The 117,063-nt window shown below is 51.1% G+C and overlaps 2 protein-coding genes across 2 annotated transcripts; one reads left to right on the forward strand and one right to left on the reverse strand.

The window, feature by feature from the left end:
- The first annotated feature begins 31,576 nt into the window (after window positions 1-31,576).
- FOXN1 (forkhead box N1) lies at window positions 31,577-92,925 on the forward strand. Its single transcript, XM_038758843.1, has 19 exons — window positions 31,577-31,626; window positions 32,941-33,034; window positions 50,546-50,627; window positions 54,211-54,455; window positions 61,790-62,266; window positions 68,250-68,366; window positions 70,518-70,645; window positions 72,343-72,439; window positions 78,851-79,058; window positions 81,088-81,609; window positions 84,257-84,533; window positions 85,336-85,430; window positions 87,529-87,654; window positions 90,137-90,226; window positions 91,130-91,180; window positions 91,262-91,331; window positions 92,192-92,313; window positions 92,566-92,620; window positions 92,916-92,925. The coding sequence occupies exons 1-19, from the start codon at window positions 31,577-31,579 to the stop codon at window positions 92,923-92,925; spliced, it is 2,916 nt and encodes a 971-aa protein (XP_038614771.1).
- On the reverse strand, window positions 91,214-113,213 carry UNC119 (unc-119 lipid binding chaperone). The gene is made up of 5 exons (XM_038759144.1): window positions 113,133-113,213; window positions 102,926-103,039; window positions 101,497-101,599; window positions 95,698-95,870; window positions 91,214-93,208 (listed from the first exon to the last, which is right to left on the reverse strand). Exons 2-5 carry the CDS (start codon window positions 102,972-102,974, stop codon window positions 93,096-93,098), a joined length of 438 nt encoding a protein of 145 aa, XP_038615072.1. The 5' UTR covers window positions 102,975-103,039; window positions 113,133-113,213; the 3' UTR covers window positions 91,214-93,095.
- Between the last annotated feature and the right edge of the window lie 3,850 nt (window positions 113,214-117,063).

Here is a 117,063-nt window from a genome sequence, read left to right on the forward strand (position 1 = left end):
GTCCCTACCCAGCAGCGGGCTCACAGTCTAGAAGGGGGAGAGAGACAACAAAACAAAACATGTAGACAGGTGTAACTTAGGTTTTTGAAGTACAAGGGCAGATCTACTGGAATTAAAACCCCAAGCTGTGTTGATCACAACCACCTTGAAAAAGCAATTTCTAATTCTCTACGTTAAGCAGAAGGCACACAGACAATCTTGTTAGTCCCAGGCACTAGTCACTGAATGTTTGGAGCATCTTAAGTTTTCAAGTCCAAATATACAACGGCATTCCCTAAGTATGGAAGGGCAAAGGTAGACATTAAACTCTTTATAGTTTAAAAAATATTAAGACCATGAGCACATTAGTCCCACATTCTGATCAGACCTAACATAATAGCCTCTGAATTTTCAAAAAAAGAAAATCAAGTTCTGCCAATTTTTTGGACCAAAATGCGCTTTAGAGTATTGCACTTATTACACTATCACTACCACACTGTTTGAATGTTTGTTCCACCATCATTCCCCCGTACATGCTCATGATCAAATCAGGCCCACATACATCGCACACGCATGGCCTAGTGGAAAGAGCCCCCGTCCTGGGAGCCCGAGGATGTGGGTTCTAATTCCAGCTCTGCCGTTGGTCTGCTGTGTGACGTTGGGCAACTCGCTTCACTTCTCTGTGCCTCAGTTACCTCATCTGCCTGTTTTCCCTTCTACTTGGTCTGTGAAACCCATGTGGGTTCTGATAATCCTGCATCTACCCTAGCACTTAGTACAGAGCTTGACACGTAGTAAGTGCTTACCAAATACCACAGTTGTTATTATTATACGTATGAGCACCCATGTACACACGTGGGGACACACATACACACCCCGCCTATGCCACATGCTGGGGTAACGTCATCTGTCCCACCCTCTCCCCTCCCTGCCCCGCCCCTCACTTAAATGACAATCCAGTCTGTGACAGGTAACCTCCAGACTCAGTTCTCTCCCAAGTCGCTCACCCTCTTTGTGCCTCAGCTTCCCCGTCTGTAAAATGGGATCAGAGTCACCCCTGCTCCCTCCCTCCCCGTGACACTGGGAAAGCCAAATGAGATCATAGAGGTGAATGTGTTTTGACTGTCAAAGGCCTTTAGAAATGCAAGTTAAAAAAAACCCCTCTCTCGGAAAGCTCCAATTAATCAATCAATTGTAATAATAATAATGGCATTTATTAAGCGCTTACTATGTGCAAAGCACCGTTCTAAGCGCTGGGGAAGTTACAAGGTGATCAGGTTGTCCCACTGGGGGCTCACAGTCTTAGAGAAGCAGAGAGGCTCAGTGGAAAGAGCCAGAGCTCTGGAGTCAGAGGTGGTGGGTTCAAATCCCAGCTCTGCCATTTGCCAGCTGTGTGACTTTGGGCAAGTCACTTCACTTCTCTGGGCCTCAGTTACATCATCTGGATAATGGGGATGAAGACTGTGAGCCCCCCGTGGGACAACCTGACCACCTTGTAACCTCCCCAGCCCTTAGAACAGTGCTTTGCACAGAGTAAGCACTTAATAAATACCATTATTATTATTATTATTATTATTAATCCCCATTTTGCAGATGAGGTAACTGGGGCACAGAGAAGTTAAGTGACTTGCCCAAAGTCATTGAGTACTGTACTGAGAGCTTGGGAGAGTATGCTACAATAGGAGCTTATAGTCTAGAGGGGGAGAAAGATATTCTAGAATGCATTCTAGGGTCTGTGGTAGACCTGTTTCTAATAATAATAATAATAACAATGATAGCATTTATTAAGCACTTACTATGTGCAAAGCACTGTTCTAAGCACTGGGGAGGTTACAAGGTGATCAGGTTGTCCCACGGGGGGCTCACAGTCTTAATCCCCATTTTACAGATGAGGGAACTGAGGCCCAGAGAAGTTAACTGACTTGCCCAAAGTCACACAGCTGACAATTGGCGGAGCTGGGATTTGAACCTGTGACCTCTGGCTCCAAAGCCCGGGTTCTTTCCACTGAGCCACGCTGCTTCTAGAGCTCCAGGGGAGAGGAGGAACTCTATCAATCAATCAATCAATCATATTTATTGAGCACTTACTGTGTGCAGAGCACTGTACTAAGCGCTTGGGAAGTACAAGTTGGCAACATAGAGAGACAGTCCCTACCCACAGTGGGCTCACAGTCTAAAAGATCTATCTAGATCTTTCTAGTCTAAAAGTCTATCTAGTCTAAAAGATCTATAGTCTAGTATAGTCTAGTCTATCTAGTCTAAAATATCTATAGATAAAGGGTCTATCCCACCCCTCTCAGTATTTGGGGCTTCTGCAGCAGATCGCCTGGGTCCTTGGGGTGCTTTTGGCTCACATCTGGGGTTCCCAGACAGGGCAGTGTGCTTTGTGAAGCTTGGAGGAAAGTTTGGGAAGAGACCCTGGCAGAGACCCTCCCCAATGCCAGGGTCAACCGCCCCCCTCACTTAATAATAGTAATAATTGTTAAGCGCTTACTATGTGCCCCTCATCACTGGGGAAGATAATCAGGTCGAATACAGTCCATATCCCACATAGGGCTCACAGCCTAACTAGACTGTGAGCCCGTTGTTGGGTAGGGACCGTCTCTATAGGTTGTCAACTCGTACTTCCCAAGCGCTTAGTACAGTGCTCTGCACACAGTAAACGTGCAATACGATTGAATGAATGAAAGAAGGAGGGAGAACAGGTATTGGATCCCCATTTTGCAGATGAGGAAACTGAGGCACAGAGAAGTTAAGACTATAAATGGTTTGCGGGAAGAGAAAATGTCTACCAACTCTAATGGCATTGATTAAGCGCTTACTATGTGCAAAGCAAAGCAGCGTGGCTCAGTGGAAAGAGCCCGGGCTTTGGTGTCAGAGGTCATGGGTTCAAATTCCGGCTCCGCCATCTGTCAGCTGTGTGACTTTGGGCAAGTCGCTTCACTTCTCTGTGCCCCAGTTCCCTCATCTGTAAAATGGGGGATTAAGACTGTGAGCCCCCCGTGGGACAACTTGATCACCTTGTAAACGCCCCAGCGCTTAGAACAGTGCTTGGCACATAGTAAGTGCTTAATAAATGCCATTATTATTATTATTATTATTACCCGCTAGGGAAAGGGAGACGTGGGGCCGGGAATGGCGTGGAGGAATCGTTTCTCCAGCAGCAGGGAGGACCAGGCCCCCCTCTAGGCTCCCCATCCCCATCCCTGGGCGGCGGGGAGATACAGGTGTGGGGCGGTGGGCCGTGACAGGTGATTTATCATCACGCAGGGAGCCTTACACCAGAGGAATGTCGCAGCCCCGGGCCCCGTGAGGGGAAGGAGCTAGTGGGGACTGGGCTCTTGCAGGCTGAACTCCTCTCGCACTTCCTCGGCAAGTCCTGTCAGGATAGGCCGCCCGCCCTGGGGACCCACCGCTGTCTCCCTGTCCCGGGAGACAGGCAGCTGGGACCGGCTGGCTGATTCAGTCATTTATTCAATCGTATATATGGAGCGCTTACCGTGTGCAGATCACTGGACTAAGCGCTCGGGAAGTACAAGTGGGCAACAGATAGAGACGGTCCCTACCCAACAACGGGCTCACGGTCTAGAAGGGGGACACAGACAACCAAACAAAACCTGTAGACAGGTGTCAAGTCATCAGAACAAATAGAATTAAAGCTAAATGTACATCATTAATAAATAGAATACTAAATATGGAGAAGTAAAATAAATGGAGTGATAAATCTGTGCAAACATCCGTACAGGTGCTGTGGGGAGGGGAAGGAGGTAGGGTGGGGGAGATGGGGAGGAGGAGAGGAGAAAGGGGGCTCAGTCTGGGAAGGCCTCTTGGAGGAGGTGAGCATGGGCTGATGGAAGCCCAAGCTGTTTCCTTTTTTTTTTTTTTTTTACGGTATTTGTTAAGTGTCACTAAGTGTCCAACACTTCTAAGCACTTGGGTAGATATAACAATTAGGTTGGACACAGTCCCTGTCCCTCAAGGGGCTTACAGTCTAAGTAGGAGAAAGAATAGAAGAACTGAAGCACAGAGAATCAATCAGTCATTGGCATTTATTAATAAATAATAAAATAATAATGGCATTTATTAAATGCTTACTATGTGCAAAGCACTGTTCTAAGCGCTGGGGAGGTTACAAGGTGATCAGGTTGTCCCACGTGGGGCTCACAGTCTTAATCCCCATTTTACAGATGAGGGAACTGAGGCCCAGAGAAGTGAAGTGACTTGCCCAAAGTCACACAGCTGACAAGTGGCGGAGCTGGAATTTGAACCTGTGACCTCTGACTCCAAAGCCCGGGCTCTTTCCACTGAGCCATGCTGCTTCCCTAGCGGCTCTGCCAACTGTTGGCTGTGTGACTTTGGGCAAGTCACTTCACTTCTCTGGACCTCAGTTCCCTCATCCGTAAAATGGGGATTAAGACTGTGAGCCCCACATGGGACAACCTGATCACCTTGTAACCTCCCCAGTGCTTAGAACAGTGCTTTGCTCATAGTAAGCACTTAATAAATGCCATTATTATTTTATTATTTATTAATAAATGCCAATGACTGATTGATTCTCTGTGCTTCAGTTCTATTCTTTCTCCTACTTAGACTGTGAGCCCCTTGAGGGACAGGGACTGTGTCCAACCTAATTGTTATATCTAAGCATTTATTGAACGCTTACTATGCGCAGAGCACTGTACCAAGTGGTTGGGAGAGTCCAGTATGGCAGAATTAGCAGACGCTTCCCTGCCCATAATGAGCTTAGAGTCTAGAGAAGTTATATAGAACAGTGCTTTGCACACCATAGTAAGCGCTTAACAAATACCATCATTATTAGTATTGTTATATGACTTGTCCAAGGTCACATGGCAAGCATATGGAAAAACTGGAATTAGGAGCCAGGTCCTCTGACTCTCAGTTTCAACTAGGCCATCCTCCCCTTCCCCAGTCCCTGAGGTCAGCTGTGTCCGATGCTTAAACATCTTGAGGTTTGTCCGCCTTCGGGGAGAGCCCCACCTCCAATACTCCAGTCCTAAGCGCTCAATAAGTACAACCAATTGATCGACTGATTGACTGGGGCGGGAACGAGTTGTCACCCCGCCCGGCCCTATAACGGTTTTCCTCCAAGAAACACAAAGCACCTTTTGGGGGCTTCGAACCCCAAGGGACAGAAGTAGAGGCCCAGAGAGGTTCAGCCATCTGTCCCAGGTTACCCAGCACATCCAGTGGCAGAGCAGGGGGGAGAGCATTCATTCAGTCACTCTTATTTATTGAGCATTTACTGTGTGCAGAGCACTGGACTTAGTGCTTGGGAAAGTGTTACCTCTTCTGTAAAATGGGGATGAAAACTGTGACCCCCCAACGTGGGACAACCTGATCACCTTGTAACCTCCCCAGTGCTTAGAACAGTGCTTTACACATAGTAAGCGCTTAACAAATACCATTATTATTATTATTGTTATATTGTAATAAACAGCACAGGAGGTTCCTCTCCCCCTCATCCCCCTCTCCATCCCCCCCCATCTTACCTCCTTCCCTTCCCCACAGCACCTGTATAAATGTATATATGTTTGTACATATTTATTACTCTATTTATTAATTTATTTTACTTGTACATATCTATTCTATTTATTTTATTTTGTTAGTATGTTTGGTTTTGTTCTCTGTCTCCCCCTTTTAGACTGTGAGCCCACTGTTGGGTAGGGACTGTCTCTATATGTTGCCAACTTGGACTTCCCAAGCGCTTAGTACAGTGCTCTGCACACAGTAAGCACTCAATAAATACGATTGATTGATTGATTGAGTTCGGAGCTGTCCGCACACAGCCTGGTCTCTCCCCTTAAAATCCACTTCGGAATTGAGGTGATGGCTGACGCCCTATAGGCCTTTCCTCCTGGCAGATCCCCCAGCTGCCAGGGAAGGTGGTTCTGAAAAGGGGAGTCGCTTTTAAATAATCACAATACTTCCGAAGTCCCTCCTGTGTGAACAGTTCTAATCCCTGGGGGAGAATGCCCAGGTGAGATTCAAACACGGTCCCTTGCTCACAGCCTAAAAAACAAGGGTTGGGATAGAAGGAATTGGGGACAGACACAATAGGAAAGATGATAACGGAGAAAGACACCAATAAGTAGAAGAGAAGCAGCGTTGCCTAATAGCAGGAGCACAGACTTGGGGGTCAGTCAATCAATCATTCATTCAGTCGTACTTATTGAGCGCTTACTGTGTGCAAAGCACTATACTCTAAGCACTTGGGAGAGTACAATAGAACAGTAAACATATTCCCCGGCGTGGCTCAGTGGAAAGAGCCCGGGCTTTGGAGTCAGAGGTCATGGGTTCAAATCCTGGCTCCGCCAATTGTCAGCTGTGTGACTTTGGGCAAGTCACCTGTCTTCTCTGTGCCTCAGTTACCTCATCTGTAAAATGGGGATTAAGACTGGGAGCCCCACGTGGGACAACCCGATCACCTTGTAACCTCCCCAGCGCTTAGAACAGTGCCTTGCACATAGTAAGCGCTTAATAAATGCCATTGGAAAAAAAAACAAGCTTACAGTCTATTCATTCATTCAATCGTATTTATTGAGAGCTTACTGTGTGCAGAGCACTGTACTAACCGCTTGGGAAGTACAAGTTGGCAACATATAGAGACGGTCCCTACCCAACAGTGGGCTCACAGTCTAGTCGCAATCAATCCACCAACCATTCAGTGGTGTCTATTGGGTGCTTAGTATATGCAGAGCACTTTACAGGGTGCTGGGGAGAGTACAGTATAACCCAGTTGGTAGAGGGGGAGACAGATATTAATTGAAATAAAGAAATTACTGATAAGTCCTTTGGGGCTGAGGACGGGGTGAATAACATAACCAAAAGCACAGGCGATGCAAAGGAGAGAGGGAGTAGGGGAAATGAGGACTCAGCCAGGGAAGGCCACTTGGAGATTTGGTTTTAATAAGAGGACCTGGGTTCTAATCCCAGCTCCATCACTTGACCTTGGCCAAGTCACTTCCCTTCTCTTGGCCTTAGTTTCCTCATGAGCAAAATGGGGATTAAATACTTCTTGCCCCTTAGACTAGTGAGCCCCACGAAGGACAGGATTTTGTATCTACCTCAACGCTTAGAACAGCGGTTGTCATATAATAATAATAACGACATTTATTAAGTGCTTGCTATGTGCAAAGCACCATTCTAAGCGCTAATATAGTAAGTGCTGACCAAATACCACCATTATTGTTAGAAGAGGAGCAGCGAGGAGGAGCAGTTTTAGGCTCCTTGTGGTTCAGAGTCAGCAGAGGCTGGGGATTGGGGCAGGGGATGGGGAAGTATTTCGGAGTCGATTGGCGGGGTTCAGCCTGACTTCCCAGGCCCAGTTTGGCTGCTTGGGGCCCAGCCTTCCTCCTCAGGTCCAGCCTGGCTCCTGGTTCTCAGGGCCCATCCCGGCTCCCTCTTTTTTTTTTTAATGGTATTTGTTCGATGCCTACTTTGTGTCAAGCGCTGTATCAAACACCGGTGTAGATACAAGTTTATCAGGTTGGACCCAATCCCTGTGCCCCCTGGGGATCCCCAGGCCCAGCCTGGCTGGCCGATCTCAGGCCGTTTCTCTCCCGTTGCCGCAGCCACGCCCCTCCCCTCCCTGCCGTTGGGAATGCAGCCTCCCGAAAAGCACCTGCCAGCCTAATCACCATCATTAGCCCGGTAATAAACTGGGCACTGGGGAAGGAACACACCACCCCTGCCTTTGAAAGTCCTGTTGGCCCAGAGCGCAACTTGTGTGAGCCGCCCCCGCCCTGCCCCAGGCCCTGAAACAGGTGGACAGCTGGCAAGGGGGACCAGGCCGGGGGTCCTTCTCCACACCGCCCCATTCCCCTCCCCTGGGCACCCATCCCACCCTCCCACCCGGAGTGGGCGGGCATCCCCCAGAGATGACGCTACGCTCCCCAAGGCCTATTGGAGCCACAGGCCCGGGGTGACCAGTCTAGGCCGCAGAAGGGGCAACCTGCTCCCAGTCCCTCCGGTCTCGGCCTCAGTCACCCCCTGGCAGCTCCCAGTGGGGTGCCAACCAGCCCATCCCCATCTCCCCACCCTGGCCCACGAATGTCCCACCCCCAGGCCCTGCAGGCCCATCCCTGGCCCCGAGCGGGAGAGCAGAGCTAAACGCTGCCTAAGCACTTGGCCGGGACTCGGCGCTCCCAGCGTCCCCGTCACCAAGGAGGCGCCCAGGGCGGGCGGCGGACGGGCGAGTTGGCAGGGCCTTTTGTTCACGGCTTTGGGACGGGAGGCCTCGCCAGCTGCCCAGTTCTGCCGAACCGTGATTCAGCCCTCCTTAGAGCACCTCACCGACAAGCCGTAGAGCTTGCCCAGGCTGGGGCCAAACCAGCCCAGGCTCTGCGGCCGGGCAGGCCCCACGTCCAGGCCCCTGAGCCCTGCCCTTCTGCTGTCGGAAGCCCCCACCCCCACCACTGCCAGCCCATCTCCGGAGCCAGGAGGGTGGTACCTGAGGCGAGGGTGCCAGCTGAAGCTCGTGGTGGGCAGGGAATGTTTCTGTTTATTGGGATTTGGTCACCGTAATACTAAGAGAATTTATTGGGCGCCCACAAGGTGCAGCCTACTGTACTAAGCACTTGGAAAGCAACCAATAAAGAAGGGCCACGTTCCCTGCCCACAAGAAGCACACACTCCAACAGGGGAGACCGATGTAAAGCTGTGTACAGACAGAGCAATCAAAATAAATCAGTGAAAGTACACCTGAATAAGCGTGTACACATAAGAGCCGAGGAGTGATACAGATAAGCACCCTTTGTGCTAGAGGAGGCTGTATAATTTGTATAAGCCCAACGTGGGACACCGGGAATTATTCTGGGAAGGCTTGCTGGAAGAGGTGGGATTCACTTCTCTGTGCCTCAGTTACCTCATCGGAAAATAGGGATTAAGACTGTGAGCCCCACGTGGGACAACCTGATTACCTTATAACCTCCCCAGCTCTTAGAACAGTGCTTTGCATGTGGTAAGCGCTTAATAAATGCCATCATTATTATAAAGGGGGAGATAGGCATTAATATAAATAATTTATAATACGATATTTATAGATATGTACGTAAAAGCTTTGGGGTTAAGGATGGGGCAAATACCAACCTTTGAAAGTCACAGCTCCCAGCGCAAAAAGGACACAGAAGGGAGAAGGAGGCAGGGAAAAGGGGGTTCAATCGGGAAAGCTCTTGGGGAAGATGTGACCTTAACAAGGCTTTGAAGATGGGGAGACTGGTGGTCTGGCGTACAAAGAAAGGGAGGAAATTCCAGGCCGGAGGGAGGATGTGGGAAAGGGGTCGGCGGCGAGATAGGTTTGAGGAGGGAGGGTGGGGGAGCGCGCTGAGCCCACTGTTGGGTAGGGACCGTCTCTATATGTTGCCAACTTGTACTTCCCAAGTGCTTAGCACAGCGCTCTGCACACAGTAAGCGCTCAATAAATTCGATTGAATGAATGAATGATGGGAGTCAGTCACCCTCCTCATCAGCTTCTTCACCCGAAAGCTGGATGGTGTGTGAGGGGAGCTTGGAAGGGAGTTTGCAGCCAGCAGCCTTTACTACTCCCTCGTCACCTGGCACAGCCCACCCCCCTCACCCATTTCCTGTCCGACGGGGACGAGGCGCAAACCCTGGGGTGTGTCTCTGGTCCTAAGTGGCCATTCCCCTGTCCTCATTCCCTATTAATAGCCGGGTAGTGCTGGAGGTATCTATTATTACTTTATCATCGTTATTATTGTTATTAAGCATTTATGTGGCACTTGATGTTTTCCCAGAGGCTCCCAGGAGATTATTAGGTCAGCCTCCCCTAGCTCTGAGAACCTAAGTCAATAATCTATCTGGGGATTTCCTCCCTCAGAGGGGTGAGTCTGCTTCCTGGGGCCCATCCACCCCGGGGCCGGGCGAGGAGCCTTTTCTCCGAGACTACGAGGGTTCGGTCCAGTCCTCTGGAAGCTGGGGGGTTGGGCCCCATCACCTGGGAGAGGGATCAGGAGACAGCGCAGGACCAGTGTCCGGCCTAAAGTCAATCATGAGGCTGGAGGGAAGGGACCAAAGGAAAGGGAGAGATGCCGGCAACCCTATCCGGGAGGGAGTCCGTCAGGCTGGATGACCGGGGTCAGGATTGGAATCTGGGAAGGAGGCAGTGCTAAGAGCCTCCCTCCGTTCCCAATGAGAGATGCTTCATTCAATTATATTTATTGAACACTTACTCTCTGCGAAGCACGGAACTAAGCGTTTAATGATGGCATTTTTATTAAGCGCTTACTACGCGCAAAGCACTGTTCTAAGCGCTGAGAAGGTTACGAGGTGATCAGGTTGTCCCACGGGGGGCTCACAGTCATAATCCCCATTTTACAAATGAGGTCACTGAGGCACAGAGAAGTGAAGTGACTTGCCCAAAGTCACACAGCTGACAAGTGGCGGAGCCGGGAGTTGAACCCCTGACCTCTGACTCCAAAGCCCGTGCATTGCAACTTGTGGTCAGCCTTTGAGGTCCTGCTAAGCACCCCTGCATGATCTCCTCCTCTCTCTCTCTCTCTCTCTCTCACACACACACACACACACACACACACACACACACACACACAAAGGTTCAACACTTTCATACAAAACCACTCTCATTCACGGATACACTCCCTCCCACTGGTTCAGCTGCAGTCTCCTACAGGTAATAATAATAAATAATAGTGGTATTGATTAAGCGCTTACTATATGCAAAGCACTGTTCTAAGCGCTGGGAAGGTTACAGGGTGATCAGGTTGTCCCACGGGGGGCTCACAGTCTTCATCCCCATTTTACAGATGAGGGAACTGAGGCCCAGAGAAGTGAAGTGACTTGCCCAAAGTCACCCAGCTGACAAGTGGCGGAGCCGGGATTAGAACCCATGACCCCGACTCCCAAGCCCGGGCTCTTTCCAGTGAGCCGCGCTGCTTCTCAAGTACACAGGCTGCCCCCACACCGTCCACCCCAACATCCCCCCACTCACAGGTGCAAACACGCATACACATACGTGCACACAGAGAGATCGGGACCGGCAGCCTTTCCAGGAGCGGGAGTGGGGAGGTAGCCAAACTACTCTGGTTTGTTCCAATCCCGAGCCATCCCTCGGGCTCCCAGCAGCTTGGAAACTCCCTGGATTTCCCCACACAGGCCAGCTGGTCATCTGAGCAGAACGGCTGTGATGACCTCCCCTTCCTTCCCCCCACCTCTTGATGAGACACCCCGGGGCCTGGCTCCATTCCCCTGCGCTCAGCGGGCTGCTTCCAGCCAAGCACCTTTAGGGAGAGGATCCGGAGGGAAGAAAAGAAGCAGTTCTTGCCCTCAGGAGCTTTCAGTCCATAAGGGCGGTAGGCCCGATGCGGAATCCCAGACCAAAAAGAAGCAACTTCAAACCACGAGAGGCGGAAATGTCCAAATACTCCCCCTGACAGGTGGATCTCGGGGAGACTGGAGAAAGCGGGAGGCCTCCCGGAGGCGGTGGGTTTTGGGCAGCACACGGAAGAGCAGGAAGGACCCGCTAGACTATAAGCTCCTTGAGGGTAGGGATCATGCCCACCTGTTCCACCATATTGTACTTTCTGGAGTGCTTAGTACACAGTAAATGTTCAATAAATGCCACTGACCGATGGGTTGATTGAGTCACTTTGGCAAAGAGGAGTGGAGACTAGGCTGGGGCTTAGCGTGGCCACGCACCCAGTTCGATATTGGACAGTCTGGTTTGCAGCTGACCCATCTCCTTTTGGCACTACTGTGATGTTGGACGCCTTTGTGGCCAGGATTTTGCTTTTCAGCTTCCAACTTCCCCCCACCCCAGCTCCTGCCACGGAGTTTCATGGCTCACCAGTGGCACCCATGTTCCCAGGGACCGGGCAGGGGAACCACCCGCTCCGAAACAAAAGGAGAGGAATGCCAGTGTCCGGAGGACCCACACTCTGGACTCAGGTGGCCTCAGCCGGACTTGGCCAAATGGCGGTTATGATGTCCTGATGCCACCCATGAAGCACGTGACATCACGTGTTCCTGGGTATCCAGGGTCTCCCCTGGCCTCCAGAGGCCGCTTTTAGCGGGCAGAAGGGCCTGGAGGGAAATCAGAGCTCCTGGGCTCACAGAATTGATGCCCAGACCGGGAATTAAAGCCCTGGAGGGGAGTGTCCTCAAGCCTGACCCCAACACCCTACCTTCCCTGCGTATGGAGGCTGGCACGGCCTGCCCCTCCTAGGGGAGCAGTGTGGTCTAGTGGATAGAGCACACACCTGAGAGTCAGAAGGACCTGGGTTCTAATTCCAGTTCCTCCACTTACCTGTTGTGTGATCTTGGGCAAGTCAGTTCACTCCCCCGGTTCTCTGTTCCTTCACCTGTAAAATGAGGATGAAGACCGTGAGCCCCGTGTGGGACAGGGACTGTGTCCAACCTAATTTGCTTGCATCTACTCCAGTGCTTAGCACATAGTAAGTGCTTACCAAATACCATCCTTATTAAGGGGATGCCCAGGGCAGTAGGGGGTGAGGAGGAAGGGCCCCGGCTTGGGGAGCAGCCGCCCTGGCCCCTGAATGTAGACTAAGCCAAGGCGGAGCTCCCCGGAGGCTATCCCTGACGACAGAGCCTCAGAGCCCGGCTGCTCCTCCGGCAGACCCGGTGGTTCTCCTCTGGGAGGGTCCTGCCCCAGCTCCACACCAACCCTTCCCCAAGTGGGGAAAAAGACTGGCTCCCAGCAGCCTACCCCCAGCCCCCCATTTCTGGAGGAAGAGTCCTTGAAGAGTACCTCAGAGGGCCCTGGACTTAAGCTACAGTAGGAGGGATGGAGGTTAGGACATAAGGAAGAGCCCCCTATCGGGGAGGCCTCGAAGACCCTGGACTGGGAGACCACAGCACCCTCAGTCCCGAAAGCGTCATGACATATGTATATATGTTTGTACGTATTTATTACTCTATTTTATTTGTACATATTTATTCTATTTATTTTATTTTGTTAATATGTTTTGTTTTGTTGTCTGTCTCCCCCTTCTAATCAATCGCATGTATTGAGCGCTTACTGTGTACAGAGCACTGTACTAAGCGCTTGGGAAGTACAAGTTGGCAACATATAGAGACAGTCCCCAACCAACAGTGGGCTCACAGTCTAAAAGGGGGAGACAGAGAACAAAACCAAACATACTAACAAAATAAAATAAATAGAATAGATATGTACAAGTAGACTGTGAGCCCACTGTTGGGTAGGGACCGTCTCTATATGTTGCCACCTTGTACTTCCCAAGCGCTTAGTACAGTACTCTGTACACAGTAAGTGCTCAATCAATACGATTGAATGAATGAATGACTGAGGAGAGCGTTTCACCACCCAGGCTTGGGTAAGGGTGGCCCTGCTCAGGGGCAGGGGGCTGGACCAGGTGGCCTTTTGAGGGCCCTGCCAGCCCATGGAGGATGAGATTCCTGAGGCAGCCGGCCTGTAAAAAGGGAGTCACCTTGCCCACATGGGCACGGGTGAAGAGGGAGGGCTGGCCCTGGCTTCCCAGAGGGTGGCGGAGACAGGACCTGATGGTGGAGGCTCCCTAAAGAGATGCCCACTTCATCCACCTGTCTCCATGTTTTGTTTTGTTCCCTGTCTCCCCCTTCTAGACTGTGAGCCCGTTGTTGGGTAGAGACCGTCTCTTTATGTTGCCGACTTGTACTTCCTAAGCGCTTAGTCCAGTGCTCTGCACACAGTAAGCGCTCAATAAATACGATTGAATGAATCCACTTCACTTGGGCACCTCAGAGTGGCAGTTCTCTGTCTCTGAAACCCACCCAGCCACTTTGAGGAAAGGTCCACTGAACGATCCCGGAAGGGCTTGGGCAGGCAGGGCTGGGAAGAGGGTTTGGGAAATGAACATGGGCCCACCGGGGAAGGCTGTGCCTGCTCCATCCTCAGAGAGGTAACGGATTGGGGTAGCAACTCCCTGGTGTGGAATAATAATAATAATTTTGGCATTTGTTAAGCGCTTACTATGTGCCAAGCACTGTTTCTAGACTGTGAGCCCACTGTTGGGTAGGGACTGTCTCTGTATGTTGCCAACTTGTACTTCCGAAGCACTTAGTACAGTGCTCTGCACACAGTAAGCGCTCAATACGATTGATTGATTGATTCTAAGTGCTGGGGGAGATACAAAGTAATCAGCTTGTCTCATGTGGGGCTCACAGTCTTAATCCCCATTTTACAGATGAGGGAACTGAGGCACAGGGAAGTTACATGATTTGCCCAAAATCACATGGCTGATAAGTGGCAGAGGCGGGATTAGAACCCACAACCTCTGACTCACAAGCCCACGCTCTTTCCACTGAGCCACACTGGAAGAGGTCAGGGGTCCTCCCAGTCTGGGGGGTGAGGGGCGGCAGGCTTCGACCCGAGAGCTTTGGACCAGTTCTTTCTTCTCCACCATGACCCCCGTTCTCACTGGCCTCCTCCTCGGCCTCGGATGACTTCCTGTTTGCTCCATCCAGCACCGAGGATGTTGTGAGCATCTATCCCTGCCCCAGGGCCTAGGGAGGCACTAAGCATGCCCACATGCACTTCATTCAATCGGATTTATTGAGTGCTTACTGTGTGCAGAGCCCTGTACTAAGCGCTTGGGAAGTGCAAGCACTTGCACATACATAACTGGACACACACACACATGGTCAGACCAGCCAGGGGATGCATCCTGAGAGGGGAACTCCTGCCGCAGCATCATCAGTGGGGAGCCCCGAGTTTCTGGGGGTCTGCGGAAAACCCAGGTTTTCCAAGGAACACCTCCGAGGGGGCACCAGTCAGCGTCCCTTGGGGGAGCCGATGGGGAGGGGGCTCCCAGGACCCCGAATGAAACCAGATCTTTCCCATCCCTCAGTGTCCAGCCAAGATTCCTGGGGGCTTTCATCACATCCCACCCCTTCCTGTCTTCCCTCTTTCCGCTGGGCATTGCAGAGACTGGACTAACAGTCAGTCAATTGTATTTATTGAGCACTTACTGTGTGCAGAGCACCGTACTGAGCACTTGGGAGAGCACAATAGAACAACTGTCTTCTAGACTGTAAGCCCGCTGTTGGGTAGGGACCATCTCTATATGTTGCCAACTTGTACTTTCCAAGCACTTAGTACAGTGCTCTACCCACAGTAAGCACTCAATAAATACGATTGAAAGTGAAACAACATAACAGACGCATTCCCTGCCCACAAGGAGCTTACAGTCTAGATGTCTCCAGTCTAGGCAGTCACACAAAGAGTTTCCCCTACACGCATCCTCAAACATTCATACATATGCACAAAATTCCCCCAAACATACATGCACACATACCGAAATGTACACGCACATATCCTCACATGCACATACCTACAGGCACGGAAAAGTAAGGCAGACAGGGGGGTGCCAACGTCTCATTTTGAAAGTTGGGGCTTCTGTGGGGGGCAGATAGGGTGGAGCTGGGGAATGGAGGGCAGGTTTTAAAGGGTTAATGAGTCAGCGATGGCACAGTCCACAGGTCCTGGGGCTGGGAAACTCTTGGCTTTTCCCATCCTGCCAGGAAGCTCTCGGGTCTTGTCAGTCTTGGGAAGGGTGAGTGAGGCTGGAGAGGAGCCCAACAAGCTAAGGCGGGGGGCGGGAGGGGGACGTCTCCCCTCCTAGCCCTTCCCTCCCTCCCTCACGCTGGAATCCCTGAGGACAGTGGCCCCAGTTGACCCCCTTCCACTTCTCTGCACCCCTAAAGACTGGCACCTAGGCACCCCCGAAGAGGACACTTTGATGCCATCAGACTTAGAGTCACAGACACCGGTGCCCGGCACAGGCAGACGATGCATGTATCAGAGGCAGACACATAAACACACACACACAGCTGTGGGCTAAGTCCCACTGGCTGGTTCCATGCCAGTAGGCTCTGCTCCCCTTCTCTTCCTTCTCCCCACTTCTCTATGGCCTCTGCCCCCTAAATATCTGGAGATAAAGGGCAGGGGGGGTGTCAGGGTTGGGGGGAGACCGGTGTGATGTGGGGAGTGGGAAGAAGAGGAGGAAACACCATCCTCCCACCCCCTCAGGGCTGCAGTGGAGCCTAAGTCCCTGTGTCCTGGGAGGAAATGGAAACTCGGGACATGTAGGGGCCAACTGCTCTGACAAGCCCCCTGCCCCATCTTAGGTTCAGCCAATTCCAGATGGCACCGGGTTAAGTGGGGGCTAAGAAGGGGCAGCCATGCCCGCCCTCCCCGATCTCTGACATGCCAAGGCACACCAGTTACCCCCCAACACACACACACGTGTGCGCAGGCCAGCCAGCCTCTGTGCATGCCCCAGCAGGCCCTCCTGACACACCCGTGGGGCTGGCACCTTGGGGAGGGCACTCTGGATGCAAACTCCTCTGGCTGGGAACGGAGGGGCAAGGGGCGAGGTGGGCAGTGGGGTGGGGCTGGACGGGGCAGGGTCCGATGGGAGGGTCAGGGCTAGGAGCTTCGTGAGCCGGGCAGGGCCCGAGCCGCTCCCGGAGAGAGAGCGGGTGGCTGGCAGGTGGCAGGGCGGGCCTTTAGGGCGGGAGGGAGGAGTGGGGGGCAAGCAGAAAGAACCCAAGTACAGGTGGGCACCGGGGGAGAGGCCCAGGCTGGGGAGCCCCTCCCCCTGCGGGGACAGGACCTGTCAAACGCCTCTCTGGAATGAGAGCAAAAGAGAAAACCTGCCGCTTAGTCATTTTTGGATTTCTTATTAAGTGCAGGTTGGCCCGGGGCGAAGAGGAGCTGATATCATAATTATTGGCTCACGGAGGCAACTGCCTCCTCTCACCTGATGTCAGATGGGCTCCCACGAGCTCACCGGAGCCCTCGCCCCGTTGGCTCTCCCGCCCCGCGTGGCCCCCAGGAGCTCGGCCCCTGGCCCCAGCCAGCCCGAAGCCGCTGTGCTTCAGTGGGAAGGTAAGAGGACACCAGGCCCGGCAGCCAGCTCGTCCGAACTCAGCCGTGAACGCTGACCGGGCGGGGGGGGGCGGGGGGGGGGGATGGTGGGGGGAGGTGGGTAGGAGCCTGGAGCCCAGAGCCCGGCACCCAGCTATATAACCGGTGGCAGCCCGGGCCGGCTTTTGACGCCACGGGGCCACCGCCCGGGGAGCGACAGAAGACTCCCCGCCCCACCCCGTCAACTCGCACCCCAACCCCAAGGCTCTGCTCCGGGCCCAGGAGCCCAGCCGGCCGGGCGGAGGTGAGCCCGGGGCCAGCGTGGTGGGAGAGAGGGTGGTCGGGAGCTCCGCGGTGCCCTCTCCTTCCCGGCTGAGCCGACCCAGCGTCCTACCAGGTGGCACCGGCGTCTAACCTAAATCCCTCTTGCTGCTGTGTCAGAGGTGAACGTTGAACCCCAGGAGTGGGGGATTGGGTCAGAGAAGGGTGGGGGGAATCAGAGAGGCTTCATCAGTCAACTCACTCATGGGACCGTAGGGGTATCTCCCCACTTACATGCCACAGAACGCTTCTGCTTTCTGCTCCTCATGCAGCCGAAGGGGCTGCCTGCAAGTGTCTCCTGCCAGTGGGTGGGTGGGAGGGTCTTCCCACAGAGCGGCTCACAAGGCCTGGTCTAGGATCTGGGATCTGGGAGAGGGTGGCCTATTTGAGGGGAGAGAGTTGGGAAGCGGGAACACCTGGGTCCCAGGAGGAAAGACCCACCTGTCCTGACCCGCGCTGCAGCTGGTGCGTGGCAAACAGGTGCAGCCGGGGACTCCGCTCTGCTCTCGCTTCCCACTCGCTCCATTTCCTGGGGTGAGGAATGCCCAGAGAAGGCCCTGCTAGTGTCCTCCGGGCTTGGGTCTCAGGGAGAGCGGGAGGGAGGGCCCACCCAAAGAGGCGGAGGGGGAGATTCTGCAGGCTGAGGCAGGAACCCCAGGAGGAAAACTCCCGGGTCTGGGTCCGGTCTGGCCTGGTGTCTCCAAGAGAAGGGGGGCACCACAAGCTGTCCAGGAGCAGGATAGAAGAGCTGGCCTGAGATGTGTCCACCCTAGGGAGCAGTGCCCAGCATTCAGCAGGTCTCACCCCGAGGCTTAGGAGGTGCAGAGAGTTCTCTGCATCTCCTAAGATTCTGCTGACCAGGTGGTTGTCCGGGGGGAATGTTTGAGGGGAGCTGGGGTCTTCACAGATGGTGAGGGGGCACGGGGGGATGGGAGGGTGCAGGAGTTGCTACTGGGCTGTGCGAGGGGGTGTGATGGGTGCCTCCCTCTTTCCGCTCAGCCCCTCACCAGCTTCTGATGAGCCCCGGGGAAGTGCAGAGATACCACCCGGTTGGGCCCGGGGCTGTGTCTTGGCCCACTTTGCTCCCTTCCCTCTTTTCTTGGGGGACGGTGGCAGGGACAAAGAAGGGCCCCTTCCCGCCCACCAACAGCCAGCCACAGGATGCTGACCCTCCATGTCCCCACATTCCCACTGACCAGAAGGATCCACTCTTCAGGGTGGCGGGACACCCCATTCTGGGCCCTGGAGCCGGCTCCCCTCTTCTCCCCTGCTCTTAAAGGCAAAGGAGCCACACAGACTCCCCTGGCACACGTTTCAGCACCTCTTCAGAGGTCCTGGGTTCTAATCCCCCCTTGGCCGCTTGTCAGCCGTGCGTGGCTCAGTGGAAAGAGCCCGGTTTTTGGAGTCAGAGGTCGTGGGTTCAAACCCCGGCTCCGCCAATTGTCAGCTGGGTGACTTTGGGCAAGTCACTTCACTTCTCTGGGCCTCAGTTCCCTCATCTGGAAAATGGGGATGAAGACTGGGAGCCCCCCGTGGGACAACCTGATCACCTTGTAACCTCCCCAGAGCTTAGAACAGTGCTTTGCACAAAGTAAGCGCTTAATAAATGCCATTATTATTATTATTATTACTTGGCACATAGTGAGCGCTTAATAAATGCCATTATTATTATTATTATTACTTGGCACATAGTGAGCGCTTAACAAATACTGTTATTATTATTATTAATAATAATTCTGATCCATCAGGAAATTTTCCCAGCTATCTAACTTAAATCTCTCCTGCCGCGTCCACAGGCCATTCCCTCTCGTCCTCCCCGTAAACAAAGCAGCGGCTCTCAACCTCCTAGACCCCCCTGCCCTCGCTGACCCCTCTGTCTTCTCTTTTGTGGGCAAAATAAGCCTTGCGCTGTGTCTGTCCTTCGGGCTCCCCGAACCGGTGTTGGGAGCTGGAGAGTGGCAAGACGCTTCGTGTGCTCAAGGCTCCGATACCCGCCTCGACTGAGCTGCTAACTACCACTCTCGCACGCCCCGTCCTCACCTCTGATCCTCTTCTTGCCCCAATCCAATTCCTTAAACCCTTTAACCTCCATTCCCTCTCAGTGGCGTGGCTCAGTGGAAAAGAGCCCGGGCTTTGGAGTCAGAGGTCATGGGTTCAAATCCCAGCTCCGCCAATTGTCAGCTGTGTGGCTGGGCAAGTCACTTCACTTCTCTCTGCCTTAGTTGCCTCATGTGTAAAATGGGGATGAAGACTGTGAGCCCCCCATGGGACAACCTGATCACCTTGTAACCTCCCCAGTCCTTTGCACATAGTAAGCGCATAATAAATGCCATTATTATTATTATTATTATGCCAAGGCTCTATGGACTCTTCGGTCTCCAGGGGAAGAGGCCCATTGGAGGGCCCTCCCTCTCCATTCTCTCCTCTCCCCTTGCCCTGTACTCATCCTCCCTTCTGCCCTCCTCCCTCCTCTCCCTCTTTCTCCCCATCTTTCTCCTCTCCCCCTTCTTCTCCCCACCACCCCAAGCCCGCCTCTCTCCAGCCCAGCCCACCCCTCCCCACCTCCCTCTGCCCAGGGAACCTGCCTCGCTCCTTCCAGCAGCCTGTGGGTGGGGCAGGCCGGGGCACGCCCGGGCAGCCCTCGGCTCCCTGGGCAAATGGTGGGTCGCCAGAAATGTGCAACTGGAACCTGTTCTCCCGGGAATGCCAGAGAAGATTCCCTGGAGGAAATTGTTTCCGAAGGGGCCCAGGGTTTCCTCCCTGCCAGCAAATCCCGGGAGAGATGGGCCGTCCAGAGGAGGGAGGAGGAATGCAAGGGTCCCCCCTGTCAGGAGGCCAACCTGCCCCCATCCTCCTCCCCACCCCGCAGCCTCTGTCCCACTCCCCTTCCCACATCCAACCTCCCTTCTCACCTCTCCAGGGAGGGAAGTTGACTTTGCCCAGGAAGACTGTCAGTTCCCAAGACCCACTGGCACCCACGGTCCCCCGGATCCCCGACGATACCAGCCAGGCCCATCGGGCCCATGTTTGCATTTGAGAGCTCATCGTTCCAGGGTCCAGGACCACCCTGTCGTTCCTTCACTCCTTCGATCATATTTATTGATGGCTTACTATGAGCAACGCTCTATACTAAGCACTTGGGAGAGTACAATATAATCTGTACGTGGGTCTCTCCCTTCCTCACTCCTCTAGAAGCCTAAGGGGGCTGGAGAAGGAGGGGAAGGAGGAGAAGGGTGTTGGATAAACAGCAGCAGTGACCCAACGACTCCTATGGGGAGGGGACATCTGCACCCACCCTGTCCCAAGAACCTTCACTCCCCCATCACTGGGCAGTCTGGCCCTGATCCCTACCTCGAGTCCAGTGGTCCTAAAAACCCAACAGAGAGCTGCCCCCCTCTCAGACAAGGAGACACCCCACTTTGGCTTCTGCTCCTGTCAGCCTGGAAGTCCTTCCTTGTGTTTAGCCTGCTTAGAACAGTGCTTTGCACATAGTAAGTGCTTAACAGGTACCATCATTACTATTATTATTAGCCTCAAGCCCTCCTACTGCTGCATTGAGGCCCTCCTAGCCTGTCCTCAGGAACAACAGAGTACCCTGCCAGAGAGCAGGCACATTTTAAATATCTGAGGGTTGAGGATAGTCACTTTATACCCTCCCCCAGCATTCCGGGAAGTTAGCCGGATGGGAATCTCCTTAACAGTGTGGCTAAGAAGCAGTGCGACTTAATGGATAGAGCACGCTCCTGGAAGTCAGAAGGACCTGGGTTCTGATCTGTCATGTGACTTTGGGCAAATCACTTCACTTCTCTGGGCCTCAGCTACCTCATCTGTAAAATGGGGATTAAGATTGTGCCCAACCTGATTAACTTGTAATAATAATAATGATGATGGCATTTATTAAGCGCTTACTATGTGCAAAGCACTGGGGAGGTTACAAGGTGATCAGGTTGTCCCAAGGGGGGCTCACAGTCTTAATCCCCATTTTACAGATGAGGGAACTGAGGCACAGAGAAGTTAAGTGACTTGCCCAAAGTCACCCAGCTGACAGTTGGTGGAGCTGGGATTCGAACGCATGACCTCTGACTCCAAAGCCCGGGCTCTTTTCCACTGAGCCACACTGCTTCTCACTGTATCTCACTGTATCTCCCCCAGTGCTTAGAATTTCTAGACTATGAGCCCGTTGTGGGCAGGGATTGTCTCTCTTTGTTGCCGAATTGTACTTTCCAAGCGTTTAATGCAGTGCTCTGCACACAATAAGCACTCAATAAATACGATTGAATGAAGGAATAGAACAGTGTTTGGCACACAGTAAGTGCTTAACAAGTACCATTATTGTCATTATCTACATGGTTTGTGCCCCAGGGAAGGATTCTCACCCCACAGAACGCAGCCCCTGAGGCCCCTGCAGCCCCTGGGTGGAGAGGGCAGCCCAAGGAAACAGTTTCAAATCCCACCTAATAATAATAATAATGGCATTTATTAAGCACTTACTCTGTGCAAAGCACTGTTCTAAGCGCTGGGGAGGTTACAAGGTGATCAGGTTGTCCCACAGCGGACTCACAGTCTTAATCCCCATTTTACAGATGAGGAAACTGAGGCCCAGGGAAATTAAGTGACTTGCCCAAAGTCACACAGCTGATAATTGGTGGAGCCAGGATTTGAACCCATGAACTCCGACTCCAAAGCCCATGCTCTTTCCACTGAGCCACGCTGCTTCTCCCTCTGTGCCCCCATCCTGAGCGGGTACCAAGGACTAAAGCGATCAATGGATCGGCCCCTGGGGAAAGGGAAGGGAAGGGAGCTGAGTGTGGCACAGAGAGATGGTGAGGTGGTCAAGTGCTGAAATGGGAGGGTTCACAGGCAGCAGGGAGGAGACAGGGCCATACCCTGGGAGATGCAGAATAATAACAGTGATAATAATAATGGCATTTATTAAGCGCTTACTATGTGCAAAGCACTGTTCTAAGCACTGGGGAGGTTACAAGGTGATCAGGTTGTCCCATGGCGGGGGCTCACAGTCTTCATCCCCATTTTCCAGATGAGGTAACTGAGGCCCAGAGAAGTGAAGTGACTTGGCCAAAGTCACACAGCTGACAATTGGTGGAGCCAGGATTTGAACCCCTGACCTCTGGCTCCAAAGCCCGGGCTCATTCCACTGAGCCACGCTGCTTCTCCAATGTGGTACCATAGGAGTGATTTGAGGAAAGGAGAGGACGGTGGGAAGGAGGGTCTTCCCAGTGGCAGGGGAATTGTTAAAATGACCTTTCTAATCAATCAATCAATCAATCAATCGTATTTATTGAGTGCTTACTCTGTGCAGAGCACTGTACTAAGCGCTTGGGAAGTACAAGTACTGATCCATGGGGTCTGGTGCTTCTGCTACTTCCTCTCCAGGGTTGGCTCCCGAGCGGCCTTCCCTCACCCCCACTGCCTCTCCCTCTCTCCCCCGACTCAGGGAAGGGGCAGTGGGGACTGTGGGTGGGGCGATTCTTGCTATGCTGGGGCCTGGGTCCTAAGGGAAGGACTTATTTCTGCATCTATCTCCCTATCTCCCTTTCACTGCTGCACACGCCTGCCCGTGTCCTCACCAATTGACTACTTTGGGCTGTTTTCTCTCTCCCACCCAACCCTTCGATCCCCTCTTAGTGGGCCCAGAGAGCTGACGGGGGGAGGATGGATTTCACCGGGGCCCTTGGAGGCTAGGAATTCGACAAGGTGGGACCAGGCCATCTCTGAAAAAATCCCACACCGCTCTCCCGGCTCCCTTCCAGGTGGAAGCAGGCCCCTGGGGCTTGAGAGCCGACGATTGGTCGGGAAACCAGAAATGCAACGGGCTGGATTGAGGTTAGACCTCAGCCATTCCCAACAGTGAGAGACGGGCCCTTGAGGGAGGCTGTACAGTAGACAAGTCTCATGTGCCCAGGTGACTTAGGGGAATATTAAACAGCACGATCAAGCAGATAGAGCACGGGCTTGGGAGTCCAAAGGACCTGGGTTCTGATTCCTGCTCTTCCTCTTTGTCTGCTGTGTGACCTTGGGCAAGTCACTTCATTTCTCTCCGCCTCAGTTACCTCAGCTGAAAATGGGGATGAAAACCGTGAGCCCCGCGTGGGACGTGGACTGTGTCCAACCTGATTAGCTTGTATAATAATAATAATGGCATTTATTAAGCGCTTACTATGTGCAAAGCGAAGCAGCATGGCTCAGTGGAAAGAGCACGGGCTTTGGAGTCAGAGGTCATGGGTTCAAATCCCGGCTCCACCACAAGTCTGCTGTGTGACCTTGGGCAAGTCACTTCACTTCTCTGAGCCTCAGTTGCCTCATCTGTAAAAATGGGGATTAAGACTGTGAGCCCCACGTGGGACAACTTGATCACATTGTATCCCCCCGAAGTGCTTAGAACAGTTCTTTGAACATAGTAAGCACTTAACAAATGCCATCATCATCATTATTATTATTATTCTAAGCGCTGGATCTATCCCAGTGCTTAATACAGTGCCCGGCACAGGGTAAGCGCTTAACAGGTACCGTAAAAAAATGCTGGAGGTAGTGGGATAGATGAGTTGACCTCTGGAGACTGAGGACTGGGCTTAACCTTAGGGGGAGGAGCTGTTCCTCTTTAGTGCAAGGAGGAGGAGGGAGGCCAGTCAACAGGCTGGTAGAGGCTGGTACCTGAAGGAGGCTCCCCCTCCTCCCCTTCCGCCTTACCACCTTCCTTTCCCCACAGCACCTGTATATATGTATATATGTTTATTCGTATTTATTACTCTATTTATTTATTCTACTTGTACATACCTATTCTATTTATTTTATTTTGTTAATATATTTTGTTTTGTTCCCTATCTCCCCCTTCCAGACTGTGAGCCCACTGTTGGGTAGGGACCATCTCTATGTGTTGCCAACTTGTACTTCCCAAGCGCTTAGTACAGTGCTCTGCACACAGTAAGCGCTCAATAAATACAATTGATTGATTGATTGATTGATTGGTAGAGGCCCTGGCTTGCCCACCCTCCGTGTCTCTCCTCCACTGGCCGGCCCCTGACAGGCTGGAGAGGCAGAGAGCTTACTCAGCCGGGCGCTCGGAGAGCTGAGAATCCGCTGTATGGCCCTCTCCTCTGACAATGTCCAAGACAGAGCCAGGCATGAGTCACCCAGAGAGGGAACCTGCTCTTAGAATCCCAACCTATTTATTCTATTTATTTTATTTTGTTAATATGTTTCATTTTGTTGTCTGTCTCCCCCTTCTAGACTGTGAGCCCGCTGTTGGGTAGGGGCTGTCTCTATATGTTGCCAACTTGTACTTCCCAAGGGCTTAGTACAGTGCTCTGCACACAGTAAGCGCTCAATAAATACGATTGAATGAATGAACCAACCCCATCCCCTCTGACTCTGGGAGGCCAGGAGCAGACGGGAGAGGGCTGGGCAGGTTCCGAGGGGCGGCAGTGGTGCAATGATGCTTTGAGACTGGGCTTCCCCTCTGGGGGGTCCTAAAAGAGGTGGGGAAGGGAGCACAGGAGTCAATTCAGGCATCCCCTTGCCTCGGCCCTCCCGCCCCTTAAATTCATTCATTCATTCAATCGTATTTATTGACCGCTTACTGTGTGCAGAGCACTGTACTAAGCGCTTGGGAAGTACAAGTTGGCAACATATAGAGATGGTCCCTAAGCACTTGGGAAGTCCAAGTTGGCAACATCTAGAGACGGTCACTACCCAACAGCGGGCTCACAGTCTAGAAGGGGGAGACAGACAACAAAACAAAACATATTAACAAAATAAAATAAATAGAATCAATATGTACAAATGGCAGAGGCAGGATTAGAGCCCACGGCCTCTGTTTCCCAAGCCCGGGATCCCTCCACTGAGCCACAATGCTTCTCTAGCTGGGCTACGGCCACTGTCGCCCCTTAAATCTAGCACACCAGCTGGCCACCCCTTCTAGGGTGGAGATTTCGGGGTCCCCTGAGGCCCAACCCCGGATTTTGATTCCCACAAGGTAAGGCACTGCAGCCTCACCCCACCCCTCCTGCTGTTGGGGCAGCCCATTTCCTCTCCTGCCAGGCTCTGCCAGAAAGGGCCCGGTGCCAGCATGGCCTTGCTGATTCAGCAGCGCGGAGTTGGAAGGTGGCATCTTCGGAGGTGCGGGCACACACATACACAGGCACCAGACACATATACACACACACGCACCAGCAGCTGGGGTGTGTCGGTGGAACAGGCTCGCCCTGAGACAGTTGGCAGTGCCGCCAACACTTGTAAATTCCAAAGCTGTGTCCCGGTCCCTGGAACAGGCAAATTATCCCCGCCATGGGACGAGCAGTGAGGAGAGGCAGTAAAAACGTCGCAGCTCCGAGGAGTCTCGTGACCCAGGGGCCCAGAGGGAGCCGAGACGGGGGGCCGATCTGAAGAGGGGCTTGGATTTGACCAGGCTGTCCCCCACCCCCGGGACTGAAGGCTCAGGATTCCCGCTCACCCTTTCTGTACCGTTCGACTTTGGGCAACGCATACCGTCCCGGTGGCTGGACGCTGTACCCCGAGCCCAGGGCGGAGGAGGGCAGCCCCTCAGCACTTAGTGCTTTGCACATAGTAAGCGCTTAATAAATGCCATCATCATCATCATCACTTATGTACAATCCCTTATAATCTACTGTTTCCCCCTCTGTCATTGATTTTAACGTCTGCCTTCCCCTGCAGACCGGAGGCTCCTTGTGGGCGGGGGTCACGTCTATGAATGCTGTTGTTTCGTACTCTTCTGAGCGCTTAGTATGGGGCTCCGCACACAGTAAACACTCAATAAATACCATCGATGGATTGATCGATGGGAGGGTCGGAGAAAACTCTCGCTTCAAGGTCAGGCCTAGGCCAGGGTAGGGAGAGGAGAACCGAGCTCTGGGGTATGAGGAAGGATGGTGGCGGCTGCCCTGCTCTTTGAGGTTGGAATAGCTTGAGATGATACAGAGAAACAGAACGTCTCCCATTCTGAACCCACCCCCTACCAACCCCAGGAACCCAAGGCGAGGGGTCCCCAAATGAACCTCTGTCCTTTCCAATCCTTGCCCTGGGGGACTCTGCTGTTGGACCAAAAGGCTTAGGGGCTTTACAGAATGGTGACTTCAGCCCTCGTTTTTCTTGTTTTTCATTAATTCGTGTTACTAGCGGTGGCAATATTAGCACGACTCATAATAATATGACTACAGTGCTAGTAATAAATACCCTTGTTGCTGCACATGAGGGCTGGGCTGACCGTGGCAGGAGGAGTCTCGGTCCCGGCCCACTCCGGACCGGAATCCAGGCCTCCAGACACCGACTCCAGCAGGAAGGAGCCCAGGTGGAGGTGGGGGGAGTGATCACCTGTATATATGTTTGTACGTATTTATTATTCTATTTATTTATTTGTTTTACTTGTACATATTTATTCTACTTATTTAATTTTGTTAATATGTTTTGTTTCGTTCTCTGTCTCCCCCTTCTAGACTGTGAGCCCACTGTTGGGTAGGGACCGTCTCTATACGTTGCCGACTTGTACTTCCCAAGCACTTAGTACAGTGCTCTGCACGCAGTAAGCGCTCAATAAATACGACTGAATGAATGAATGAATGATCTAGAGGAGGAGCCCGGAGGGGCCAGAGGCTATCGGTCAGATGGAGGCATCCAGAGGTGCCTGGGAGGAGGATGGGAATAGCTCATCCCATAGGCTCCCAGTGAAGCTGGAGCAGAGGCTTCAGGAAAGAAGCGAGGGTCGAGGAGGAATTGGAAGGAATGGCTGTCGCCTTTTCTCCTCTGGAGCCTCCAGGACAGCCAGGACAGCTGGAGAATGACTACGATGATAGGAATGGAGAAAGAGAAACCCAAAGCCTTCACCGTCGGGTCAAATCGTGGCACCAACCCTAATGGGGTTAGAGCAGGTCTTTGGAATGAACCAGAGGAGACCGGGAAGAGGGGGCAGAGAGGAGTGGGAGTTCTCCGGCTTTGTGGCAAGGTTTCAGGGAGGAAGATGTGAGAAGGCAAGAGGGAGAGCTGTTTGGCAAGGAGGTTGGGCAAAATGCTGCTGGTGGCTGAAAGAAATAACAAAACCAATCAGCCCCCTCACTTCCAGTTTGTTCAGGTCCGTTTCGGCCAGCATCCCCTCTCCCTCCAGGGACCAGTTATCCTTGGGCCACTGCCCCTCACCTCCCTGCCCTCCCTCGAGAGGAGGCCAAGCCAATTCTGTCCGGCCCTGCGGCCTGGACCTGTCCAGCCTATGACATAGGCCAGAATAAGGATAAATCAGAATAAGTCGGCCAGTTTTCAGCTGGTCCGCCCTGGCTGGTTCTGACCTGCCACTGGACGTCTTTGTGTCAGCCATTTTTCCTTTCAACCCCCAGCCACTCTCCGCCTCAGCTCCTGCCCCCGAGTTCCACGGGTCGGAAGCGGTGCTTACGTTCCCAAGGACGTGGAGGGGAATGCGGTAGCTCTGAGAGAAAGTCCTGAGGCTGCGGGGGGTGGCCAGGGGCCCCCCAGAGAAATGCTCTAGTGTTGGATGGTTCTAGAGTTTCCACACATATGATGTCACTGCAGCACTAAGCATTCATCGAAATGTATATGGCATCGTGCGTGTCGCCTTTCCAGTTAGCAGGAGGCCCATCAGTGGTCTCATTCTGAGCAGCTCCCATCCGGGTCGCCTTGGGACCTCTGGGCTCAAGTGACCTGCAGTGACCCAGTCTCCTTGAATTTTCGGGTCTTGACACGCACCCTGAACCTGGGTTGGGGGTAGGCCCAGCTCATCGGTATCAGCTCAGGGCACTCAGGGGGCATTGGGAGGGTACGGGGTCCAGACCCCTGGCATCAGCTTGGAGAGCTAAGGGGGCATGGGGGGGTCCTTCTGCGTGAAGCCTCTGGACAGGAATATATTTACTTTATCCCAGATCAATCAGATTCTTTCCAGAGAGGCCTAGTGGATACAGCCTGGGCATCAAAAGGGCCTGGTTCTAATCCTGACTCCTCCACTCTTTTTTCCTTTTTTTATGCTATTTGTTAAGCACATTTTACCATGTGCCAGGCACTGCCCTAAGCACTGAGGTAGCTGTAAGGTTAGACACAGTCCGCATCCCACGTGGGGCTCACGTTCTCAATCCCCATGTTACAGATGAGGTAACCGAGGTACAGAGAAGTGAAGTGACTTACCCTAGGTCCCACAGCAGACAAAGGGCAGAGCCGGGACCAGAACTCAGTTCCTTCGGACGCCAAAGCCCATGCTCTATCCATTGAGCCGTGCTGCTTCTCCTCTTGTCTGTTGTGTGACCTTGGGCAAGTCACTTCACTTCTCAGTGCCTCAGTTCCCGCATCTGTAAAATGAAGATTTGGACTGTGAACCCCATGTGGGACAGGGACTGTACCCACCTGATTAGCTTGTGTACCCCAGCATTTAGTACAGTGCCTGACACATAGTAAGTGCTTTACAAATACCATAAAAAAAGACCTTCCTCCGTCCCTCCCCCTGTCCTTCCTCAAGGCGTTCCCCCCAACCCCTAGAAGGAGATCTCGGCCGTTTTAGTGTCTCCCACCCCTTCCTTTCATACGTTCCCGAAGTCTCACTTAAATCCATGCAGTTGCAGTTCAGCCTGCATCCTTAGTGGAGAGGGGGAGAATGGGTCACCCCAGGGGACTGGGGTGTGGGCGGGGACCACGAAAGGAAATTGAAACTCCTGGCAAACCTGACAGCTGTGAAGAAGCGCTGAGGAGCCACTTAAGTCCAGGGCGCACACAGAGGCTGGAAAACCCCTGGTTCCTGTGTCCCTCGCAGCCCGTCCCCCACCCCACGGACAATCCCAGGTCCTGGGCCTTTTCGCCCACCATGGTCCCCCGGTCTGGCTCTCTTCTCCCAAGTCCCAGGCCCTAGTGTCAGGATTGGCTGGGCTCAGCGGGCAGCAAGGTTTTTTGGGCCCTGAGAGATGCAACTCTCCAATGCAGCCCTTCCCTCCACTGGACAGCCTTGGGGTCAGGGGCCAAGGACAGCTCTGGCCTGTTTCTGCTCGCCTCCTCCACTCCCGGCCCTGGCACTCTAGCTAAGAGTGGGTTTCAGTGAGCCAGGGAGGGGAGCCTTCCCCTTGAATCCTCCTCCTCTTGGATGCCTCCCCCTGCCAGGATGCTCCCCTGGGCCCCTCCTCCTGGGTCTGGGTCCCCCCCAACAGGCCTCTTCCAGCAGGACCAGACTGGCCCTGAGGTCCTCAGCCTGGACTAGCAGAGAGGTCTTTCTTGCCTCCAGCTGGATTCCACTCAGATCCACCTGGGAGGACTTGGCTGCTTGAAACTCCTGGCCCCTTCCCCTGGGGATGCCACAGGGGCCTTCCCTGGCTGAGCCCTGGCAGCCAGAGACCCACGGATCAGGTCGGGAGTGTGACAGGAAGATGACCCTGGGAGGGGAGAGTTCCCAGGGATGCCCACGGGGGAGAGATCTCAAGAAGGATGCGAGAGGGGCAGGGAGATCCGGGCCGGCCGGGGGGCTGAGAGATGTCATGGTGGAAGAGAGCTCAGTATGGAGGACAGCCCCAGGACTGGACATTTCTTTTTCCCACCTGGGGAAGGAAGAGTTGGGAAGGTCCTGCCTCCTACAGCAATTAGCCTCAGGGAGGCAAGGTGATCCGGGAGCCCATTCGATGGTAGCTGTGGGACCCCTGGGGATCTCAATGCCTGCTGAGCAGGGCGTGTGGTCGGCCGAGGCATTTACAGGGATCTGACCCACCTGGCCTGGGAGAGCCCAACTGGGCTCCACCCCCGGGCGGGGGCCGGCCCTGGCATGTGGGAGTATTTATATGGTTATGGGCACTCGGGAGGAGGAGGCTGCAGGATGGCGGCAGGACCTCGAGGCCGGGGACCCCCTGCCGTGGACCTGGGTTTGCAGTGAGTGATGGGGTTTTCTCCTGAGGCGCGCTGGTACGGGGCAACGGGGGGTGGTACATGGATCGGAAAGCCGCTTCCACATCCCTGTGCCCCATGGGGAGGGAACCTGAAGGCCTTGGGCTCCTGTGGTTCTCGGAGGGAATCCAAGGGTCTCAGACTCTTGAAGTGTCTAGGAGGGGATCGAGGGCTGTGGTGGTGACTTAGAATGACCAAGGGCTCCTGCGCTGCCTTGGAGGGGATCCTGGGGTCTCAGGCCCCTTTAGTGTGTAGGGCTCTTGTGGTGTCCTAGGAGGGACCCAAGGTTCTCCAGCAGTGTCTTGGAGGGGATCCAAGGGTTTCAGGCTCCTGTGGTGTCTAGGAAGGGACTGGAGAGCTCCTGTGGTATCTTAGAAAGGACCTAAAGCTCCTAGAGTGTCTTGGAAGGAACCTGAGAGCACTGGACTCCTGTGGTTTCTTGGAAGGGAACCAGAGTTCCTGCGGCATCTTGGCTCTTGCTAGGAAGTGGTTGGTTGTCCTGGGGCTAGGGTCTTCAGGGTGGTTGCAGATCACCACCTCCAAGTTCTGGACAGGACTCAGAGAGATTGTGCAGTCCAGCCGCCTGCCCAGAGCTCCCTGGGGGTCACCAAGACCAGTTGGGTTAGAGTCGGGGTCACGGGAAGGGAGGCCAGATGGGTAGTCGATTGATCTTCAGGGGTTGAGTTGGGGTTGGGGTCTGGACTAACCTGAGAGGCTGTGGGGACCTGGCGAGACCCTGAGAACAGGAAGGAGGGCCAGGAGAGACAACGCACAGGACAGATCTGAAAAGGCCAGGAAGAGGCAGATGGGTGTGGCCGGGGGAAGGAAGACTGAGGTGGACCTGTCGAGATTTTGCATAAGGACAAGGAGCACCTCCTCTCCTTTGGCCAAGGGCAGGACTAGAGTCAGTGGGAGGGATTATGGCTAGACCACGGGAGAAACTCAAGAAATCTGGGCCCAGGGGAGCTTTCAGCATCCCCTCAGGTGGAAATGTTTGAAAGAAAGGAGGACATGGACAAGTTGATCCCTCAAGGATCCTTCTAAACCAAGGGGGCAGCTCTGACAGAGGGAGGTACAGTGCCTGGCACATAGAAAGCGCTTAACAAATAACTGGAAAAAAGGGTCCTCCATCAGAGAGATCTTCCGTTTTCCTCAAAACCTCCTTCCTCTGACATTCGTGAAGTTCTAGCATAAAGCTGACTTGAATAATAATTGTTGTAGATGTTAAGCGCTTACTATGTGCCAAGCACTCTTCTAAGGTCCCGACCTTAGATACAAGATAATCAGGTTGGGCACAGTCAAGACTGGGAAGGGTCTCAGCCTGGAACTGTATCTTCATTTGTTCAATGAAGATTAAACCCTACTCCCTCCTTCCTTGACTGTGAGCCCCATATGGGACAGGGACTGTGCCAGCCCCCTGCTCCGCCCACCCCCTCCCACAAGCTCCTTTTTACTTCTCCTTGAATTCCATTTCCTTCCCAACGCCTCTTCCCCTGGATCCCTTGCATGGAGCTGGAAGAAGAGGTCAGTGGATCAATGGACCTGGGGCATGGAGGGTAGGAGGTCCACAGAGAGTTTTTGGGCAGTTGTTACTCGTTTCAATGCTGCTGCCACCTCCTCCCCTGATCCCTGGGGAATTCTCTCCATCCCTCCTCCTCTGCTCATCCCTGAGGAATTCTCTCCATCCCTCGTTCTCCTTTCCTCATCTCTTTGTTTGTGTCTCTGGCCACCTGCTCCTTAGTTAGGCCTCAAGAGCCTTTTCTGGGCTGGATGGGGGGCAGCCACGTGCTGCCTGCCTGGGGCTGGGGTCTGCAGGCTGGGTACTTCCCAAGCCTCCAATCCCTCCCTCCTCAGGTTCCGTTCTTCCCCAGGAGGACCAGCTCCTCCGCCCCCGTTCCTCCCCACCACTACGCGGGGCAGGATCTCGGCTGGTCTGAGCCATCCCGACCCCATCCCCCGGATCCCAAAGGAGCCAGTAATTACAGATCTGACAGGGAGCCATTCCCAGCAGCCCGGTGGGAGCGGCCGTGGGGTGGGGCTGGCCCGGGAGCCCGGCGAAGGCACCGCCGAGAAATGGGCAGAGGCCCCACCCGTCGTAAAACATGCTGCCACAGCCAGCAACAGAAACCATTAGGGTGGAACAGGGTCCACGCCTTCCTCATAAAGAGAGGAAGATGGCATGGAATCCCAAGGTGAACTCAGCAGCTCGGGCACTGAGTCACGCTCAGGGGGAGAAGAGAAGCCGGGACAGACCCGGGCCTTCCTGCTCCCTCTCTCCCGGCAGGCAGGGACGGTAGTAATGACATTGTGAAGCACTTACTATGTGCCAGGCACTGTACTAAGCGCTATGCACGAAACCCCACAGGGCCCGGGTGCGAAGGGACCGGGGGATGATCTTGTCCCTTCCTCTGCCTTTGGGCACATCTACACTTTACTTGCCAGGCAGGACGGAATCTCTCAGGTCTCCTTAAGCCTCCTTCAGTCCCCTGTTTCCGTGCCAAATTTAGGCTTCAGTTCTTCCTTTTTTAAAAAATACTAGCATTTGTTACGGGCTTACTATGTGCCAGGCACTATACTAAGCTCTGGGGTAGATACAAGCTAATCAGGTTGGACGCAGTTCATGTCCCACATGGGACGCACAGTTTTAATCCCCATTTTCAGATGAGGTCACTGAAGCACAGAGAAGTGAAGGGACTTGCCAAAGTTTACCCCGCAGACAAGTGGTGGAGCCGGGATTAGAACCCAAGTCCTCTCACTTCCAGAGTCATTAAGTCTCTCCTAGTTCCCTCCTGCTGCAGTTCAAGCCCTTTTCTACTAGTTCTATCTCAGTAGAATGGTGGGTGGCTCTCCTTCTGGTGGCTCCCTCCAAGGGGTGAGGAGGAGCGAGGTTTGCCGAAGTCCTTCTCCGTCTCCACCCTCCCCTACAGCTCCTTCTCCCAAGGGCGGAACAACTCGAACCTCAGTGTGAGGGGACCGTCTGGCCTCAGCTCCCAGCCCCATCCCCCAGTGTAGACCAGGAGGACGTGAGGGGGGTCGAAAGTCTCCCAGAACAGTGGTGGTTAGTGACGGGGGGTGGTGGCGGACCCCCCAGATGCCCCTCCCAGCTGACAGCGGGAAAGATGGGAAGACAGCAGGAGAAGCAGCATAGTCTAGTGGTTAGAGGACAGTCCTCAAAGTCAGAAAGATACTGGCTCCACCACTTATAATAATGATGACATTTATTAAGCATTTACTATGTGCAAATGCTCTAAGAGCTGGGGAGGTTACAAGGTGATCAGTTTGCCCCACGGGGGGCTCACAGTCTTCATCCCCATTTTACGGATAAGGAAATTGAGGCCCAGAGAAGTGAAGAGACTTGCCCAAAGTCACACAGCTGACAATTGGCGGAGCCGGGATTTGAACACATGACCTCTGACTCCAAAGCCCGGGCTCTTTCCACTGAGCCACGCTGCTTCTCACCACTTGTCTCCTGTAAGACCTTGGACAAACCACTTCATTTCTTTGTGCCTCAGTTACCTCGTCTGTAAAAGGGTATTAAGACTGTGAGCACCCTGGGGAACAGGAACCGTGTCCAGCCTGATTAGCTCTTATCTACCCTGGCATTTAGTACATTGCCTGGCACTGAGTAAGCGCTTAACAAATACCATTTTAAAAAAAGATGGAGTGGTGACTGTGCAGAGCCTAAAGGCTGTTTCACTTGTTCCTCGGCCTTCTCCTGGATGGGAGTCAGGCGGTTCCCATCTCTGCCTCCAGCCCGGATCCTCTGATCAAGAGGGGCAGTGGAGCCCCGATTTGGGAACCAAGTCGGGGGTCCAGGGAGAGCGGGGCCGACTCCAGGAAGAGGGTTGTCGGGCTCGAGGAGAGTCTGGGCCGGACTGGACAGCTGGTCCCGTTCTTTTAGACTCTGAGCCCACTGTTGGGTAGGGACTGTCTCTATATGTTGCTAACTTGTACTTCCCAAGCACTTAGTACAGTGCTCTGCACACAGTAAGCGCTCAATAAATACGATTGATTGACTGATTGAAAAGCCTTCTGCCCCCAGGCCCCTCCAGTACCCTTTGGCATCCGTCCCCCTTCTCCAGTCTGCTCTCTCCTTACTCCCTTCTTCCCCCTTTCCCCTCCATCTTCCTCTTAGCAGCTGCTCACGGTAGCATCTGGAATGTTAGTGTCTTAGGGTTGGCCCTTCTGTCTGACTCTAAGAGATCTATCAATCAATCAATCAATCGTATTTATTGAGCGCTTACTGTGTGCAGAGCGCTGTACTAAGCGCTTGGGAAGTCCAAGTTGGCAACATCTAGAGCCGGTCCCTACCCAACAGTGGGCTCACAGTCTAGAAGGGGGAGACAGAGAACAAAACAAAACATATTAACAAAATAAAATAAATAGAATAGATATGTACAAGTAAAATAAATAAATAGAGTAATAAATACGTACAAACATATATACATAAATACAGATGGAGAGGGGGAGGAGGGGGAGAGGAAGGAGGGATGCCAGTTCCATTCTCAGATCTAAGAAACTCCAGGGGTCCCTCTAGACCATAAGCTCATTGTGGGCAGGGAATGTGTGTTTATTGTTATACCGTACTCTCCCAAATGCTTAGGACAACACTCTGCACAGAGTAAGCGCTCAATAAATACGATTGATTGATTGACTAACTGGCTGAGTGGGGGTAAGGAGCAAGATGCCCTTCCTTCTACCATCTGCCTCATAATTAAACAGAGAAGCAGTGTATCCCGGTGGATAGAGCACAGACCTGGGAATCGGGAGGAACTGGGTTCTAATCCCAGCTCCACCACTCGTCTTCAGTGTGACATTGGGCATGTCACTTCATTTCTTTGGGCCTCAGTTACCCCATCTGTAAAATGGGGATTAAGACTGTTAGCCCCATATGCTTCCAACCTGATGAGCTTTCATCTATCCAGCGCTTAGTACAGTGCCTGGCACATAGAAAGCACTTAACAAATAACTGTAAAAAACGGTCCTCCATCAGAGAGATCTTCTGTTTTCCTCAAAATCTCCTTCCTCTGACATTCATGAAGTTCTAACGAAAAGCTGACTTGAATAATAATTGTTGTAGATGTTAAATGCCTACTATGTGCCAAGCTCTCTTCTAAGGTCCTGACCTTAGATACAAGATAATCAGGTTGGGCACAGCCCCTGTCCCATATGGGGTTCACAGTCAAGGAAGGAGGGAGTAGGGTTTAATCCTCATTTAACAAATGAAAAAATCAAGGCACAGAGAAATTAAATGACTTGCCCAAGGCCACGCAGAAAACAAATGGCAGGGCTAGGATTAAAACCCAGGTCCTCTGGTTCCCAGGCTCTTACTCTTTCCGCTGTGCCACACTACTTCTCCAAGATGTAAATCCCTCCTGCTACTAGGCCAGCCCATTTTTCTCAGCAAAGGTCCAGTGGACTGAGACAAACTGGGTGTTTGAGCCAGTGGGACTCAAATTCTCCAGCTGCTTTGCTGATGAGTTGTGGTCATTGGGCCAGTTGGTCATTTGCCTGGTCAACGCGGCCAACGCCAGCCTTCCAGCAGACAGGAATTATCCAGGGTAGTCGGGACTCCTCTGGCAGCCAACTGAGTAATCGCCCGGGCTTGGTGTTCCTTCCCTTCCCCACAGCACCTGTATATATGTATATATGTTTGTACATATTTATTACTCTATTTATTTATTTATTTATTTTACTTGTACATATCTATTCTATTTATTTTATCTTGTTAGTATGTTTGGTTTTGTTCTCTGTCTCCCCCTTTTAGACTGTGAGCCCACTGTTGGGTAGGGACTGTCTCTGTATGTTGCCAACTTGTACTTCCCAAGCGCTTAGTACAGTGCTCTGCACACAGTAAGTGCTCAATAAATACGATTGATTGATTGATTGATTGGTGTTGTGTGCTGTTCCCCTCCCAGACTGTGAGCCCGTTGTTGGGTAGGGACCGTCTCTATATATTGCCAACTTGTACTTCCCAAGTGCTTAGTACAGTGCTCTGCACACAGTAAGTGCTCAATAAATATGATTGAATGAATGAAATGAGCCGACAGCCCCACAGGTGGCTGAGCTCATGGAGGTCAGCCCTGCTGGGTGACTTCGGGCAAGTCACTGAACTTCTCTGGGCCTCTGGGGATGTGACTGATACTTGTTGTCCCTCCCTATGAGACTGTGAGTCCCATGAGGGGCTGGGAACTGGGTCCAGTCCAACTCTCTTTTATGTATTCCCATGCTTAGCACAGTGCTATGTTTATTCTATTTATTTTATTTTGTGAATATGTTTTGTTTTGTTCTCTGTCTCCCCCTTCTAGACTGTGAGCCCGCCCACTGTTGGGTAGGGACCGTCTCTATATGTTGCCAACTTGTACTTCCCAAGCGCTTAGTACAATGATCTGCACACAGTAAGCGCTCAATAAATACGATTGAATTCATTCAGTTGTATTTATCGAGCGCTTACTGTGTGCAGAGAACTGTGCTAAGCACTTGGGAGAGTACAATATAACAATAAGTAGACACATTCCCTGCCCACAACAAGCTTACAGTTTAGAGGGGGAGACAGACAATAATATAAATAAATTACAGATATGGACATAAATTACACCCTCTCCCCGCAAAACCATCCTGTTCCCCTGAGGAGATCTCCGATCTCTCAGCCCTCTCCAATTTTCCAGTCATTAAGCTCCATTTGTTCTCCTTACCCAATCTACCTCCTCCTGATGCACAAATCCATGCCCTCAACTCTGCCCCCTCCACTGAACTCAGCTCCCCCATTCCCAGGTCTCTCTGTCGATTTTTTTTATAACATTTATTAAGCACTTACTATATGCAAAGCACCAACCCACAGCCTTGGATCCCCTCGATGGTCCTCTTCCTTCGCTCCTGTGCATGAGCTGCAGAATTTTGCTGGTGGAAATCTAGACACCAAATTAAACCTCCCCTGCTTTAATTCTGTCCTGTCCTCCACCCAGCAGCAATGCCTCTCCATCCTTATTGATTTCCAAGCCCATTGTCCGCGCCAGCTGTTTCAGACTTTTAATTCCCTCTTCAAAACCTTGTCCCCAGTCTCCCCATCTCTTGCCCCTAAAAATCTTGCCCCCTAATTCAGAGACTTAGCCATCAGGGAATTAGTGATCTCCCTAAAATTTCCCCTGCACCTCTCCAGTCCCTCCCTCTTCCTGCCCGCTCTCAACTTCCCCATCCTTCTCAAACAGTATTGCAAGGGATCTCCTGCCTCTCCCCAAAATCTCCTCTGATCTGATTCCCTTTTCAATCCTTCTGAGCTTCCTTTCATAGCCTTTAACCCCTAGCCCAAGGCTAGACAACCCCATGACTGACCTTTCCAGGGAGTTCAGGAGTTGGGATCCCACCTCTTTGGTTGGGATAAAAGAGATGCATCCCAGAGAACCACATCTCTCCATTAACTTTCCTTTTTGTTGAGGAAACTGAAACTCAGAATGGGCATAACTGTAATTAATTTATTTATATTAATGTCCGTCTCCCTGACTCTACACTGTAAACTCGTTGTAGGCAGGGAATGTGTCTGCTTATTGTTGTGTTGTATTCTCCCAAGTGCTTAGTACAGTGTTCTGTACCCAGTAAGTACTCAATAAATACGATTGAATGAATGAATGAATGAAAGGTCACCAGTAAGCCAGTACTAACTGTGTCCAACCCGATTTGCTTGTATCCACCCCAGTGCTTAGTAGAGTGCCTGGCTCAAAGTAAGCACTTAACAAATATCATGATAATTATTATTATTATTACCGTAGAACCCACAGTCCTGGAGTTCCCTCTCAGGGCTTGGCCCAGGGCGACCTGGGATTGTTAGAGCCCGGGCTTTGGAGTCAGAGTTCATGAGTTCGAATCCCAGCTCCTCCAACTGTCAGCTGTGTGACTTTGGGCCAGTCACAACTTCTCTGGGCCTCAGTCCCCTCACTTATAAAATGGGGATGAAGATTGTGAGCCCCCCGTGGGACAACCTGATCACCTTGTAACCTCCCCAGCGCTTAGAACAGTGCTTTGCACATAGTAAGCGCTTAATAAATGCCATTATCATCATCATTATTATTATTGTTCGGACACCACAGGATGACAAGTCAGTTTCCAGCTTCCGTTAGAGAGCAAAGAGGAAACACGTTTGTATCCCCCCCAGCGCTTTGAACAGTGCTTTGCACATAGTAAGTGCTTAACAACTTGTACTTCCCAAGCACTTAGTACAGTGCTCTGCACACAGTAAGTGCTCAATAAATATGATTGATTGATTGATTAACAAATACTATTATTATTATTTTATCTGGAAGCCTGTGGGGCATGGGATTTGGGGCCGGAGTCTCAGGGAGCCGGGAGGTCAGAGATCAATATTTTAGACGCAGGCTCAGGGTGATCTGGTGGATCTTAGAGGGTTCTGGAGGAGAGGGGATGGGAAGGAGGTGAAGGAGAAGGTGAAAAAGACACCTCTAGGTTTCCTCTGAGCTCCTCAACCTGTTGCCCTTTACAGAATGGGAGCTGGGAAGGAGGCCAGAGCCCCCCTGACTGAGTTTTAGTCTTTTCTAGCTTTTTCTGCAGTGTTGGGGCTGATGTTGCTTCATTTAGGCATCGGGGAAGATCAATCATATTTATTGAGCGCTTACTGTGTATCCCTAGGGGATTGGGAGATGCTGGCTAGGGGACCGATAGACACTGTGCAATCTTCTAAAACAAGCAGCCCTCCCCCTGCCCCCCAATCGAAGAAGATATGTTTGACCCCTCCTGAGAGAGAGGGGGGAAGGACAGGTTGACCTCACGAGAAGACGAGGGGATGCCCGGTTGGGACTGATGGACTTGATCCTTTATTCCACATCACCGAGTCAGAGGTTGGGTGGGGAGGGAGAAGAGGGCTGCTCAGGTTTCAGAGAGCAGAAAAAATGTGATGCTAACTACCCTCACTGTCTCGTAGCCCTTAATAATAATAATAATGGCATTTATTAAGCGCTTACTATGTGCAAAGCACTGTTCTAAGCGCTGGGGAGGTTACAAGGTGATCAGGTTGTCCCACAGGGGGCTCACAGTCTTCATCCCCATTTTACAGTTGAGGTAACTGAGGCCCAGAGAAGTGAAGTGACTTGAACAAGGTCACACAGCAGACAATCGGCAGAGCGGGGATTTGAAAATAAATATTTATTTATTTTACTTGTACATATTCTATTTATTTTATTTGGTTAATATGTTTTGTTTTGTTGTCTGTCTCCCCCTTCTAGACCGTGAGCCCGCTGTTGGGTAGGGACCGTCTCTATATGTTGCCAATTTGTACTTCCCAAGCGCTTAGTACAGTGCTCTGCACACAGTATGCGCTCAATAACTACAATTGAATGAATGAATGAATGAATGAATGAATGAATGAACCCATGACCTCTGACTCCAAAGCCTGGGCTCTTTCCACTGAGCCACGCTGCTTCTCTAAGGGGAGGTCTCTCCGGGTCTGAAATTGTCACGGAACACAATCACTCACTCTTTTTGAAGCGCTTACTACATGCCGGGCACTGTACAAAGACTTGTGTAGATATGTGACAATCGGGTTGGCCGCACTAGGCCATGACTTGCCCTCCCCGCCACGCTGGCCAAGGAGGGGCTTTGTGTTTTCCAATCCTTTCCTTCTCTCGCTGCTGTGGCGGGAGTGGGGAGAAGCAGCATGGCCTCGAGAAGCAGCGTGGCTCAGTGGAAAGAGCCCGGGCTTTGGAGCCAGAGGTCATGGGTTCAAATCCCAGCTCCGCCAACTGTCAGCTGTGTGACTTTGGACAAGTCACTTCACTTCTCTATGCCTCAGTTACCTCATCTGGAAAATGGGGATTAAAACTGTGAGCCCCCCGTGGGACAACCTGATTACCTTGTAATCTCTCCAGCGCTTAGAACAGTGCTTTGCATGTAGTAAGCGCTTAACAAATACCATCATCATCATCATCGGGGAAAGAGCACAGGACAAGGAATCCTAGCACAGGGGTTCTAATCCCAGCTCCACTGCCCGTTGCTGTGTGACAAGTCACTTCGGTTCTCCGTGCCACAGTTCTCTCATCTGTAAAATGGGGATTTGATATCTGTTCTCCCTCCTACTTAAAACTCTGAGCCCCATGTTGGGCAAGATCTGGGTCTAAACTGATTATCTTGTATCTAACTCAGTGGTTAGCACAGTTTTCATTCATTCATTTTTCATTCATTCAATCGTATTTATTGAGCGCTTACTGTGTGCAGAGCACTGTACAAAGCGCTTGGGAAGTACAAGTTGGCAACATATAGAGACGGTCCCTACCCAACAACGGGCTCACAGTCTAGAAGGGGGAGACAGACAACAAAACAAAACATATTAACAAAATAAAATAAATAGAATAAACACGTACAACATAGAGAAGCAGCGTGGCTCAGTGGAAAGAGCCCGGGCTTTGGAGTCAGAGGTCATGGGTTCAAATTCCGGCTCCACCAACTGGCAGCTGTGTGACTTTAGGCAAGTCACTTCACTTCTCTGCGCCTCAGTTACCTCATCTGTAAAACGGGGATTAAAACAGTGAGTCCCCCATGGGACAACCTGATCACCTTGTAATCTCTCCAGCACTTAGAACAGTTCTTTGCACATAGTAAGCGCTTAACAAATACCATCATTATCATCATCGTGGAAACAGCACAGGACAAGGAATCCTAGGACCGGGGTTCTAATCCCAGCTCCACTGCCCATTGCTGTGTGACAAGTCACTTTGGTTCTCCGTGCCACAGTTCTCTCATCTGTAAAATGGGGACTCGATATCTGTTCTCCCTCCTACTTAAAACTGTGAGCCCCATGTGGGGCAGGATCTGGGTCTAAACTGATTATCTTGTATCTAACCCAGTGGTTAGCACAGAGTTTTCATACATAGAGAAGCAGTGTGGCTAAGTGGAAAAAGCAGGGGCTTTGAAGTCAGAGGTCATGGGTTCAAATCCCACCTCCACCACTTCAATCAATCAATCAATCGTATTTATTGAGCGCTTACTGTGTGCAGAGCACTGTACTAAGCACTTGGGAAGTACAAGTTGGCAACATATAGAGACAGTCCCTACCCAACAGTGGGCACAGTCTAAAAGACAGTGGGCTCACAGTCAGCTGTGTGACTTTGGACAAGTCACTTCACTTCTCTGTGCCTCAGTTTCCTCATCTTTAAAATGGGGATTAAGACTGTGAGCCCCACTTGGGACAACCTTGATTACCTTGTATCCTCCCTAGCATTTAGAACAGTGCTTGGCTCATAGTAAGCACTTAACAAATACCAACATTATTACCATTACATTGCAAGGGCTTAACACATATTTCAAATAGAATTTATTATTATAATGGAACCCTCCCTTGGGATCCTCTGAAGCTCTCTGTCTTCTATACCACGGGTGCCCTCTTCTCTGGGGTACGTTCTGCACTCTGCATTGTATACTATAATTCATGGGACAGACAGGGCTCACACCAAAGTACCATGCTGCTTATTTCCTGCTGCTCCTTATATACATCCCAGTTCTCATCGGCGTCACGCTAATTCCTCACAGCCACCCAGCTTCGAGCCCAGAGGGTAAGAGAGGGAAGAACCCCCAAAACTCAGGTCTGGACTCTCCCCTCCCTATGATTTTCCCAAAGACATGGGACATCCCGGCTCCACCAATTGCCAGCTGTGTGACTTTGGGCAAGTCACTTCACTTCTCTGGGCCTCAGTTAACTGATCTGGAAAATGGGGATTAAGACTTGTGAGCCCCCCGTGGTACAACATGATCACCTTGTAACCTCCCCAGCGCTTAGAATAGTGCTTTGCACATAGTAAGCGCTTAATAAATGCCATTATTATTATTATTATTATTGGAGCTGGGAGACATGCTTGCCGGATTATAGGATCTTGGAGATCTCCCCCTCCTTCCCCTCTCCATCCTCCCCACCTTGCCTCCTTCCCTTCCCCACAGCACCTGCATATATGTATATATGTTTGTACAGATTTATTACTCTATTTATTTATTTATTTTACTTGTACATATCTATTCTATTTATTTTATTTTGTTAATTTATTTTGTTTTGTTGTCTGCCTCCCCCTTCTAGACTGTGAGCTCACTGTTGGGTAGGGACCGCCTCTATATGTTGCCAACTTGTACTTCCCAAGCGCTTAGTACAGTGCTCTGCACACAGTAAGCGCTCAATAAATACGATTGATTGATTGATTGATTGAATAAATACGATTGATTGGGGAGGAGGCTGGCTTGTAAGCTGACCAAGATAATAATAATAACAATAATGATATTTGTTAAGAGTTTACCATGAGCAAAGCACTGTTTTAAGCGCTGGGGAGGTTACAAGGTGATCAGGTTGTCCCACGTGGGGCTCGCAGTCTTAATCCTCATTTTACAGATGAGAGAACTAAGTGTCTTGCCCAAAGTCACACAGAGGACAATTGGCAGAGTCAGGATTTGAACCCGTGACCTCTGACTGCAAAGCCCGGGCTCTTTCCACTGAGCCAAGCTGCTTCCCAAGATGAACCCAGGGGAGCAGGGAAGAGAGTGGGGAGTCAAGCTCTTCAGCAGGAGGGGTAAGGGGGCTTTTGGAAGACGGACGTGGAGGAGGTGGGAAGCCAAGTACCCATCACAGTCAATCGGTTGAGTATCTACTGATTTTCCCAAAGGCATGGGACTTTGGAGCAGGGAGACGTGCCTGCCGGATTATAGGATCTTGGGGAGGAGGCTGGCTCGTATGATGACCAAGATAATAATAATAATAATAATGATATTTGTTAAGCGCTCCCTGCCAGTGGGAGCAGGAGACAGCAGAGGCTGCAAGACCCCGGGGAAGAGTAACCGAGACCTTCAGGCCGGGCTATGCCCAGGCCTCTCCTGCCACCCGCTCACTGCCACCTCTCCCCGGGATGGACAGCGCTGGTTGGCCCATGGAGGCCAGGAAGAGCTGGGGGCCTGGGATCCAGGATATAATAATATTAATAATAATAACTGCGGTATTTGTTAAGCACTTACTATGTGTCAGGCGCTGTACTAAGCACTGGGGTAGATCCAAGGTGATAATAATAATTATCCTCCTAGATTGTCAGCTCATTGTAGGTGGGAAATGTGTCTGCTTATTGTCATATTTTACTCCTCCAAGCACTTAGTACAGTGCTCTGCACACGATAAGCGCTCAATAAATACAATCGAATGAATGAATGACTTCTCCGGTGATGATTTAGGAAAGGGTAAGCTTCCACTGCCTGGGGTGATTTGAGGACCAGCCAGCCTTTAGGCCAGGGGGTTGCCTAGTTGTGCATTAATTTATCCCCTGAGGTTTGTTATTTATATCTAATCTTGCCCATTTTACCAAACTGTATACTCATCAACCTATGCCTACCTTAATAGATAGGACTGTAATAATAATGATGGCATTTATTAAGCGCTTACTATGTGCAAAGCCCTGTTCTAAGCGCTGGGGAGATTACAAGGTGATCGGGTTGTCCCACCGGGGGCTCACAGTCTTCATCCCCATTTGACAGATGAGGTAACTGAGGCCCAGAGAAGTGAAGTGACTTGCCCAAAGTCACACAGGTGACAGTTGGCGGAGCCGGGATTTGAACCCATGAACTCTGACTCCAAAGCCCGGGCTCTGTCCACTGAGCCACGCTGCTTCTCTATACGAGAGAAGATAGAGTCGGATACAGTCCCTGTCCCACATAGGGCTCACAGCGTTAATCCCAATTTTACAGATGAGGTAACTGAGGCCCAGAGAAATGAAGTAACTTGCCCAAGTTCACCCAGCAGAACCAGGATTGAACCCAGGTCCTTCTGAATCCCAGGCCTGTGCTCTAAACTGTGGTCCCCTCTCTCTCCTCTGAGCCTCACACCCAGGACAGACAGGGGTCTCTGGGATTTTGTGGTTGGGGAATGGCTTACCTCCTCTTTGGCTAAGGCTCCCCTAGAAGTGCTTGGACCATCCTGCAGCGTGGCTCAGTGGAAAGAGCCCGGGTTTTGGAGTCAGAGGTCATGGGTTCGAATCCCAGCTCCGCCACATGTCTTCTGTGTGACCCTGGGCAAATCACTTAACCTCACTGAGCTTCAGTTCCCTAATCTGTAAAATGGGGATGAAGACTGTGAGCCCCCCCATGGGACAACCTAATCACCTGGTATCCCCCAGCGCTTAGAACAGCGCTTTGCACGTAGTAAGCACTTAACAAATGCCATCATTATTATTATTATCCTGGGGGATTGGGAGTGAGAGGAGCTTGGGGACAGAGTCCCTGTTCTGGGAGAAGCTGACAGGAAAGACTCTCAGGGGGAATCAAGCAACGGATAGGATTTGTTGAGCATTTACAAAGCGCAGAGCCTCGTATAAATGCCTGGGAGCACATAAAAGGGTTAGTAGATCAATCAGTGGCATTTATTGAGTGCTTACTACGTGCATTCATTCATTTATTCATATTTATTGAGCACTTACTGTGTGCAGAGCACTGTACTAAGTGCTTGGGAAGTACAAGTTGGCAACCTATAGAGACGGTCCCTACCCAACAACGTAACAACAACCCTACGCAACCACTGTACTTAGCGCTTGGGAGAGTACACTACAACAGAATTAACGGACTTGTTCCTTGCCCATCCCTACCCTCCAGGAGTTTACAGTCTAGTTGGGGAAATGGGCACCGAAGTGATTCGCAGGTCAGGGGGAAGGATGATTTGGGATTGGAAGAGTTGGGGGGTGGGAAGGGCCGGAGGGAGAGGGGCTAATACAGGGGGCCGACGGAGTGAGCAGCAGGCTACGCTGGTCAGCCTAAGACCAGGGACTCCTTGAGGGGTCATGGCGAGGAGGGTCCTTAGGGTAGGCCCAAGTCCCAGCTGTCGTTCCCTCCCCTGGCCTGCCCTCGGACTCCCCAGAGGGTGGATGAGGGCCCCGCCACCCCAGCGGGCCCCCTCCCCAGCGTCCGGGGCCCTGGGCCGAGCTCCGCTGAGGTGAGGCGGGGGCCGGGCTCCCCTTCCCCTCCCCGGGGAGAGGCACAGACTGGGATTGTTCCCCGTGTGGCGGAGGGCCAGGGCCGGCAGTCATGCGGAGCTAATAGAGCGGCCGCTCTGGCCCCACGCTCGGGGGTCCGGTTACCACCTCCTCGCTCGCCGCCCTTCCCTCCGGACCCCCGAGACGGTCACGCTACATTTATCACCGTGGCGGCCCGCTGGGATTTGGAGATGGGACCCCCGAAGCGGAGCTGGGGAGGGGGGCTTGGCTCTCTCTCCACGGTCCCTCCTGCCCCTCACGACTCGCTTTCCAAAATGGCCAGTCTCCAGGCCTCAGACTCCTGCCCCAGGTGCTCTCCTGTTCACCTGGGAGGCTGACCTGGGAGCAGGGGCCAAAGGCATAGCTCTGTCTAGCCCAGTGACCACCCCCTACGCCAGCCATTCTCCCTCTTTCTTCCGCTGGTGCCACTGACAACACTAGTGGGTTGTGTGCGTGTATGTGTGTGAGGGTGGGAGTGCATTTGGGGAGTGGGGAGGGGAGCTGGGAAAGCCACTAGTCGTCTTCTTCCCAGGACCACCAACACCAATCAATCAATCAATCAATCAATCCTATTTATTGAGCACTTACTGTGTGCAGAGCACTGTACTAAGCACTTGGGAAGTACAAGTTGGCAACATATGGAGACAGTCCCTACCCAACAGTGGGCTCACAGTCTAAAACACCACATCTAGCTCTGTCCAGGGGAGGAGACCTCTAGCCCCAGGGGGCCACCAGCCCCAGGTCTGGCTTGGCCCCTCCCCACTGGGAGCCATGGGATCTAGGACTTCCTGGGAGCCTGGGCTCCTGCCATTTGGAAAATGGCAGATGGGTTCATTAATAGTAATAATAATAATGATGATGGCAATTGTTAAGCACTTACTATGTGCAAAGCACCGTTCTAAGCACTGGGGAGGTGTCCAAGTAAAATAAATAAATGAATAGAGTAATAAATATGTACAAACATATTCATTCCACTGTATTTATTGAGCGCTTGCTGTGTGCAGAGCACTGTACTAAGCGCTTGGGAAGTCCAAGTTGGCAACATAAAGAGACGGTCCCTACCCAACAGCGGGCTCACAGTTTAGAAGGGGGAGACAGATGACAAAACGTATTAACCAAATAAAATAAACAGAATAAATATGTACAAATACCCAGGGGGTGCTCAATAAATTCCTTTACTATCCATCAACTGTCAATCAGTTGTACTTATCAAGCATCTACTCTGTGCTCTGCACTCTACTGTTTGGACCAGTACAGTAGAGATTGTAGACATGGTCCCGTCCTTCAAGGAGCTTATAGCCAAGTGCGGGAAAAGGACACTGGAATAAATTACAGGCAGAGGAAGCAATAGGATCTAAGGATAAAACGTAGGTAAGGGCACTACTGCTACTATATATGTTGCCAACTTGTACTTCCCAAGTGCTTAGTACAGTGCTCTGCACACAGTAAGCACTCAATAAATACGATTGAATGAATGAATGAACCAACCTAGTGGATAGAGCCCAGACCTGAGCGTTGGAAAGACCTGGGTTCTAATCCCACATCTGCCATTTGTCTGCTGTATGACCATGGGCAAGTCATTTCACTTCCTCTGTGCCTCAATTACCTCATCGGTAAAATAGGAATCAAGACTGGGAGCCCCTTGTGGGACAGGGACTGTGTGCAACCATATTAGCTTGCATCTACCCAAGGGCTTAGTACAGTGCCTGGCACATAGTAAGCACTTAACAAAAACCATAGAAAAAAAAGCCGTCCAGTGTCAAAGAGTGAAACAGGCCTTGGTCCCAACTCCCACAGGGAGCAGTTCCATCCCAAAAGAACCGTCCCCCAAGGGGAGACTGGGTGGGACCATAATGACTATGGCATGCACTAAACACTGTACTAAGTGTTATGGTATGTTCAGTATAATCAGATCAGAAATCATCCTTGTCCCACATTCATTCAATAGTATTTATTGAGCGCTTACTGTGTGCAGAGCACCGTACTAGTGCTTGGGAAGTCCAAGTTGGCAACATATAAAGACGGTCCCTACCCAACAGCGGGCTCACAGTCTAGAAGGCGGAGACAGACAACAAAACATATTAACCAAACAAAATAAATAGAATAAATACATACAAGTAAAATAAATAGAGTAATAAATATGTACAAACATATATACATATATACAGGTGCTGCAGGGAGGGGAAGGAGGTAAGGCGGGGGATGGGGAGGGGGACTGGTCTGAGAAGGAGGGAGAACTGTTTTTTTTCCTTTTTTTTTTTTAAATGGTTCTTATTGAACACTTATTATGTTCCGGGCACTGTACTAAGCACTGGGTTAGATACAGTCAGGTTGGATACAGTCCCTGTCCCACATGGGGCTCACAGTCTAAATCGGAGGGAGAAGGATTTAATCCTTATTTCACAGATGAGGTAACTGAGGCCCGGAGAAAAGTGTAGTGACTTAAGGTGATGCACCTGGCTAGGAGCAGAACTAAGATTTGAACCCAAGTCTCCTGATACCTGATCCAGGGCTTTGTCCACTAGACCTCGCTGCCGGGAGGTCTATTATGCTCTCTCTGTCTCTCTCTCTCTGTTTCTATCTCTCTCTCTTCATCAGGTGGTGCATCTGACCTCCATTTTCGTTGACCAGGGGCACAGTCTTCCTCTGGGGACTCACCCAAGCAATGCCAGCTGCCAGTGCCCCCCAACTCCTGTATATATGTATATATGTTTGTACGTATTTATCATCATCATCATCAATCGTATTTATTGAGCGCTTACTGTGTGCAGAGCACACTATTTACTCTATTACTCTATTTATTTATTTTACTTGTACATATTTATTCTATTAATTTTATTCTGTTCATATGTTTTGTTTTGTTCTCTGTCTCCCCCTTCTAGATTGTGAGCCCACTGTTGGGTAGGGACCGTCTCTATACGTTGCCAACTTGTACTTCCCAAGTGCTTAGTACAGTGCTCTGCACACAGTAAGCGCTCAATAAATACGATTGAATGAATGAAACTCGTTAGCATCTGTACCCTAGCCCTACCTGTGTCCCTTAAAAACAGGGACTGTACTTAACACACTGGATCGTTGGCCTCAGTACTACAGCAGAAGCACGGCCGGCAGGGATGAGAGAACATGAGTGGTGTCACCTGAGCCTTTGGAACTATCAACAATTCCTCTGCCTGGGCTTTTCTTCCTGAGATTTCACTCATGGCAGGGGAATCTAAGAGTGAGGGAGAGAAGGGAGACTCATGTCAGTCCACTTTTCCACCTTAAAGCCACAGGGAAATGAATGAAATAATACCGATGCCAGACCACCGGGAATAATAATAATAATAATGTTGGTTTCTGTTAAGCACTTACTATGTGCAAAGCACTGTTCTAAGCGCTGGGGAGGTTACAAGGTGATCAGGTTGTCCCACGGGAGGCTCACAGTCTTCATCCCCATTTTACAGATGAGGTAACTGAGGCACAGAAAAGTGAAGTGACTTGCCCAAAGTCACACAGCTGACAAGCGGCAGAGCCGGGATTTGAACCCATGACCTCTGACTCCAAAGCCCAAGCTCTTTCCACTGAGCCACGCTGCTTCTCTAAGGAAGTTAAACTGACCTCAGCGACACAGGTTCACTTCACACCTCTCAGCAGCGTTACGTGGGTTGCTTGTGATCTGGCAGGATGGGACAATCAGGGGATTGAAGTGAAGCCAAGGGCCTTAGATGATAATGATGATGATGATGATGGTGGCATTTATTAAGCACTTACTATGTGCAAAGCACTGTTCCAAGCGCTGGGGAGATTACAAGGTGATCAGGTTGTCCCACGGGGGCTCACAGTCTTCATCCCCATTTTCCAGATGAGGGAACAGAGGCACAGAGAAGTGAAGTGACTTGCCCAAAGGCACCCAGCTGACAATCGGTGGAGCCGGGATTTGAACCCATGACCTCTGACTCCAAAGCCCGGGCTCTTTCCACTGAGCCACGCTGCTTAGAGAGCTTTGATCTCATCTCTGGGTTTGGGTCACACCTATCTACCTGGTCCTGAGGAAGTGGTCCAATTTTGGGGAAGTGGGGGTCAGGAGGCCTGTCTCCCCACTCCTCAAACAGCTCTACCTCTGCATCAAATAAAAAACTCCTCACCACTGGCTTTAAAGCACTCAATCGCCTCGTCCCCTCCTATCTCACCTCGCTGTTCCTCAAATCCGACAGAAAATTCTTCTCCTCCCCTTCAGTACTTTATTGAAGGCCCGTCTCCTCCAATAGGCCTTCCCTGACTAAGCCCCCCTTTCCTCTTCTTCCTCTCCCATCTGCATCGCCCTGACTTTCTCCCTTCATTCTTCCCCTATCCCAGTCCAACCGCACTTACGTACGTATCTATAATTTATTTATATTAATGTTCATCTCCATCTCCTAGATTGTCAGCTCATAGGCAGGAAATGTGTCTGTTTATTGTCATATTTTACTCCCCCAAGCACTTAGTACAGTGCTCTACACACGATAAGCGCTCAATAAATACAATCAAATGAATGAATGACTTCTCCGGTGATGATTTAGGAAAGGGTGAGCCTCCACTGCCTGGGGTGATTTGAGGACCAGCCAGCCTTTAGGCCAGGGGGTTGCCTAGTTGTGCATTAATTTATCCCCTGAGGTTTGTTATTTATATCTAATCTCACCCATTTTACCAAATTGTATATTCATCTACCTATGCCTATCTTAATAGGTAGGACTGTAATAATAATGATGGCATTTATTAAGCGCTTACTATGTGCAAAGCACTGTTCTAAGCGCTGGGGAGGTTACAAGGTGATCAGGTTGTCCCACGGGGGGCTCACAGTTCTAATCCCAATTTTACAGATGAGGGAACTGAGGCCCAGAGAAGTGAAGTGACTTTCTCAAAGTCACCCAGCTGACAATTGGCGGAGCCGGGATTTGAACCCATGACCTCTGACTCCAAAGCCCGGGCTCTTTTCCACTGAGCCAGGTTGTCCCACGGGGGGGGCTCACAGTCTTCATTCCCATTTTACAAATGAGGTAACTGAGGCCCAGAGAAGTGAAGTGACTTGCCCAAAGTCACCCAGCTGACAATTGGCAGAGTTGGGATTATTTATTTATTTTATTTGTGCATGTTTATTCTATTTATTTTGTGTCGTTAATATGTTTTGTTTTGTTCTCTGTCTCCCCGTCCTAGACTGTGAGCCCACTGTTGGGTAGTGTGCATGTTTATTCTATGTATTTTATTTTGTTAATATGTTTTGTTTCATTCTCTGTCTCCCCGTTCTAGACTGTGAGCCCACTGTTGGGTAGGGGACCTTCTCTAGATGTTGCCAACTTGTACTCTGCACACAATAAGCGCTCAGTAAATACGATTAAATGAATGAATGAATGAATTTGAACCCATGACCTCTGACTCCAAAGCCCGGGCTCTTTTCCACGGAGCCACGCTGCTTCTCTAAGCTTTTGTAAGCTCTTGAAGTCAGGGATTGCCTCTTACCTTCCTTCTAGATGGGCCCCAAGGCCTTGGGACAGTTAGCCGCAACTGCACGCAGCGTGGACAGTGGGGAGGGCTACCGGAGCGTGACTGGAGGCCTGTGACAGTAGCCCAGTAACCCTGGAAGCCCAAGCGCTTAGTACAGTGCTCTGCACAAAGTAAGCGCTCAATAAATACGACTGACTGATTGATTGGAAGAGGCCCGAGTTATGGCCTTCAGCTTGGCCCTCCTTAATTTACAGCTGAGGCAGGGACAAATTTGTCGCACATTAGATTTGCAAGTAACAAATCAGTTGCACATTAGATAGGATGTTAACAAAGCACTGATATTTCCAAGATACAAATTTGCTTCACGTTATTACTCTATTTATTTATTTTACTTGTACATATCTATCCTATTTATTTTATTTCGTTTGTATGTTTGGTTTTGTTCTCTGTCTCCCCCTTTTAGACTGTGAGCCCACTGTTGGGTAGGGACTGTCTCTATATGTTGCCAATTTGTACTTCCCAAGCGCTTAGTACAGTGCTCTGCACATAGTAAGCGCTCAATAAATACGACTGACTGATTGATTGGAAGAGGCCCGAGTTATGGCCTTCAGCTTGGCCCTCCTTAATTTACAGCTGAGGCAGGGACAAATTTGTTGCACATTAGATTTGCAACTAACAAATCAGTTGCACATTAGATAGGATGTTAACAAAGCACTGATATTTCCAAGATACAAATTTGCTTCACGTTATTACTCTATTTATTTTACTTGTACATATCTATCCTATTCATTTTATTTTGTTGGTATGTTTGGTTTTGTTCTCTGTCTCCCCCTTTTAGCCTGTGAGCCCACTGTTGGGTAGGGACTGTCTCTATATGTTGCCAATTCGTACTTCCCAAGCTCTTAGTACAGTGCTCTGCACATAGTAAGCGCTCAAGAAATACGATTGATTGATTGATTGACATTAACAGGTAAACACAAATATTTGCAAGGAACAGTAGTGTGGGAGACTTGTACTTCCCAAGCGCTTAGTACAGTGCTCTGCACACTGTAAGCGCTCAAGCTATAAGTCTATTTGTTCTGACAATTTTGACACCTGTTTGCATGGTTTGTTTTGTTGTCTGTCTCCCCCTTTTAGACTGTGAGCCTGCGGTTGGGTAGGGACCGTCTCTAGATGTTGCCGACTTGTACTTCCCAAGCGCTTAGTACAGTGCTCTGCACACAGTAAGTGCTCAATAAATGCGATTGGATGAATGAATGAATGAATGGTCCACGCATTCCACACACACGGCTTACCCCGGGGACTTAGAATCGGTCCATGATATTTGTTGAGCGCTTACTAGGAGTAGGGCCCCACACTAAGCACTTGGGAGAGCAGGAGCAGCGAGGCTCAGTGGAAAGAGCCCAGGCTTGGGAGTCAGAGGTCATGGGTTCGAATCCCGGCTCCGCCCACTGTCAGCTGGGTGACTTTGGGCAAGTTACTTCACTTCTCTGGGCCTCAGTAACCTCATCTGTAAAATGGGGATGAAAACTGTGAGCCCCCCGTGGGACAACCTGATCACCTTGTATCCTCCCCAGCGCTTAGAACAGTGCTTTGCACATAGTAAGCACTTAATAAATGCCATTATTATTATTATTATTAAGGTAGCAGAGTTAGTAGACATCCTCTGTCTTCAAGGAGCTTACACTTTACAGGAATCTTCCCCTTCTAGACTGTAAATTCAATCAATCAATCAATCAATGGTATTTATTGAGCGCTTACTATATACAGAGCACTCTACTAAGTGTTTGGGAGAGTACAATACAATCAGCCCTACCCACAGAAACTTACAGCCTAGATAATAATGTTGGTATTTGTTAAGCGCTTACTATGTGCCAAGCACTATTCTAAGCACTGGGCGGGCGGGGGGGGGGGGAATAAAAGGCAATCAAGGTTGTCCCACGGGGGGCTCACAGTCTTAATCCCCATTTTACAGATGAGGTAACCAAGGCTCAGAGAAGTTAAGTGACTTGCCCAAAGTCACACAGCAGACCAGTGGCGGAGCCAGGATTAGAACCCATGACCTCTGACTCCCAAGCCCGGGCTCTTTCCACTGAGCCACGCTGTTTCTCTAAACGTGGGCAAGGAAGGTGTCTACCAACTCTATTATATTGTACTCTCCCAAGCGCTGAGTACAGTGCTCTGCATGCAGTAAGCACTCAATAAATACCATTGATCGATTGATTACTTATTAAATGATTTTAGCAGGACCGGCATTTGTGCAGCAGATCTGAAGCCAGGAACCAAGGTCTATCTTGGACTCTAGAACTTATTCCGGCTTAACTCCGGGACAGCCACCCTTCCCAGTCCCAGAAATCTTCCTAGGTAGTTCGTCCTGCTGAAAGGAGACCCTTCTTGGGGAGAATTCATTCATTCATTCATTCATTCATTCATTCATTCAATCAATCGTATTTATTGAGCGCTTACTGTGTGCAGAGCACTGGACTAAGCGCTTGGGAAGTACAAGTTGGCAACATATAGAGACATATAGAGCGAGCTCACAGTCTAGAAGGGGGAGACAGACAACAAAACAAAATGTATTAACAAAATAAAATGAATAGAATACAATTCTAGAATACAATAGAATACACATAGAATACAAATAAAATATTAATAGAATAAATATGTACAAGTGAAATAATAATAATAATAATAATGGCATTTATTAAGCGCTTACTATGTGCAAAGCACCGTTCTAAGTGCTGGGGAGGTTACCAGGTGATCAGGTTGTCCCACAGAGGGCTCACAGTCTTCATCCCCATTTGACAGATGAGGTAACTGAGGCACAGAGAAGTAAAGTGACTTGCCCAAAGTCACCCAGCTGACAATTGGCAGAGCCGGGTTTTGAACCCATGACCTCTGACTCCAAAGCCCGGGCTATTTTCCACTGAGCCACACTGCTTCTCTTAGAGTAATAAATACGTACAAACATATATACATAATGAGAATGAGAGTCCAGCTAGTGGATCCCCGGCCGTGTGGTAGCCGTCTGCTCTGTCGCCTTCTACATTCATTCATTCAATCGTATTTATTGAGCGCTTACTGTGCGCAGAGCACTGTACTAAGCGCTTGGGAAGTACAAGTTGGCAACACATGGAGACGGTCCCTACCCAACAACGGGCTCACAGTCTAGAAGGGGGAGACAGACAACAAAACAAAACACGTAGACAGGTGTCAAAATTGTCATAACAAATAGAATTAAAGCTACATGCATTTGGAGCTCACAGTCTCAATCCCCAGTTTACAGATGAGGTAACTGAGGCGCAGTGGCCGTGGGACTCCTTCCCCCGCCGTGCCAAGCAAGGATGCTCATCTAGACCCCTGCCCAGGCCCACGGGGACTAGATTAGTCTTCTAGACTGTAAGCCCACTGTTGGGTAGGGACTGTCTCTATATGTTGCCAACTTGGACTTCCCAAGTGCTTAGTCCAGTGCTCTGCACACAGTCAGCGCTCAATAAATACGATTGATCTGGTCCAAATCCTCTTCCGCAACCGACCGCGCTGCAAGCCGGAATCACCAGATAAGTGATTGACATCCAAGGCCAAGCGAGATTCCCTTGGACAGTGGGGGCTTGGGGAGCGGTGAGGTATGAGGGGTTCCCTGGCCTAAAAGGATCCGGGCCACCGGGCTGTGGACGCGGGGCCGGCTTAGGCCGGATCGTCACCGTCTCGGCTGCGGGCGTCGGGGAGGGAGGTGGCCGAGGGTCCGCCCATGGTCACGGGTGGCATCTGGGTCTCATTGCAGCCGACTTTCTCCGCAGCCAGGACTGGGTGATGGTTTCTGTGCTCCCGACGCCGTCGGCCGCCGCTTTCTCGTCCTCGGAGGCCCTGGAGTCTGCTTCGCCGGACGGCCCGATGCAGGCGCCTGGGGACAGCGGCTCACCCACTCAGCAGACCGTGAGTACCGACGCCGCTCAACCCTCGTAACCCACTGCTCAGCTCGCTCTCTCTCTCACAAAATAATCATCATCAATCGTATTTATTGAGCGCTTACTGTGTGCAGAGCACTGGACTGAGCGCTTGGGAAGTCCAAGTTGGCAACATATAGAGACAGTCCCTACCCAACAGTGGGCTCCCAGTCTAAAAGAGTGGGCTCACAGGGTGATGAGGGTAGATCTATTATTATGATGATCATTCAGCTCATTGGAAAGAGCCCGGGCTTTGGAGTCGGAGGTCATGGGTTCGAATCCTGGCTCCGCCAATTGTCAGCTGGGTGACTTTGGGCAAGTCACTTCACTTCTCTGGGCCTCAGTTACCTCATCTGGAAAATGGGGATTGACTGTGAGCTCCAAGGGGGACAACCTCATCACCTTGTATCCTCCCCAGCACTTAGAACAGTGCTTTGCACATAGTAAGCGCTTAACAAATGCCATCATTATTATTATTATTATTATTCATTCAATCGTATTTATTGTGCGCTTACTGTGTGCAGAGCACTGTACTAAGCGCTTGGGAAGTACAAGTTGGCAACATATAGAGACAGTCCCTACCCAGCAGTGGGCTCACAGTCTAAAAGAGTGGGCTCACAGGATGATGAGGGTAGATTATTATTATGATCATTCATTCATTCAATCGTATTTATTGAGCGCTTACTGTGGGCAGAGCACTGTACTAATCAATCAATCAATCGTATTTATTGAGCGCTTACTGTGTGCAGAGCACTGGACTAAGCACTTGGGAAGTACAAGTTGGCAACGTATAGAGATAGTCCCTACCCAACAGTGGGCTCACAGTCTACTAAGCGCTTAGGAAGTACAAATTGGCAACATATAGAGTTCGTTATTGATCATAATAGATGATCAGAGAAGCAGCGTGGCTCAGTGGAAAGAGCCCGGGCTTGGGAGTGAGAGGTCATGGGTTCGAATCCCGGCTCCGCCAATTGTCAGCTGGGTGACTTCGGGCAAGTCACTTCGCCTCTCTGGGCCTCAGTGACCTCATCTGGAAAATGGGGATTAAGACTGTGAGCCCCACGTGAGACAACCTGATCACCTTGTATCCTCCCCAGCGCTTAGAACAGTGCTTTGCACAGAGTAAGCACTTAACAAATGCCATCATTATTATTATAACTGTGGTATTTGTTAAGCTCTTACTGTGTGCAAGGCACTGTACTAAGCGCTGGGGTAAATACAAGATAATCAGGTTGGACCATAAACCCTGTCCCATATAGAGCTCAGTCTTAATCCCCATTTTACAGATGAGGTAACTGAGGCCCAGAGAGGTTAAGTGACTTGCCCAGAGTCACACAGCAGACCAGTGGCAGAGCCGGGATTTCCATTAGGTCACTTTGCTTCCTTACTGCACTTACTATGTGTCAAGAGCTGTGCTAAGTGTTGGGTTAGATACAGTTTGATTAGACACAGTCCTAGTTCTGTGTGGGGCTCACAGTCTGAGGAGGAGGCAGAACAGGTCATCCCCAGTTTCCAAATGAGGAAACTGAGAAGTTAAAAGGCCCAATCCCCATTTTCCAGATGAGGAAAAAGGGGACTTTCCCAAGGTGACACAGCATTCATTCATTCATTCATTCAATCATATTTATTGAGCACTTACTGTGTGAATTCATTCATTCATTCATTCAATCGTATTTATTGAGCGCTTACTGTGTGCAGAGAACTGGACTAAGCGCTTGGGAAGTCCAAGTTGGCAACATATAGAGATGGTCCCTACCCAACAGCGGGCTCACAGTCTAGAAGGGGGAGACAGAGAACAAAACAAAACATATTAACAAAATAAAATAGAATACGTACAAATAAAATAGAGCAATAAATCCATACAAACGTATATACATCTATACAGGTGCTGTGGCGAGGGGAAGGAGGTAAGGTGGGGGGGGAGGGGGAGGAGGGGGAGAGGAAGGAGGGCATGCCGAACACTGTTCTAAGCGCTAGGGTAGCTACAAGAGAAGCAGCGTGGCTCAGCGGAAGGAGCCCGGGCTTGGGTGCAGAGCACTGGACTAAGCGCTTGGGAAGTCCAAGTTGGCAACACATAGGGACGGTCCCTACCCAACAGTGGACTCACTGTCTAGAAGGGGGAGACAGAGAACAAAACAAAACATATTAACAAAATAAAATACATAGAACATGGACAAGTAAAATAAATAGAGTAATAAATATGTACAAACAGGCAAATGGTGGAGGCAGGATTAGAACTCGGGCCTCCTCACTTCCAGTCTTCTAGACTGTGAGCCCACTGTTGGGTAGGGACTGTCTCTAGATGTTGCCAACTTGGACTTCCCAAGCACTTAGTACAGTGCTCTGCACACAGTAAGCGCTCAATAAATATGATTGATTGATTAACAAATACCATTATTATTATTATTATTATTATTCCCAGTCCCATGCTCTTCACACAGGCCACCCTGCCTCGCCTAAAAGAGGCCCAAGGATTTGATTGGACAAAGCCATTCAGTGGACGCTGAGGATATTAGATACACTAGGTTCGGAGCTGTGGAGAGCCTCTAAAGAAGAGGAAAAAAGGAAGAATTCCAATCTAATCCATAAAACAGGGATTCAACATCTGTTCTCCCTCCTCCTGAGACTGCCAGTCTCACGTGGGGCAGAGGCTGTAAATTGACCTGACTGTATTGGCTCACAATAAACACTCAACAAATCCCACAATTACTAATAATACTATGAATACGACAACACTACAATCATCATTATCCCTCGTCCCCCCCTCGTCCCCCCCTCCATCCCCCCGTCTTACCTCCTTCCCTTCCCCACAGCACCTGTATATATGTATATATGGTTGTACATATGTATTACTCTATTTATTTATTTATTTATTTATTTTACTTGTACATTTCTATCCTATTTATTTTATTTTGTTGGTATGTTTGGTTCTGTTCTCTGTCTCCCCCTTTTAGACTGTGAGCCCACTGTTGGGTAGGGACTGTCTCTATGTGTTGCCAATTTGTACTTCCCAAGCGCTTAGTACAGTGCTCTGCACATAGTAAGCGCTCAATAAATACGATTGATTGATTGATTGATTGATTGATCAGGGCAGACACGGCTCCTGAACAAAAGTAGAGATGCAAAGTAAGAGAGAGAGAAAACCATGATAGAAATCGATTCTCCTCAAAGACCAATCGATCAATCGTATTTATTGAGCGCTTACTGTGTGCAGAGCACGGTACTAAGCGCTTGGGAAGTACAAGTTGGGGGCTCACAGTCTTCACCCCCATTTTGCAGATGAGGTAACTGAGGTACAGAGAAATTGCCTAAAGGGGCATAGCTGACAAGTGGAGGAGTCAGGATTAGAACCCATGACCTCTGACTCCCAAGTGCTTAGTACAGTGCTCTGCACACAGTGAGCGCTCAATAAATACGATTGAATGAATGAATATTTCTGACAGCCCCGATGTGAGAGCATCACAAAAGAGCAGCTCACAAGATGCTGTAGGATTTTGAAAGGGCAAATACACACAGAAGTTTACCATAAATCTGTACCCCAGTGGTACCTATCTTTTCCCTCCTTCCGCCTCCAGCCCCGGCTCCTTCCTCCCTCCGGCCGCCCCCGCAAAAGCCTTCGGATTCTTGATTGAGTTCCAGCTGGCGTGGCATTTTAGCGTTCACTTCACTACAGATTGTGCGATGGGGTGGAGAGAAACCCTGCCAGCTAATACCTGGTTAAAAGCTCAATACGCACTCCTTCCGTGGGCTTGGGCCCTTCTAGACTGTAGCCCACTGTTGGGTAGGGACCATCTCTATATGTAGCCAACTTGTACTTTCCAAGCGCTTAGTACAGTGCTCTGCACACAGTAAGCGCTCAATAAATACGATTGAATGAATGAATGAACATCTAGAGACAGTCTCAAAGATGTGTAGGAGCAGACGGCAGAGCCCTCCGGTGCGGAGACCGGCATCGGGGCCAAGAGGAACTGAAGTAACTGGAAAGTCCAGGGATGGTGGGGAAGATGAGAAGGCTTCGTGCGGGCGGTGGGATTTTTATTTTGAGCGAGAGAAGAGGGAAGGGAGACGCCTTGACCAAGGTGGAGTGAAGGAAATGGCACAGAGAGAGTCCGAGGGGCTGGAGTGTTTAGTGCCCGCACTTGCGAGTGGGTAAGGTGGGAAAGAGTCCACCATGGCAACTTGGGGAGCCTCGGGGTCTATTTATTTGTTGGCCTATTGCACCTAACGCCAAGGTAGGTCAAGCAATAAGAAGCGATAGATTGGGTGAACTCAACTTTAGAATATGGTTTGGATTCCTCCTGCCTCAGGATGGGTTCATATCAATCAATCAATCAATCAATCGTATTTATTGAGCGCTTACTATGTGCAGAGCACTGTACTAAGCGCTTGGGAAGTACAAATTGGCAACACATAGAGACAGTCCCTACCCAACAGTGGGCTCACAGTCTAAAAGGGGGAGACAGAGAACAGAACCAAACATACCAACAAAATAAAATAAATAGGATAGAAATGTACAAGTAAGATAAATAAATAAATAAATAAATAGAGTAATAAATATGTACAACCATATATACTTGTATACAGGTGCTGTGGGGAAGGGAAGGAGGTAAGATGGGGGGATGGAGAGGGGGACGAGGGGGAGAGGAAGGAAGGGGCTCAGTCTGGGAAGGCCTCCTGGAGGAGGTGAGCTCTCAGCAGGGCCTTGAAGGGAGGAAGAGAGCTAGCTTGGTGGAGGGGCAGAGGGAGGGCATTCCAGGCCCGGGGGATGACGTGGGCCGGGGGTCGATGGCGGGAGAGGCGAGAACGAGGTACAGTGAGGAGATTAGCGGTGGAGATATTATATCTTCCCTGTTAATAAGAAGTAACTGCGGCATTTTTTAAGTGCTTATTATGTGCCAGGCACTGCTCTGAGCACTAGTGTGGATACAAGCTAATTGGGTCGGGCACAGTCCGTGTCCCACATGGGGCTCACTGTCTTAATCCCCATTTTACAGGTGAGGTAACCGAGGCTCATTCATTCATTCATTTAATCGTATTTACTGAGCGCTTACTGTGTGCAATGGCTTGCCCAAGGTCACCCAGCAGACACGTGGTGGAGCCCTGACTAGAACCCAGGACCTCTAGCTCCCAGGCCTGTACTCCATCCACTCGACAACTTAGGCTGTGAGCTTTGACTGGGGCGGGGACTGTCTTGTATCTACCCCGGCGCTCAGTACATAGTACATAGGAAGTGCTTAACAAATGCCACCACTAACACCCTGCGCTCGGCACAGTGCTTGGCACGTAGTAAAAGCACTTAGCAAATACCACAAAGATCCTTATTACTCTAATCATTAGGTCTTTTACGGCTCAGTGGAAGGAGCCTGCCTGGGCTTTGGAGTCAGAGGTCATGGGTTCAAATTCCGGCTCTGCCAATTGTCAGCTGGGTGACTTTGGGCAAGTCACTTAACTTCTCTGGGCCTCAGTTACCTCATCTGGAAAATGGGGATGAAGACTGTGAGCCCCCCGTGGGACAACCTGATCACCTTGTAACCTCCCAAGCGCTTAGAACAGTGCTTTGCACACAGTAAGTGCTTAATAAATGCCATTATTATTATTATTATTATTATTTTAGATTCTAAGCTAGCCGAGGGCTGGAAGCGAGCCTTCTAGCTCATCTTGCGTGGTGTCTAGGGCCGTGCGTAGAGGATAACGTTTTCCCAGAATCTCACAGAGACTCTTACAACCTTCTCTTCCAGCTGGGGCCTAGCGTCCCCGGCCAATGGTCTCTATTCAATCGTATTTCATTCATTCATTAAATGGTATTTATTGAGCGCTCACTTTGTGAGGAGCACTGTACAATGCTCTTGGAAGTACAAGTCGGCAACATATAGAGATGGTCCCTTCCCAACCACGGGCTCACAGTCTAGAGGGGGAGACAGATTACAAAACAAAGCAAGTAGGCGGGTGTCAAAACCGTCAGAATAAACAGAATTATACCTATATGCACATCACTAATAAAATAGGGTAGTAAATATGTACAAGTAAAATAAATAAATAGAGCAGCAGCGTGGCTCAGTGGAAAGAGCATGGGCTTTGGAGTCAAAGGTTGTGGGTTCAAATCCCGACTCCACCACTTGTCAGCTGTGTGACTTTGGGCAAGTCACTTCACTTCTCTGGGCCTCAGTTCCCTCACCTGTCAAATGGGGATGAAGACTGTGAGCCCCACGTGGGACAACCTGATTACCTTGTAACCTCCCCAGCGCTTAGAACAGTGCTTTGCACATAGTAAGCGCTTAATAAATGCTATCGTTATTATTATTATTCTCTGGGCCTCGGTTCCCTCACCTGTCAAATGGGGATGAAGACTGTGAGCACCCCGTGGGACAACCTGATGGCCTTGTAACCTCCCCAGCGCTTAGAACAGTGCTTTGCACATAGTAAGCACTTAATAAATGCTATCATTATTATTATTATTCTCTGGGCCTCAGTCCTTCCTCTGTCAAATGGGGATGAAGACTGTGAGCCCCACGTGGGACAACCTGATTACCTTGTATCTACCCCAGCGCTTAGAACAGTGCTTTGCACATAGTAAGCGCTTCATAAATGCTATCGTTATTATTATTATTCTCTGGGCCTCGGTTCCCTCTCCTGTCAAACAGGGATGAAGATTGTGAGCCCCACGTGGGACAACCTGATTACCTTGTACCTACCCCAGCGCTTAGAACAGTGCTTTGCACATAGTAAGCGCTTCATAAATGCTATCGTTATTATTATTATTCTCTGGGCCTCGGTTCCCTCATCTGTCAAACGGGGATGAAGACTGTGAGCACCCCGTGGGACAACCTGATCACCTTGTAACCTCCCCAGCGCTTAGAACAGTGCTTTGCACATAGTAAGCGCTTAATAAATGCTATCATTATTATTATTATTCTCTGGGCCTCGGTTCCCTCACCTGTCAAATGAGGATGAAGACTGTGAGCCCCACGTGGGACAACCTGATTACCTTGTATCCTCCCCAGCGCTTAGAACAGTGCTTTGCACAAAGTAAGCGCTTCATAAATGCTATCGTTATTATTATTATTCTCTGGGCCCCGGTTCCCTCACCTGTCAAACGGGGATGAAGACTGTGAGCCCCACGTGGGACAACCTGATTACCTTGTATCTACCCCAGCGCTTAGAACAGTGTAAGCGCTTAATACTAACATTATTATTATTATTAATATGTACAAATGCTGTGGGAAGGGGAAAGGGGTAGGACCGAGGGAGGGAGGGGGCGATTCTAGTCAATCGTATTTACTGAGCGCTTACTCAATACTAGTCTCTCTGCCCCGCGACTTCTAGGAGAACCCTGGCTTCGGCTGCCCTCCCTACAGCACGGACAGCAGGACGGACAGGGAGCCGTCTGACTCCTCTCACAGCCCCAGCCCGTCCTCCCCGCCCCAGGACCCTCTCCAGAGTCGCTTCGCCCCCGGGCCCGGACTCCCCAACAGCAAGGCCCCGTTCCACCTCTCCCCGACGGAGAAGTACCAAAGCTTCAGCTATGAGGACGGCCCGGCGGGGAGCCCCAACCGCTTCCTCAAGGCTGGCAGGACTCCCTTCCACCCCTACAAGCGACAGTTCCCCGAGGAGGTCTTCCCGGAGCCCCACCAGGCCCTCACCCTGGACGGCCGCGCTTTCAAGAGCCCAGCGGGCGTGGAAGGCTTCGAAGAGCTGGCCAACCCCGGGGACACGGACTCCTTTGTTCCCGGCTTCTCCTCCGAGGCCTCGTGGTGCAACGGTCTCCATTACCCCGGCCAGGAGCACGGGCCCCAGATCATGGTGAGTGATGCCAGCCGTAAGCGATCAATCAATCAATCAATCAATCGTATTTATTTACTGTGTCCGGAGCACTGGACTAAGCACTTGGGAAGTACAAGTTGGCACCATATAGAGACAGTTCCTACCCACAATCAATCGTATTTATTGAGCGCTTACTGTGTGCAGAGCACTGGACTAAGCACTTGGGAAGTACAAGCTGGCAACATATAGAGCCAACAGTGGACTCACAGTCTAAAAGGGGGAGGCAGAGAATAAAACCAAACATACTAACAAAATAAAATAGAATAGATATGTACAAGTAAAATAAAGAGAGTAATAATAATGATGATGATGGCATTTATTAAGCGCTTACTATGTGCCAAGCCCTGTTCTAAGTGCTGGAGAGGATACAAGGTGATCAGGCTGTCCCACGTGGGGCTCACAGTCTTAATCCCCGTTTTACGGATGAGGGAACTGAGGCCCAGAGAAGTTAAGCGACTTGCCCAAAGTCACACAGCTGACAACTGGCGGAGCCGGGATTTGAACCCATGACCTCTGACTCCAAAGCCCGTGCTCTTTCCATTGAGCCACGCTGCTTCCCGTAATAAATATGTACAAACATATATACATATATAGCCCGGTCCCCAAGGGGCATGGCAGGCATTACCTTAGAACAGCGCTTTGCACACAGGAAGCGCTTAATTCATTCGATCGTATTTATTGAGCGCGGTACTAAGCGCTTGGGAAGTCCCAGTTGACAACATCTAGAGACGGTCCCTACCCAACAGTGGGCTCGCAGTCTAGAAGGGGGAGACGTTAAAGGGGGAGAAGTTAATATAGTTCAAGGGGTACGGCTTTCTGGACTTTCAGTAGAAGATAACAAATATAGCCCTTTTCTTGGATATAAATTAAGACAGAGTAAGAGCGTCATTTGAATTGTTACTGCTTTGATCAGATGTTGGCGAACTATGCAAGTTAGCATCCAAATCACAAATTCAAATTTTCCTGAACCTTTTTTCAAAAAAAACACAAAAAACACACACTACTTACTACTCCAAATTCCGTGATGTAAAATCAAGTTATCCTTTAACCAAACAATTTAAGATTACCTTGGCTAAACGCCAAATAAGTAATAGCGTCATTATTATTATCGTCAGTTGTTCTCTTCCCCAGTGGGCCCAGGGTTGTGTGTCCGTGTCTCTTTGTGTGCGTGTGTCCCTATGTCCTGGGACCGCGCCCCCCATCCAAAATCCCACCCAACTCTCCCATTTTACCTCTGGGACCCACACAGAGACTCCGTCCTTAGCCTAAAGACTCCGGAGACGGAGACTCTGGGCAAGTCTCTCCCTCAATCAATCAGTGGTACTCACGGAGCGCTTTCGGTGGGCAGAGCACTGTACTAAGCGCTTGAGCGCTGTATCTAGGGCTTAGCCTGGAATGAATCGGCTGACTGTCTCCCCACCTCTCGACTGGAGGCTCGTTGTGGACAGGGAATGTGTCTGTTTATTGTTGTTTTGTATTATTTTAGTACAGTGCTCTGCACACAGGAAGCGCTCAATAAATAGGATTGAATGAATGGGGCTGGAGCTGGGGGGAGGTAGCGGGAGAGTGGAGCTGAGGAGCAGAACTACTTCTCCGTACCGTAGTTCCTGCCTTCTCCGAAGCCATTAAATCAGCCCTCAATCAATACCACTGATTGGCTGGCTGATTGATTTGAACGCAGGGGCCTATTAGATGCCATAATGATAATAATAATAATAATAATAATAATAATAATAATAATAAATGCAGGGGCCCATTAGATGCCATAATAATAATAATAATGATAATGATGATGGCATTTATTAAGCGCTTACTATGTGTAAAGCACTGTTCTAAGCACTGGGGTAGATACAAGGTAATCAGGTTGTCCCTCGTGGGGCTCACAGTCTTAATCCCCACTTTACAGATGAGGGAACTGAGGCACAGAGAAGTCAAGTGACTTGCCCAAAGTCACACAGCTGACCAGTGGTGGAGCCGGAATTAGAACCCACGACCTCTGACTCTCAAGCCCCGGCTCTTTCCACTAGGCCATCCATTCATTCATTCATTCATTCAATCGTATTTATTGAGCGCTTACTGTGTGCAGAGCACTGTACTAAGCGTTTGGGAAGTACAAATTAGCAACATACAGAGACGGTCCCTACCCAACAACGGGCTCACAGTCTAGAAGGGGGAGACAGGCGACAAAACAAAACATGTGGACTGGTGTCAAGTCATCAGAATAAAGAGAAGTAAAGCTAGATGCACATCAGTAACAAAATAAATAAATAGTAAATACGTACAAGTAAAATAGAGTAATAAATCTGCACAAACATATATACAGGTGCTGTGGGGAGGGGAAGGAGGTAGGGAGGAGGAGAGGAAAAAGGGGGCTCACAGAATCTGGAACAGTTGGCCCTATTTGGGACCCTCTAATCAATCATTGAATGCTTATCCTGTGCACTGTACACTGTGCTAAGCGTTTGGGAGACCACAGTATCACTGAGTTGGTAGATACATTCCCTGCCCACAAGGAACTTTCAGTCTAGAGGTGTCTTATACTTGGGATGCCTGTTTCAGGGTCTCCTCTTGGGATAGAAGAATAATGGTTTGAGAAGCAGCATGGTGTAATAATAATAATAATAATAACAATGATGGTACTTGTTAAGCACTTACTATGTGCCAAGCACTGTTCTAAGCGCTGGGGGGATACAAGGTGATCAGATTGTCCCACGGGGGGCTCACAGTCTTCAACCCCATTTGACAGATGAGGGAACTGAGGCTCAGAGAAGTGAAGTGACTTAACCAAAGTCACACGGCTGGCAATTGGCGGAGCCGGGATTTGAACCCATCACCTCTGACTCCAAAGCCTGTGCTCTTCCCACTGAGCCACAGGTTAGAGCCCAGGCTTGGGAATCAGAAGATCACAGGGTCTAATCCCGGTTCCACTACTTGAATGCTGCGTGACCTTGGGGCAAGTCACTTCACTTCCCCGTGCCTCAGTTACCTCATCTGTAAAATGGGGTTAGAGACCGTGAACCCCACGTGGGACAGGGACTGTGTCCAACCGATTTGTGCTTGTATCCACCCCAGCGCTTAGTACAATGCCTGGCCCAGAGTACGTGCTTGACAAATACCATTATATTTAATAATGAGAATATATTCAATATATTTAATAACGAGAAGCAGCTTGGCTCAGTGGAAAGAGCACGGGCTTTGAAGTCAGAGGTCATGGGTTCGAATCCCGACTCTGCCACACGTCTGCTGTGTGACCTTGGGCAAGTCAGTTAACTTCTCTGAGCCTCAGTTACCTCTTCTGGAAAATGGGGATTAAGACTGTGAGCCCCACGTGGGACAACTTGATCACCTTGTAGCCCCCCAGCACTTGGAACAGTGCTTTGCACATAGTAAGCGCTTAACAAATGCCATTATTATTATTATAGTAATAATAATGAGGGGCAGGGAATCTTGCCGTCAGGTTGCCCCACAACTCAGTACAGTTTCCTTCCACGTCGATCCCGCCCCTGGAAGAGTCCCACAGCTCTGGAGGATTTGAGGGAACACTGAGAGTAAAACTGGGGGGCTGTTCTTCCCCAGGCCTCGGGGACCCTCTGTTCAAAAAGCCTGGCGTCCCTTTCAAATGAGCCAAACCCACCATCGTCCCCGCTCTCCTGGCCGAGGTCGTTCATCCCTCAGGGAGCGAGGGTCAGCTGGGGACAGCGGGGAAAGAGGTGAGGCAAGGAGTGGGCAGGGGAAAGAGCTGGGATCTAATCCCGGCCCCACCACTTACCTGCTGTGTGACCTTGGGCAAGTAACTTCACTTTTCGGCGCCCCAGTTCCCTCGTCTGTAAAATGAGGCTTACGACTGCGAGCCCCAAGTGGGACGTGGACTGTGTCCAACTTGACTAGCTTGTAATTACCCCAGCGCTTAGTTCAGTGAAGCAGCGTGGCTCAGTGGAAAGAGCCCGGGCTTGGGAGTCGGAGGTCATGGGTTTGAATCCTGCCTCCCCCACATGTCTGCTGTGTGACCTTGGGCAAGTCACCTCACTTCTCTGTGCCTCAGTTCCCTCATATGTAAAACATGGATTAAGACTGTCAGCCCCACATGGGACAACCTCATCTCCTTGTGTTCCCCCCAGCGCTTAGAACAGTGCTTTGCACAGAGTAAGCGCTTAACAAATACCAACATTATTATTCAGTGCCTGGCACATAGTCGGGGCTTAACGAACACCGTAAAAAAAGGAGTCCTCTGCTGCGATCCTGACCTGATTGCGGTCCTCCGCTCAGCCTGGCACGGCCCCCCCCCCTCCACACCTGGGTTCAGTTACTTGCCTGCTAGGGTGTGTTTAGCCCGAGCTTATCACAGCAGAACACATTATTAGAGCAATCTCTTGATCGGTTAACCCTCACAACACCCCCAGGAGAGAGGTCAGCATTAGTGTGACCTTCTCCTTGCCGTGGTAAGAAAACAGGCCGAGGGAGCTGAATCAGTCCCTGGTCTCTATCCCTCAGTGAGCCAGGGCCAAAGTTTAGGCGCCCCGTCTCCTCAGCCCCCAAACTGCTCCCCGATGGGGGATCTCTCTTGGGGACCACAGCCCTCCTAGTTGGGCCTTGACCCCACACAGAGACTGAGCTATTTGCCTCCGGGACTCCGAGTTCACTCTGGGTTGCGGGTGTGGTCCCCGTGTCACTTGCCCGGGTCTCTGGGCCCGTCCGTGGAGCCGGGACAGGTTGGACGCTTGACCAATCCGTCCATCCACTTGATGTGGGTTTTCAAAGTGGCTCGTGGCTCCTAATGAGGTTTCCCGAAGCTGAGCTGTCCGGCTGATGTGGCATCTGGGGGTTCTTTAAGTAGTCCTGTCCCTCCTCTCGGAACCCTGGGGTTTTCGCTCCTTCTACCCAGGCTCAAAGCCCCCATCTTGACCCTTCCCGACGGGAGCGGAAGGGCAGAGGATGAGCCCTTCCCCATCCTGCTTCCCCTCAGGAATTTCTGTATAGTTTCCTCCTGCAGGGCAGGGCCCAGAGTTAAAAAGTGAAAGATGCCCAGCGGGGAAGCAGAGTTGGCAAACGGGTGGCAATCGTCCCGGAGGAACCCTCATAGCCCCTCTGACCCAGCTGCAATGGGGTGGGGGACGGGAGTTAATAATTATAACAATAACTGTGGTATTTGTTAAGCACTTACTATGTGCCAGGCACTGTACTAAGCGCCGGAGTGAATACAAGCAAACTGGATTGGGCACAGTCCCTGTCCCACACAGGGCTCACAGTCTCAACCCCCATTTTACAGATGAGGTTACTGAGGCACAGAGAAGTGACTTGCCCAAGGTCCTGCAGAAGACAAGTGGCGGAGTCAGGATTAGAACCCATAGCCTTCTGAATCTCAGGCCCATGCTCTAGCCACTGTGTCATGTTGTTGCGTATGAGGGGCTCACCCCCACCAAGGTGCGGGGAATGAAGGATCCCAATGCCCCTGGCACTGATTCTCACCCTCTTCTTCCTCTTGATGCTCACCTGGAAGGTTGGGGGTGGGAGCACCTTAGTTGCCCCCCAGGGCCAGGGCCGGTCTTTGGGAACCTCTAGAACCCAGTTCCAGGGAGGTAGGGCTGACACAGCAGCTAAGATCAGGATGAGCTCTCTGGCCTCACTTCTGTGCCCGTGAGACCTCATGTGAGTGGCTTGGCCTCTCTGGGCTTCCATTTGGGACACCCAAGGCTTCTCCTCTGGCGTCTCTCCATCAGGTGGGGAGGAGCCCCCCTGGAAATCTCAACATCGAGATGGGTTGATTGATTGATTAGGAGGGCAGGAGGGGTGAGGCAGGATAACCAGAGACGGAGCGACCTCCAGGGAGGAGGGTTTAGGGCAGGAGTAACCCCCCAGAAAAGATTCTAGGTCGGGCTGCAGCCGATGGGATTGAATTTGGTCCTGAGGGCGGCGGGAGGCCAGGATGTGGGAGCTCACAGTATTTCTCCGTGATCTCTTCCAGCATGGGTCAGAGGTCAAGCTCAAACCAGCAGCCCCCTTGGAGGGGCCCCCCGGTCTGTACTGCTACCAGCCCTCCGTCCAGCAGATGTATTGCCCCTCCCCACCTTTCCATCACCAGGTAGGTGTCGCCGGCAGATTCCCGCCGGCCCAGAGAACCTTTCCTTCGGGGCTCTGAGGTGGGGAGAACCAGAGGCTCACTCCTCCTGAGGCCCAGGCCCCCTTCCCATCCTTGTGGGGAAAAACATCCTGCCCGCTTCCATTCTATCTTAAAGTCGCTGACCCTGGATCACACTGCGGGGGGGCCAGCAGCCGTCGGTGGGGCAGACCGAGGGTCGACTGAAGTGGGAGTGGGAGCAAAAAACGGGTTGTGTTCTAGCAACAAGGGGGTGGAGGATGGGGAAAAGTAGAGGCCTGGGTGTTCTAAAAGCCCCTGACACCAGGCTGGCAGTCTACCCTCTGCCCACCCCAGAAACAGTCCCCAAAAAGTCCAGAGCCCCTCGGAGGGGCCTGCAGGGGCCCCAGGTATCCCCCACTTCAAACACCCAGCCCGTCTGCCCCTTTATCCAGTTGCCTCTCTTCCCTCAGCCCTCCCCTCCCCCGGAGCTGGGAGGCCAGGTGGTTACCACATGTTGGCACTGACTGGATGTAAAAAATACCCACAGCACAGCAGCTAAAACAAGACCCAGCAAGCGCAGTGCGCCGAGAGCCCATCTCCATCCACCTGCAGGCTGGCACCAGGACAAGCCAGCCCTGCCTGTGGAGCTGGTTTTCCTACGGCTTTTTGGGGTTTGCCCATTTTGGGGGGGGCCTGGCGGAGGCAGCCACGTGGTCGAGCTACCTGGGAGCCTGGCAGCACTGGGATCCTGCTGCCAGGGCCGCCACAGATATGGGAGTTTGGGAACAGGGTCAGGCCGGGGGTAGGAGAGGGAGAAGGAAAGAGGGAGAGAAAAAGATCCTTCAATCAATGGTATTTATTGCACGCTTGCTGTATGCAGAGCTCTATACTAAGTGCTTGGGAGAGTACAATACAACAGAGCACTGAACTAAGCGCTTGGGAAGTACAAGTTGGCAACATAAAGAGATGGTCCCTTCCCAACAACGGGCTCTGCACACAGTGAGCGCTCAATAAATACGATTGAATGAATGAATGAACAGAGCTGGTGGCCACAATCGCTGCCCTCAAGGAGCTCACCGTCTAGCGGGCCGTCTAGAAGGAGCTCCCCTTTAGACTGCAAGCCCGTTGTTGGGTAGGGATCGTCTCTATCTGTTGCTGAATTGTGCTTTCCAAGCACTTAGTCCAGTGCTCTGCGCACGGTAAGCACTCAATAAATACAATCGAACGAATAGCAGGACAGAACGATGGAGACCCTGAGTCGGCCCGCAGCAGAGAGCCCACGGTGGGGGTTCCTGGGTGGACTGGATTTCCCCCCGCCCCCACCCATTCCTCCAGGCCACTCCCAGCCGCTCTTCTTTGATCCCCCCTGCTCAAACAAGATGGTGGCACCCTTGGCTTTATTGGGCCTGGGGTAGGGGTGACTCACGGGCCAGGCACCTTGCGAGGGACCTGAGAGCTCAGCAGACGGCTTTCCCACCCACCATAAAACGCCAGCTCTGGCACCTGTAAAACCGCCATCCACTCAGCCCTTCCAGCCGGCCCCTCTCTGTCTCCTACACCTCCCCAGGAGCCACTGAAACCAATAAAAGGGAACCGACCCGGCAACCCCCGTGTCGGTTCCTCCCTGGTGGAACGGCCCCCCGGTCGCTTCCATCCCCTCATGACCCCTCAGTCCCGTGTCTTTTCCGGGAAGAGATTCACCAAGACCCCTCCGGCGCTTCTCTTCCCGTGAGCTCCTTGGGGGCAGGAAAAGTGTCTTCCAACTCTGGTTGTACTGTGCCAAAGGCTTGGTACACACAGCTCTGCACACAGTAAGCCCTCAATAACCGTGGATTGAGTGATTGACGACTCTCTGTTGGCCGTAAACTCACTGCGGGCAGGGAATGTGTCTGTTTATTGTTACATTGTTCTCCCCCAAGCGCTTAGTACAGTGCTGTGCACACAGTAAACCCTCAGTACCGTGGATTGAGTGATTGACGACTCTCTGTTGGCCGTAAACTCACTGTGGGCAGGGAATGTGTCTGTTTATTGTTACAGTGTTCTCCCCCAAGGGCTTAGTACAGTGCTGTGCACACAGGAAGCACTCGATAAATATCATTGACCGCCTGTCTACTCCCTCTTCCCTCCTCCACTGGGTTTGTTTTCTCTCTCCAGTATTCCCCAGGTGCTAGTTACCCTGTGACCTACCTCACTTCCTCACATTACCCCTACCAGAGAATAGCCCCCCAGGCCAGCCCGGACTCCCAGCAGCCTCTGTTCCCCAAGCCCATCTACTCCTACAGGTAAGTGCGCTCTAAGTCTGAGGCCCAGCCCCGAGGGAGACCGTGGGACCCAACGCCCAAGCTCTGGAGGCCAAACCCAGCCCAGAACTCCAGAGCTTCTGATTTTCAACCAGGCCCTCATCCCCACTGTGCCCGTGACGCAGAGGCTCTGCCTTGTTTTCAGGTGCCCAAAGAGGGACCGCTTGGTGGGAGGAGGGGATGCCCGGAGCAGGATTTGGGTCAACCCAATGATGCTGCTTCTTCTCCCAAGATAGCGATGAGCCCCGTGCCCCGGGGGCACCATTTCCGGCCCCCGAGGATGACTGTTGTCACCTCCCTGAGAGGGATCCGGCAACCCGCTCTTCCTCTTCTCCATCATCCTGAGGTCTGGCGGCCCCCAGGGTGGCCTCCCAGCTTGGAGGGGAGGACCAGAAGCTTCTTCCGGGCTTCAGGGCTGCCCCCTTGCCCATCTCCAGTCCCCCTAAAGCCTTCTGGGCATCTGCCCAGTCTGCCAGGGTATCGGGAACCCTTCCACCCTGGGTGGCGGCCGAGGGCACCGCTGCCTGGAGGGATTTGAGAGCAGGGATTTGGAGCGGTTGATCCTGTGGCGAGCTACAGCACCCTTAAGCTTTGCTACAGATATGGCTTTGGTACGGACGGCTTCAGCGGTTTTCCCTGTGTCCCGGGGGAGCCTCTCTGGTACAGAATAATAATAATAATGATGGCATTTATTAAGCGCTTACTATGTGCAAAGCACCGATCTAAGCACTAGGGAGGTTACAGGGTGATCAGGTTGCCCCATGGGGGGCTCAGTCTTCAGAAGCAGCGTGGCTCAGTGGAAAGAGTCGGAGGTCATGGGTTCAAGCCCCGGCTCCACCAAGTGTCAGCTGTGTGACTTTGGGCAAGTCACTTCACTTCTCTGTGCCTCAGTGACCTCATCTGTAAAATGGGGATTAAAACTGTGAGCCCCCCGGAGGACAACCTGATCACCTTGTAACCTCCCCAGCGCTTAGAACAGTGCTTCGCACAGAGTAAGCGCTTAATAAATGCCATCATTATTATTATTATTATCATCCCCAGTTTACAGATGAGGAACTGAGGCACAGAGAAGTGAAGTGACTTGCCCAAAGTCACACAGCTGACAATTGGTGGAGCCGGGATTTGAGCCCATGAGCTCTGACTCCAAAGGCCGGGCTCTTTCCATTGAGCCCACGCTGCTTCGCAGAAGAAAACCGCGAGGCCCAGAGAGGGAAAGCGATTCTAACAACGCTTCACCCTGCACACTGGGGGCCCGATTGGGATCAGAACCTAGGTCTTCTGCTCCCTGGTGCTACAGCAATCCATAGCTCCTTCCTCCTCCAGGTGTTGGGTGCTCTCAATGGTACAGCCTGCCTGGACCGTGACCGAGGGGGTGTGATTCCTCCCAGAGTAACAGCCCCTTGGGAGGTGGAGGCAGAGGACCTGGGTTCCAATCCTGACTCTGCCAACCACCTGCCTGTGACCTTGGACGAGTCACTCAAGTTTCTATGGGCCTCGGTTTCCTCACCTGCAAAATTGGGATCCAACCCCCGTTCTCTCTCCAACTCAAACCCTGAGTCCCACGAGGGACGGGGATGGGTCCGACCGGATTGTGCTAAGTACAGTGCTTGGCACAGAGTAAGCGCTTAACAAATAGCACCATTATTATTACTAATTACTATTATTGTTCCCTCCTCCAGCATCCTCATTTTCATGGCTCTCAAAAACAGCAAGACGGGCAGCCTCCCCGTCAGCGAGATCTATAATTTCATGACGGAACATTTCCCATACTTCAAGGTAAGCGGGCTCTGGACCACCCGGGGGCTCGGGTTGTCAGCCCCCGCGGTTCCCCGGGTTCCATCTTCCAAGAGCTGTGGGGTATCAAGGAGGGACTGAAATCGGGAGAAAGAAGACAGCCAGACCCTGCCCACCCATCCGGGAGAAGGGGAAAAGCCAACACTGTGATGGAGAGGGGGTGGCAGAGGAACTTCTCTCCCGATGCTTGGAACCCCAACTCCAGATTCTCATCAGAGCCCCCTAAGCCCTGCCCATCTCACTAGCCCCAGACCCGGGGCCAGACCACTGCAGACGGGGGTAAATTCCTGGGAAAGGTGATATGTTTGATCCAGCCTCCCCACAAATCTTTCCGCCCTTCCAGGTGCATTCAATGGGTTAAGCTCAATTCTGGCCTCCTGGCCCACCGTCCACCCAGGGAGCTCAAGTTCATTCATTCAATCGTATTTATTGAGCGCTTACTGTGTGCAGAGCACTGTACTGAGCGCTTGGGAAGTACAAGTTGGCAACATATAGAGACGGTCCCTACCCAACAGCGGGTTCACAGTCTAGAAGAGTTGAGCGGGCTGCACCTCGCGAACGCCCAGGAATGTGACTACCAGTTTTTCATCTCCTGGGCCACAGTCAACCTCCTCTCCCTCGGCCTCCCCAGACTCTGTAGGCCTCCTTGTCTCCCAGCTGGCCAAGGAGGACAGCACCTGTATATATGTATATATGTTTGTACCTATTTATTACTCTATTTATTTATTTATTTATTTTGCTTGTACATATCTATTCTATTTATTTTATTTTGTTAGTATGTTTGGTTTTGTTCTCTGTCTTCCCCTTTCAGACTGTGAGCCCACTGTTGGGTAGGAACTGTCTCTACATGTTGCCAATTTGTACTTCCCAAGCGCTTAGTACAGTGCTCTGCACATAGTAAGCGCTCAATAAATACGATTGATGATGATGATGATGAAGAATCAACAAGAGCATATTCTGGGAAAATGGCCCAGGAAGAGCCCTCCATTTATAGGGAGCGAGGGGCCTCCAGTACGAAGCCAGTGGCGTAAATGAGCAGGGCCCTCACCCAGCCTTTCCTGGCCTCCCTCTTCCAAGAGTAGGAGAAAGAGGAGGAAGAGAATGAGGAGGAGGAGGAGGAGAAGAGGAGGAGGGGGATGAGGCAGAGGAAGAGAAGGAGGATCACTGAAAACATTTACTAAGAGTCACGCATTCTACCACACTCTGGGGATAACAGAATGCACTGGTGATTTTTAATTTTTTTAATGGCATTTGTTAAGCGCTTATAACGTGTCAGGCACTGTACTAAGCACTGGGGTAGATACAAGCTAAGCCTGTTAGACACATTCCCTGTCCCATATGAGACTCACAGTATTAGCCCCCATTTTACAGATGAAGTAACTGAGGCATGTAGAAGTTAAGTGACTTGCCCACGGTCACGCAGCAGACAGATGGCGGGGCCGAGATTAGAACCCAGGTCTTGGTGATTCTTTCCTACTGGCCCTGATTGGAGGGTCACTTGCCCAGGGTGAGCAGGATGAAGGGCAGAATTAAAGGCCCGTCTGGCCCCCAGCCCGTAGTCCTGGTGAAGGTTGGCAACAGCATTTCTGCCTGCCATCCTGGTAGCTCTTTCTCTGCACGGCAGAGTCGGAGAATGTCACAGGATGACGAGCAGCTTAAACTCCTTTCCACCTCCCCACCACACCCATGCCCCTTGGCTGTTTCCTGGGGCTCGGCAACCCTGCCCCGAGAAAAGCCCGAAAGTCAGCCCCGTGCCACCCTCCACATCCCCTCTACCCCCAGAGAGAGAGGGTCTTGGCCCACCTCCTCTGAGTTATAGCCATCCCACAGGGGAGGCTTGGAGTCCTGCCCCGAATCTGGGCAAAGGGCAGCAGATTCCCCACCATCCTCCCGGACTAAGCCTTGGAGCGGGTAGGGATGCATAAACCAGGGCCCGAGATAAAGGCAGGATGCGAAAGGAGGATTTCCTTCCCCCAGCACCGATGTATTTGACAGATCAGAGGTGCCTCTCTTCCCTCTCTCCCTAAAAAGAGTCCGTCCTTGTCATCGTGCTCCACAAACCCACACGGTGCCCAGAGCCAAAGGAGACGGGGAGGGTGCAGTTTGAGACCCTCTCCTTCGACCCCAGCCTGGAGAAACCGGGGAAAAAATGCGGTGTCGGGTCCGGAACCTCTCTAGGCACCTCTTTGGGTGTAAAGAGCCGAGCGGCACTGACCCCGCCACAAGTAGGGCCTGGCAAAGAAAACAGATTCCAGCTCATGCCAATTCTCTGCTGATCCCTGCTGCACAGAGACAGTTTCTATGGTGCAATCCCGGCTCCTTTCTAGTTGAAACAGAACAGGGCACCTCCTACGTCCTCCCCAGAGAATCACAGCGGGCTGAGCAGATCACTTTGATGTGCCCGTGTGCCCAGGGTGAGGTTAAAAGGGACAGAGTATTTGAAAATGTTGCGGGGGGAAATGGGAAACGTGCAGTCGGGGGTGCTTCTCTCTCCTTGTCGGGTCTCCCCGTCAATATAGAGGTCTGGGTCCAGGCTGAGGGGTGGGTTCCCCCTTCCCCTTCAATTAAGGACCATCTTCTCCCACCTGCGCTTTCTTTCCCAGCACTTAGTAAAGTGCTCTGCACACAGCAAGCGCTTAATAAATACTACTACTACTTAGTCGTGTTTACTGAGCACTTACTGTGTGCAGAGCACCGAATTAAGCATTTGGGAGAGTTCACTACAGCAGAATTAGCAGAAAAGTTCTCAGCGGAAACCTCTTTCCTTGGGGGACACCTGAGAAGAGAGCCAATCCTCTAACAGAACTGGTTTCCTACCATTAATGAAGTGGTCAGAGGTGAAGGGACCCCACCCTTCCTCTCGTCCCCCTGAACAGCTAACTCCCTCTGACCCCAAATCCTGCCAATCAATCAATAAATCGTATTTATTGAGCGCTTACTGTGTGCACAGCACTGTACTAAGCGCTTGGGAAGTACAAGTCGGCAACATATAGAGATGGTCCCTACCCAACAGTGGGCTCACAGTCTAGAAGGGGGAGACAGAGAACAAAACAAAACATATTAACAAAATAAAATAGAATAGATATGTACAAGTAAAATAAATACTTTTATTTTACTCACCCTCCCCCATTCCCGTCCCCCCAGCCCCTCCCTCTCACTCATCTGCTTGGCTTAATTATTTTACTAGGAGACAGGTAATCCCTGATTTATAGGGTTGGAAATAGAAGAGGTTGGGCTGCTTTTTTTTTTTTTTTTCCTGTTTCGGTTGTTGTTCTTAGCCGGTTACATCACACTCACTACCAAGTTTACATTTGACTTAAGGGGGAAAACGTTTTTCTTGTTGGAATCTGGAACCCACGGGTGGCGACGTGCACGGCAGGCCGAGGCTGAGAAAGCCGCCTGCCGCACGTTCCCCAGGACGGGGGTCAGGGAGCTACTGGGAATTTGGGAAGGCAGGAAGGGTTGGGGGGCTTCCCAGGCTCAGGAGATGGGGTGCCGACAGGGCCTGGGGACAGTGACGCGGTTGGGGTGAGGTGAGGGCAGCGTTCAGAAGACGGGGGACAATTCCCTTCCATCCTCAGAGAAGCGGCGTGGCTCAATGGAAAGAGCCCGGGCTTTGGAATGAGAAGTCATGGGTTCAAATCCCCGCTCTGCCAATTGTCAGCTGTGTGACCTTGGGCAGTCACTTCACTTCTCTGGACCTCAGTTACCTCAACTGTAAAATGGGGATGAAGACTGTGAGCCCCCTGTGGGACAACCTGATCACCTTGTAACCTCCCCAGCGCTTAGAACAGTGCTTTGCACATAGTAAGCGCTTAATAAATGCCATCATTATTATTATTATCCTCCAGGCTGTCTAGACACACCCTCCCTAGCACAGGCCCCCATCTAACAGGGTCACAGAGTTACAAAGCCACGGGGGGGGGACACAGGAGAACCCAAGTGGACAATATCAGAGACTTCAGGCTCACAAAGCGAAGCCCAGCCCTGGGCAGAGGCCCCAAGCCAGGAAATCAATTAATCAATCAATCAATCGTATTTACTGAGCGCTTACTGTGTGCAGAGCACTGTACTAAGTGCTTGGGAAGTACAAGATGGCAACATAGAGAGACGGTCCCTACCCAACAGTGGGCTCACAGTCTAGCAGGGGGAGACAGAGAACAAAACCAAACATACTAACAAAATAAAATAAATAGAATAGATATGTACAAGCAAAATAAATAAATAAATAGAGTAATAAATATATACAAAATCATCTCTTCTATCATAGTGGGCAGTTCCACTCTGCCCCGTTACCATCCTCCTTCCCCACCGCCCACCTTTAAAGCCACCTGGTCCCACCAGGCATCACCTCAGCACGATGCCCCCCGCCCCCAGGACCCCAGGCTATCATCACCTTGGGGGTGTGAGAAATCTGGGCCTGGTTTGGCTTGAGGGCAGAACAGCAGAGAGGTCAGGGGCCTATCCCCGGCTTCCCCCTTCAAAGCTAACTGGGGCAAGGCAGCAAGAGGCGACTAGGGGAAGGGGTTTATCTGGGCCGGGTCAATGAATCAGGGCTGAGGAGGGCAGAGGAGTGGCTGGCCAGGTGGCGGTGGGCTCTCCTGCGGATTAATCGTCAAACTTAATTGGTAGATCCAAACAGGAAGCGGAGGAAACGGAGGGATGAGCAGTAGCCAAAGCATCCCTGAATCCCGTTTTATAAGGTTGTAAAGGGGCCCTGTGTTCATCAGTGCTAATCAATGCTCAAAGCCAATCTTCCGGGTGAAATGGGGGACTCCGATCTCTCCCGTCTGCCGGACATCTGCCTCTCCGTGCCACCTCGGCTCTGCCCGGCCTAGATCTCCGGGTCCCGTCCCGTCCCCCTACCCTTCGGCTCCGGGCCCTAGCTCCACTGGTCTAAGGCTTTCAATTCTGAGGGAAATAAGTTTCCCAGGCCGAGTCTTTTAGACTGTGAGCCCAATGTTGGGTAGGGACTGTCTCTATATGTTGCCAATTTGTACTTCCCAAGCGCTTAGTACAGTGCTCTGCACATAGTAAGCGCTCAATAAATACGATTGATGATGAGAAGGGATCTTGAGGAGTCATTTGGGGCCACACACAGTGGCCATCAACCCCGATGAGAGAGATTTCGGTCTTTTCAATGTCTCAGCTTCTGTTTGAGAGGGAGCCCTGGGATCAGGAGGAAGAGGATCGAGACTCCTCTTAGTTTTAGTTCACTCTGTTCACTAGAGCCTGAGGGGCAAGACCCGGCTGCTTTCCCAACCTGCAGCATTTAGCAAATCTTGCTTCTGTGTTCATCTTTCTCTCTCTCTCTCTCTTTCTCTCTCCTCTTTGATTGTGTGTGATTAAGCTCCCAATTTTCCCTTGGGGCAAGGAGGGAGGGGTGCTTGGCTCCTCATTAGGCCAAGACTAAAACTGAGAGAGTGAGGAAGGGGGGGAAGGAGCTGAGGGAGGAAGAGGAGGAGGAGGAGGAGGAGGAGGAGGAGCTTCACCACTCCCTGAGGTAATTAAGTGTTTTGCTCCCAGATAAAGAACCTCCACACTTCAACAAGTGTCTTGGAAAATAAAACAGGACGTGATAATCAGGGGTGCAGCCCTCCTGCCTCCTCACAGGGACCTCTGAGTCAGCCTAATGGTTTTTACAGCCCTTCATGGGCACAATTACTGCCCCGGTGGCATGACAGGACATAATGGCTGTTTATTTTGCTGTCCAAGCAGAGGGCAGGGGTGCCCCCCCACTCCACCCCCTGCCTGCTTGCTCCAGTTGAGGGGGTCGAGGGGGCTGACATACATCCGCTCCTCGGTCCCCCGCTTCTTTCACCTTGGAAACGCAAAAGACGTGGGGCCCGGGTGGACCCCCCAATCTTGTCTTCCCTGCTTCACTCATGTTCATTCATTCAATTGTATTTATCGAGCGCTTACTGTGTGCGGAGCACTGTACTAAACTCACAACCCAGAGTCCCTCAGCCCCAGCACCAGGCCGGTGGTGGAAGATGTAGAAAGAGAATGGAGGGAAAGTGTCTTCCGCTTCCTGTCCGCCCCAGTTGCCTGCGGGTCCATGGTCCCCGAGGCGACCCCGCTCTGGACCCAACTCCTCGGGGGAGCAGGGCCAGTCGTTGGGCTCAGGGGACATCTGTCAGTCATCTCCTCCCCGCGGTTTTCCCGGCCCTGGCTTCCTGCTCTGTTCTAAGGAGTTGCGGGGACCAGATGGATGGAGGTGGCCGTTTTGCGTAGCCCTGGGCTCTGTGAGGACGGTCAGTTGTCCCCCCAGTAGCTTGTTCCTGGCCCTGTCTCTTGGAGGCAAGCCAGTGGAGAGTTGAGGGGGTGGGGAAGGGAGGGCGAGGGCCCCTCAACGCCCTCTCCTAATGATTCCCCTTGCTCTGGTCCCCGCAGACTGCCCCGGACGGCTGGAAAAACTCGGTGCGCCACAACTTATCTCTCAACAAGTGTTTCGAGAAGGTGGAGAATAAGTCGGGCAGCTCATCGCGCAAGGGCTGCCTGTGGGCCCTGAACCCGGCCAAGATTGACAAGATGCAGGAGGAGCTGCAGAAGTGGAAGAGGAAAGACCCCGTTGCTGTGCGCAAGAGCATGGCCAAGCCAGGTGGGGCCCGAGGGGCCGACCCCCAATCCTTGGGGCTGGCGAATATTAATAATCATAATAATAGGCATTTGTTAAGTGCTTACTATGTGCAAAGCACTGTTCTAAGCGCGGGGGAGGATACAGGGTGATCAGGTTGTCCCATGTGGGGCTCACAGTCTTCATCCCCATTTTACAGATGAGGTAACTGAGGCCCAGAGAAGTTAAGTGACTTGCCCAAGATCACACAGCAGACATGTGGCGGAGTCGGGATTCGAACCCATGACCTCTGACTCTAAAGTCCGGGCTCTTTCCGCTGAGCCACGCTGCTTCTCTAATCCCCCAGGGGCCCGGCAAAGTGGAGAGGAGCTCTCCTGGGACCAGAAGTCTGTGTTGGTGTTCACTGGTCAGTCCCAACAGCCCCCTCTGAGTCCCCTGGCTAGGCTAATAATAATAATAAATAACAGTGGTATTTGTTAAGCGCTTACTATGTGCCAAGCACTGTCCTAAGCACTGGGATAGACACAAGGTCATCAGGCTGTCCCACGTGGGGCTCAAAGTCTTCATCCCCATTTAATAGCATGGCTCAGTGGAAAGAACCTGGGCTTTGGAGTCAGAGGTCATGGGTTCAAATCCCGGCTCCACCAATTAATGTAATAATGGCATTCGTTAAGCGCTTACTATGTGCAAAGCACTGTTCTAAGTGCTGGGGGGGATACAAGGTGATCAGGTTGTCCCACGTGGGGCTCACAGTCTTAATCCCCATTTTACAGATGAGGGAACTGAGGCTCAGAGAAGTTAAGTGACTTGCCCAAGGTCACACAGCGGACATGTGGCAGAGCCGGGATTCGAACCCATGACCTCTGACTCCCAAGCCCGGGCTCTTTCCACTGAGCCACGCTGCTTCTCTAATTGTCAGCTGCATGACTTTGGGCAAATCACTTCACTTCTCTGAGCCTCAGTTCCCTCATCTGTAAAATGGGGATTAAGACTGTGAGCCCCCCGGTGGGACAACCTGATCACCCTGTAACCTCCCCAGTGCTTTGCACATAGTAAGCGCTTAATAAATGCCATCATCATTATTAACAGATGAGGGAACCGAGGCACAGAGAAGTGAAGTGACTTGCCCAGAGCCACACAGCCGACAAGTGGCGGAGCCGGGATTTGAACCCACTACCTCTGACTCCCAAGCCCGGGCTCTTTCCACTGAGCCACGCTGCTTCTGCCCGAGACCTCGAGACGGATCCTCTGGGGGAGGAGGGTTCTTTCTGGTGACCAGCCAATCAATCCATCAATCACCGGTATTTATTGAGTGCTTACTCTGTACAGAATAGAGAAGCAGCATGGCTCAGTGGAAACAGCACAGGCTTAGGAGTGGAGAGGTCATGGGTTCAAATCCCGGCTCTACCTGCTTGTCAGCTGTGTGACTTTGGGCAAGTCACTTCACATCCAGCGCTTAGAACAGTGCTTTGCACATAGTAAGCGCTTAATGAATGCCATCATTTTTTTCTTCTGTGCCTCAGTTACCTCATCCGTAAAATGGGGATTAAGATTGTGAGCCCCACATGGGACAACCTGATCACCTTGAATCCTCCCCAGCGCTTAGAATGGTGCTTTGAACATAGTAAGCGCTCAACAAATACCAAAATTATTATTATTACAGAGCACTATACTAAAAGCTTGGGAGAGGACGACAGAGGCTGGAGACCAGCCAATCAATCCGTCAACCCCTGGCATTTATTGAGCACTTATATTGCGCCAAACACTGTACTAAATGCTTGGGAGAGCGAGCATAAGAGTTAGTAGACATGGCCACTGCCCTCAAGGACCTCCCAGTAGCACGGGGAAGACAGATCCTAACATAAATTACAGACAGGGGAAGGCAACAGAGTTGAAGAATATGGGCCTAAGTGGCATGGGCCCCTCCACCCCCGCCCCGAGACCCCTCAGAGCGGGAAGGCGGCCCCTTCCCCGAGAAGTCCCCACCCCAGGACCCCCGCAGGGAGGATGGTGGGGGCTCAGCGTGCTTTCGGTTCTCTGTTTGTCCTTCCAGAAGAGCTGGACTCGCTCATCGGAGACAAGGCCGAAAAGTTCCGCCCTCCCAGCCTGGCGTGCGCGGGCCCGGGGCTGGCGGGGCCGGGCCTCCCCAGGCAGATGACCACGGCGCCGGTGGCCCTGGGCGAGTCGGCCCACCCTTCCGCCCTCCCCCAGCCCCTCCACGTGCTCCACCCGACGCCAGGGCCCCTCCAGGCCAAGAACCCGCTCCTGGCCGGGCACCCCTCCTCCTGCTACCCGTCCGCCCCGCAGGGGTATGCCCATCTTTCTCCAGGTCTGGGGCAACCTGGGGGGCCCCAAACGCTCTTCCCCCCTGCCGATGGGCAGGGCGAGCTCAGGGCCCAGCCCGGCGCCTCCCAGGACTCCCCCTTGCCTGCCCAAACTCCCCCCATCCATAGCATGAAGATGCTGACGGAGCCTTCCGCGGCCAGGACCATTCCCGACGCCCTCATGGCAGAAGGGGACCTGAGTAATGACATCGATGCACTCAACCCCTCCCTCACCGACTTTGACCTCCAAGGTAAGACCCCTCCCCTTCGTACCCCCCCTTTCTCTTCCTGCTCCCGCTCGTCCCCTGACTCGGAGCCCAGGGTTTCTGGGCCCGGGGGAGGGGGCGGGGACCGGAGAATAATAATCATCGTAATAATAATTATGGTATTTCTTAGGCGGTTACTATGTGCCAGGCACGGTACTAAATGCTGGGTGGGATACAAACAAATCGAGCTGGACACAGTCTCTGTCCCACGTGGGGCTCCTGGACTCAATCCCCATTCTGCAGATGAGTACAGTGCTCTGCACACAGTAAGCACTCAATAAATATGATTGATTGATGAGGTGACTGAGGCCCAGAGAAGTGAAGTTGGTATTTGTTAAGCACTTACTATGTGCAAAGCACCGTTCTAAGCGCCGGGGTAGACACAAGGGAATCAGGTTGTCCCCCGTGGGGCTCACAGTCTGCATCCCCATTCTGCAGATGAGGTGATTGAGGCCCAGAGAAGTGAAGTGACTTGCCCAGGGTCACACAGCATCCAAGAGGTGGAGTCAGGATTGGAACCCATGACCTTCTGACTCCCAAGCCCGGGCTCTATTTACTAAACCATGCTCTGATGCCCTCAGAGCCCCAGGATCTGAACAATCCTGGCTAATCCCAGGTCCGCCATCCCACGACACCCCCAGGCTTTGGGGTCCGACCGAGGAAGATAACAGTGGAGCAGAATGTCCGTCCCTGCCCCGGGCTAAAAAGAGATAATAATAATAATTCCGGTATCTGTTAAACGCTTACTACGTGCCAAGCACCGTACTCAACCCTGGGGTGGGGGCAAGATAATCAGATCAGACACAGTCTCTAGTCCTCATGGGGCTCACAGTCTAAGTAGGAGGAGGAACAGGTATTGGATCACCATTTTACAGACGAGGAAATGGAGGTCCAGAGAAGTTGAGTGACTTGCCCAAGGTTACCCAGCAGGCGAGCGGCAGAGCCGGGATTAGAATCCAGGTTCCTGCCGCCGCCTCCCGGGCCCATAAACAAAGGGCTGTGGTGATTACCAGAGACGTGGTCAGTTCTCCAATCCTTAGCTGAGGTGTTTTTTTTTATAATGGCATTTGTTTTAAGCACTTACTATATGCCCCGCACCGTACTAAGCGCCGGGGTAGATTCAAGCTAATCAGATTGGACAAAGTCCACATCCCACATGGGGCTCACCATCTTAATTCCCATTTTACGGATGAGGTAACTAGACACAGGGAAGTTAAGTGACTTGCCCAAGGTCACACAGCAGGCAAGTGGCACAGCCAGGATTAGAACCCAAATCTTCTGCGTCTCAGGCCCGGCCTCTATCCACAAGACCATGCTGCTTCTCAACATTCTCCAGGTTCCGCAGAAATCCCAAATGGGTAATGATAATAATAACAATTATGGTTTTTGTTAAGCGCTTACTATGTGCCAAGCACTGTACTGAGCACTGGATGACAGTCCAGACCTCACCAATTGTCAGCTGTGTGACTTGGGGCAAGTCACTTAACTTCTCTGGGCCTCAGATCGCTCATCTGTAAAATAGGGATTGAGCCTGTGAGCCCCCCGTGGGACAACCTGATCACCTTGTAGCTTCCCCAGCGCTTAGAACGGTGCTTTGCACATAGTAAGCGCTTAACAAATACCCTCATTATAATTATTATTATTATTAGAACAGTGCTTTGCACATAGTAAGCGCTTAATAAATGCCAATGTTATTATTTAAGTGGCTGAGGGGGGTCTGCTAGTTTCAGTGGGCATACCCTGTCCACCGGCCGGCGGGCCGGCCATCGGATCGACTCTTGGGGCTCAGTGGGGGTGGCCGGCCTGCTCCCAACGTGTCTCCCGCATTCTGTCCAACTGTGGGGAGGGTCAATCAATCAATCAATCAATCGTATTTATTGAGTGCTTACTGTGTGCAGAGCACTGTACTAAGCACTTGGGAAGTACAAGTTGGCAACATATACAGTCCCTACCCAACAGTAGGCTCACAGTCTAAAAGGGGGAGACAGAGAACGAAACCAAACATACTAGCAAAATAAAATAAACAGATATGTACAAGTAAAATAAATAAATAAATCACTCCATCTCGGGGCACCCGGAAGATCGCGTCAGCCGCAACGTCTCCCGAGGCAGAGCCCCGGAGTCAGGAGCCGGGCTTTGTTTGGTTGCCCAATGCATGATGAGCGCTGCTCGCCTCAGCTCCCCACGGGCATTCATTCAATTGTATTTATTGAGCGCTTACTGTGTGCAGAGCACTGTACTAAGCGCTTGGGAAGTACAAGTTGGGCTCCTCATCCTCATCCGGGCTCCCGGGGCCTCCTTCAGCTGTCGGAGTAGGGGATGGGCCTCCAGCGAGCAGGGCCTTTGGGACAACTAGCTACCCTCATTTTTAGACTGTGAGCCCACTGCTGGGTAGGGACTGTCTCTATATGTTGCCAACTTGTACTTCCCAAGCGCTTAGTACAGTGCTCTGCACACAGTAAGCGCTCAATAAATACGATTGATTGATTGATTGATTCCCTGGGCATCTCTACACTAGCGAAACGTATTATGCTACATTAGCGACGGGCTAGGTTTGCCCCGACGCCAAGGTGCCGTGGGTCGTCCGGAGCGTTTGTGAACATCACGTGCCCCGGGGGTTTGCGATTTTCAGGAAACCTGTGGGAAGAGTTGAAGGACGACAGCCTGGCCCTGGACCCCCTGGTGCTGGTGAGCTCGTCGCCCATGTCCTCTCACTGCTTTCCGGCACACTGCCTGATGGGAAGCCACACGGGCGGCGGAGGCGGCGATGACCTGAGCCCGCAGAACGGCGGGCCCCCGGGCGGCCTGGCGGACGTGCACCTCACCACCCTCTATTCGGCCTTCATGGACCTGGAACCGGGACCCCCGGCGTACCTCAACAACTCCAGCTCGAAGCCCATCGCGCTGGTGTGAGCCGCCCGGGCCACCCGCCCCGGGCCCCTGCCGGGAGGGAGTCAGTGCCCCGCCATGCCGCCGCAGCTCTTCCGGGCCCGCTCTCCCTGAGCTTCCATCTGAGCGCTGAGAGGACCCGTGGCCCGCTGAGTTCAGACGGCACCGATGCCAGGCCTGGCGCCCTTGAAATCCCCGCTAGCCGGTCCAAGCTCCCGGAAGGAAAAGGCCGACCCCTCTTCTCCTCCCAACACTCACATACCACCCCCACCAGACCCCTAGCATGGTAACTTGGCCGACTTGATTCTCAGGAGGTGGCTTGCAAGGTAGGGACAGCCAGAGGCCCTTCCCCGTCTCCCCAACAGAAGCCCCTCTTTCCCTGCCGCTGCTGCAGCGCCGTCCCCTTACCCCCTCCCGCCCCCGAGACCCACATCCTCCAACATTTCCTCCCCTCCCCGTGCTGAGGAAGCCCGGTATGGCGCCTCTGCCAGCCCCCCGGACCTGGAGACCTGCAGGTGTAGCTTAGTGACATGGTAGGACTAGCTTCTTTGCAAAAGAAAAAAAAAAATCACAACAAAGTAGAGAAAACCCCACGTGGCCGATCAGTTAGAACCCTGAGAAAGCCACACTTTGTGTCAAAAAAAAAAATCAAAATCCAGCTCCTATGGAAAGCTCAAAAACACTCCAAAAATCTTTTTCGCTGTCTACAACCCCTCAAGATGAGACCTTGGGATCTCCTTCTGCTCTACTGGCAGTATTCCCTATTTATTCCTCACAAATCCCCCCCAAACTTTCCCTGTCGGTCTCCTCTTTTCCGAGCAGAATCTTCTTCCTCTCTAGCGTCACCAAATCCTCCAATCCTGAGGCTGGCAGCAACCTTTATAAGGTCATCTGGTCCATCCCCCTGCCCTGGGCAGGCAGGATGACTCTTTCTCTTTGGGACGCGTGGACTCCGCCCTACGCCCCCAAGTTTTCCCCAACACCACTAGTCTGGCAATCCTCCCCCTGATTTTGCCCGGATGCAGAAAGGATTCCCCTACCAATCCCCTTGGGAAGCAAGAAGGTCCACGCTGGATTCCCAAGTGATATTTCAGCATCCTTGGTATCTGTTGTGTCTGAGAGAGGGGAACACGAATGCAATCCGGAGTTTTCCCCCCCGGGATCCCCAGGATCTCCGAGGCTAGACACAACGGTTGGGCCATGAGGGGGACAAGGATGGAAATGAAGGTTTTAAAAAAAAAAATAGAGAATGTCTTGAAACTTGAAAGGTAACTAATTACACAAGGTATTTTGATCGCTGTGTCCCAGAATCTCTGCCCCGGATCGGTCGGGCCCAGGGAAGGGAAAGAAGGGTCGGGCCGCTTCTGGGGAAAAGAGAGAGGAACCAGCCAGGCTGACTCTGTCATCTCTGGGGAGGCTGGGTTGCCCCTGTGCCACAAAACTGTCCTGTGGACGTTGGAAAAGTGCTCCAATGGAGACGCAGAGGGGAAAAAAAATCCCTGACTGGCTGGAAAAGCAACTTCGCCTCACACCTCTCTCCTCCTCTCCAAGTTCCTTGCAAACGGTAGCAATTTCCTGGGCAAGCCCAATTCCCTGGGCAAGCCCAATTCCCACCATCCTCAGGCCCGGGGAAGCTGGAGGGCTCCCCTCCCAGCCACCGGAGCCCCCTCTTTAGCACTGGGCAGGGCAGGGGCGTATGGGCCTCCGGCTGGGCCAGATGGAAAATGGAAAGGCTTGGGAGCGCCCTGGAGTACGTTGGCAGGCTCTAATCATCAGTCTGGTGACCATGGAGAAAGAAAATCAAGTACCAAGTTGTACTGCATGATGTCATTTGCATTGTACCTGTTCTGTAGCAATAAAGCAAGTGCCTTAGAGTCATTATGCCACTGTGCTGCGGTCAGGGATTCTGGGGACTTCCAAAAGAGCTGGTCCGGCTCAGCCCTGAGCCTCTGGCATAGATCTGTATTTCTGAAACTTCCCTTCCCTCCGCCCCTTTCGCATTTGGGGAGCCCGGCCCCTAGCCTTTCCCCCTTTTGGCACTTCCAATCCCCTTCCTAGCTCTTCTGCCTGGGCGGATCACTTTGAAATGCTCTCTAGGGAGCCACCGAAGGCTTGGAATCAATCCCAGATCCCTCTGGTTTTTTAAAAAAAAATGGTATTTGTTAAGCACTTACTTAGCAGGCACCGTACTAAGCGTTGGGATAGATACAAGACAGGGCTGGTCTCCAGTTGGAGTCCTTGAAAGGCTCTCTAGGGAGCCACCGAAGGTTTGGAATCAATCCCAGATCCCTCCGGTTTTTTTAATAAAATGGTATTTGTTAAGCACTTACCAGGCACCATACTAAGCGCTGGGATAGATACAAGACAGGGCTGGTCTCCAGTTGGAGTCCTTGAAATGCTCTCTAGGGAGCCACCAAAGGCTTGGAATCAATCCCAGATCCCTCTGTTTTTTTTAATAAAATGGTATTTGTTAAGCACTTACTTAGCAGGCACCGTACTAAGCGTTGGGATAGATAAAGACAGGGCTGGTCTCCAGTTGGAGTCCTTGAAATGCTCTCCAGGGAGCCACCGAAGGCTTGGAATCAATCCCAGATCCCTCCGGTTTTTTTAATAAAATGGTATTTGTTAAGCACTTACCAGGCACCGTACTAAGCGCTGGGATAGATACAAGACAGGGCTGGTCTCCAGTCGGAGTCCCTGTCCCACATGGACGGCGCAGTCTTAGTCCCCATTTTACAGGAGAACTGAGGCACAGAGAAGTGAAGTGACTTGCCAAGAGTCACACAGCAGACCCGTGACAGAGCCCAGATAAGAACCCATGGCTCCCAGGCCTGGGCTTTTTCCACTAGGCAGCACGGCCGCATTCCCAGCCTTTTCGAAGCCTCAGGCCACAGGACTCTTATCGCTCTTCTCCTGTCCACGGGAACAGTCGCAAACCAAGGCTCACAGCGGGGCACAGTCCTACCAGTTCCACCTGCAGCCTGGCTCTGACTCTATACGGCTTTTAACGCCCAGCGCCGGGACACAAAATAGTTTTCAAGCAGAGAGCTGAGGGAATCACCGCCCAAAACTCTGTCACCTTTGCTACCAGCTCTGTTAAGTTTTCTCCTTTACGCTGGCTTTACAGCACCAAAGTATCGGGTGAGACATTTGACCTTGGAATAGGTGGATTGGAGCTTGGAATCACTCTTTTGTGTGTGTTTTTTTTAATCGATCGATCCATCCATCAATTGTATTTATTGAACGCTTCCTGCGTGCGGGGCATTTTCTAAAGACTTTGCATATTGTTATATTGAACTCTCCCAAACGCTTAGTACAATGCTCTGCATACAGTAAGTGCTCCATAAATTCAATTGATTAGAGAAATGCATGGAGGTCTCTTCCACTATTAATAATACCATAATAATATCTGGGGTGGTTGTTAAGCATTTATCCAAACCTGGAGTAGAAGCGTGGCTCAGTGGAAAGAGCCCGGTCGTGGGTTCTAATAATAAATAATAATAATGATGGCATTTATTAAGCGTTTACTATGTGCAAAGCACTGTTCTAAGCGCTGGGGAGGTTACAAGGTGATCAGGTTGTCCCACGTGGGGCTCACAGTCTTAATCCCCACTTTACAGATGAGGGAACTGAGGCACAGAGAAGTGGGCCCAAAGTCACACGGCTGACAATTGGAGGAGCCGGGATTACAACCCATGACCTTTGACTCCCAAGCCTGGGCTCTTTCCACTGAGCCACGCTGCTTCTCATCATGGGGATTGAGATTGTGAGCTCCACATGAGACTACTAGACTGTGAGCCCACTGTTGGGTAGGGACCGTCTCTATACGTTGCCAACTTGGACTTCCCAAGCGCTTAGTACGGTGCTCTGCACACCGTAAGCGCTCAATAAATACGATTGAATGAACGAATGAACAGGGACTGTGTCCAGCCCGATTTGCTTGTAGCCACCCCGGTGCTTAGTGCATTGCCTGGCACATAGTAAGCGCTTAACAAATCCCGTTATTATTATTGATAATAATAATTCCCTTCAGTCTCCGTGGTGGGGACGGGGATGGGAGCCTAGGATTTATCCCCCTGTCTTGGGCAGGTTTTCCCTGGGCGGGTGATGGGATGGTGGAAGGCATGAGGCCTTTGGGCCTTGGGCGAGCCACCTCCCGGGCCCGGGGCAAGGGCGCCACCTGCTGGCGCTTGTGGGGGGGGGGGGACACGCCCGGCAGGGACCCATTCCCTGGCTTGTGGCTCCCTGGAGTCCTTACGTTTGTTTTTCTTATTAATAATAACAACAATAATGGTATTTGCTAAGCGCTTACTATGTGCCAAGCACTGGGATAGATAGAAAGTAATCAGTTTGCCTCACATGGGGCTCACAGTCTTCATCCCCACTTTACAGAGGTAATAATAATAATAATAATGGCATTTATTAAGCGCTTACTATGTGCAAAGCACTGTTCTAAGCGCTGGGGAGGTTACAAGGAGATCAGGTTGTCCCACGGGGGGCTCACAGTCTTTATCCCCATTTTACAGATGAGGGAACTGGGGCACAGAGAAGTGAAGTGACTTGCCCAAAGTCACACAGCTGACAATTGGCGGAGCCGGGATTCAAACCCATGACCCCTGACTCCAAAGCCTGTGCTCTTTCCACTGAGCCATACTGCTTCTCTAACTGAGGCACAGAAGTTAAGTGACTTGCCCAGACAAGTGGCAGAGCCAGGATTAGAACCCATGTCCTCTGATTCCCAAGCCCAGGCTCTTTCCACTGAGCCACCCTGTCCCCTGCCTTTTTTCATTCCTTCATTCGTATTTATTGAGCGCTTACTGTGTGCAGAGCACTGGACTAAGCGCTTGGGAAGGACATAGAGAGACGGTCCCTACCCAACAACGGGCTCACAGTCTAGAGGGGGGAGACAGACAACAAAACAAAACATGTGGACAGGTGTCAAGTCATCAGAAGTAAGTAGCGTGGCTCAGTGGAAAGAGCCCGGGCTTGAGAGTCAGAGGTCATGGGTTCTAATCCCGGCTCTGCCGCTTGTCAGCCGTGTGACCTTGGGCAAGTCACTTGACTTCTCTGTGCCTCAGTTCCCTCATCTGTAAAATGGGGATGAAGACTCTGAGACCCACGTGGGACAACCTGATAATCTTGAATCCTTCCCGGCGCTTAGAACAGTGCTTGGCCCATAGTACGCGTTTAACAAATACCACCATTATTATTATTATTATTCCCCCCCCACCCCCTTTAACTTCTCTGGAACCACATGAATTCGCGGAATCCATGAGAGGGAGAATCGCTGAGAGAGAGAGAGCTCTTGCACACTCGCACATGGAATCCTTGACAATTACGGTAATGCATTTTATAATTTGGGGTGAACGTCAAATGAGTGAGAGGGGAACAAGTCTTACCACCAGCCTTCTGACCCTACCTTTCTTCCTACTCTGGCACACACCACCATCACTATTTATACTTTTATTTTTCCATTTTTTATTTCCACCTCAAAAGGTGTGCTTGTGTGTGTTTGGGGGAGGGATGGATTTTTGTGGGCCTTGAACAAAGGTCCTTCTGATTTCTGAGGGCATCCCTTCATCCTGGTCCGGCTGAATCTGCTAACCTCTCTGTTTCCTTGCAGAATCCAACCATGGCCTCACTCCACCTCTACCTTGCCAGACCAAAGACTCCAAATTTCCTCAGTTTATCACATGGCTGTCATTCGCCCACCGTGACCATTCGGCAACCCCGCCTCTTTACCCACCCCCTTCCATTAAGCCTCTTCTGCTTTCCCCCACCTTCAAGGGCCTTCTGAAATCACATCCCCTCCAGGAAGTCAGTCACAACTTCTCTGAGCCTCAATTCCCAAGCGCTTAGTACAGTGCTCTGCACACAGTAAGTGCTCAATAAATACGATTGAATGAATGAATGAATGAATGACCTCATCTGTAAAATGGGGATTAAGACTGTGATCCCCACATGGGACAACCTGATTACCTTGCATCTACTCCGCGCTTAGTACTGTGCTCTGCACACAGTAAGCACTCAATAAATACGATTGAATGAATGAATGAATGAATGAATGAATGACCTCATCTGTAAAATGGGGATTAAGACTGAGAGCCTCACATGGGACAACCTGATTACATTGTATCTACTCCAGCACTTAGAACAGTGCTTGGCACATAGTTAGCGCTTAACAAATACCATAGTTATTATTCCCGGATTAATCTTTCATTTTCCCATCCAATATCCCCCACTACCACCACTGCCAAAATTGATCTTCGTGTTTGTCTTCCCTGCTAGATTGTACCCTCCTTGAGGATAAGGATCATGCCAAGCACTGTTCTCACCGGTGTAGATAAAAGCTAATCAGATTGGGCACAGTCCCCGTCCCTCATGGGGCTCACAGTCTTAATCCCCATTTTACAGAAGAGGTAACTGAGGCCCAGAGAAGTGAAGTGACTTGCCAAAGGTCACACGGCAGGCAATGGGGCAGAGCTGGGGATTAGAATCAGGTCCTTCTGAATCCCAGGACTGCTCTCTATCCACTAGCCACGTTGCTTCTCACGCTGAGGGAGCGGAGGAGGGGTCTGCCATTGCCGCCACCCTCCTAATCTCTCCACATCTCTAGTCCAGCAGGGTGGCAAACAGGGCCAGAGGCCGGGTGAGTCCCGAGAGGCAGGTCAGTGTAAAGAAACCACGAGAACAGATGGGGTTGGGTCGATGCTTTCATTGCTTTGTGAACACTGGCCAATGCACCCAGGAGGCGAGCGGAGAGAGCATCTACTGACAATGATGAACGACTTGGTTTCCTCCCAGAGCTCCAACCCGAGGTGCAGGGGGCTGGGAGCCCGTCCGACCAAAATGCCCCCTCGGGACCCCCTCTCCCCCTGCTGCTGCCCCATTACCCTCCGGCGGGCACCAAGTCGGGTTCCACCTCTTGAGGGCCTTCCTGGTTGGGCTCTCCAGGAGAAGCGGGTGGGCGGGAATCAGTACCCTACTGAGATTTTTCTCTATCGAGGAACCTGACTTAAACACATGGCTCCCATCACCCAGGCGGTCCCCTCGGCCCCCTGCCTGCAAACCAGAAAGTTTTAGTTATAAAAATGGACTTTCAGAGAGACCACCTCCCCATGACAGCCACACACACACAAAAAAAAAACAAACACACCTTGGACCGAAAGGTCCTGGGGAGCCCTTTGCCTCAGGGGGCCGAAGAGGTGATGGTAGTCCTCATCCGCCCCCATACTGGACCCGGAAAATGCCCCACCTCCCCACTTTCCAGAGCACTCTAAGCATCCAGACCCCCTTCCCAGTTGGCCACAGCCCCGCTCTGAACAAGGCCAAAATGCAGGAGACCCCAGATTCCTCAAGCCCCTCACCCTGGCCTTTCCCTGACCCAGTCAGCTCTCTGGGTCCTTAGGAACCCAAACCCAAACTTCAGTCGGGTTTGGATCCCATCTCCGCCCCACTCGGCCCACCGCCACACACACTAGGATGCATAAAAGTCAGGGAAGTGCAGAGGTTCAAGAAGAGGGCCAGAGGTCGGGCTGTTTGGCTCTCTATCTCTCAAGCTAGGGACCAGACAAGGATCAAAGCCTCGGCTCCCAGGGACGGGGGAGGTCGGCGAGGTTACCCGGGGCAGCTGCCCTCTTCCATTTACGCCTCACTGGGGACTTGGGATCTGGGCTAGAAGCAGTGACGTCCTCAAGCCAGTGCAGGTGGGTAGTCTGGGCCCGAGGCCCAGCTCGCTAAATTGGGTGGTGAGCCGGCCCAGGGTTGGACACAAATCTACTGGCATCAACGTCCTTGAGGGTGAGAGGCAGGGCCCTGAATCCAGCACCCTGGGGGCCCAGAGGGCGGGAAGGAGAGAAACAGAACGGCAGCAGTGAGGGAAGGGATGGGAGAAACTGAAAGAGGGAAAGGAAAGGGGCAGACAGGGAGCCGGATGAGTCTTGGGAACTGCCCATCCGGGGCCTCATCACCTCTCTCCCACTTCCTTCTTCCCGTCTCCCCCTCCTAGCTCCCCAGTGACGGGTTAAACCCGCTTGGTTGCTGGGCTACTAGGGCAGCTACTGCTGGAGAGGGCACTCAGAGGTCCTCTAACCTTCCAGAGCCTGAGGTGGGCCAGTCCTGCCCCTGATTCGGGCCCAGCCTAGAAGGAAGCGCCCTTCGTCAGGAGGCGGAATGGTCCTCACAGGCGCCAGCTCGGGAGGGAGGCAGCCCGGCGTGGGGCTGTGATGGCCGGGCTGCAGAATGGCCAACGTGACCCAACCAGGCCTCCTGGCCCCTCCTGGGGTCTCCCCTCTCCTGCTGGGGTGCCCCAGAATGGGGGCTATTGCCTGGGAATCGTCCCAGGATATGGGAAAAGCCTCAAATCTTGGGGGATCCCCTTCCTCCCCGCCGTCCCGCTCCAGAGCCGGGTAAGAGAAGGAGGAGGGACCAGAGACGAGGTGGCCCGGAGGAGGATGCAGAGGCAGGGTGGGGGGCGGGATCCCTTGCCAAAAAGGAGGGAGTCCTCGGCCGTGTGCGGAGGGAAGGGGGGCGAGACCCGGCGGTTGGTGGCAGGCAGCGCCGCTCCACCGCTCTGCCTTGGGTCAGGGGCCTCCGCTGTAAGAATAATCCGCTTTGTTGTGCATCACCAGCTTGTTATCCACAAAGTAGAAACTGTCCGACTGAGTCTCGTAGGGGTGGCGGATCATCTCGCGGACTGGAGGGACGAGAGACAGGAGGAAGGGTCACGTCCTCGAGGTTTGGGAACAACAAATCCCCCCGGGAGAGTCTGGACGGGGGGAAGCAGGGGAGGAATGAGGTCGACGGGGCCGGGATTTACCCTCTCGCGGGCCCAGGGCTGTTATATTTTCGTGGTGCCCCTGTGTACAAGTCTTATTCCTGATTCACTTCAAAATGATCCCAATTCTGGCCTCGAGACTATTAATGTTATGCTTACTTCCCTCAGGCCCACGGCACTTATGTACATATCCCTAATTTTTTTTAATTTATAGTCATGTCTGTCTCCCTCCCTAGACTAAACCCATTCGGGGCCGGGAACGTGTCTGCCTACTCTTATACTGTCCTCTCCCAGGCGCTTAGTACAGTGCTCTTGCGCACAGTAAGGGCTCAATAAATACCGTTGATTGATTAAACTTGACTTTCAATGTACATCAAGCGAATCAGTGGATACACTTCCCCCTTGAAACGTAGACAAGAGCTCCAAGTTTGGATGATATTTTATATAGACTTTTTTTCATGTACATAAATTGGTTGATGTATATAATTATGGAGTTATATTTGGCGGGGCGAGGGATGGGGGAGGGTTCGACCTCAAGGCCCAGGGCAGCAGCCTCTAAAATCCCTCCGTTAATCCGGCCCCAGATAGAGGAACAAGGGAGGCATGCTTCCCGAGAGCCCGGTGGCCTGGTTTTGGTCCCGATACTGCTCTAATGTGCTGTGTGACCTCGGGCGAGTTCAACCTCTCTGGGCCCCAGGACTACAGCTCTTTGCGTTGGCGATGACGAGCCCTGCCCCGACTCCAAAACCCAAGCGCAGATGTTGGTGTGCCGTGTGTCTCTCTAGACCGTAAGCTCGCTGTGGGCAGGGAATGCGTCTGTTATATTGTTGCTCGTACTCTCCCAACTGCTTAATACAGCGCCCTGTACCCAGTAAGTGCTCAATAAATACAGTCGATTAAAAGGAGGCAAGTCACTTAACTTCTCTGAGCCTCAATGTCCTCATTGGTAAAAGGGGGTGTCAATACCCATTCTCCCAGCAGCATGGCTAGAGAAGCAGGGTGGCTCAATGGAAAGAGCCCGGGCTTGGGAATCAGAGGTTACGGGTTCAAATCCCATCTCCGCCAACTGTCAGCTGTGTGACCTTGGGTAAGTCACTTGATAATAATAATAATAATAATAATAATAATAATAATGGCATTTATTAAGTGCTTACAATGTGCAAAGCACTGTTCTAAGCGCTGATAACTTCTCCGTGCCTCAGTTCCCTCATCTGTAAAATGGGGATGAAGACTGCGAGTCCCCTGTGGGACAACCTGATCACCTTGCAATAATAATATTAATGATGGTATTTGTTAAGTGCTTTCTATGTGCAAAGCACTGTTCTAAGTGCTGGGGGGATACAAGGTGATCAGGTTGTCCCACGTGGGGCTCACAGTCTTAATCCCCATTTTACAGATGAGGTAACTGAGGCTCAGAGAAGTTGTGACTTGCCCAAGTCACACAGCAGACATGTGTTGGAGTCGGGATTCGAACCCATGACCTCTGACTCCAAAGCCCGTGCTCTTTCCGTTGAGCCATGCTGCGTATCCTCCCCAGCGCTTACAGCAGTGCTTTGCACATAGTAAGCGCTTAACAAATGCCATCATTAATTAATTAATTTAGACTGCGAGCCCCATGTGGGACAGGGACAGGGACCGTGTCCAGCCTGATTATCATCATCAATCGTATTTATTGAACACTTACTATGTGCAGAGCACTGTACTAAGCGCTTGGGAAGTACAAATTGGCAACATATAGAGACAGTCCCTACCCAACAGTGGGCTCACAGTCTAAAAGGGGGAGACAGAGAACAAAACCAAACATACTAACAAAATAAAATAAAATAAAATGATTATCTTGTATCTCTCACAGTGCTGGGCACATAGCACTTAATAAATACCACAATGATTGTTATGAGGAGAGGTGAAAGTGAAGATACCATTAATGGGGACATTACCCAGGATTAATTTATTAATTTATGGTATTCGTTAAGGGCTTACTACGTGCCAGGCACTGTACTAAGCACTGCGGTGGATAGAAGCTGATCAGGTTGGACACGATTCATGTCCCCTATGGGGTTCCCAGTCTTGTACGGTTGAGGTAACTGAGGCCTGGGGAAGCGTGGTGACTTGACCAAGGTCACCCAACAGACAAGTGTTGCTAACTTATACTTCCCAAGCGCTTAGTACAGTGCTCAATCAATACGATTGAAAGTGGCAGAGCCGGAATTAGAACTCAGGATCTTCCGACTCCGGAGCACGTGCTCTCTCCACTAGGCCACGACGCGTCCAAGGGGAGCACAGTATGGCCCTCGACCCCTGGTTCTCTCCCGCCCTTCCCGACGTGCTCTCCTCCCTCGGTCTCCGGAGACGCCGTCACCGGCCGAGCCCGGGCCCCGGGGCCCCGCGGGAGACGAGGGGACACTTACTCAACTCCTCCGAGAGCTGGGGGAACTCGTAGATGTGCTCGCAGGTGTTCTTGCTGCTGGGGATGCAGAAGCCAAACTCGAAGTCGAAGCTTTTGAGCAGCTCGTTGCGGAAGTAGTGGCGCTCGATCATGCGGAAGTTGTGGATGGGTCGGTCTCCCACGGTGAACTCCACCCTGCGTCCGGAAGGAGAGACGGGAGGGCTCAATAAATATGATTGAATGAATGAATGAAGGAAGGAAGGACTCTATTTATTTTATTTGTACATATTTATTCAATTTATTTTATTTTGTTAATATGTTTTGTTTTGTTCTCTGCCTCCCCCTTCTAGACTGTGAGCCCGCTGTTGGGTAAATATGATTGAATGAATGAATGAAGGACTCTATTTATTTTATTTGTACATATTTATTCAATTCATTTTATTTTGTTAATATGTTTTGTTTTGTTCTCTGCCTCCCCCTTCTAGACTGTGAGCCCGCTGTTGGGTAAATATGATTGAATGAATGAATGAAGGACTCTATTTATTTATTTTATTTGTACATATTTATTCAATTTATTTTATTTTGTTAATATGTTTTGTTTTGTTCTCTGCCTCCCCCTTCTAGACTGTGAGCCCGCTGTCGGGTAAATATGATTGAATGAATGAATGAAGGACTCTATTTATTTATTTTATTTGTACATATTTATTCAATTTATTTTATTTTGTTAATATGTTTTGTTTTGTTCTCTGCCTCCCCCTTCTAGACTGTGAGCCCGCTGTTGGGTAAATATGATTGAATGAATGAATGAAGGACTCTATTTATTTATTTTATTTGTACATATTTATTCAATTTATTTTATTTTGTTAATATGTTTTGTTTTGTTCTCTGCCTCCCCCTTCTAGACTGTGAGCCCGCTGTTGGGTAAATATGATTGAATGAATGAATGAAGGACTCTATTTATTTATTTTATTTGTACATATTTATTCAATTTATTTTATTTTGTTAATATGTTTTGTTTTGTTCTCTGCCTCCCCCTTCTAGACTGTGAGCCCGCTGTTGGGTAAATATGATTGAATGAATGAATGAAGGACTCTATTTATTTATTTATTTTATTTGTACGTATTTATTCAATTTATTTTATTTTGTTAATATGTTTTGTTTTGTTCTCTGCCTCCCCCTTCTAGACTGTGAGCCCGCTGTTGGGTAAATATGATTGAATGAATGAATGAAGGACTCTATTTATTTATTTATTTTATTTGTACATATTTATTCTATTTATTTTATTTTGTTAATATGTTTTGTTCTCTGCCTCCCCCTTCTAGACTGTGAGCCCGCTGTTGGGTAGGGACCATCTCTAGATGTTGCCAACTGGTACTTCCCAAGCGCTTAGTACAGTGCTGCACACAGTAAGTGCTCAATAAATACGATTGAATGAATGAATGACTATTTATTTATTTTATTTGTACATATTTATTCTATTTATTTTCTTTTGTTAATATGTTTTGTTTTGTTCTCTGCCTCCCCCTTCTAGGCTGTGAGCCCTCTGTTGGGTAGGGACCGTCTCTAGATGTTGCCAGCTTGTACTTCCCAAGCACTTAATACAGTGCTGCACACAGTCAGTGCTCAATAAATATGATTGTATGAATGAATGACTATTTATTTATTTTATTTGTACACATTTATTCTATTTATTTTATTTTGTTACTATGTTTTGTTTCGTTGTCTGTCTCCCCCTTCTAGACTGTGAGCCCGCTGTTGGGTAGGGACCGTCTCTAGATGTTGCCAGCTTGTACTTCCCAAGCACTTAGTACAGTGCTGCACACAGTAAGTGCTCAATAAATACGACTGAATGAATGAATGACTATTTATTTATTTTATTTGTACATATTTATTCTATCTATATTATTTTGTTAATATGTTTTGTTTTGTTCTCTGCCTACCCCTTCTAGACTGTGAGCCCACTGTTGGGGAGGGACCGTCTCTAGATGTTGCCAAGACTTCTCAAGCGCTTAGTACAGTGCTCTGCACACAGTAAGCGCTCAATAAATACGATTGAATGAATGAATGAATGAATGAGGGTGGGGCCAGGGGTGGGTGGCCCGGGAGGCCTCCCGGTTGGTGCCCGCTCTTTCCCAATTCTCTGGAGCCAGGGAGGAGGAAGACTCCCCTGTTGAGTTTCCCCTCTACCCCACGCCTACCTGGTAGCCTGACCCTGCTACTGGTGGTGATGACGTAGCAACAGTGCTCTGCGCATAGTAAGCGCTTAACAAATACCACCATCATCATCAATCAATCGTATTTATTGAGCGCTTACTGTGTGCAGAGCACTGTACTAAGCGCTTGGGAAGTACAAGTTGGCAACACATAGAGACAGTCCCTACCCAACAGCGGGCTCACAGTCTAGAAGGGGCAGACAGAGAACAAAACCAAACATACTAACAAAATAAGACTGATCTACCTATAGGATGAGGGAGGGAGCAGATTTTTTTGGAAGTGCATTTCTTCCTTTTAAGGTATTTGTTATTATTCATCATCATCATCATCATCATAATGGTATTTGTTAAGCGCTTACTAGGTGCCAGGCATTAAATTAAGCACCGAGATGGATTCAAGCACTGAGGTGGCCTCAGTGACCTCATCTGTAAAATGGGGATTAAGACTGTGAGCCCCAGGTGGGACAACCTGATCACCTTGTAAGCTCCCCAGCGCTTAGAACAGTGCTTTGCACATAGTAAGCGCTTAATAAATGCATTATTATTATTATTATTATTATTCAAGCTAATCAGATTGGGCATGGTCCCCGTGCCACGTGGGTAACACTCTTAATCTCCATTTTACAGATGAGGTAACGGAGGCACAGAGAAGTGAAGTGACTTGCCCAAGATCACACAGCCAGATTAGAATCTAGGGTCTTCTGACTCCCAGGTTCGTGGAGGTCCGTGCTCTAGCCATTATGCTACAATGCTGTTGCCGACTTGTCCTTCCCAAGCGCCTAGTACAGTGCTCTGCACACAGTAAGCGCTCAATAAATACGACTGAATGAACAGTAATAGCATTTATCAGGCCCTTACTTGGAGCAGAGCAGTGCACTAAGCGCTGGGAAAGAATATAGAGGTGGGAATTAGATATGGGCCTTCCCAGACTGAGCTCCCTCCTTCCTCTTCCCCTCATCGCCCTCTCCATCCCCCCCGTCTTATCTACTTCCCTTCCCCACAGCACCTGTATATATGTATATATGTTTGTACATATTTATTACTCTATTTATTTATTTTACTTGTACATATCTATTCTATTTATTTTATTTTGTTAATATGTTTGGTTTTGTTCTCTGTCTCCCCCTTCTAGACTGTGAGCCCACTGTTGGGTAGGGACCGTCTCTATATGTTGCCAACTTGTACTTCCCAAGCACTTATTACAGTGCTCTGCACATAGTAAGCGCTCAATAAATACGATTGATTGATTGATTGATATGATCCCTGTCCCTCAGGGAGACACACAATCTGAAATTAAAGAGGAGGAGAGGGGCCTGGTGACAGACACTTAAGGAGGGGAGAAACAAAGCACTAAGATGGCAAAAAGAAAAACAAAAAAGACCAATAAAATCCTGTGGCGAGGGGAGCAGAATTTCAGGCTCCTTGCAGCTCAGAGTGCAGTCACAGTCACAGCCACAGTGACTAAGCGTGAACGTATCTACATCCTCCTTATTACTCAGGCCTCAACAAATTTATTTTGGGGTCTCTAGTTGTTTTTATGCTTGCCACCCCGACCAGAGTGTGAGCTCCCTGTGGGCAGAAAATGTGTCATTTCATTATTCTGTACTTTCCCAATGTCTAGGACACTGCAGGGCACCAAGTGGGCAGTTAATAAAAGCTATTATAACTAATAGCACCCTCCTGTGCTCCTTTGCCCCGATTAACAGGGTGACCCTGCCACTCTCCCACCAAGCCGCCCTGTCCCTATTAGGAAAGAAGCCATGTGGCCTAGTGGATACAGCCCGGGCTTGGGAGTCAGAAGGACCTGGGTTCTAATCCACTTAACGGCCGTGTGACCCTGGGCAAGTCATTTCACTTCTCTGGCCCTCAGTTTCCTCATCTGTAAAAGGGGGATTAAATAATAATGATGGCGTTTGTTAAGCACGTACTACGTGCAAAGTGCTGTTCTAAGCGCTGGGTAATCCCTCCTTCCCTCCAATTTAGACTATGATCCTTATATGGGGCAGGGACTGCATCCACCCTTATTGCCTTGTATCGACCCCAGAGTTCATAACAGCGCTTGACACGTAGTAAGTGCTCCATCCCCCCCCATCTTACCTCCTTCCCTTCCCCACAGCACCTGTATATATGTATATATGTTTGTACATATTTATTACTCTATTTATTTATTTATTTTACTTGTACATATCTATTCTATTTATTTTATTTTGTTAGTATGCTTGGTTTTGTTCTCTGTCTCCCCCTTTTAGACTGTGAGCCCACTGTTGGGTGGGGACTGTCTCTATATGTTGCCAACTTGTACTTCCCAAGCGCTTAGTCCAGTGCTCTGCACACAGTAAGCGCTCAATAAATACGATTGATTGATTGATTGATTAACAAATACCAGTTTTTAAAAAAGAGCGTGTTTTACTAAGGGGATAAAGGGAACGCGGTGGATCGGCCGTGCCCCCAGTCCACGCTGCCCCGGGAGCCTGGTGAATGTCAGAAAACACCTGGGCAACTGGATATTTGCCGAGAGGGCTTGAGGGTAAAGCCCTACTCTTTGCCCTTTCCCATTACGGGGCGGGAGAGGCAGAGGCAACCCCTCTGGCCTGCCTCCACCTCACCTGCCGGAGAAGTTGGCAGGACGACACCCCTCCTGGGAGCTGGGCCCGGGATCCTGGCCTCCCTCAGCCTGCTGGGAAGACCTAGTCCCGCCCCGTTCCCAGGAGTCTTGGATCTTGGGGAAGAGAGCGGGATTCATTCCATTGTATTTATTGAGCGCTTACTGTGTGCAGAGCACTGTACTAAGCGCTTGGGAAGTACAAGTCGGCAACATATAGAGCCGGTCCTTACTCAATAATGGGCTCCCAGTCTAGAAGGGGGAGACAGACAACAAAACGTGGAGACAGGTGACAAATAAAGATGGGGTCCCCCTCTTTCATTCATTCATTTCATTGTATTAATTGAGCGCTTACTGTGTGCACAGCACTGTACTAAGCACTTGGGAAGTACAAGTCGGCAACATATAGAGCCGGTCCTTACTCAATAATGGGCTCCCAGTCTAGAAGGGGGAGACAGACGACAAAACAAAACACGGAGACAGGTGACAAATAAAGATGGGGCCTCCCTCATTCATTCATTCATTCCATTGTATTTTCATTCATTCAATCGTATTTATTGAGCGTTTACTGTGTGCAGAGCACTGTACTAAGCGCTTGGAAGTACAAGATGGCAAGTCACTTCACTTCTCTGGGCCTCAGTTAGCTCGACTGTCAAATGGGGATGAAGACTGTGAGCCCCCCGTGGGACAACCTGATCACCTTGTCACCTCCCCAGCGCTTAGAACAGTGCTTTGCACATAGTAAGCGCTTAATAAATGCCATTATTATTATTATTATTATGACAAGTCGGCAACATATAGAGCCGGTCCCTACCCAATAACGGGCTCCCAGTCTAGAAGGGGGAGACAGACAACAAAACAAAACATACTAATCAAAGTAAAATAAATAGAATAGTAATTCTAGGATGCCACCCAAGGTTCCAGAGGCCCCCCAGCTCTCGACTCTCACCTTCCTCAACAATCCTTTCCCGTCCCCCTCCCCGAGGGGTCGAGCCCCCAGACTCACGTGGCTCCAACCTGGCGCAGGCGGAGGAACGCCGGGGTGAACTGGTAGCGGACGAAACGCCCAGCATTGGGGTCTGCATCCTTCTTGTCCCCCCGATCCCGCTCTGCAATGGCACAAACACAAACACCCACACACACAGGTTCAGAGTGGGCTCCTGTGGGGCTCCAGGCTGGGGCAACCCCAACGTCCAGCTTCCAGCCCTGGGCCGCATCCCCCAGGGGACAATGGGAGAAACCGAGGGAAGATGTCCAGCTCCCTGGCTTCTGCTGGGAGCTCGGCGGACTGGGAAATTGGAATTGTTTAGGCCTCAACTCTCCAGAGGCGGGGGAGCCTAATGGAAAGAGCCCAGGGCTGGGAATCAAGAACCCTGGGTTCACATCCCGGCTCTACCACAAGTCTGCCGGGTGACCACGGTCAAGTCGCTAGAATACTCTGGGCCTTGGTTTTTCTCATCCATAAAATGGGGATGAGCCAGATTGTTCTGGAGGAACCGAGTATACACACCTCCTTCCAGCCTGGAGAGAGATACACAGACTGAACCAGAGTCATTGACACTTTTTTTTTTGGTATTTGTTAAGCGCTTACTATGTGCCAAGCACTGTTCTAAGCGCTGGGGGGATACAAGGCGATCAGGTTGTCCCACGTGGGGCTCACAGTCTTAATCCCCATTTTGCAGATGAGGGAACTGAGGCACAGAGAAGTGAAGTGACTTGCCCAAGGTCACACAGCCGATCAGTGGTGGAGGCGGGATAAGAACCCGTGACCTCTGACTCCTAAGCCCAGGCTCTTTCCACTGAGCCACGCTGCTCCTCTAAAACTTTCCACCGCCCACCCTGCCCCGACTGTAAAGGAAGAGCTGCTGAGCGAGGCAGCTGGCCACAGGAAGGAGGAGGAGAGGCCAGGTGGCCCAGAGGGTCTAATTGGGGGCAGTCGAGGCCCAGGAGGGACCAGACCTGAGAGGAGATGCACACACTCCCCTCCCAGGCCATCGGGTTGGCCCACTCCTCTCCCGAGCAGGTAGTAATAATACTAATGATATTTGTTAAGCGCTTACTATGTGCCAAGCACTGTTCTAAGCACCGGGGGAGATCCAAGGTTATCAGGTTGCCCCACGTGGGGCTCACAGTCTTCATCGCCATTTTCCAGATGACGTAACTGAGGCCCAGAGAAGTGAAGCGACTTGCCCAAAGTCACACAGACGGCAAGTGGCAGAGGCGGGATTAGAACCCACGACCTCCGACTCCCAAGCCCGGGCTCTTTCCACTGAGCCCCGCTGCTTCTCCGAAGCACTTGCTGAAGGAGGGAGCTCTCGCGGTCTCTCTGGAGTCAGGTTTGGGGGCTCTCGTCGGCGGTCTCCCCTGCCCACCCCCAGCGCGACGGCCTGGTCCCTGGGCCGAGGGGACCGACGGGAGCCACCCCTGCCCCTCACCTGAAGCAGGAGACTTGGTGATCTCAAACAGGACGGTGCCCGACTCCATGTCGCGGATCTTAAACCTGGTGAAGTCAATCTTGTACACGTTCTCCTCCGGGGCGCAGAGGTAATCTGGTGTGCGGGAAAGAGACGGGTGAAAGTGGTCCCAGGGTGAGGGGGAGTGTGGCCTGAAGGAGCACCCTTCCCTCCCCACCACGGGCAGGAGGTGGGAATCTGGATCCTCGTCCTTGAACGTGCTGGGGGCATCCAAACTCTCTGGGCCTTCCTCGATAGTCTCGGGACGGTCTGGTTATTAATAATAATAATAAAATTATTATTATTAATTGTTATTATTACCTGTAACGTGCTTATTTGTATTCCATTTTTCATTTCATTTCATTTCAATCGTATTTATTGAGCGCTTACTGTGTGCAGAGCACTGTACTAAGCACTTGGGAAGTCCAAGTTGGCACCATATAGAGACAGTCCCTACCCAACAGTGGGCTCACAGTCTAGAAGGGGGAGACAGAGAACAAAACCAAACATACTAACAAAATAAAATAAATAGAATAGATAGGTACAAGTAAAATAAATACATAAATAGAGTAATAAATATGTACAAACATATATACATATATACAGGTGCTGTGGGGAAGGGAAGGAGGTAAGATGGGGGGGATGGAGAGGGGGACGAGGGGGAGAATTCATGCATTCATTCATTCAATCGTATTTATTGAGCGCTTACTGTGTGCAGAGCACTGGACCAAGCGCTTGGGAAGTACAAGTCGGCAACATATGGAGACGGTCCCTACCCAACAACGGGCTCGCAGTCTAGAAGGGGGAGATGGACAACAAAACATGTGGACAGGTGTTAAATTGTCAGAACAAATAGAAATAAAGCTAGATACACATCATTAGGAGAAGCAGTGTGGCTCAGTGAAAAGAGCACGAGCTATGGAGTCAGAGGTCGTGGGTTCAAATCCCAGCTCCGCCAATTGTCAGCTGTGTGACTTTGGGTAAGTCACTTCACTTCTCTGTGCCTCAGTTACCTCATCTGTAAAATGGGGATTAAGACTGTGAGCCCCCCATGGGACAACCTGATCACCTTGTAACCTCCCCAGTGCTTAGAACAGTGCTTTGCACATAGTAGGCGCTCAATAAATGCCATTATTATTATTGTTATTATCATTAACAAAATAAATAGAATAGTAAATATGCACAAGTGAAGTAAATACATCCGCCAAGCTAGCTCTCTTCCTCCCGTCAAGGCCCTACTGAGAGCTCACCTCCTCCAGGAGGCCTTCCCAAACTGAGCCCCCTCCTTCCTCGCCCCCTCCTCTCCCTCTCCACCCCCCCACCGGCCTTACCTCCTTCCCTTCCCCACAGCACCTGTATATATGTATATATGTTTGTACATATTTATTACTCTATTTTACTTGTACATATTTATTCTATTTATTTTATTTTGTTAATAGGTTTTGTTTTGTTCTCTGTCTCCCCCTTCTAGACTGTGAGCCCACTGTTGGGTAGGGACCGTCTCTATATGTTGCCAACTTGTACTTCCCGAGCACTTAGTACAGTGCTCTGCACACAGTAAGCGCTCAATAAATACGATTGAATGAATGAATAATAAATTGGCTTCCCTGCCCCCTAAAGAGGTGAGAAGCAGCGTGGCTCAGTGGGAAGAGCCCGGGCTTTGGAGTCAGAGGTCATGGGTTCAAACCCCGGCTCTGCCAATTGTCAGCTGTGTGACTTTGGGCAAGTCACTTCACTTCTCTGTGCCTCAGTGACCTCATCTGTAAAATGGGGATTAAGACTGTGAGCCCCCCGTGGGACAACCTGATCACCTTGTAACCTCCCCAGCGCTTAGAACAGTGCTTTGCACATAGTAAGCGCTTAATAAATGTCATTATTATTATTATTATTAATCCCCATTTTACAGATGAGGTAACTGAGGCACAGAGAAGTTAAGTGACTTGCCCAAAGTCACACAGCTTTGGCACTTATAAATGCCATTATTATTATCATTAACAAAATAAATAGAATAGTAAATATGTACAAGTGAAGTAAATAGAGTAATAAATTGGCTTCCCTGCCCCCTAAAGAGGTGATCAGATTGACTGGTGCTGGCTACAGCACAGACTATCAACCTGAGGCTCGGAACAGAGTGAGACTCTCAATAAAATGGCTGCAAGGGCCTGGGCTTTAGAGGGCATGCCCAAGGGCACCGGTTCCTACTCCAAGAAGCTCAGCCCTCCCTCCCTCCCCGACCCCAATCTGCTCCCTGCTGACAGTGTCTCCATCTGCCACCCCCGGGGCCCCCGCCCCCGGCTTCCTGACGGGCAGGGGGCCAGGAGGTGGCCCGGGACGTCAGCCGAAGGGCCGCCTTGGCCTTCTGCAATTTGGACTCGGCTCTCCCCGTTTCGGGGTAAGCCCCAGCCAGGAGAGCTGTCCTCGGTTAAGCACATTAAGCGCTTGGAAGGATCAAGAGCGTAAATACTTTAAGTTGGTTTGGTGACCCTCACCTTCCTCCTCGCCTTCTACAGCCCAGGCCGCACGCTCCGCTCTTCCGGTGTCGCTAACCTCCTCGCTGGGCGTCGTTCCCTCCTGTCCCACCGGCCCCTGGCCCACGTCCTCTCTCTGGCCCGGAATGCCCTCCCTCCTCAAATCCGCCAAACTCGCACACTTCCCCCTTCAAAGCCCTACTGAAAGTTCACCTTGTCCGGACTAAGCCCCCCTTTTCCTCTGCTCTCCCTCCCTTCCCCATCGCCCTCACTCGCTCCCTCTGAGCCCACTGTTGGGTAGGGACCGTCTCTATATGTTGCCAACTTGGACTTCCCAAGCGCTTAGTCCAGTGCTCTGCACACAGTCAGCGCTCAATAAATACAATTGAATGAATGAATGAACCCCCGCCAAGCCCCACAGCACTTAAGTGTCTATATGTACAGTTTCATAATTCTATTTATTTTATTAATGATGCGCATATATCTCTAATTCCATTTATTTATATTGATGCTATCGATGCCTATTTACTTGTCTAGAAGTCTGTCTCCCCCCTTCTAGACTGTGAGCCCGTTATGGGCAGGGCCTGTCTCTATTTGTTGCTGAACTGTACTTTCCAAGCTCTTCGTACAGTGCCCTGCACACAGTAAGCGCTCAATAAATACGATTGAATGAATGAATGAATGAAGCTGGGGCAGGTGGGGAAAAGGGGCTGGAGACTGGGGAGGGGGCAAGGATCTGGACTTAAACCGAGGCGCTCGAGTGGGGAGAGGCCCGGCTCCGACCTCGGGCCTGGAGGGAATTCCCCGATCCTCTCCGGGCCTCGGGACGATCCCCTCGAGTCTGTCGGCCTGTCTGCTGTGTGACCTTGGGCAAGTCACTTAACTTCTCTGGGCCTCAGTTACCTCATCTGTAAAATGGGGTTTAAGACTGTGAGCCCCACGTGGGACAACTTGATCACCTTGTATCCCCCCCAGCGCTTAGAACAGTGCTCTGCACATTGTAAGTGCTTAACAAATGCCATCATTATTATTTCCCCCCCACCGTGCCCTCCCCACCCAGCTCCATAGCAACAGCGGGGCCCCATCGCCAGCCTGAGCTCGTTGCCACGGTGACGGTTGCCGGCAGCTCTTCCGGACCAGCGGGGCAGCAGCAAGGCCAGTCTGCCTATCGCGAGCCGGCCCGCCGGTCCAGCCGACCCAGTCCAGCGGGCAGGAAGGGATTCTGAGAGGTCAATGGGTCCATCCCCCTGCCTCCAGGGGAGATGACAGCCCAGACCAACCCCTGGGTTTAAAAGGAGGTGAGCCCCAGAAGGGACCTCCACCTCCCTCCATCACCCTTGGCTGTCAGAATAGCTCGCTTCAATCCTTCCAGCTGCAGTTTTAGCCCGTTTCCTCGGGCACAGAGAACAGACTCTTCGGTAACACTTCCGTCTTTGTTTCCTCCAGGCTGAACATCCGGCTCCTCCAGCATTTCCTCCCGGGCCTTAGCCACCCGAGCGTGGAGGAGCCAAGCCTGACTGGCCCCAGGGTGTCAAGGCAGGGTCTGAACCTGGAGGGAGAACTCCCTCCCACATACACCTAGTCCTCTCACCGCTCCAAGCATCACTTTGGTTATTCCGCTGTGAGCCCACTGTTGGGTAGGGACCGTCTCTATATGCTGCCAACTTGTACTTCCCAAGCGCTTAGTCCAGTGCTCTGCACACAGTAAGCGCTCAATAAATATGATTGAATGAATGAATGAATAGGAAGCCCTTCAAGGCCCTACTGAGAGCTCACCTCCTCCAGAAGGCCTTCCCAGACTGAGCCCCCTCCTTTCTCTCCCCTCTCCATCCCCCCCGCCTTACCTCCTTCCCTTCCCCATAGCACCTGTATATATGTATATATGTTTGTACAGATTTATTACTCTATTTATTTTACTTGTACATATTTATTCTATTTGTTTTATTTTGTTAATATGTTTTGGTTTGTGCTCTGTCTCCCCCTTCTAGACTGTGAGCCCACTGTTGGGTAGGGACCGTCTCTATATGCTGCCAACTTGTACTTCCCAAGAGCTTAGTACAGTGCTCTGCACACAGTAAGCGCTCAATAAATACGATTGAATGAATGAATAGGAAGCTCCTTGAGGGCGGGGATCATTTCATTTCAATCATTCAATCGTATTTATTGAGCGCTTACTGCGTGCAGAGCACTGTATGCTTGGGAATCTCTGTGGTATGGTACTCTCCCAAGTGCTTACAACAGTGCTCTGCACGCAGTAAGTGCTCGATAAGTACCATTGACTGACTCCAAGGCAGAGCTCTGAATCCACTCAGCCTACAGAGGGATGCACGCAATTCCATCCCGCTTCCAGAAACCGGCTAGAGCCGGGGGGCTCGGGCTGGCCTGTTTCCTACCTCTCGGAGGAAGGCTGGAAAGACAGCCCCAGGGCCGGGGGCCGGGGGACTGGGAATGCCCAGTCTGAAATCATTGCGGGCACCGTGGGAGCGGCCAGCGGCTTAAGATGGAGGTCGCAGACCACAGTCGCCGGGGCCTCCCCGGGTCCCCTCGTCGGGGCTTTCCATCCCCGACTTGGGGCCTGTGTCCATTCTGACCTCAGCTACAGTGCCCTGCCACAAATAGCTCTAATCCGAGAGATCAGCGCGGGGATGCAGGCGTAAGCAGTTGAGGTGTGAGCCCTGAGGGGAATCAGAGGGGGAAGTGGTGAGGAGAGGCACAGAGCTGCTCCTGACCCCCACAGTCTGGTCCTTGGGGCGAAGCTGGAGACCCAGAGGGCCCGCGAGCGGGCTTTCCGGGAGGTGACTAGTTTGGCCGAGGGACCGGGGAGCGGAAAATCGTGGCGCGTGAAGCCTGCTGGGCTCCATCTCCAGTGGACAAGAGGAAAGGGGTTTAGGCTGCAGCAGGAGGTTACACTCCATCATCACCATCAATCGTATTTATTGAGCGCTTACTATGTGCACAGCACTGTACTAAGCGCTTGGGAAGTACAAATTGGCAACATATAGAGACAGTCCCTACCCAACAGTGGGCTCACAGTCTAAAAGACTCCAGGAAGAACTTCCTGAGAGGGCATCTGGGGCAGGAATGGGAAAGGTGGAATTTCCTCGGCCCGACCCAGGGTAGCCTTTTCAAGCCCGGGCCAGTAAAGGGAGGGCTTCATCCGAAAGTCTAGACATAGCTTAACCTTTCAGGGCCTCACTCATCTTCTCCTCCTCCTTTCGGGATCGTGCCTCCATCTCCGGTCTGGAATCCTGTGGCACCCTGGAAACTCCTGGCCTCCCCCAGCCTCAGGAGGAAGTTATTGTTCCTGTCCCTTCCCTACTGCCCCGACACCAGGAGGCAGGGAGCAAAGCCTGCCCCGTGAGTCAACTAGGGAGGTGGGGGTCTCTCATCTGGCCATATCTATTCTATTTATTTTATTTTATTAATATGTTTGGTTTTGTTGTCTGTCTCCCCCTTCTAGACTGTGAGCCCACTGTTGGGTAGGGACTGCCTCTATATGTTGCCAACTTGGACTTCCCAAGCGCTTAGTACAGTGCTCTGCACACAGTAAGTGCTCAATAAATATGATTGATTGATTGATTGATTGAGCCACTCCCCTGCAGTGACTCAGTCGGCCTACGAGAGGGTCCTCCGCCTCGGCCATCCCTCCTGGCTGCTCCAGCCTCCAAGGAAGAGAGGGCTCAGACCCCCCAACCGGAGGGGCAGAAGACCCATAATAATAATAATAATAATGTTGGTATTTGTTAAGCGCTTACTATGTGTGAAGCACTGTTCTAAGCACTGGGGGGAATACAAGGAGAGGAGGTTGCCCCACGTGGGGCTCACAGTCTTAATCCCCATTTTACAGATGAGGGAACTGAGGCACAGAGCAGTTAAGTGACTTGCCCAAGGTCACACAGCAGACATGTGGGGGGGGCGGGATTCTGACCCATCCCTGTGGACAGAGGGAGGCTCCCGGACCCTCTGTTTGGTGGGAGCCCTTCTTTCTCCGGCCTCCCAGCGTGGCTCAGTGGAAAGAGCCCGGGCTTTGGAGTCAGAGGTCATGGGTTCGAATCCCGACTCCGCCACATGTCTGCTGTGTGAACTTGGGCAAGTCATTTAACTTCTCTGAGCCTCAGTTACCTCACCTGTAAAGTGGGGATGAAGACTGTGAGCCCCACGTGGAACAACTTGATCACCTTGAATCCCCACCCAGTGCTTAGAACAGTGCTCTGCACATAGTAAGCGCTTAACAAATGCCATCATTATTATTATTATTATTATCCGCTGCCCCATAGGCCGGGGAACAGCCTTGCGGCTCACCGCAGCCCAGCAGCATTGAGGCTGGGCAGCTCTCCCTTCGGGTTGCCACTTCTCTGTTGAGCCCTCGAATTAATACTTGGTCAACCAATGGTATTTATTGAGTGTTTACCGGGTGCAGGACCCTGTACTAAGCACTTGGGAGAGTACAATAAAACAATACATCAGACACCTTCCCTGCCCACAACGAGCTTACACTCCCACTTCCATTGCTGCTCCTGCCTCTAATAATAATAATTATAATGGATGATGATCATCCTAAGTGCCGTACTAAGCGCTGGGTTAGATTCAAGATAATCAGGTAGGACACAGTCCTCGTCCCACATGAGGATCCCAGTCAATTCCCTCCAGGACACTGCGTCCCATCCTCCATTCAAGCCAAGGCCCCCCCGGGTAAGCGTACCCCAAAAAAAACAATCCTGGACAGGTATTGAGAAGTAGCACGGCTTAGTGGATAGAGCAGGGGCTCGGGAGTCGGAAGGATCTGGGTTCTAATCCCAGTTCCAATTATTTGTCTCCTGTGTGACCTCGGGCAAGTCCCTTCACTTCTCTGTGCCTCAGCTACCTCATCTGTAAAATGGGGGTTGGGACTGAGAGCCCCACGAGGGACGTGGACTGTTCCCAACTTGATTAGCTGTGAGCCCACTGTTGGGTAGGGACTGTCTCTATATGTTGCCAATTTGTACTTCCCAAGTGCTTAGTACAGTGCTCTGCACATAGTAAGCGCTCAATAAATACGATTGATGATGATGATCTACCTCAGCGCTTGGTATAATGCCTGGCGCCTAGTAAGCACTTTACAAATATTCTTTAAAAAAAAAAAATCCAGGAATGGACCTTCCAAAACTTCTCAGATTCCCAAATCCCAGCACCTCGTAAGTGGTACGGCAACATATATGGAGTGCTTGGCACATAGTAAGCGCTTAACAAATACCATTATTATTATATGGAACCAAACAAGTATGATAATAATAATATTAATGATGGCATTTATTAAGCGCTTACTATGTGCAAAGCACTGTTCTAAGCGCTGGGGAGGTTACAAGGTGATCAGGTTGTCCCACAGGGGGCTCACAGTCAATCCCCATTTTACAGATGAGGTAACTGAGGCGCAGAGAAGTTAAGTGACTTGCCCAAAGTCACCCAGCTGACAACTGGTGGAGCGGAATTTGAACCCATGACCTCTGACTCCAAAGCCCGGGCTCTTTCCACTGAGCCACGTTGCTTCTCTAGCTGTCAGCTGTGTGACTTTGGGCAAGTCACTTCGCTTCTCCGGGCCTCAGTTCCCTCATCTGTCAAATGGGGGTGAAGCCTGTGAGCCCCGCGTGGGACAACCCCCTCATCTCGTCCCCTCCCCGGCGCTTAGCACGGTGCTTGGCACATAGTAAGCGCTTAACGAATGGCATCATTATTCTTTCCAGGGGCTGGGGGTGCCGGGGTGGAGAAGGAGCCCCCAGAGACGTGTGTGTGTGGGGGGGGGTGTCATTCATTCATTCATTCAATCATATTTATTGAGCGCTGACTGTGTGCAGAGCACTGGGAAGTCCAAGTTGGCAACATCTAGAGACAGTCCCTACCCAACAGGCGGGCTCACAGTCTAGAAGGGGGAGACAGACGACAAAACCAAACATACTAACAAAATAAAATAAATAGATATGTACAAGTAAAATAAATAGAGTAATAAATATGTCCAAGCATATATACATATATATAGGTGCTGTGGGGAAGGGAAGGAGGTAAGATGGGGGGATGGAGAGGGGGACGAGGGGGAGAGAAAGGAATAATAATAATAATGATGGCATTTATTAAGTGCTTACTATGTGCAAAACAGTGTTCTAAGCGCTGGGGGATACAAGATGATGAGGTTGTCCCACGTGGGGCTCACAGTCTTCATCCCCATTTTACAGATGAGGGAACTGAGGCACAGAGGTACAAGTAAAATAAATAAATAAATAGAGTAATAAATATGCACAAACATCTATACATATATACAGGTGCTGTGGGGAAGGGAAGGAGGTAAGATGGGGGGATGGAGAGGGGGACGAGGGGGAGAGGAAGGGGCATATTAACATATTAACAAAATAAAATAAATAGAATAGATATATACAAGTAAAATAAATAAATAAATAAATAGAGTAATAAATATGCACAAACATATCTACATATATACAGGTGCTGTGGGGAAGGGAAGGAGGTAAGATGGGGGGATGGGGAGGGGGACGAGGGGGAGAGGAAGGAAGGGGCATATTACCATATTAACAAAATAGAATAGAACAGATATGTACAAGTAAAGTAAGTAAATAAATAAATAGAGTAATAAACAGGTACCAACATATATAACTCTATATAGGTGCTGTGGGGAAGGGAAGGAGGTAAGATGGGGGGGATGGAGAGGGGGACGAGGGGGAGAGGAAGGAAGGGGCATATTACCATATTAACAAAATAGAATAGAACAGATATGTACAAGTAAAGTAAGTAAATAAATAAATAGAGTAATAAATATGTACAAACATATATACAGGTGCTGTGGGGAAGGGAAGGAGGTAAGATGGGGGGGATGGAGAGGGGGACGACGGGGAGAGGAAGGAAGGGGCATACTAACAAAATAGAATAGAACAGATATGTACAAGTAAAGTAAATAAATAGAGTAATAAATCTGTACCAACGTATATAAATCTATACAGGTGCTGTGGGGAAGGGAAGGAGGTAAGATGGGGGGGGATGGAGAGGGGGACGAGGGGGGGAGGAAGGAAGGGGCGTATTAACATATTAACAAAATAGAAATAGAAATAGATATGTACAAGTAAAGTAAATAAATAAGTAGAGTAATAAATCTATACCAACATCTATACATATATACAGGTGCTGTGGGGAAGGGAAGGAGGTAAGATGGGGGGGGGATGGAGAGGGGGACGAGGGGGAGAGGAAGGAAGGGGCATATTAACAAAATAGAATAGAACAGATATGTACAAGTAAAGTAAGTAAATAAATAGAGTAATAAATATGTACAAACATATATACAAATATACAGGTGCTGTGGGGAGCGGAAGGAGGTAAGATGGGGGGGATGGAGGGGGGACGAGGGGGAGAGGAAGGAAGGGGCGTATTAACATATTAACAAAATAGAAATAGAAATAGATATGTACAAGTAAAGTAAGTAAATAAATAAGTAGAGTAATAAATCTGTACCAACATCTATAAATGTATACAGGTGCTGTGGGGAAGGGAAGGAGGTAAGATGGGGGGGGGGGGATGGAGAGGGGGACGAGGGGGAGAGGAAGGGGCGTATTAACATATTAACAAGATAAAATGAATGGGCTAACCATGTACAAGTGAAAGAAATAGATCTCTAGAGGTTGGTCCCTAAGCCCCCCTTGGTTCCTCCCCGTCCCCGTGCCCGTCCCCCGGTCCCGGCCCCTCACCGTCCGTGATGCTCCCGAGCCGCAGCACGTCGTCGGGCCCGATGGGGGGCGGCTGGCCCGGGCCCTCCGTCCGCCCCGGCTCCGTCATGGCCCCCCCGCCCCGCCCCCAGCCCGGGGGGGTCCCCGTCCTCCTCGTCCTCCTCCTCGTCCCCGTCCTCCGACCCGCCGCCTCACGGACGCCGCTCGGCCCCGACGGGCCCAGGCCGGGCCCGCGCTCACCACCCACCCGAAGACACGCCCACAACGGACCGAAGCCCCGCCCCTCGCCTCACGGCCCCGCCCACAAACGGACCGAAGCCCCGCCCACCATCGATCTAAAGCCCCGCCCCGCGCCTCGCGGCCCCGCCCACAAAACGGCCCGAAGCCCCGCCCGCACAGCCCCCCGCTCTAGGCCCGAAACCCCGCCCACATGCAGCCCCGCCCTCGGGGGACCAAAGCCCCGCCCCCAATCGATCTAAGCCCCGCCCATCGACCCTAAACCGCGCCCACAAACGGCCCCAAGCCCCGCCCTTATGTGCAAAGCCCCGCCCATGATCGATCTAAGCCCCGCCCATCGCCTCAAAGCCCCGCCCACAAACTGCCCTAAGCCCCGCCCACACACACAGCGCGTTGGGTCATAAGCCCCGCCCATACACAGCCCCGGCCTCAGGGGGCGAAAGCCCCGCCCATAACCGATCTAAACCCCGCCCCTCGCCTCATGGCCCCGCCCGCAAACGGCCCGAAGCCCCTCCCACACAGCCCCCCCCCGCGCTAGGCCCGAAGCCCCGCCCACACCGCCCCCCGCGCTAGGGCCGAAGCCACGCCCACAATGGACCTAAGCCCCGCCCGCCGCCTCACGGCCCCTCCCCCACAGCGTTCCAAGCCCCGCCCACAACCGACTTGAGCTCCGCCCACAACCGCCCCGCAGCCCCGCCCACACAACGGCCCCAACCGCCCCCGCCCACCGACCCTAAGCCCCGCCCACAATCGCCCCGCATTCCCGCCCACACACCGCGCTAAGCCCCGCCCACCGCCCCCAAGCCACGCCGACAATCGCCCTAAGCTCCGCCCACAGCCGACATAACCCCGCCCATCGGGCCTAAGCCCCGCCCACTCACAGCCCCGCCCCTTGGCCCAAAGCCCCGCCCACAACCGTCCCCCTAAGCCCCGCCCACCGGCCCCCAGCCCCGCGGTAATTATGATAATAATAATAACAACAGTGGCATGTATCAAGTGCTTCCTATGTGCAAAGCACCGTCCTAAGCGCTGGGGAGGTTACAAGGTGATCAGGTGGTCCCACGGGGGGCTCACAGTCTTCATCCCCATTTTACAGATGAGGGAACTGAGGCCCATAGAAGTGAAGTGACTTGCCCAAAGTCACACAGCTGACAATTGGAAGAGCCGGGTTTTGGGGGTTTTTTTAATTGCATTTGTTAAGCGCTTACTATGTGCAAAGCCCTGGGGGGGTACAAGGTGATCAAGTTGTCCCACGTGGGGCTCACAGTTTTAATCCCCATTTTACAGATGAGGTAACTGAGGCTCAGAGAAGTGAAGTGACTTGCCTAAGGTCACACAGCAGACGTGGCAGAGTCGGGATTCGAACCCATGCCCTCTGACTCCAAAGCCCGGGCTCTTTCCACTGAGCCACGCTGCTTCTCATGTGCCAGGCACTGTATTTTTTTTTTTCATTCATTCAATCGTATTTATTGAGCACTTACTGTGTGCAGAGCACTGTACCAAGCTCTTGGGAAGTACAAGTTGGCAACATCTAGAGACGGTCCCTACCCAACAGAGGGCTCACAGTCTAGAAGGGGGAGGTAACTGGGCTAGATACACCTTAATAATAATAATAATAATGGTATTTGTTAAGCACTTACTATGTGCAAAGCACTCTTCAGGCTTTGCACCACCCCTGTCTCACATGGGACTCACAATCTTCACCCCCATTTTGCAGACGAGGTCACTGAGCCACAGAGAAATGAAGTGACTCACCCAAGGACACCCAGCAGGCAAGCAGCAGAGCCAGAATTAGAACCCACATCCTTCCGTCTCCCAGGCCCACGCTTTATCCGCTAGGCCATTCTGCTATAGATATACTATAGCTCAATTTGGCTAATAATATTTGGAGGATTTTTTAAACACTTACTAGGTGCCAGGCAATGTGCTCATTTTCAGTGTAGGGACAAGATAATCAGCCCCTGTCTCAAACAGCGGTCAATGTCAGACTGTGATGTGAGCCCCTTCTACACTGTGAGCCCACTGTTGGGTAGGGATCGTCTCTATACATTGCCGACTTGGACTTCCCAAGCGCTTAGTACAGTGCTCTGCACACAGTAAACGCTCAATAAATACGATTGAATGAATGAAAATGAACACGTAGTGAATCTCCATTTCACAGATCAGGAAACTGAGGCCCAGAGAAGTCCAATGGCTTGCTCAAGATCACACAGTGGCTGTAATAATAATAATAATAATGATGATATTTGTTAAGCGCTTACCATGTGCAAAGCACTGTTCTAAGTGCTGGGGAGGATATAAAGTGATCAGGTTGTCCCACGGGGGGCTCACAGTCTTAGTCCCCAGTTTACAGATGAGGGAACTGAGGCTCAGAGAAGTGAATCAATCAATCATATTTATTGAGCGCTTACTGTGTGCAGAGCACTGTACTAAGCGCTTGGGAAGTACAAGTTGGCAACATATAGAGACAGTCCCGACCCAACAGTGGGCTCACAGTCTAGAAGGGGGAGACAGAGAACAAAACCAGATTAACAAAATAATATAGAATAGATATGTACAAGTAGAGTAATAAATATGTACAGACATATATACATATATATGTATATATATAGACATATATACAAGTGAAATGACTTGCCCAAAGTCACAGTCCCTACCCAACAGTGGGCTCACAGTCTAGAAGGGGGAGACAGAGAATAAAATCAAACATATTAACAAAATAAAATAGAATAGATATGTACAAGTAAAATAGAGTAATAAATATGTACAAACATATACACATATATATGCATATATATATACATATATACAAGTGAAATGACTTGCCCAAAGTCACACAGCTGACAAGCGGCAGAGCCGGGCTTTGAACCCTTGACCTCTGTCTCCTTGTTTGTACATATTTATTACTCTATTTTATTTGTACATATTTAGTCTATTTTATTTTGTTAACATGTTTAGTTTTGTTCTCTGTCTCCCCCTTCTAGACCGTGAGCCCGCTGTTGGGTAGGGACCGTCTCTAGACGTTGCCGACTCGGACTTCCCAAGTGCTTAGTCCAGTGCTCTGCACACAGTAAGCGCTCAATAAATACGATTGATTGAATGAATGAACGAAGCCCGGGCTCTTTCCACTGAGCCACGCCAGAAGCGGAACAAGTCATCGAACCCAGGTGTCCCGTCTCCCAGGGCCGTGCTCTTTCCCCTAGGCCAGGCTGGATGCCCCCCTTGACTGGTTTCAACTCTCCAGTCCGGACTTTTAAGCGTCTACGATAGTGCTGGGCCGCTTGGGTAGCTCAGTTTGCATTTGTTTATTGGCTGGTCCCAGACTGAGCCCCCTCCTTCCTCTCCCCCTCCCCACAGCACCTGTATATATGTTTGTACAGATTTATTACTCTTTCATTCATTCATTGAATCGTATTTATTGAGCGCTTACTGTGTGCAGAGCACTGTACTACTTGTCCATATTTACTATTTTGTTAATATGTTTTGTTTTGTTGTCCGTCTCCCCCTTCTAGACTGTGAGCCCGCTGTTGGGTAGGGACCGTCCCTAGACGTTGCCAACTTGGACTTCCCAAGCGTTCAGTCCAGTGCTCGGCACACAGTAAGCGCTCGATAAATACGATTGAATGAATGGTCCAGAAGCGAGTGGAGCGGGGGAAGGCGGCGGCGGGAGAGAGTAGCAGTTGGTTCGGAGCCCGAACCCGCTAGCAGCAGATGG

Source organism: Tachyglossus aculeatus, chromosome 17, assembly GCF_015852505.1.
Source record: "Tachyglossus aculeatus isolate mTacAcu1 chromosome 17, mTacAcu1.pri, whole genome shotgun sequence".
NCBI classification, from domain to species: Eukaryota; Metazoa; Chordata; class Mammalia; order Monotremata; family Tachyglossidae; genus Tachyglossus; species Tachyglossus aculeatus.

Excerpts from the sequence above, each read along its gene's own strand:
- FOXN1 (XM_038758843.1), top strand. The coding sequence starts at position 31,577 with ATGGAGCTGGAAGAAGAGGTCAGTGGATCAATGGACCTGGGGCATGGA. Across the intron at positions 62,267-68,249 it reads AGCACGGGCCCCAGATCATG|CATGGGTCAGAGGTCAAGCT; the intron begins GTGAGTGATGCC and ends GATCTCTTCCAG. Across the intron at positions 92,314-92,565 it reads TGGCATCAACGTCCTTGAGG|GGCAGCTACTGCTGGAGAGG; the intron begins GTGAGAGGCAGG and ends CTGGGCTACTAG.
- UNC119 (XM_038759144.1), bottom strand. The coding sequence starts at position 102,974 with ATGGAGTCGGGCACCGTCCTGTTTGAGATCACCAAGTCTCCTGCTTCA. Across the intron at positions 101,600-102,925 it reads CACCAAGTCTCCTGCTTCAG|AGCGGGATCGGGGGGACAAG; the intron begins GTGAGGGGCAGG and ends GTGCCATTGCAG. Across the intron at positions 93,209-95,697 it reads CCAGCTCTCGGAGGAGTTGA|TCCGCGAGATGATCCGCCAC; the intron begins GTAAGTGTCCCC and ends TCGTCCCTCCAG.